The following is a 144,179-nucleotide window of genomic DNA, read 5'->3' as shown; positions in this document are numbered from 1 at the left end:
CGCTTTAATGTGATGGGCTGTCACAGTAAAAACTCGCGTCAGTTCGTACTTGTGTTTTTCTTCATTTGCCGGATGTGAACGTGCACGGTTAAGCGTCATTTCGGAATGATTTTGCTCTGTGACAAGTATCCACAATCTTAGCCATGGAATTGCATTAATATCGAACGACGAATCACGAACAATTTGAAAACATTGTGATTCAACTTGAAAAGGCAATTACCACCTAACAAGCTGGTAACAGATAACTATAATATCGTATTGTAATGTGTGATAAAATCGTTCAAATCGAATTTGTATGAGTAATATTTCGCCATTTACTGTAAAGGTGATATTTATAATTTAAAAATATTAAGTTTCAAACTTAAACTGTTAAAAGTACTAGTTTCTTAAAAAGCATCTTCAAAGATCTGGCTTTCGGGTAGTTGATATAAGTATACATTACCATAAACCATTATTCATAGAATAGGATCAAAGGTCAATTTTGTTATCTTCAATTTATAATTCTAAAGAACCCTAACTAACCCTCATAGTAGTAACACCTACCATAAATATATTGTTTGAATTCACTTTTGTAGCAAGAATGTAACGTATGTATAATGTATGTTACCTATAATCAACGTAGATAGGTAGATGTAGATAAATAGAAGTAGATAATCGTGAATTTTTTAATCGTTGATCTATTTGAGTTGTTTATTGTTTATTATACACTTTTTCAATTTACAGTAGCGTTTATTGTTAAGTAGACTTGTAGAAAGAATTATTTACTATCTGTGTAAAATACTGCGTTAGTACTACTCTATTATATAGATAAATATATTATATGTTAATAAATAGAAAAATGCATTAGAAATGCTTCAACGAATCGTTGATGACTTTACGTTGAAACGACAATATGATATTAAAAAGAAAATAGATGTGACTTTGAAAAATGTTTGAAAATTTTCCATCTGGAAAACCTCTTCTTATTAAGTTCTGCTCAATCTTGTTTGGTTTCTTAAGAAATTTTGAAAGACAATTAATTTACTTTTCAATTATGTTAGTGGACACGCTTGAATTAATCTTCATTACAGCACTCAGCTCGTAATTTAAAAGTGGTCATCGTAAATTTCTAAATTTGCACAACAATTATCGTATACGTCAGGGCAATTTGATAAACGGGGCATTCGCTTGATCTTCATGAATATTCTTAATATTTATCAGCCTACTTTAATCTCAACCATCTTAATCACCCTTCGCCTTAAATATTCTTTGAAGATTTAATTGAATGCCTGCGTTTTTGACTGTATATAAGTAGACGTATAATGTGATAATTAAAATTTAATTGAATAAAATTCTGTTCGAAATATTTTGATATATGTGCTTCTTCGACGTCCTTGTAATTTATAGAACAAGCCTAAAGCTAACGATAAAAGAAGCTATCCCCATCTTTTTATGTAGACCATTTAAATTTTCTTGAAATAATTCAAAAACAATGGAAAACCACTCAGAAACAAGCTATTTCTAGAATAATTATTACTTTGGATTAATAAACGTTTTATATATAATTATAATTATAGTTGTTATTATATATAGTTATTTTTATTCATGTTATAATATTTGCAACTAAAATTTATGGGATTTTCTTTAATTTATATTTATTTTGTAAGCATATTTTATATCTTAATAAAAAACTATACATTTTCTTTAAGTAACAATTCAGAGTCCCAAGCGAATAGTATAAAAGAAATAGAAGTATTTCCTTATGAATTGACACTGAAATTCATCATTTCTTCAAATGTAGTTGTTTTTATATTTCTTATTGTTTGTTCAAAAAATTAAAAAATAAATTTACCCTAAAAATGTATACGCCAAAGAAACCGCTCTCAAATGAAAAGCTGTCCTAGTGCATTCTTTGATTACGTACTATATAAATAGAGTTTTGTACCAATTTCGATTGAAATTGATCCTGACACATTATATGAATCATCCTGTACATTTTCCTGACAAGGTAACAAGTTATATGTTTTATATAAGTAGATACATGTCGTGTCTCGCGTGAAAAATCACCGTTCCATCGGTTTTTGTTCACGTAAAATCGATCGTTAACGCAGGAATGCGTGCCAGACGTTGGAACGGATGAATTTTATGAATATTTGAACTTGCTTGCACCATTGAAATTGCTGGTGTTCCGGTTACCGTAAATGGCAATTCGTTTTCGAGAGAAGAAGTCAACCAGTTCACTTTTACATACTATCACAAACTTATCTGACAGTAGATAAGAAGAAAAGCATATAAGATATGAATAATTATATTTCATTTAGGTAATCAAAAGTAAGAGTTTTCGCTTCACTATTATATTATTACCTATTATATCAGTAAGTGTATTTTGGTAAAAAGCAATTTAAAGAAAAGTATCCTAGTCAGAGAGATGTTTCATTTGTTGCGACACAATAATAAATTTAAACCTACGGTTATTGCCTTTTATCACAATTTTTATTTAAAATAACAAACACTGATGCTCTTCGCTCGCAAACATCGGATCTATTCCATAAGTTGTCGAGAAAAAACGAAGAAAACGTAAGATAGTCGCCACGGTATTTACGCAAACGACTCGTTCCGTCGCATATCTCGATTCCACGCAATCCACATTTTTAACAAACGTGTTTCATTTCGTGGAAAGGCACGTACGTAGGTTGCACCGACCAGCAAAAACCCTTTAGACGAAGAGTAAATTTCCTGGCATTTTTTATTTGTGTCTTCGCATCGCGAACGATGAGAATTAACACATCAACTCGTGGCATGAGAAGCATGCGATCAACAGAGAAACCGACGATCCACTTTCCGGACGAGAACGTTCCGTGTCGTTCGGAATGTCTTTTTGGCCGGGAAGAGTCACTCGGAGCTCCTGAGATGTACATTTTTTGCAAGGCCAACCGGTGCTTATATCTCTACGATTGGGCAGCCGAGATCGTTCTGAGCTCAAATTTCTGATATACAGAGGCGCGGATGATTTTTCAAAGTCATGTTACTCGGAACAACGACGTGGCTATTCGTGCTCCATTTGCATATGCGTTCGGGCATAGGCCGTTTTTCTGTTTCGCTTGTTTCTTCCTAAAATTCCCCGAACGAGAGGTCTGATTTTTAATAAAAAGCAATTAAATTTTCGAAGATAAGAATTCAAACTCCTGAACGAATGGTTTCAAGAATTGATAAAATAAAAAAATGGAACAACTTCTATTTAGTGAATTGATACTGAAATTTAGAATTTCTTGAATTATGATTCTATGAATATCTCTTGTCGATTATTAAGAAAATTTGAAAATAAATTAAATTTAAATAATTTTATGCCGAATAGAGATCCTGGGTCCAGGTTAATCTAGGTATTACATATATACATATATGTCCTTGTTTCCTTTTAGTTTTTTCTAGTTTTATTTTAGTTTATGTTATAACGATATCTTACACGGGTTTTAAATAACAACAGATTCGTATACGAGGTACTTTATATTAAATCGTCTAATAAAGCTGTGCCGTTTATTTCTCTGTCATTTAGAAGATTTGCTACCATCTTTTATAAATACCAATAAACGATCGATTTCGAAATATTCAAGACTTCAAGATTCAGATATTTGTAAATAGTACATTGTTCAATACAACTGTTGCTATATTTCCTGTATGAAACTCGTACAATAAACAACATACGTCGTGTTTTCAAATCACAATTTCTCGTGATTTCCAATACGTAGAAAACGCGATATTAATTTTGAGACTAAAGTATAAAGATACACAATAAAATAAAATAAAGACACAAATAGAATAATATAAATTATAGCACGTATTGCAAAAAAGTCTCAAAAGGAAGGGACGTGCTATACGATGTGACTATTTGTAGTATTTATCGGTCGCCCGTGATACACGAAATTCGTCCTGGAAACCTTGACTCGGTTGACTCATTCATAGAAACGCGTGAAACTGACTTGCCCAATCGTCGTGAATAATCTATCCGTATAATTAATGGACGATATGGCGGGCTGATGGAGCGCGACCGACATTGAAGTTACGGTTGCTGTTGTATCAACGAAAGTGTATCGCACCCGAGGACGAATGTTCGCGAAGGTATCGCATCTGCAGTGATAATTTAATTTTATAATTTTGTGGGTCGAAGACAAGATTTGTTTCGCGCTCTGAGATGCCTTTTCTCTATTTTTAACGATGTCAAAAGTATTTCACAAACGACAAATATTTTTGTTTTAACATATACATTGTTGAGAAATATTTATAGTAAAACATATCTATATCGCGATCATGCATAATTGTTGATCGATCACCGCCAACATACGACGATCGAACGTGACCATAATTAATTTCCGCTGCCGGAATTTCGTGTGAAATGCATTTATTAACCGGTTCGATGTGTCGGTATTTATGGATCGTGCGCGGGAACATCGTACCCCGTCCATCATGCTCAAGCAAAAGACAAAGAAATGACCCCCATCTAAGGCACCCCACAGTCACGAACCAAAACTTTCCAGCTGGGGATCTCTTCTCGAACGAAATCATGTCGCTTCGGAACAAAGTCACGCGATTAATAATATTCTTCTGCATTTATTAAGATCGTTGTCAAGGTATGACGAGTAAAAATTGCTCGGAGGCGTGATGAATCGAGTCAAAAGAAAGCTTCCTCGTACATCAGTTGCTGCTGGTAATCTGTCATGAGTTCATTTAGTTGGTAGTTCATTTTTTTTGCATCGCTTAATACGGAGGTTGCTTGTCTTATCATCGGTTATTAAGGGTAATCTGTCATTGGGTACTTCGGTTAATTCTTCGTCTGACATTGTTTGGCGTGGAAGTTCTTCGTTACCCGTCGTACAACACGATGTTTGGGAAGGATTTTGAAGAACTTAAGCTTGAAATTAGACCAATGAAAGTTTCAATTTTCAAATTTTATAAGTAATAATGAATTATCCGCTAGCTCTGTAAAAAATTAGATACATGATTAATAAATTAATTTTAAATTTCATTTCACTGTTACATTTTCCATCGCTGTGATTTTATATACATATAAGGTACCATAAAATACTTTTATATGCGTATAATGAATACTAAAGACATAAAAGGAAAGAAACACTCAAGAAAATTTGCATTGCATTACATCAATATTCAATTTTAACTCGTTTATTACACTTATCTCACAAAACAGTATGATTGCCTTTCTTTAGAGTTGGACAAAACACAGAATACGTATAAACGAAAGTATTAATTTTGGACGAGAGACACGCTATATTTGTAATTATTTCACGTCGTGTAGAAGAAATCATGCGTCTCATTATCGTAAAATTGCGCGGCAATTTTAGACGATACGTAGTCACGAACTTTGAAAAATGAAATACACGATGACGCCGAGTCGTATTATAACTCGGAGAAATAATTTATTATCGTACTATAAATAATTGACGGGCATTTTAATGGTTCTGACAATTACAATGCAATCATAAATAAACGATTCGAATGAAATACGTTTTTCGTTGACCGGTCGACAACCACTGTTGGTACTTTTGGCTGATAATAAAACTACATTTCATAAAAAGCATCTCATACGTATGGAATACGGCTTTGAATTATATATTCGGACCTGCGTTTGTTATTTTATACCGCAACGGAATACAAATCGTGTTGTAAAAAATTGTAAAATCATAACGCAAAATGTAAATCGTTCGATCCAAATGGAAAAGTATTTCAAACGTCGTTTGCGTGATTTCGCGTGCAAATTGATAACTCACAGCTATTTCGGTAAAAGGAGAATTAAATGTATAAGGTGTAGAAACTTACTGTGGCAGAGTGTGTCATCGTATTTTTACTTTCAGATTGAGTTATATGAGAAATGTATAAAACTGAAATAAAATAAGACGACGTGGTATGTAGAACACCAAGAAATTCCAAGCGGATTATAAGAGGCTTCAAGGCGAGGTTGATAAATTGAAAGTTGCGACATCTTAGGATCACTAACCTTTCTAAGTAGGGATCACAGTCGCCTCGATAAAAATTGTTAAGTTCTAATATTTTACGGGATCTTGTAGGAAGATCAAACAAAATGTAAACAAAAATGTAATTCGAATAAAAATTTTATTAGAAATGAAGAAAACACATATGAGAAATACCTATTGTAAATGTTAAGTGTATGAAGTATTTTAAAAATTTTTTCGAAAGTATTCTAACTCAATGAATTTAAAGGTAACAAAAAATTTTGCTTATTTAGGGAATATTTTCCTGAGACATTATTTTTTTAATTTAAATAAAAAAAGTTCAGATTGTTCCAATGTAACTTAAAATTCTCAAATTGCAACTAATTTATACTACGTACCTCGACAAACTATAAATACTCTACTACTAACTCGTGCTTCTGCAATGCCACTTACTCAAGCGGGGAAAACTGCTAGATCTCTTCTCATTGTCAGATGATATCTGCGCGGGATGTACTTTCTTTGGAACTTTCAATCCGTGAATTATACACGTAGAAATTTCCTTATCGAACTGCGACGTACATCGAGCAAAATATTAAATTTCATTTGTACGATAATAATCTGGCCATATTTCACGCGAAACGATGTCCATAATGCGTGCTGGTAGGCGGGGGTGCTCACAAACATGGTCGGTTTGTTTCATTATAAATATCACTGTCCAATCTTAATGTCAATCTCTGGTTCGAGCATGCTACCGTCTTACGTGCGTGGCCCGACGAAAACGACGAAAACTGGCCGATAATCTTTCCCCGAGGCAGCAGCGTTCGGCTAGTCGATTAATTATGCAAAACGAATGTGAAAGAATAAAAAAAAAAAAAAAAAGGATTGGAAAAAGAAGAGGCAGCTATCATCGAAATTTAAGGTAAACTAAACGCTAATTATGTCGCAAGTTTGGCACTAAATCATTCGCTTGAGCGGTCATCGAAGAAAATTATTAATGCTTACGTGGATAGATTGCTATTTAAGGTTATAAATTAAGACTAAACGGTACTTTTCTGGACATAATGTACATGTTGGATTAGTTTTTGGTATTGGCTAAGAAATTCTTCCTACATGTAGTAAATAGTTCTTAGCTGTAACATAAATTTCATTTGAATCAGAATATGGAGTGTTTGGTCCAAAGTCCTTAGTTTAAAGTAAAATCTAAGTACGTAAATTCAAATGTGAAATGTCGTTTCATTTACCACATTGATACGTACCTTTCACGAACTAGATATGTTACAGATATTATTAGTGAAATATATTGTTATCTTTCATAATGTATTTTATATATGAAACACATTATATAGGGGATGTTACAAAATATACACAAGAATAATTTAAAACAAGAGAACGACAAGAAAATTGTTAGTATCGTTGAGAAATGTTAATTTAGAACTTAAGTCGTACAATCGCCTAATCCTTTCTTTAGGAGTTCCAGTGTTCGACATTCATGCTACAGTTCCCCTTTAGGCCGATAAAAATTTAACTAATCCTTTTAAAAAGTTGTGTCCTTAAAAGTCAGTCTATGTCGTTCGATAAGTAAAACACCGCAGGATTTCTTCGGATCTCGTCAACTTCCGATCTCGACGACCACCCCGTCTTTACTGGCGGTTTCTCACAGTGATTCGATGAAAAATTTCACGGTGCCTGCTCCCTCGTTTTCGTTCGTTCCGCCGATTAATTATGCGAATGCCGCCTCATTTGTAACATCGAGGCGTTCCTACCGCTTAATGGTTACGAGTTAGGTACGAACAAGTCGCGGCCTCACGGAACCCGGTCTCAGCATATACGCGTCATCGCGTTTTATTTTAACGCGCGTATGCACTTGGTCGCACTCGTCAGTGTATTATACATTCACAACTGTAAGCTGTGTTAAATACGTGGGAAGAATTGGTCTGACGTTGGTACAAACAGGCGCTAATTCTAGGATATAAGCGTCAGTGTAATTATCCAATAAAAATTTATTCAATATTTTATTAGAATATTTTATGAGAATATTTTATTAGAATATTTTATGAGAATATTTTATGAGAATATTTTATTACAATTCTTCAAAGCCCAAGGCTATCATCTAAGCGGTAAATAAAATTTCTTATTGTGGGTGATTAATCATTTTTTATTTAAAACATTCTATGTCAAAGTTTATTTCTCTTTGTTGTGTCATTCCTCTTACGCATTAAGGAAGTTGAATGAGTTGTAAGATTGAAGATGTTAATTGCTAGAAACATATTTAATTCGAGCAGCTTCTTTAACTTTAAATATTTGAAATTCAGTTGTGTTTTATGTTAATTAGTTAGTCATTAGTCCTCCTTTTTGTAGTTATTACAATAGATAATATCGGGCTGCTGCCTGATAAAAATACTTTCTACTTTAGCGTATAGGTATTTCAAACCCCATGGCCTTAACCTGATTAGCATCTAAGAAAACCAACGTCAGCAAACCCTTGCACGTATTGCCGTTTTAAGTTCAGTTTCGCGCAAATCCGCAGAATTGACGCGATCTGCATAGTTTCCAATGTCGAGAAGGCAACAAAGGTCTACCTTAATTATCGAGTACGTAAGCCGTAATATGGTATAAACAGTCGTTGTTATCATATAAAGTAGAATTTTAAAGGTATCAAAAGTTAATTTTACTCATAAATCAAGCGATATAGTACGCTGAGCTGTTTTTGTAGAACTGAAACATTCGTAATTAGGTTCAAAACGGAAATACGAGTCATACTACATATCATCGATACGGATTTTCACCGATTTTTACATGTGTTTGTCCTTGTGACGTCAAACTTCTGACGACCTAAAGCGGAATTTCTTACGTCACGTGTTCAAGATTTAACGCAATCTCCATAATCGTCAGATGAATTCTCAGTTCTTTTCATTTCTTGTTAATTTCCTGTAAGCGGCCGCTTGAATTAAACTGTAATCAGTAATAACCTGATCAGATTAATAGACTTTTTCATAGTCCTCTGAATCAGGAAAGTGAAGAAATAGACTGTATACAGCAATATCTTACAAATGATTTCATCTATACCTGTGTCTTTCGAAGTTCAAAAGATTAATGAACCTGTATAATGGATCAGTATTTTCCGAACTACTGATGGATTGCTGTGGTTAGTCATTGATTATCTCGCGAATTCTCTTGTACATTGTTAATTACACTTGAAATCTCTTTTTTCGGTTTATGTTCTTTTCTCGTTCAGAAATTTATTCCATATTTTGTTTACTGATATTGCATCATATAAATTTCAATGTATATGTCATGTCTGAATAGTCATATTGATCGGGCATATCTATCTACCTGCTGTGAATACTTAACCTTTATCTTTCATCTGAATTAAAAAAATCATATATCGTAGTGTGTTTTGTTGTTTATATGTGCGCAATATTTGATCGCACGCAATCCTGATCATCTTGATTTTAACGATTAAATACACGTAAATATATTGATTGAAATATACAATAAATTTGTTGATCTAGTCACGTAATAGCCCTAATTCAATATTTAAACAGGTTACTTTTTATTAATTAATAATAGTAATTTTCCCTTCATTCTACAATTTTTACATTTCGGAACGCAAATACAATTAAGTAAAACTATTTTTGTATTCGTTCAACAGCATTCCGAACTGTGTGTATACATAATATAAAGTAGATCGTGTTCGATAATTAATTTGTTTTTATCGTCACTTTCAGAATGCCTAATTTAATGATCAGCTCTTTCTTGATTATGTAGAGATTTCTTCGCAAGTAAAAAATTATACTATGATTGATATTAAATTTCAAGTGAGTGTTCTTAAAACACCAGCTAGATCTTTCAGAGCATAAAACATTTCAAAACAAACTTGCGTAACATTGACGCAGCGGAAAAGTATAAACTGTGAAAGATCAACTTGATTGGCAATGACATTTTCGAGATGAAAAGTGTTAGGTCCCGGCAGTGTTCTCTCTCAAGAATCGTTTCGATTTTAGTTCCGTTCGTTTCAATGACATCATTGTCCGGTTTAGTGATCACGCGAACTTGACAATAATTATGGATTCGAAATGGTTTACTGTAATCGCAGCTACACCGGTTCTACAGCTATTTATAATGATCTGGTTTGATACAGTCTGACAAAATGCCATTAATAAGCGATGAAATATGACCGAGGATATATCATGCTTTAGATTTTTTGTATGCAAAACGACTACTGAGCATCTCGCATTTGCGGTTAAGAGTCATTTGCAGTTTGGTCCTTGAGAGACAAAATTTCTACTTGAAATTGTCGCCTGGAAATAAAAGATAGAAATAACTTGAATAAGCGACGGATGTTTCTAATTTTTTATATGTGAAATTGTTTGTAGAATCTTTATAGTATACGATATAAATCGTTTGGAATACGCTTTTAAATTTACAGTTTATAATGTAAATCTTGAAGAGTAGTATTGTTACGTATTAATTATTACAAATTTTATTGAAATATATTTTACGAAACGTACTTCAAGCTATGTTATCTAGCACATCTACATAACTGTGATCATCGTTCAGAAGATTTTCAAGAGGAATCTCTGGTGGATTTACCGAGATAAAATTCCTCGATTAATATTAATCATCAAGTTGCCGACATCATGAATGAAATCTGTCAATGACATTTTTACTGAGATGCGATCGAAACGAAATAATTATACAGTTTCAGCGTGCGATTCGAAATTTGCGGTAGGTTATGGTTCGATGATTCACAGGATGAGATTGCAATTATTGCTTAATGAGATGCTCTTCCTGGTATCGAATCCATTAATACGTGTTATCGACTTTCTCGATACGACCGTGACTTTAGCGGGATTTAATACAGAGACCTTGACTCACTCATTCTGATGGCGCATAAATATATTGTAGAAAACATATCTTTTACTGTATATAATATCATTGAAGATAGAAAGCTGAAGCACTAATTATTTTAAGACCATTAATTGATCTTTCTAAATTTCTATTTCGTTAAAATTAATTTTTGATTTAGAAAAATGAAAGAAACCTTTTTGTAAAAAGCGTTGATTCGATAACAACATAATATTTTACCCGTCTGTGTAAGAATTTTAACTTTCTTATGTCTGATGACGTAAACTTTATTCAAAGTTAAGGTATTTTCATCGAAATAGAACGTAGTATAAATAAAAATGTATTTTTCCGAGTCCTTAAATATTAAAAACTTTGTTCTGTCGTAAACGATGGTACTTGAAACTATTACATAATATTAGTAAATTATTTATAATTTAAAATATCTTTAATCTTTATAAATAACTGTCGGATACTAAAACGAGAAAATGACATAGAAATAGTTCTCTATTTTATAATTCAAAATATGCTTACTGATTTACATATCTTCAATCCTTAATCCTTACATAATAAAAAATCTTTCTCAATGATTGAAAGAAAAAATCTTATACTTTCTTGCACGCATTAACATCAAATAAAATTCATAGTTCTCTTGAACCAATATTATAAACATTTTTTACAGAACGTATTAAATATTGTTTAAAGAATAACTCCACATTATAGTGGAATGTTATGCGTTACTATTATAAACATAAAGAATGTAAATCAGTAAAGTACCGTCCAAATACTATTTTCTTGTAAGGTTAGATATTTTATAAATCTGTTTCTTTAGATCTCATTCCGAAGAAACCATTAATACTGGAACCTATGTTCTTGTTATATCTGTAATATGCTAATTTCTCATGACACGTATCATATTTATGCCATTAATCAAAATTCGAGGTTGGTCGATTTTCATCTTTCAAGTAAATCAAGACGCCTGGTTGGAAAAAGGCAAAAATCAGGTAATCTTCGATACAATTTGTAAGGGCACAGACGTCCGGGTTCAACGTCTGTTTGATGAGCAGATTATATTGATACATATTCATTAAGTATTTTTTCCCATATGTTGCTCAAGGTTTTACCTACAGTAATACTTTTATTTGTGCTTTCGTTTTATTCAGCAATTACTTTATTAAGAACGAAAAAGACAACAGTAAGCAATAAAAGTAGCTTCGTTGGTTAACGATGGTGCTAATATTTAGTAATATTTAGACAATAATTAATATTTCTGCGAGTATTTAAAAGTTAATAAAATTATAAAAATACAGAAAATGCACATAATACGCGAAGGAAAAGAGGAGGTATAAAATATTCAATTTATATTAAGATATAAAATTTAGTAGGTGAAATAAATTTCTGTTTAAGTGCTACCCTTTTAGTTGTGTTCATAGAAATGTAAATTTGCATAAATATTCATAGCTCAGTAATATTAATTCTCATCGAAAAATAACAAAATACTTTCTGATACTTTAATATAGATATAGAAGCAAATACTTGATTTTCATATTCATAGAAAATTATTCGTATGTGAGGACTTTTTAACTTTAAAACTACCAGATTGGTGAAAATGATCAACATGAAGGTTTTCATAGAAATTTTATAGATTTTCGACGATGCACGGGAGTTTCTGTATATTTGAATTGTTTTTATAAAACAAACAGAAGCTCATCTTTCTTGTTACACTATGTATTTTTTTATGTATACAAGATTTTAGTTGTTTCTCAATAGGGATTAATTTATCATGAACGTGTAAAAATGTGTGGAACTTTCAAGCGTGGGTATGTCTATATCCTTTTTGGAAAAATTGAAAGTAAGCATTATTCAAAAATTACTGAGCACGATATTCGTTATGTAAGAATAATTATACAATGTAGAAATAATTATACGCTCTTAGTAGTTCTTAATTCAGTTTACGTATCTGATCTTTTTTTTTTTCTTTTTATTATCCAAGGTAGTTGAATTCGATTTGCATTGGTATAATAATCAAGTGATTGTGGCTTGCCGTATTGGTATACATATTTAGCTGCAAGGATAACTGAAAGGTGAAAACAGAATAATTTCAGAGTACAGAGAATACGACCGAACAAACTTGTATTTCAATAACTTATAGTACTCCAATTCTGTTGAAATAAAAGTCCCTTTATTTCTAAATATTTCTCATCAAAATCTTCCTCAAATGTAAATAAGAAAAAGATATACTTCTTAAAATTTCTTATTTCTACTGTAAAATTTGTAAGTTTTATAAAATTGCAAGCTTCAAAATACGAATCAAAAATCTGCGGAAAATGTTTCAAAGTTGTCAAAGAAGATTGAGAGGAGATTCAAATTGAATAAATCGTTTAGTAATCCTTTTACATGAGGCGTGTAAAAAGATAGGCGAGAAGTGAAGATAAAGTCACAATTTCAATTCACAGAGCTACCTTGTTAAGATTTATGACGTACACTTGCTTTCCCCATGGTGCAAGGCTTAAGAAGTTGCATACTTCGATTACAAGGCAGCAGAGCAAACAGGACTATACACTTATTTCTTTTCTTGTGGTACATCGAAAGCTGAAGTTGAAGATGTACAACGCAGTGATTAAGACCTTTCGGACATATTCACGGGAGAAAACGTTTCTATTTCAACGCTTCTGTTAACTCATATAATGACGGTACATAAAATGATTCTAGAGAGCTATATGATGTTTAACACGCATTACATACATATAACAAATATGTATCGATATGCAAATAATGTTGCAGATATTTTATAAGAAATTTTTAAAAGATAAAAATTAAACTTGATAAAGGGAGAGTAATTCTTCTCGCTAATTCTTCTCAGTATTGCGACAGGTTTACAAGAATTTTGGTATATTAAAATAATTAATGCATAGTTCATTGGTACATTGTTGTAATAGTCTAAGATTTATATTCCGTATTACGCATTATCTTTTGCTTTTAACACGTTATGTCACTCGCTATGCTACATTATTTCTGTATATTTCAATTAACAGTATAATTTTATTGTCTAATTACATTCAATTATTTTTCTTTAATAAGACTTTGTGGAATGAATATGCTTCTACGTTGATACATGTTTTGAAACTTTAAATTAACTTTCAAAATCCAAATCGCAGACATATTTGATATAAGGATTGTATTTTATTTTATTCGAAGCTACTTTACATTTTGCAAGATTTATTCACTTGTTTAACCGATATTTCTTTAACCTTTTTCTTACACGGAGAATCTGTACGGAGCGTGCGCTGTACATAGTTGTTGCGTAGATAACAACTTTGCCAGTTTCGATTAGGTTTGAGTAAGATTTAGTTTAGTTGCGTTCGAAATACAAAGGTTGAAGTTAAGCCTCTTTGTATGTTTATGCTAATTCTAACCCAGAAATCTTTCACTTCAACTAGCTTAATAGAGTATCATACGCTTACTTGTTTTTCACTGAAATATCGAAACTTCTAAGTGAACCATTATTCCTAATATCTTTTCACTCTTTTATATAGTTACACACGACCCACGTGAGATATGTTCGATTAAGCTTAACGTGATTCATCGCTCGGATGCAATTTATAGTATGTAACATATAAATAATAGAAGCAACGATTATGAACGCCAAAGCATCTAATAATTGTGAATGGAAGATGCAACGATGGAAATCTTAGATGTAACGATAACGCATTTCTACTCAGGTGTATTATGTATGTGCATCGCGATGCAAACATTAATTCGTTCCATTATTATGCTAGACCTTTTGTGTAAGTAGCTAAATACTATTTTAAGACTATGTCGATAATAGTTTACGAGTACAGAAGTTGGATTGTAGGATCTTTCATTTCCACGAGAGAAATTCTTGCCTACCATCGTTAATCATACGAAGATAATGCAATATCAGCTAATAAGTCGTCATTTATGTACCGTGTACGGCGATATTCCACAAATCAAATTAAGTGAAAACGTTTCCCAAATTTAAGTAGAAAATTAAAAACATTAGATTTTTCGTTTAGTTTGTACGAAATCAACCAAAATCTTCAAATTACTTTTCGTTGTATCATTGATTCAAATAAAAAAATATTTTACTATTCACGCTGGATTTGTCTCAATGCCAATTCATAGGCGAGAAAGTTTTACTGTTATTCTTTGAATAATAAGAAACTATAAGAAAGTATACTATAATGATCTCAAGGGCCTTTTTCAGCCACGTTACATGACATAAAAAGTTTCGACCTGTCCACTAACAACAGAATAATTTTCGTTGATCACGATTGCAATTCACACTCCAGAACAAATTTCAAACGAGAAACTTCCACGGAAGCGTTCTTCTATGAAGAGGATCTCAGCAGGCAGCCTATATCGTTTTTGCTTTTGGCTGGAACTTAGGTCAGCTACCAGGGGGAAAAAAGTATAAGAAATTTCGCATTCCATATGACCAGTAGTTAGTTCGGTGACAGTAAATTGGAAAGCAGGAAATGGAAAAAAATGTAGTCGTATATTTCTTAAAGTGTAAAAATTTGCTTAATTAAAATCTTTGGACGTTTATATTACATCGGCGGAACTTCGGGAGAAAAGGAACCATTTTTTTAACGATCGAAGCTGTCCAGGTAGCTAGTAAACGTCCAACAAAAATTTCGGATTTCTGTAAAATTTTCGATTTAATCTCGTTTAATCGGGCTAACGCGAGTATATAAATGTCGTGATTTTTAAATGAATATTTCATTGAAATTTTTTTTATAAAAGTACGGTGAAAAGGGAGAACAATTTCCACTGAGTGAAATGATTACAAATATTTATGCCAAGTACATTATTTCCACTAGTTAGATTAGGAGCAATGGAAAATATATTTGTATTTAAAGAAATTGAGCTTCCAAATATTAACTTGTTGCGTAAGAAGCGATCGATTTCATAAAAGTATAAAATTTGTCATGATTTACTGGCTAAACATAGTGGCATTTATCACACATCAATTTCATATATATATAATTCCATTATACAAAGTGGCGAGAGATAAGAAAGTTAATTGATATGGCCACACGTGAGAAAATTAAAAAGTTATCCACGCCAGAAATTTATATCGCGTACAAAGACCGTAGTCGCGAAATGATGTGTATATATATCTATGTCTTAACAGAATGAACGCTTTAACATAAATTTAGAAGAGATTAATTAGATGCAGAGAAAACTATAAATTGACTTATCATTTAAAACATCTTACGAAGCAATGACCAACCTGTTCGATAAAAAAAGCCAGTAAATCATTATTTCGAAGAAAACTATCAAAATGCTCGTATTATAAACCGAATGAATTATGTGGTAGTTTTAAAGGATATTCTACTAAAGCGATGCTGAGGATGTTGGATCTGCCTGTTCAAGATACAACGATATTTCGTTGAAACGAGCACACGACGTTATTGTTGGAAATTTTCGGTGTGATCGACCGACAAAGCTGTACTGTTATTCTTCGAATAAAACGAACCATTAATTTCGTTCTAGTAAACAAAGCGATATCTCTTTTTTAAGGATGATAGAAAACAGTACAATGAAATCAAGGGATTTAGGTGACAAAACTACAAATTATATTGAACGAGTTGCTATTTTTCTTGACAGAGGAATCCATTTAAAGAAACTGTCAGTTGTGAGGAAAGTAGCTACGAACAATGAAAACTTTCATTTTTAATATTTGTGGAAGAATATTCGAAATTTCTAAATAAAAATTTCTAAAAAGATTTTAGTGGATTATCGGTATAAATTAAGTGTGCATGCAGGTCATTATGCATTTATCTTAATGAATCCTATTTTTAACGATAGTTCTATCTACTGATCCTTTTTACTTTTATTCTTCACCCATATATAGCAAATTGGATACTTTTTCCATTCTTTTTCTACGTAGATAGGATCTCGATATATTTATTGTTATTCCTTGATCAAAGATTATTACTGATTAATTGGCAATTTTAGTCAAAATGAATCTCGTGCAGTACTAGATTCTGTAAAAGTGTTTACTGGTTATAACGTCATTGGAATATCAAACAAAAAAAGCTTTTTCCGATATGTGTCATAAACTTTTTGTTCAATGGAATCTTGTTTGGTATCGAAAAAAGAAAACATGAAAAAACAAATCAAGCTGTAACCATTATTTGGTTTATAGACGCTTTGATTTATATGAATGTTAGTAATTAAAGATTAAAGTACTTGCTCGCTGAGAATTCTTTATTTAATTATAAATAATTGTATTTAGACAAAATCAAACGAATTAAATATAATAAATATTTAAAAATAATCAGTATAAAAGAGCGTTAATTTGAAAACACTAAAAATTCCTTTTTAATAGATAAATATTTTTCTTAGTCAACGTGATTTACATTTCATATCTAATTACATGCTATTGCTTTAAACCGAAATTGTTTACCACCGAATTTAATATTCATCTGTTATGAACACGTAATTCTAAGCAAATGCGATACGTAAGAACCTAAGAACGTAATACTGATTCATTGGTCGTAAAAACGTCCAATCCAACAGAATTTATTTGTTTACGTCAGAAGATCAGTAAAATTACACTTTTACGTATAGTAATCTATATCGTTTGAGTGTTAGCTTTTCTCATTATCACGATACAATTTATAGCAGTTGACAAGTAACACTTGGATACATGAAACCTTCCATAAACAATAATAATTAACTTTTTTAACATAAATAACTTCATTGGCATTTTTATTTGTCCTTTAAGAAGGAATGTGGAAAAAATATCACTGTTAAATATTTGTATCATATAAACGTTCCTATAAGTCAGAAAGAAAGAGAGAGAGAGAGAGAGAGAGAGAGAGAGAGAGAGAGAGATTGTGAAAATTGGCTCGTTTCGAATTCACGGATTTTCTAAAAAAGAATCACATGGTCTGCGAGATGAAACCATGAACGAAAAATTTAGCCGAAAATCGTCCTTGCAATCTAATACCTGCAGAGTAGTCCAGTGTTATATGCGTATCATATATAACGATGTTAATCTATGCCAATATTTTCTAAAGTTAATGTTCGAGCAGTGTCACAAAGTGTACTAGTTTAAGATTCGCTGTTGTCCAATTTAAGAACTCCTAATGTAATAATGTTTATCTTAAAGTATCTCTGCGCGACTAGAACGAAGTATCCATAGTAAAACTATAGAATTTCGTTCTTAATTAAGACATGAAAATCTGCACGACTAAAAATCCTTCCTGGAAAAGAAGTGGTTTCTTCTAATTTAAAAATTAACGTCGCGTCAACAACGTGGGAAGATTAGATTATTTTGTGCACTATTATCTATTCGTCAACTATATTCCTTGACTTCTGATGAGTTCCTCGAATTTTGATATTTCAATCTTCCATTTATTTGGCAAACATATAAGACTTAATATTCCAAGAAAACCTTCAGCATGGAACTGAAACGAGAAATCAGAAGTATTTTTCAACACAAAATCCGTCACAATGAAACTATTCAATTTTATACTTAATTAGGCGAGCTTTCAGACAAGATAAACCCTTCAAACAATTGCGAAACATTCCTTTACTTCTCACGTTCCATATACGTCATATCATCGAATCTTAACAGAATCCGCAAAACGCTTAATTACTTTCACCTTCAATTAACGCAACAATTCTCATCTCTCAATGTAATCACTCTCATTTATTTCTCTCGCAATATGTACGGACAAGCTAGCTCGTCATCAGTCGCCTTCGTTCGGCGAGCGGAAATTAAGTCGATTCTATCGCGAGATTGCCCATCTGGCAGATTGATACCAGCGATGAAACCAAGACAAATCAACAAACCGTGTCAAACATAGAGGCAAAAGCAAGAAAGAAACAAATAAGAAAATAAACCCTTCCTTCTCGTTCCTTTTCGAGCAACAAAAAGAAACGTAGAATGAAAGAAAAAACAAGAACGGCAAACGCCCACCGCGAACGTAGCCGTGTCTTTAATCAAAGCTTTATCTCCGATACACAGCAGCCAACCTGTAATATTCGCGACGCGGCATGTCGGTACCTTCGTCCACGCACCAAGTACGATTTATTGCCGACTGATAGCGCGTCGTAATGCATTCATTATATCGGAAAGTGCACGGGCCGCGGGTGGACAAAAGTCAGCGTGAGATGGTATCCTGGCGGTTGAAGAAGGGCGATTTTTGAGGGACGCGGATCCACGACCCTCGCCACGGCAGATACGCATCCAGGTGTCGGCCTTTCGCGCGCCTACCCCATGGCCAACGACGAAACAATGCTCGAGGAACTCGAGGAACAATGCAGCAAGATATGCCTAGGTCGCGGCTGACCTCCAATACAAGCCGACGCGTTTGCGCGATCGGCGGAATTCCAACGAGAGGCCGCGCGACCGAACAGCCGACAGAGTGGCACAGCCGCTTGGCATTCGAGAAATGCAGATAAAGGGAAAATTTAGCGCCACGATCGAGGGCCAGCTCGATGTACCTTCTATAGGGTCCGTGCATAGCGACCAGTGTTGGCTCTTGATGGGGGAAAAAAGTGCATTCGACAAAATATGACGCGGAATCTCAGAGTGCATGAGTGGCAAGTATTAGGAGATTTGAGAGGATATATGCGAGGAAAATTGTAGATGGAAGTGATGTAACGCGGTTGTAAAATTGATGGGCAGCTGAAGTTTAATGTTTCACCGCAAGAAGCGATAGGATCTTAATACTGCATAGTTTTGTACATATATGTATATAATGAGATTGTCTGTAATATATAAATAAGTATTGCAACATGATGCACATTTCTTCAACGAGTATCGAGTATCAATGAGTATCACTTCTCACTGCTCTAAATTTGTAGGCGCATTTTCACCCAATATATTTGGGAAAGTTTGAATATCTTAGATATATCAAGGAGATCGATGATTTTTGGTTTGATCGATATTGCAAGGGTCGCGAGCAAAAAAGTTGAGAAGTAATGGAATTTGTTGTGGGATTTAGGTCGGAAAGTTTGGCATTGATGAAGCAATTTGTAGGTTGAAAATCCGATTACCAATAACTTTTCTTTGTAGGTATAATCTTAAAATAAGAATGAAAAAAAAGATTATAGTCCATGGCCTTGTTAAATTATCGTCTCTCAAATAACTATAATATAATTTTAATGAATATCCGGAAATTAATTGTTTAAAAATTTATTCTTCGATATTCCTACTGCAATTTCTTCGAATTTCCTTCTCAAAAAACGTAATTGCACACCGCAGTCGAAGGAATTCTGCGACAAATAATGGTTGCTTCTGTTCGAAATTCTGCATACCTGGAAGCAGATCCGGCCCATTAATCGGAAAACGACATTATTAATTTTCGAGTTGAGTGCAAAAAAGGCATCTCTTATCTTTGCGGATTCGCGAAGAGATATATATCGTTTCGTGTAATTCAGCTTCACGTTTTAGCGCCGGCTTTTTTCAGAGTGTATTTATACGGACCGATAATACAACATGGTTCCTGCTTTAGATGGAATTACGTTTCGAATTTTGCCGATGCTCGATAATCGAACAGTCCAATCTTTGATCTTCCTTTTGCACGCGTTGTGCATTGTTTGCCCACCGTTGTGTACAACTGCGAATTAATGGCAAGTAAACCAAACCATTCGGAAATTATCCACGGACATCTTCTGATCGACAAAATATGTTTAGAGTATGTAAAAAGATAAGAATATATATGACTTAGTTATATGAAAATAGTTATAAAAGTCTTCAATTAATATCAGACTAGTAGAATGAAAAATACAAGAAATTAGAACAAAACACATTTGGATATTGAATAGAACTTTTTGTAAAATAAAATCAAAAGATGATACTTTACAAGTAGTTTATAAAGATAAATCTATATCTAAGGAGATAAAATTAGAAGGATAAGAATATTGATAAAAAATTGTTAAAAATATTCATAAAATTTTATTTAATATTATAAAGATAAAGATTAATATTAAAATATTATAATGCACTATGTATTAAAAGGTATTTAGGGGTATATTGCTGGTCAGAAAATATTAAATTCTTAAATGCATATTAAATGGAAGTAAGACATGTAACAGTATTTACTAAATATATCCAGCAAATATTAAATTGGTCAAAATGTCTTTTAAAGAAGTACTTGAGTTGGAATAAATCTCTGAATGCTATCAATCTTGTGTGATTCGAGTCAATTTGAACTTGATTCACTACTTACGCGGTAAATTGGCCATTTTTTAAGTTAAATTATCAGCACGAATTTCCATAACGTATCATTACTGCTCATTTGCCCTGCAAGGCATTCGTATTTTCCACTGTAGATTTACAGGTACAAATGATTTCTCGGATACATTAGACTAATTTATCCATTTGCATTCATACCAGAAAGAATAATACCTATACTGTTCGTCGAGTGCTTGATAAAGCAATTCGTGATCAGGTATAAGAGAAAATGTTTCTTATCGTTACATTAACTTAAATAAAGTTGCAGCCTTCATAAAATTAATAGAGTTGGAAACTCCAATTGTAAAAATACAATTACTTTATATTACGGCATTTATAAGCTATCAATGTGTAAAAAAATAATATTTAATACGAAATATGTTAACGTTTATTTTACTGCACTCGCTCTCGCCGAATATTGCTTTAATTTCAATTACCCTTGAATATGACGTATCTGCCAGTATCTCTAATCCAGTTGTCATTATAGGTATAATGGAATCATAAATTATTTGATATCATTTCAAGAAACATTTATTCAAATGCAATATACCAAATGAGATCAAAAAATCATATCGTCGAACAGCTAAATAATAAACTAATTCGGCGAAAGATTATCTGCTTATTCAATTAATCTAACGCGTAATGATTTCAAAATAACACTTATCCGAAAATATTATTTAAATAATCATTTTTCAAATATTTTATATAAACAACGCTCGAACTTACCAAAATAAAATACCAAAACGCACATTTCTCTATCATTTTATAACACGCTTGATTAATAAATTACTTTTTATCTGCTAACGCTTTTCTAAACGTAAACATCCCGTCAAAGAATTCAGCTGCTCACAATCAGCAGTACCTCTATTCAAATTACTTATCTCTTACTTCAATTTCAAACCAAACTTCCGTATTAATATGCATACTACAGCATCCATAAACATACCATTGAAACGATCCTTTTCAATCACTGTCCATTCCGATAGTCTCAGAATTCAACGATTCATTAGTAATACCATAATACTATAGTATTACACATACCGTTACACCTATCTGGATGACCCCTTCGCTGCTAATGTACATCGTAAATAGAGTTCAGCGTCCGATAGATATCGGATAAATTTTATTCGTGAACCGTTGGAGCGGTAGCCAGGCGACGCGAGGTATCCTCAAACATAAATTCCGAGCGGGCGTATCGTTAAAATCTCCGTGGAACGTGCGCGCGCGCACATCGCGTCACCTGGCATTCCCGGAGATTTCGATGCGTGGTCGCGAACGAATTCGAGAGCCGGAGACGGGGCCCGTGATGACGTGAAAAACTGGCGGGATCCTTGCGCTCTTAACTTAACGAAGGTCGTCCCGCTTATACGCAAGGTCGGTTATTCATCCGCGTTTATTGCACAAGGATTTCATTAAATCGCTTTGTATTCCCCAATAGTCATCGATGTAGGTCTATCGTAACGCCAGGAGAAAATAGCAGAACGGTTCCGTGCCTCGATTCGACGAATCTCTGATGTTACCCGTTACGAAGATCGTGCAACTCGCGATCAGAATGACTTCGAAAAGAAGAAGATGATTGCTCGATCGACCATGTCCTGTTGGGTTCTTCCGTTGTATTAATTAACTTTTGATTTTCATCCTTTTATCTTGGTATGTTCACGATCTTAAAATGCCTGACGAGCTCGCGATTTTTGTATGGTTTTATTGCTTTTTTATAAAATTAGTTTGAACGTAGTTTTACGAGCCGAAACCAGTTTCGACGAAATTTTTACGAGGATTTCTTTTCCTCTTTGCAGAAACTGTTTCGTTGCAGTTTACGTTCTTTTGTTGCATCACGCCGGATGGTACATACAACTCGCAACAGCTTCATAAAGATTGATTTTATTGTGTTTCAAGAAACTTATGGACAACCGCGATACAATTCGAAGCTAGCCGCGTGATGCATCGTTCGAGTTTATTTTATTCGGTGCAATTTTCGAAGACTTTTACTTTGTCTCCGAGTGCTTTTTGTTTTAAACGGTACCGAATTTATGCCTGCGATAAACACCTCGATCATGGTAAAAGACTCCTCTTCGTACAAAAACGACTTCGTACGACCTTCGGAGAACACGCTGCATGTTAAGATTTGAAAATTGTCCTTACAGTTTTATGATTTTCCAAAAGAATCTGATGAGTCACCCTTATATTTCGAATGACTTTGTTAGCTTTTTATCGAAAAATATTTCTATATCTATCTACTAATTTGCAGTGAAAATGTTACACTAATAGCCGTTTAAAATTTTTCAAATCGATTTTTACTGTCGATTTTTCTTTTTCTCGTTTAAGTATTTCAAGAAACATTCAACTAATGAAATGTTTATACTGGAGATTGGTCCAACAATCTGTGTAATTAGAATGTTCATACAAAAAATATATATGTCATAAAATTTTCAATCGATACTTTCTATTTTTCCGAGTTTATAAGTTCATAATAAGCGAACACAGAAAAAATGTGACTTAATAAAATCAACTAAAAAAGTCAAAGTAATCGTGAGGCACAGGACAAAATGCTACGCAATAAAAACTTATTGTAAAGATATCCAAAAGGGACGAACTCCTCGTTCACCGTGCATAAACACGTTATGTACATAGGTATCCAAATACATGTTGCTGTACGAAAACTAACCAAAAAGCACGTAGATAATAATATCGGTAATAATATGTTACTTTTATAATATTTTTTAGATAATTACATTCCATTCTTAACATTACTACACAACGACAACGCTTTATGAATACGTTACTTACTGTCAGTCGTGTTTCTTTAATCAAACATTCGATCGATCCTATTTTTCTCTTTGCAAAGGTTCATCCTTTAGGTTGATTCATTAAAATTTACACATCCGATACAACCATGTAGGGTGTAATATTTCCGACGCGATTAAGTGCTCCCAATCAACCGCAATAAAGACATGTACATAGCAAAACGACGAGAAAAAGCTGCCGAAAAAATTCGTTAACCGTTTCGCTGGCAATTTACTCGTTGGAAATCAGAGAACCGTGAAAAATTACAGAAAAGGACGGACATTAAGGGCACGTGGGCGGTAAATCCAGAAGGCGAGGCTGCACTTTTATAGAACACTCTTGTCTGTGACAGATCGCTGATGACCTTGAGCTCGTGATACCGATCACTATCGAACTAATTAAGGTGCCTTCGAAGAACGAATATCACTGTTGAAAACTCGTATACCTTCATATATACATATGTATATACTACATATACTACACGAGAAGGAATCTGAAAGTGTAGCGTGATGCTCCGCCTAATTTTGATTAATATTTATGTATAATTCTTGTATTAATTAGTGCTACTCACGTTCACAGCCTCGTGACGGAATCACGTTCGCGCCGTCGCGTTGATGAAGAGTTTTTAATCTTCGATCGTTTTATAAGAGTTCAATGTCAGATAGCTGATTTAGTGTAACCGTACGCTCGGCAATTTGATTGAAGATTTTTTGACGTTCTCATGTTTTCTTTTCGAGAGAGAGATATAAGCGAGTCATTTATAAGTTACACTGATTAATCTCATAGATAGAAAAATGACGATTAAATGGTGAAATTAAGTGGTGATTGTTTATACATTTATGGGAAATTAATATACATAAAAATGTAGATAGTATGCATAATACTTATTATAATGTTTCAGGCGTGAAGCAAGTCTCTATTTTCATTGTGTTTCATTTCTTTCACTGTGTTTATAAAGATATAAATTTACATAAATATCCGCAATCTAGCAATGATACCATAGGTATAATTTTTTAATTTTAATTTATATCATTTCCTTGCGAAAAACAACTTTCTTATCATTTTTGATCCGTAACGCGAGACTTTAAGCTTGAACATCAACTGCTTCGTAAATGGTTTCAAATTTTTACATATACAATTATATGTACAAAGATGATTTATTATTCGATATTTAACTGCAGATAAAATATCACGTATAAGTACATGATTAAAAATAATTCGAAGGATACATTCCACATATTCTTACAGCTGAAATAACCCGATATTGTCAAGATGCAGTAAAATGTGGCATTATATATTATATTAAAGTTTCTTTGACTGAATAACGAGCACTTAAACTACATCGTAAATGAACGTTACCTGATCGCGAATGTTAATTACGATTCAGCTTTGTGTGCATGAATAACACGATTGGTGGTACTATTAAGGGTTGGAGGTGTCAGAGCGTGCATTTTATTATTCTTTGCAACTAACAAAAGAAGGAAAAGGAACGCGGCAATACATCAGCGTCACATTTTCCTTGTTGTTATGTTCTGATTAGGACGAGATAAATTAAAGCGTCAGTTAATTGCGCTATATGTGTTATAGTTAACGCTTCGACGTAATGTGTAACGTATGTTTCACAATACTTTCACTTACACCATTGTGTAGCAACAAAAACTTAATCAGACGTGAATATCACGGTCATAGCTTTAGCGCATAAACGAGGTGAACTAGTGTCTTGGAAAAAAACGCCGCGATGGCGATCATGTCGTTACTATGCTTCATTTGCTAGCAAGGGAGTGACCAGAAGGTACAGTAATCCTAGAAGAAAAGTTCCTATAACATCGATGAATTGTCTCTCGATGGCAAATTTGGGGTGTCGTTGACTTGGTACAGTTTCTTGTCTTTATCAGTAACTTGATATAAATTCAATCTTTTCAGTATAGCGATACGTGATGCATAAATTAAATAGAAATTAGTACGTTATTATGAATCAAAATTAGGTCCACAAGCAAATTTGTCTACGAATGTCCCACTAATAATAGAAATTAAAATTATTAGGACAGGTTTTTAATCCAACCCTAATATTGTTGATCAAAATTTGGTTGGTTCCTTTTACTTGAATGTAAAGGAAATTTAAAATTTATTTTAAAGTTTGTTGAGACTTATTCTCGGGGATATTTAAAGTTTCATTTCTTGTAAAACTCTTTCACTCAAAATTTACGTATGCAGAACACGAATATAGAACGCAATGTTTCGAGTGAACACTCCCTCAATTCGATCTTGTAACGCTAATAAATTCAGCAGACGAAGCAAACTCACTTTCGAGAATTTACCGAATATGACTTGCGTTTCGCATACAATTAGCAACAAATTATCAGTGAATTTCTATGCATTTTACAGAATCACATGTTCACGTAGCTACAGATGAATGATAATTTGAGCTGAAGAATTCTAATGAAGAATTTTTTCATTTTCATAATACATCATTTTTATAGCCCAATAAAGATACTACAAAGTTTGATCTATTTAGACCTAACTAATTAATATGGAAATCCTAATAAATACAACGGTGTTCATTGCTAGCCACTGCATAGCATATCAGCCATTCTCGTTTCATTATCTGCCTACTTCCACTATCCATCGATTACCTGTCCCTTCAGTCAATTAAATGAAAACGGAAAAAGACGGAAGAAAAGCTTGCCAGAGGAACGCAACACTGCTCGAAACTCATCCGATATCACGGTTTCAGTGTCCAGGAAACCTGATAAGCATATCAAGCAAACATTCTCGTTTCGTTCTCCGCCCACATCCATCGACTACCTGTCCTTTCAGTCAGTCAATTAAATGGAAACGAAAAAAGTTCGAAGAAATGTTGCCAGAGGAACGCAACGCTATTCCAATATTGTCCGATATCTCGGTTCCAATATCCAGGAAAGATCCCTGTCCGTTCGATTCAACAATGACACGTATCAATAGGGGCGCTAGAGGGGGGGCGCGCGATTCGTCAAGCTCTCATGACGTTCCGGTTAGTCGAGGTAAATCGTAGGGAGCACACGGTGGCGGAGGTTGAGAATCGCGTGTTAGAGAGAGGGTAGAGAGGCGAGTAGAGGCGATCGGTTCTCTCGGATCAGCTGTGAGAGCGGCGTGGCGCCGTGTGCCGCGGCTCTGACCCGCTGTCAGTTGCCCGAGCCCTGTGCTACGGTTAGGACCGTGCAATCGTCACCTTTTAACGAGCACGAGACAAGCTTGCGGGATCATCACCGAAACGACTGGGCTTTCACGGCCGCGTCGACTAGTCCTCGTTGCGAATCGCGTCGTTTCATCGGTGAAGATTGACCACGGTCAATCGAAACACGGTACAACTTGGAGATCAGGATCAAACGAACGTCGTTGATACGTGAACTGCTCGTTGTCCACGGTCGATTTGTAGAACGTGAGTCGGATACACGGATTAGCGAAAGAAACAGGCAAGAGAGAAACAGTGATCGATCGCGTTCCGTTTCGATCGATCCGTGTCGGAGCACACCATCTGCTTGAAATCGTGCCCCATGATCGACTGGGATTTCTAAAGATCACGAGCCGCTCGTTGAAAGCTTGAAATTGCGCTTCGATCATCCGCGATCGTTGATCCTTACGTTTCGAACGTGCCGACTTGAGGGAGAAAGAGATAAAGAAAGGGAGAGGAGATTGCCGGTTCGAACATCGTGGTGGTTTTTGTGGTGGAAAAGTGATTCGAGGTTAATCAAAGAGAAGCTCGACAAAGCCAAGGGCCGCATGCTTCGCTAACAAGTCTCAGGATGGTCTGGTAGAGGAGGAGTCTGATGGTTCGATCGCGAGAAATGGCGTGCGGAATATCGTTCGAAGCGACTGCCACGAGCACGGTACTTTTCCTGCTGGTGAGTAGCATTCTTTAAATTATCGTGAACACGTGCATGTGTTTCATTTGGATAGCCGTTTCTAATAGATTTGATAATATGGCCACCGGAAAGCGGCACTTTCACTTTTTACGCGAAGTCCTGTACGGCAGAATAGGTATACTCGTATTCCTGAAGCCTGGCTTTTTCATTGTTTATGGCGAAACGAACGTCACATCGCTCGTGGAAATACGTAATGTGTTGTACTCGTCGTCGAGAAGTTCGTTCATGTTCGGAATGTTAAATTTAAGAGGCGAGTTATCGGCTTTAAATCACTCGAGTTCGCGATGCTTTTGTTTACGTGCTCGAAAGACGAAGTTCGAACGTGAATTATTTTTACGAGCGGCTTAGCTCGTTCGTGTGGTCACTTGGTGTAAATATGAGTATCGCCGGTACGGTTGAGGTACTTTCGAGATGCATTGTACTGTACCTAAACGCTATGTTTGGTAAGAGTAACATTCACGGTGAACTCGGTGGAATTTAAACTTGATCGTACGTATACCTTAGACGCACACAATTTCGTGTACTATCTCCTCCTATAAGCTTTTAACCAGAGATCGTTGACCCGTAGCGGTTTTAGTAGTATTAGTTGTATATTAAACGAATAAAATATTCTGCAGTGAATAACGAGAAAATAGAAATATATGTTGTATATATTTTATTATTCAGTAAATATATTTATTTATTCGTTATTGCCATTTACTCAGAATACACTAAATTAAATAGAGAGAGAATAATCTTCAATGTTGGTTGCTCAATTTCTTATTAATATTATTTAATTATTAATTAATTATTAAATAAAAAAAGCTCGTGCATATTTATGAAAATGGATATTAATTGAAATCAGATGCATTTAAAAGAATGATATTTAATACCAGTTTTTATAATCGAGATGCATTTACGAACATCAGATATAACATTAATATTTATAACTTCCTGATGTTTTAAGAATGCGTAATCTCATTTCAAGATTTTCAAAACTTACGAAACACTTATGCATCGTCGGATTTTATATTCTCGGTATATATACTATAATATAACTTATGTAATTTATAAAATGAAAAATCTCAACGACAATGTGCCTAAGAATAGTTGTCTGTTTCATAAATTACATTTACTTTAAATAACTCCAAATTACATCACAGGCGTAAATGTCATGAATTCGCCAACATCAACCTTTGTTACGTCCTCAACGCGATCCGTCATACACTTTCTGAAACAACACCCTTTATATACAAACCGTGACATTTTGTCCGGTGATTTCATCAATGTTCCTATAGCATGTTTAACAATGTTTTACTTAATTTCAAAGTTGAGTAGATCTTTCGAAAGTAACTGTAGATACTATAAGGTTCTATATAATAATATTCTGTAATATTAAGTTAGTCATTTGTCTTAAAATATTATATTTTGCAACTATTTAATTAAAGTTTATAGTACGATGATTATATATTGTTAACGGATGAGCATTTTTTAGCAATACCGTGTTAATGATGTGCAAATTACACCGGCTGAAATCGTTAATTCAGGTATTTGCGATCATCCCTATTACAATAGACTTTCACCAAGACAGTAACGCCTATTGTTAAATTCTGCAATCATAAATCATCTCGCTGCCCTGTACGATCTTTCGTTTAAATAGTGATCGAACATTTATACGCGAAAAGTATCAGCGAAAGTTATCGTAATTATCCAAACAATTAATTTTCAAAATATCCAAATTCTTCGTAGAACTTACAAATTCAACTATATAATTGTATTATGAAAAAATTTATTTCTATTTGTTTCTCCATATTCTAATTTCTAGTATTTTGAAGCACTATAAATATGTATAAAACGACATGCAAATTTTTATTTCAAGCAACGAAGAACTAAAATAAATCGAATTCCATATGAGTACATTTCTATTTATATATTTCCCACTATATCACATATATAAAAAAGATACTTGCACCACTCTTTCGCCAACTCCCTGAATTACCGATTCCTTAAAAATTTTCTGACATGCGGATCACAACCTACCCCACGACGACACACTTAACCACATCCGGCGGCACTACCGATCGAAGCAAGGTATCCAACCCGACCACTCGGCGATCACTCAAAAAGTCATTATCACGAACCCGTTAACATTAACCTTCACGCGCCTCGAGCGTGGACAGTCGCGCTGCCAAGAACACCTCTTCCTCGCACGCAAACCGTGACATTTCTCCGCTTGATTTCATCAACGTTGCCCCATCATATTTAATAACGTTCAACGCACTCTTACAACTTTTCTTAAGATGACAACTTCGTTAAGACATTGATTGCCACGCGAATTTTATTTATCTTGCCCTTGCTGTTGCGATCGATTGGAACATACTATGCCATAACATTTAACTTTTGCAAAACATCGTATCGCATAATATTTCATTTTTCTTTTGACAATATTATCCAAGTCATGAATTTTTATCTAGCCGATGAAACTCATCCTACTTTTAAAAATTATCCTAAAAAATCTAGTCACGTGGGTCATCGATAATCACCGTGACAGTCAACGCGTTAATCGTTAGAGAGCGTTATTCTATTACGGCTGTAACAAAACTATTCTATCTCGATGCGTGCAAGCGAATCTAGTGGCATTCACACACAGCATGACACACGCATCGGTAGGTGTACGACTAGAGTCAAGGATACAGGCGTTATCTCGCCGGTGATTGCTATACTTCACGCAGGATACACGGCGAATGGACGATTGTGCATGCTCGACCGAGGTTCACGTGCAAATGCACACACGTCGTCACCGGTGAACGCTACTCTCGTTATGCAAGCTGGTGGAATGTTAAGCTGCCATGGTTCCTTCGGAAGATTACGCTTCGATGATTTATCTTGTGCAATGGAACTTGCAAGCACAGCTAGTTGAAACGTTTTAGATCCTGTCATGTCAAAAATCGGTGGAAAGGTTCCATTCGCGATTAGCCGTGTCGTTTAATCCATTAAGCACCAACGTTGCGTTAAGTCAACATTTCATTGGTTATTCTTTGCCAGTCCATTCACATGATGGAATTTTACTTCTCAACGGCACGTTGAATAAGAGAAATTCAAACGATTTGCTTAAAATTTCTCCATTGTTACTTCTCCTTCCATCTAGATTCCATAATATTATAAAATTTGAAGGAATTGGAATGTTTAGAGCAGAACGATGAAAATATGTTCCACGTACAAGTACTTTTATGAGTAAAAGTAGGATTCTAACGTGATATAATTGAATATGAGAACCGCTTATTAGATCCAAAGATATAAGCCTGTTAAATGTGGATTATAAATTGACGAATTCTCGTAAAACAACAGAGGTATAATTACGTGAAGGCAAAATTTCAATATTTTCCATATTTTTAATGTCTCCCAATATTTTAATATTATGACAAACGATATCGTTAAAGTTATAAAAATGTTGTAACGATACATGTTTAGTTGCAACGATAAATAGAATAACAATTTTTATAGTATCAAATTGCATAATTCTGTGTAACAATGCATTCCCTTAAATTTCGGTGACTCTTGACGTTAAGTACAAACTTATTGTCCGCTCGTTGCGACGAATAAAATACGAGTAATCGATATTCTTTTCACGCATTCCTTGAAACGCCAGTTCGCAAATTTTGTACATTGCACTCACTTTCTCTGCACGTATTGGAAGAATATAAATCATTGCATTAAATTCACCGACCATTGTAACGCATCGTAACGTCCTATTCTTCGGAGAAACTGGAAATCTTCACGTTAACCTAATAATGCTTCCTTTGAACTTGTAAAGTAAATCCTACACACGTTCTATATAAGTATCGTATATTTCTATAGCATGACATAGTACATCTATTTATATAAACGTTTTATATGTAAATTTTAGTACAATACCATTCTTCAGTGTCTCGCAAAGCTTTTCCACAGACACGCTTGATGATAATTTAGATATATAAATAGTAGGATCTCGTGTGCATTTATTACGCTCCTGTAATGAACAAATAGCATGCTGTGCTTGCACAATACCTAACTACTACAGCTATTATTCTCGCACTTCAATATTTAGTCATAAACATCTCGTTACTTGTACTCGACCGAAATAACAAAACGTTAAACTGATTCTTACGCGTATATTCTAATTGTGTGTTTATAGAACTTATCTTGTACATTAATTAATCATAACCGCTTATAATTAAGCAACTAGTGACTTAGGTAGGTACTAATCATTCTAATAATTACACGAGTTTCTCATCATAGTACATGTACAATAGAGATACCCGTAACGAGTATCCGCACGTAATTATCTTTCATTGTAATGTTTCTTTAACCCTTTTAGTAGTATGTAAAATGTTTCACAATGTACGTGTATTACGCTCTGCTTACGTATTACTACACTGCGAATATCTGTACATTTATGAGCAACTTAAAGGTATAAAAATGTATATGATACGCAAAAATATACGAAATACCAAAAGTAAAATATACATCGTAGTATTATAATGTTTAGTGAATTAGTATTTTATTCTATACTATATGCACCGTTTCTTTGGCTATTTTTTGATATCTGCAACGCTTTCTATAGTTTCTATGTAGAGTACTTAATTTCTTTCTATCGTAGAAATTTCTTAAAACTAAGATCAGTTTTTCGAACGACTTCTTTTTCTTCTACCGAAACTTAATGAATCAAACTTTTCTACATCCATCTTCCAACTATCAAGCTTCCATTCAAATCTACTCCAATTGGAAACCAGCGTATTGTTCAAAATGTCTACTTTTCAGCGTCAGTGTGTTTCTCCGTTATTTAAAAAATTCCCAGCTCGTCAGTATCCTGTGTTCGTCCGAGTCGAAAAACTGAAAATTCCGTCAGGACATTACCGCTGTGGCGTCCATTCGAATTCCTGACGCAACACACGCGGTGTCCCGGAGCTAAATAAGAACAATTAAAAGCTCGTATTACTGTATCGCGGCCAGAGAGAAAAGTCGAAGGAATTCAAGACAAGTTGGATAGCATCTGGGGAGGTCAGCCGAGGCAACGTGCGGGCCTCCGCGAGGAATATATGTGTGCACGTGGCAAGAATCGCGCGAGAGTATCAAGCTTCGTCACGCAAGCGTAATTAGCGGCTGTAAAGGGCGCCTTTCGGCCGATAGTAGTAACAAGAATTTCGGAGATTAACGACCGATTAACGTAATTAATCGGCCACGCTTCTTTGAAAAGTATTCGGCATGAACGCCTGATTAATAATCCACACGGCGCTTTTGATAATTACGAAGTGGCTGGTCTCGATGCTCTGATTTCTATAAATGACCCGTCGCTGATTACTGAAGGAAGATGGAGGAAAAATGAGATCAGAATTTCGATTACGGGATAAGATTCTTTGTTATATTTTTTACGAGGCGAATTTATACCGCGAGATGATGTGGTCATCTTGTTAGGGATTGTGATTAATATCTTGCTTGGGGGTATTGCATAATATTTTGGCAGTGATATTTTTAATGTTTTGTAATAAATTATATGGTTTCTGTATTATATATCGGTTAGTAGGAAACTTTGTAAGGATTTATTTAGAGGGCTTCGTTATACTTTTTGTAATTTCAGTCGAAGTGATTTAAATCGTTTAGAATAATTTCCTGATAAAATTTTGAATATACATGTAGTAGTTTGCAGTGTTAGTTGTGTTGGTTCTTCTATTTTCAGATTGTTTCTAAATAAAGTTAAATTTTTGCAATGAGAAAATGCGAAATAATAAGACGTGTAATATTATACAGTGACTACAGAAAGTATTTCTGCACTATTGAATTTACCATAGCATTTAAATACGAACAAACATATTTTTCGTGTCATTTAATAGCACTTTCTTACGACTGCAAAAATTTGATACTATGAAATTATCCATTTTCGTCATATAAATTACCCAAGCTTGAAAAACTAAATCCTTCAAACATTAAACACGAAATGAAAGCTAGAAATATTTCAATATTCATAAAACAAATCCATCAATCCTTCTCCGCGGTTCATTTACCGCGTCAATAATCCGACGAGCCTCGTCTTTTTCTCAAAGTGATCTGGTCGAATTAAGACGCAACAAAGATGAACAGCAGCATGATTCGAACGTTAAAAGCGACACCTTGAAACATTCGAATGGTTTTTTAATTCGTCCGCGGCTGCAATACGCGGCACTCCGGTGCAAAGTTTAATTAGTGGAGCATGCAGAAGCACGTTCAAAGGTCCAAGATAATTGGATAACGAGCAGTTTAAAAGACGATATGCCGCGGTTAAAAAAGAGCAAACGAAGGTTACCGGCCATGGGGAAGTGACGACAAACGATATAGAGCGCGCGAGCCTGTCCCGGTTAATTAAATCGCGAAACGGCTGGAACAACGGGGTCCTGGAACTTGGCGAAAATTGATACCAACTGCTGATACACCCTGCTGTGTTAACGAGTGACCACCAATGTCCGGTTGGTGGCAAAAACTGGCGTACATTTGATGCTTGCGATAACTCCTTTAAGTATGTTCGGCGGAGACGTGCGAGACGGTAGTGATTATGAATAAAAATGCGCGTGTCGCGTTTCGTAATGCCTGTATAGACAATGTTGCTACGTTTTGATCGCCTATGCCTTGGTTAATATCGCGAATCTCGAGCACGCGGCAAAATTTTGATGAGCCTTGCAAATCAGATTTTACGCTGGTACTCGATGTTATTTAGAGCGGAATTTGCAGCATTAATATGACACAGTACATAACGTTTCTATGTACGGCATTATATTATTCGCCCTGTTAATTGAGATAATCGAATTTATGTTTGGTACATAGTAATTTATTTATGTTTTTCAATGTGAAATTGTACCGTTAATTTTGATAATAAAATGTATCATCTTCATATTTATACTAGATAAAAGAAACTTGTATATGAATAGTTTGTTACATGTGAAATGATTAATTTGATAAACACGTAAATTGTACTTAGTATATAATAGCCAAGTATGCTATTAGATTACGTTGAAAGATACATATTTAGTGATGTAACAGTAACAAAAGAAAAATATTTCTGTACTCTTATAATGTAATCATATTTATAGAAATCGTAGAATACTTAACATCGATCTATCGATCTAAGAGAAATGTGCCTATATAATGAATAAATAATATCTAGAAATGATTATAAACAATCGAATATAGCAATTACAATAACTAATAAATCCTATCATCTAAACAAAATAATGCATAAATAACATAGTAAGCCAATGTTCCTCTACAGATACAAGTATGTACATACAACTTGAACTCAATATCTCAGTGCAATATCCCTTTGCGCAATTCCTTACGCAATTTTGTCTCGCGTATGTAAGCCGCAGTGCAAACAAGACTCCTCCAGCGAGAAGAATAGAACGCATCCCTGCGAGTGACCCGCACGTCTCAGATCGTCGATTGAAATGCCACAGAGGGCGCAGTTCGAAAAATTGAACTGCAGGCAGACTCTTTGTACAAAGAGAAAAAGTTCTTCGACGGGGGGTAAACATAAAACCCGTTTAATAGAGGATGACGCGTTTTCCACGCGTGTCACGGCCCGTGGCCTTTGTTCAAAGGTTATAGTGACCGAAGGTCATGGTCAAAGGGAACGATCTTAGCCGACCAGACGATTGGTGCACGTGAAATTGATGTTCTACCCACTGGATTATATTAAATTATTATTAATTACGATTATTACAATGCTTGTGATTAATACTTGGATTACAAAGATATATTCTCTTTATCCTTTTTGTCTGAGGTGTCTCTTGCGGGTCGAAATCATCTGCTGTCTTTTTTTTTAAATTTATATATTGCTTCGCGTTATATGGACGTTGCTATAATTTGTTGCATAGCTGACATCATTTATACGGACTTATGGTACCGATAAAAGGTCCAGATTCGGCAGGTATGTTTCAGTAGGAAGCAGTAAGATAAGCTGTGACAAAGATAAGCTGTATATCATTCATGTTAATGGCGAGTTAGTAAATTGTAATTCATTTTGTATGGTATCTTAAAGTAATTAAAGTTAAGGTAATTAAATATCATATGGTAAGTTTAATTTTGCCATTTGTTCTGTTTGTCACGTATCATTAATAATTGAATCTGAGAAAGTAGGTGTGACTGAAACGACCTTTAATTTATCACTGATAAAATATCGCGTAATTTATATTATAATCAAACTATGTTAAAGGTTCTAAAAAACACTAATGTTTCTAAATGCTAGCGATTCAAAATCTTCATAACAGATCCTCCAAGCTTCGTCATATTTATTTGTCGATGGCAAGTTATTCTCTATCAACTTGACCTAACAGGTTCATCTTTTTATCAGATTCGCATGTAATTAGCGATAGCATCGCCTTGGGATATTCAGCGTATTTTTCTTCGCTTTCTTTTTCTTAATATTCCTATAATAGAGAGTAAATAATAATTATCAGCTTCATCTGAGAAGAGGAAGACCATTCGCTACTGTTACGGATCAAATATGTTCAATATTTTACCATACAGAATTTTCATACAGAATTTCCATAAAATTCTGATTCGTCAAAATCAGATTTCAAATAAAATAGTCATTACCTTAATATGAAAAATTTTTCATTTGCTCTTGTCTTGTATCGACATCTGTACGGATCACAGGCTTCACGCATGTATATGAAAATATACCACGCGTTCCAGAGATTGCAAAAATGCGCATAAATCACTACACTCCGGTCACTACCTTACGGTTCTGTGTTTGACATTCGGTGATGTACCTACATGAAAGAACGAATGTCTGATCGACATTGAAAGATCGCGTTGAACTCCAATCTGCCGTTTTTCTGGCTATTGTTTTGCAACAATGTCACGTAAAATTCTGCAACGTGATAATTAAGCGCCGTTTTCTTATACATCGATATATAAATTTCATATTTTGATTGCTTCGCTAATTAGAACTGCTTATCCTTCATCATCGTTAATTATAATTTTTTATTTCCGTTACTCGATGTATCGGTACTTAAACGTTTATAAGTTAACCTGAATTATAGATTTAATGAAAGATGTGGCAAAATTAACGGCATACGATATTTGGTGCTACAATTTGGCATCGATATATAAATTTCATATTTTCATTGGTTCGTTAGTTATAACTGCTTTTCCTTCATTAATTATCATTAATTATCATTTTTTGTTTCCGCTAGTCGATGTATCGATGCCTAAACGTTTATAAGTTAATCTGAATTACAGATTTAATAAAAGTTGTGGAAAAATTAACGACATATGATATTTGATGCTACAATTTGACGTAAATGTATAAAATAGTTTTTTATCGATTCAATAACAGCGATAATTAAGGTATCGATAAACTTCTTCTTGAAATCCTTATGTTAACAAATGACTTATATTGATTACAAGATGTATTGGCACATATCCTTATTCGACAATGAAACGTTTTTTTATCAGATTTACATTTCATTTTCATTTCAATATCAAATTTTCGTTTTCACGCGCGATATTTAAAATACTTACTTTCAATTAATTAGTAAGCAAATGCTACAATAAATACAATGACGTGCCAATACTTTTTGTAGCCATTGTATATCGACTACGGTGTACAAAATATTTTTGATTAGAAAAGCATTTGAAAAATTTAAAGTACGCGATAATAACAAAACTAATAAATTGATTTCGTTAGCATGTAATGGGAAAAGCTTCGTGGAACAAATTGCGCTAGGAGAAAGAAAGAAAAAGAGTAAACAGAAGAAACGATCCAGTTCTGTAGGAAACGTCAGGTTAATTTCACGCGGGTCACTTTTTGCTCGTCGTTAAAATCCCGCAGCCTTGCGCGTTGTTTCTAGAAACCATCGGTGAAAACCGGTCCATCGATATTACGAGAGACTTTATAGTCCTCTCCTTGGCATCGGTCGTCGATGTTTCACAGGATGATCGCAACGGTACACTAGAAAAGAGATCACGAAGACCGTTCTGCTACCAGATTCCACTGTTTCGTCTTTGTTCTGATTGTCGAAGAGTGTTTTTACGACACTTGGTTGCAGTCCAACTCGTAAATGATCGCTGGAGAACATTCGTCGGTGGAAAGATTGAGATAATAATAATTTCGAGGGAACATTTGGACGGTAATGCAGGGTTGAAACGATGATGGCGTGAAAGATCATGAAAGCGTAAAATCTGACGATTCTTAAGGTTAGTCTAGCGTGTCTGCAGGTTGGATACTAGCAATAGGTCACAGAATCTGGTACAGTAGATCAGGCTTTAATAGGGATGGCAATAATTTACGGTATAGATTGGTTTAATGAGAATTTTAAATGAGACTTATCGGCTTAATTTCACAAGCTTTCACAGCTCTCTTCTCAATTCTGTTTTGTTGCGAGATTTTATACTGGAATCATTATTTCAATTCAATGTAACGTATGATATAAATTAATATCGTGTACATGTATTCCTTGATACTAGCGCTTATAATAAACTGGTAGAAAATAATACAAATTCTTTGCATAAAACGAATTAGGAAACTTAATTTTTTTATTTATGTTTAATGTACTTCAGGTATACAGAGGAAGACGAAGGCATTCACGCTGTTTAAGTACTGAAATAGGAAGAGTAACAGTTTTTTATATTATCAGATATATCGAAATATATACGAAACATCGGCACTTTCAGTCCCAAAAGAGGATCGTAGAATAGGCATATCATACAATGATTACATGATAATACTACGCGTGCCTAATTCGGCGTAGGTCGATGATAAGTGTTGTGACATCTAGGTACTATATGTTGAAAGTTAGGTAAAAATTCGTGGGATGACTGATTAGTGATTTGTACTTGCAAATTAATCCGAATTTTTTGGTCAACTGGATACATTGGAATGCCAGACGTGTCCCACATCACTCCTCGTAACTGTGCTCTGCCACAACGTAACAGAAACTTTCGTAACGCTCGAGTTCCGGCAATACTTCTATCGATCTTTCATCAAACCTTACGTTTATACTTGTAACACTTTTTCTCTCTTGCTGGAAGTTTGAATTGTTTTAGCAAGAGTGAAACGATATTGAAATCGAATCGATACTGTTACAACATGAAATGTAAATTACAAAAGATCGTACTACATGATTTAGTAAACTAAACGCCAGTGGGAAGTAGAATATATGTATACCTAGTAGGATTTGAATGTAGAATAATTTAAATTATTTGTATATAGCTAATAAATATTAATGCAAACATATACTACGAATATCATAGATAAGAAATACGATGAGACACATTTTGCGTGTTCTAAGAACAGTGATATTTATTAGATAAGCCGAATTTCCCAATCTATGAATAACGTAATACATCAACTATCATCAAGCATGTCCTATTGGAATGCAAAATATAGGAGGTTGCGAGAAAAATAATAAATCTGCCAAACAATACGAACAGCTTATTAAATTCAAAGGAAAATTTAATAAATCTAACACTATTTCTATTCACGTCAAAACTGTACCAGAAATTGTAAATTACCAGATATTAGTTAACTAATGATCTTCCATAATATGGAATCAACAAAACAATTCTTTTCCATATATTCAATCAATTTTACATGAAAACTATCTTTTCATTTGATTTTGTCGAAAAAGTCATTGAGTCGCTTAGAAGTTGCCCATAACCGAATTTGCCCTATTACAAGACAGATTACCTGACTCAAATCTCCATTCCCTATCGTCTGTTTTAAATGAGATAACAATTCACAATGTTTGTGATAATTTCCTGTCAGTTTCTCAAGTTACTTAAATATTTAAATTTTCACAAGTGTTGAACAGGGATGTGTAAAAAAAATCAGCCTTCACAAGCATATTATTTTCACATTCCTTTACAGCTCGCCATCAAAAGAACAATAAAATTCAACTACTTCTAACTTCTTTGCACAATTTCATAACATCGTCATGGGATTACGCGACACTATACCAATCCCAACGGGTGGAAAGTGCCGTTGTCTGTCCCGCAAGAATATTCCCAGTATCCAGGATGCATTTCTTTCTCCTGTCTGCGACCGCAAAATCTCGATGCGAGTTTCTTGTAAAGCTTGTAACGCTCTGTCAACGTTCCGCTGAAACGTCGCGCATAATGCGTGGCTTCTTATTAACCTTGTTAAACGTCGGCAGAAGGTGGCGGTGCCTCGATAAGGAAGCGGAAGAATGGAGAAGATAGGTCTGTAGGTTCGATGTACCGTTAAGAAGCATTAGAGGACGCGCGGAATTTGCGCGTTGCATTGTAGCGAATGTGTACCTAAGGTCGCGGCGGCTTGATAACGGTACAGTGTAACGGCGAAAACGACGAGTGTTTTTCGTCTGTAGCACCGTTCAGCCTGGAAAAAATGTTAGCCAGATTTCGTATGCCGGGAGGTCGTCGTATTTTCTTGAGATCAAGGATTATCTCGCAAGAATGAGAGAAACACGAGAGACGAGGTTTAAAAGCTTTTGTGGCATTTAATGCGTGTTCTATAGAGGCGAATAAAATTTTAATAATGCGTTCCGAAGATAAGATACGAACTTTCGTATGGTTGAAAAGACTAATTTGATAATCATGGATTTACATGTTTATGCTTATAAGTTAATAGGATATTTATTGTAGAAAATTACATGGGTTCCTATCTTATAGCATTATCAAATCCTATCTTTCCGTATTACTATAAATTCTCGGTCTAAAACATCGGTTTTAAATATTGGTTTGATTTTAGAATGGTGAATTTTTGTTTGTTTAATTAGATATTGCATAATGGTTATCTTATTCTAAACACTGGAAGAAAATATTTGCAAAATCATATTAAACGTATGCCGATATTTTTATTTTGGAGTTTAATAAAAAATTGAATATATTTAGAACGCAATTATCTAGTTGCATTTGATGTATTCGATGCTCTAAAATTTAACATCAGTTTCATCGAAACAAGTACATACATTGTTTAATTAGTCCATAACTTGTTAAGGTATCATATCGTGCATATGCAGTAATAGATGTAATCAAAATATCAAGTAATTTGTAGGACAATCAAATTATTCTTTATTGTAATGTAATCATTCTCAATTCACCCTTTACTTTAAGCACTCATAAGTATATAAGATTTAAATTTGATTGACCCATAAGGAATTTTTAAAGGATTAGTCGTACAATGATATGATGCGGCACTTTGCCCTTGTTGTCACATGAGAACGAATCACAGACAACGATCCCTTACCCTCATTTCCTGTGTCACCAATGAGGAACATCCGTCGATAGTTCATAACAAGAACGAAGTGCTTTTGTTTATTACTAATTCCGCCTGGTGTATTGTCAAGTTCCTGTCATTGCGCGACCAAATGTTCATCGCGACAAATTGATTCAATCTACTTTTCTCTACACAATACCTCGTCGATCATACTCGAGTCAGTTTCCTTTTATAATCCTTTAAATCTCGAATAGTGTTGTTGTTGTTTCTTTTCACAACATTTTTACTTCAGATATTTGAATAATTAAGATATTAAATGGTATCACAATGTCCATCATGATGAATTATCATAAAAATTTGTTGCAACGTTTCATTGTTTTTATTGGTGTTACTACTAGACAACAATTATCGCGAAATTTTTCAATCAAGTTTTATTCGCACATAAATTCATTTGGATTCAAAAGCAATTAAATGGAACTATTTTTATTGTTTATTTTAATATCTGTATTATATATTATATGCAAGAATTCTTTTTTGTCGCTGATATAGAATGCAGTTCATTTGCATAACTTTTATAGGAACCGCACGATATATGTTTACATTTTTATAGCAAAGCAATGCAAAATAATGCAAATTACTCCACATTTGAATAAGAAGTTATGGGTGGCGCCTAAGCGGTTGTCTCAAAAAGATGAGTAAACATATTAATACCATCAAAAGGAAGGAACGAAAGAAACATAGGTAGTTAAATTAGTCTGCAAAATATTTACAATTTAGCATAAAATAACAAATGCGTAACTCTGTGAGTATGTTAAAATAAACTAATTTTTAGATGAAACAAAAAACTATTCCTGTTTGCTCGTTTCATTCTTTACGTTATTGAATACTCGTATTCAATATTATTGTTATAAGAATATGTATCGGATAAAAATAAAATTTCCCAATTATTTGAATATTTTGGTGAAATCGAAAATACAAGAAAATCCATTGATTCATGAACAATTAATTTCATAGTTATTCCTCACTAATTATGTCTAGAATTCTTAAACTCGTTGCCCTGTCATGTGATAATCTTTGTAAATTATTAATGTGAAATTACTACAATATACCATAATCGGAATTCAACTAAGAAACTTCTCTCTTTTTCTCTAAACACGGTGACGGTATAATGTTATTTCATTTCACTTTTAATTCTAACAAAGATCGTTCCATTGCATCCACAAATTACAAGAATAAAAAGTTACATTATCTGGAAAATAATAATACTACCACGATAACATGATCGATAACCGTCTCATCTCTCTCAATCTTCCATAAAAGTATCTTTCGTGAATGCCAGTAACACTCACTAGATAAAAATTCTCCCAAATCATTCGAGCACCCTATAACTAACTGCTAAAAGAAGAAGCCAAGCGGAATCAGCAATCAAGTTACCTGTACCACAAGAGGGCAAACAACTAAAAAAAACGCAGTAACAAAAAAATAGAATATTAGAAATGAAGAGAAGCACGAGATTAAAAGTGTTGGGGAATGTCGGCGGGATCAGAAACGCGCGTTCCAAAGTGCGAAACTTTCGCCGCGCGAACAATTCTGGAAATAATGTATGGTGGGCCACACTCGGGGCGACGGACGTGATCGTGTCGGCCGTATAGGATGGCGCCAGGTATTTTTAGACTCGTACGATAACAACGACCAGTCGGATTCCAAGCGAATAACTGTCCCAGGCAAACGAACCACCTTGCAAAATCCCGCTGTCGCTCCAAGATCGTCACGCGGCATCGCTTACAACCACCCCCGCGTCTAGGTTTCTCGCCACGCTTCGCGTCGATGCGATATAAAGCTCGAGAAATGTCTGCCTACAGCTCGCTGGCCTCGCTATAACTCACACTGTGTTTTAACTCTTTAACAGAGTAACGCGGGACTCGGGCGAACCGTTAAATATGCAGTGTGTTTCGTAGCTGTAAAACCACATAAAACTTACAGTTTTTATGTGCGTGTTTCATTAGCTGTAACGAAGTATCGAGGAACAACTCGTATATTTTAATTGAAGATAATTTTAAAAAGTTAAGAATCTAAGGTTTATTTGCTTGTTTTCCAACAAACATAGATTATGTAAACTAGAAAAATGAAAAACGAGCTATTACAGTTTATTTCTAAGTATAGAAACAACGTGACAGAATATTGTAATATAAAGAAATGGAACTCAGGACGAATTAAAATGAAATTCCAACAGCAACTTTTATAAGTTTGATGGATTAAACGTAGCTGTGATACATTTTGTATATCTCGTATTTGTATAATAATTATATTATATAGTTATGTTATATGTTACATACTTATGAAATAGATGGCTCTTTATCATCTGTATTAGGATTATGTCAATATTTATTTTTTTACTAGATTATTTCCTCCTATCATTTCTATCTATTTATCTCTTTCACACATCTTGTGACATAAGATATTTTCAACTTTAATTTTCTAGTTATTTAAATAAATTATTTAAGCGGATGTCTTAAGGCTCTTATCTTAAGAGATTTTGCATCCACAGTAATTTATACAATTCCGTCACACAGTTATACACGTTTACAAGCCAAAGTCGTAAAAATGGTTTCCATATATCGACCAAGTATGCAAGTGGTTCCACATAAATCGTTTAAAGTAACGTTAATATCGTTCACTTTTTATTTCATTCTTTATTGGAACTCGTTAAAAAGCTATTAAAACATAATGCAAATTGACGTCATTGTTTTTGAACACAGCGTGATTCACGTTAACATTGATAGATATGAGTTCATCTGTCGTGTAGCATCGACATAAAACTAAAGAATTTTAACGAAATCATCAGTAGATCCAGCTCAGGCCAATCTTACGATCAAACAAAGAGATAAACGTTCACTTCGTGGCAACAGATACGAGCTACGAGCCACAAGTTTGCCTGTCCGCCCCGTAGCATTGTCATAACCGTTTCGATCGGCCATGCCGTAACAGTATTGTTTGTGCAAATGTATCTATCGAGCTTCGACTAAAATCCGCCCCGTGTCATTAGGCAATTTATCGGATAAATCATTGCGACACTTTGAAATTGATAGGCGGCATTGTCCCACGTACTCGCGATCTCTATGAAAAGCCCGCTCGAGCATTAGATCTTAATCACAAATAGTTACGAACAATCTCGATCGTCGCTTGCAGATGCCGAGCTCTGACTATTAATCGGTCGATGTGCGTGGTCGCTATGGTAAAATCGATTCTAGATAGTGGAAAATGTTCTTGTAATGAGTCACATGGAAATTGCCGGTAGTGAAAACAAATTGCACGTCTATGCGAGAGATTTTATTACGTTTATGGATTAAAGATTCTACAGAATCGACGTGTTTATGATAGTAAAGAAATTATATTTATCCTTTAAGCTGCTATTAATTTTGCAACGTTGGCTTCTGTATTTCAGTAATCTTGTTTTTCGTGCTTTATATTTGAACTGTACATATTTTTCTTATCTTGCTTTTATAGATTGTTCTCCTCTTTATAAATATATTTTTCTTAGTGTTTTACGATTAAAAGAATAGGTTGCCATTGTAACTATGACAAACTAGACATTTATTTTCGATGTTACTTAATTTGACTACTAATTAGAGACGTACTACTTACAAATGATATAGCGTTACTGTAATGAAGCGTTTTCAACATGATTATATTCCTAGTTAGTTTTACAAATATCCCGATATTATAAACGTGCAATTTAACAAACAAAAATATTTCTTAAAACCAAATTTGTATATCTTGTTCTTTACGCAAGAAACTTGTTGCTGATTTCGCATTACGATATTTCTTTTTAACCATCAAATGTTACAAATGTAAAAAAGTCAACAAAAATAGACATATCGTATCATTGCTGTGTGGTTCTCATTTAAAAAGCTCAAAGTTCTTGTCGTCGCTATTTGCTGTGCATTCAGTACAAGTAAGTCTTCTTGTATACCCATTTGGACTAAAAAGTCGTGCGCCACATTAAAATCTTCTTCATCTATAAAAAAAATTTTCTCCCATACTTTTCATGTTGCAATAGAATCACAAATTCTATAAAACATTCTCTGAAAAATCTTCATATATACCTAACATATCAAAATTTATTCATTGCACAGTTCTTATCATTCTTTCTCGAGCACGTTCCCAGAGTAGCAAAGACATAGCGCTAAAGGGAGATGATCGAATGAGGGTCAGCTCCTCGTAGAAGACTCGGGTGATTCGGTCAAGAAACTGGTGCTGGAGGAGGACAGGCTTCTACACATAGTCGAATGCCAGTGTAGGGTGGAGTTTCGCAAAGGGTGCTGCGCAGGCAGATTAGTCGTACCGGTTTTCTGGAATGGTGTGCGTCATGTACGTCAATCGCCGATGCGTTAGCCTCTGGATCGTTCGGTGTACAGGGTGGTCCTTATAAAGTGTACGATGCGTGTGGCACCCTGCAAATCGACTTTATCTTCAGCAATTTTCCCCCGAACGTTACTAGGCATCGTTAAATATTGTTCCAGAAAAGTCCACGGAACGTTCCCTGGATACAGAGCCAGATAAGAGTCGGTTGACTCGATTACTGGTCATTAACATAATGCGAGATAATATTTGCCTGCCGGTTGCGACTTTTCAACCTCTAACTGCTTCGATCAGATGCAACCCGGTTATTTCGTCAACGACTAATTTACGACAAGGGCTTAACCAGGTGTTGAAGCGTACTGGAATTTATTGAACGAAGATAAGGGAAGCCATGAATCCATCGAACATGTGGTTAAGAGGCGTCGAGACACAGATAAGCGATTTCGCGTCTCCTTTCGAGGAACTCCTGTGTTGCGAGTCTAGGAACTTTAAGTTGAGGTATTAACTGGCATATTCCAAGCGGCGATTGATTGCACCGATTGGTGGAAATTAATGGGCGGTAATGTTACGGTAAAAAAGCCCTTTGAGTGGGAAGGAAGGTTTGATCGACGAAAGGCATAGATGGAAACGAACCAAGGTGATGCACGCCTCCAGGTGTTAATGGCTGGAGTATTCGAATTTATCGCAGCTTTATAATTTAAGACACTGTGGAATGAGTAATATATGAGCAGTTTTCGAGCAACGTTAATTAATTGGTGTCGTGTGATTCGAAACCATGTTTATAGGAGAATTGTGGTAATTGGGTTTCATCTTACTGAAAAGGGAAGAAGTGTACGGAACCATCTTGCGTCATTAACAGCTGTAAAATACATGTGCGTGGTGGGAATACCGAAAACTGTGGTATAAAAGGACGTTTGGTGTAGAAAGTAAGTAACGACTAGTTACGAGTGAGTTGCGACTAGTTGCAGTGACGAGTAGTTGCAGCCAAAAGTTTGTCGTTACTCGTGAGTTGTTAGTTGTAAGTTGAGTAGTTGAACAAATTTACTTGTTTCAGTTGTATCACATTACTACATTAAACTTTAATTATATAGTTATAGTTCTCTGTTTCAATCACATTAAATAAATCAATTAAATAAAGATCACTATAGTAATGTGATTTGATAAACAGTATCTTAAACAATTAAATACATATATACAAAATTGATTTTCATAAACACCAAGCCTCGAGTGACACAATTTTATTCGACTATTTTGATTAATTTTTGCGTAAAGAAATTATCTCCTAGGGAAATATTTTGTCGTGGCTATTAAATATGTGTTCTATTTATATTTTCAGATCGAGATTTTTTGAAAACTTTTCGACAAATTGTCCTTTGTATAATACTCTTGATCGCACTGTGTATTTCGGTACGTGAATTCGGGCGGCTGTTTGTGAAACCAATACAACGAACCTTTGCTAAATAAAACAATTAGAACCGTTTAATTGCGCGATCGTCATCGAAAAGTCACGGGAGTTGTAAAGATTGTTTCGGCAGCCTTTGGCTTACGGACCACGCGGAAGGTATAAAAGCGTGTTGCCTGTTATGACATCGTTCTGCCATCACCGAGGTTGTAATTTCTTCGTAACATCGTCGGTTTCGCGGATCCACGGCTTGTTCGATTTTAAGTTATCCTTTTTAGGGCGTAGCTTAATTTACTGCGCGCATGTGATTTGCATCCGCTTAAAGGAGAGGGAGGGAAGTCGATTTATGGCAGGTAAATTCTTAATGAAGTGACAAAGTGCGTGAGCGAGATCGAGAGATTAATTTAAAGTGCGCGGGGAAAGGTCGATCAGCAACCTGGTAATAAATTATTTTATTACAACTTTGGATTTACTCCGCCTGGTGTAGAGTACTTGTTACATTGTATTTTCAAAGGATTTTAAATTCAACACGCTGCGGCTCGTTTATTGAATGTAGGTGATTTATAGGAAAATTATAGACTCCGTCTGGAAGAAACTGTAATAACCTCGCAGCACTTTCAATATTAATGTATTCACGTTACTTTATGCATATTTAAATTGATTTAAATTTTGGCTCTTGTAACCTTTATTTTAAACGATGTTATATATCTTATGTACGCAATCGTCACAGTTCCTGTGAGCTATCATATTGTATTAGATAAATATTTACTGAGCTAATTAACGCGAAACAAATAATTTTAATTAATGATGTAACTAGACTGCGAATTTTTATGCATTTATGGGAAGTTTGATGCTATAACATAAGATTTATGCATAGAATGCATGTAATATATGAAGATACATATATAAAATATTCTAAGCAGAGTACTCCTTACAATATTTGAGAAATATAACAATTCTCTACTTAAATTCCACTTCTAAGAATATGAGTTTCCATAAATGTCCATACTTTATTTATGACAATAAATATTTCTGAATATATACGTGATCTCAAAATTAAATCAATAGACAATTTTTCTCGTACGAGATTGATCGTCGTTAAAATCACTGTCGCATAAAGAAACAGAAAATGTAACCTATCATGCTGTTTCCTCTAATCACAAATATAATTCTTGTTATTCGAAAAATTACGCAATCAATGAAATATAATGAAAGAAATAATCTATATCACAGCCTGTAGAAAACAGTAGCTTTGCGCAATGCTTACTTAACAATGCAAGGAAAGAATGGAAGTAAAATAACATTTGTACTTGACGTCGTAAAACTACGAAACAAAGGGTCGTCAATTTAAAACTTGACCATCGGCTATGTGAATCGAGCTGTAGATCTGCCGTGTACCTACACGTGTAGACGCATAGGTGGAACACGATGGCGCCAAACTCATTGACATCGCGCCCATTACTTATTCGCCGATAGGAAGGTCGCAAAAAAAAATACCAGGCTAGCCTGCGAACCCTCGATGGGTTTCGTGCTGTCGCGTAGGAGTTTACCTCGTAAATCCTCTTGCCGGCAGGAAAGTAGATCGAAGATTGTGTCACATTCACGTTTGAACCACGTTACATGTTGCTCCCGTTTCGACTTTTAATCCAATTATTTTAATCGAAAGGTATCGCTCGTGTAATTTCTTCCATCCAGCCAGGTATCGTTGCTAGTAATCGTTCAGAAGTTTTCTCACCGGAGCAACCTTGCGTTCAACTCAGAAAAGTTTCGAGAAAACCTGTATCTGATCTCTTCTCTCCTGCCTTTACATGTTTTGTTATGATAGTAAACATTGGCTGAAGTATACCTTTTTTTACTTTATACTAGGTTTAGGTAGAATTTCCAACTTTTCCAAACAATTCGTCCCTAAACATGGATTATCCTAGTGTAATTTTATAAATTAATTAATTTCAGTTTTTTAGAAACTTGGGATCATTATTGTTATGGAACACTTTGGCCAGATTTATACTCATAATGAAATATGAATCACATTCTATGTATTACATTTTGCAAGAAGTAGAATATAATTACTACAAGGTTATTATTAAATTAATGAAGAAAATAACAAACTGATTCATGTTAAATAGATTAATACAGAAACTTAAATAATTGTCAAATGTTCTACGATTGTAAAATGACTGAAACAAAATTTCAACGTAAAGTGGAATTTGTTATTCGACAACATAATTGTTTGTTTCATGAATGTATAATTAATTCAATAAAGAAGTAATTTAGATTTCCTAACTCCTTTTGTTTTTGTAAAATTGGACGAAACTTGGAATCTTTTAGAAGATTTACCTATATCCGATTTGTAGTCTAGTTGTTATTCAGTTTGTCTCAGTATTTTTCTGCTTCTTCTTGTTCGATGATGGCATGAAAAGGAAAACACAAAAGAAAATAGCAATTATAGAGCTAAACGTTTCAACAATTTGGAACGTTAAAACACTTAATTTATCTGTTTTGAAGTAATATATAAAACAACAGGAAAATACAATTTTATTATGTCGTAAATTTCGTTGACAATTTTATTGAAGACTTAGAATGCGACAAAGAAACTTAATAAGAAAATTTATGTACCAATTACTACGTCGGTCTCGTTTTTATACCGACAGAATATAGATGAAGCATTGTAAATGTAAGAAAAGGCAGCTAATTCTTGATTCTTGTAAACACGAGGATAATCCAGAAGGAATCCACGTATAAAAGTTTTTTAAAATCTACCTAGACATTCAACGTAATTAGCTCATCACTTTACTCGTCGTATTTTAATTACAAAGCTTATTTACGTCCGTGATAATAATATTATAATATATGATTTAAATCTACAATTATATTTATTAATTAAACGAATGTCGATGCTACAATAATCATACAATTGTGTATTTGCAATTGAAAAAAAAAAATTTCTTATAACATAACATTTTCACATTATGATATGCATAATTTAAGTATTCAATATAGAAGTCACAACGAAACTGAATTTTCATAAACTTGGGTGGAAATCATTCGTTAAAAAGGAAAGTTAAATATCAAATATTAAATATTATATAGAAATATTAACTTATACTGTTACGAATGATGATCATTCAACGAAATTAATATATTTTTTCTCTAAGAGAATACATTTCATATAGTTCAAGTTAACATATATATAAACAAATAAAAACAAATAGCTAATGTTCTTCAAGCACTCATTTTTCGTTAGAATCCGATCGAAATAATCTATTCCATTTTTAACACTGTATGTCAAATACACTATACATATAGATAAGAACCTCAGCATCTACTAACATCCTATCTGTTAATATTCTTACAATAAAATTTTAAATTTGGATCCTAAATGTAAAATGCATTGCGACAAACAAACATACTAAAGTTCACGTATGAACGAGAATCCCTTGTGGTCGCTGGAACTTTCGCTGAACGTCTACGTGTACGGTGTTTATCTAAAACCCGTCATCGGTTACCATTAATTTCATTCAAAATCGACGCCGACTTTTTCTCGAATCCACCGAGTTGTACCCGGGGCGTCGCATAAAACCAATCGATTCTCACAGTCGAAGCGTTTCCCAGCAAGTTTTACTTACCATCAGGCTCCGATATGCCCCGAAGCGGTTGTACTTGCGGAGTCACACGGCTTCGATGGCAAATTCGATAAAAAGACCAATTCTCCGTGGTTTTCCTCGCGCCTGGTTAAAACCACCTGAGAGTTATGTCCGCATTTGCGGAATTTCACCGTGTAGCTGGTTAATCCATGGCTCCCTTTCAGCTTCCTCGACGTTATGTTTCGCTATGTTTACTGTACGCGTACCGATTTTAGAAATTTAGAGTTGTGGTTAGTGCACGAACATGCAGTACGGCTCTTAAATTATGATACAAATAGCACGAGGAGTGTTCGGCGATTTAAAATAAGACGAAGATTAAGAATTACGAAATAGACAATTATATTATATCGTAACAACCACGCAGTTGCGTATCCACAATGTAAAGAATGTATAAATATTCTTTACTATCCTGTGATAGTCTTAGAAATTGAAAGAGATTATTTCGGAACTTATAATCTTTTCTCACCGTATTTTACATGGAATTTTTATTCTTTCTCATTAAAAGAATAATTTTTTACATTTTCAGTATATACATCATTTATCATTTCAACTTCTCAATTTATAAGATTAAAAACCATGTAATTAAAATTATTCGAACGATTGACTCAACTTTATTATCATTATTCAGCTAACTTTCAAAATGTAATTTTCTCAAAATCGAAGCTTTTATCGCAATTTTACTGTTCTTCTCTCTTTTTTCTTTTTTTTTCTTTTTATTATTTTGAGTCATCGAATGGTTTTTAGTCCACCTATGCCATTTACGACTCACAGTGTATGTCATCCTGCAGGTACGCGTGTACCTAACTGATTGTCAAATATAATTTTGACGAAAGCGAAATCTCTAACAGAATATTACTGCCCTTGACTTTTATTTCATTTTAAGCTTTCAAACCTACCTTACTTCACGTATACCGCAATTTTCAGTTCACCGTGTACGTTTATCTAAACGCTGCCATTCCTTGCGTCATATACATATTTGGGCCGTTGACGCCAGTCGCGGCAGGGTTGGAAGACCTCGCAAGGACGAATAAACAGGCTGGCTGAAGCAAACAGCCACGTGTCCTGGTCCATCCTGAACCGTATTTGTTTTCCTTTTGTGCACGCGACGCGCTTCCCTCGCGAGCTTCCTTCGGTCCGAATGCCTGACTACTGTTTGCTTTCTGTTTATCCTGGCAATTTAAATTTTTGGCGCCTGGTGGTCGGCCGTGTAACATAGCTCTGTGGAATTTTTGTTGTCCCGACCGTGATACCAGAACGTGAAGTATCTCGAATCGAAACGAAACGATTTTGTTCATCTCTTTCTTACTGGAGGCGGGACCGTTTCTCATCAGCGAACAATCGACTCGCCCTCGATTGAAAATTGAAGAGCACAGGCATTCCGCACAATCATTGAGGATTAATGGGGGGGAGGTCTGACATCGAGAGATCGAATCGTTGAGAGATGATTGGTTTGCATTGCTTGTTGTTGTATGTTGATTTCGGATAACGACCTAAGGAGAGATGTCTGCTATGTTCAGGATATTGATTACCTATGGTATGATTTGCGGTTTTATTTGAAAGAACAGAAAAATGATCTTTGTGCGGCAACACTATACATATGTATGTTCGATAATTTCACTTACATAATTATTGATGTTATTTTCTATATCGAAATTCAATTCATTTTATTTAATACATATTAGAGAGTTACAAAGTGGTTAACTGTTGTTGTTGATCAATTATCAGCTGTATTATTAATATCTTATTAATTTTACTTAGGAGATTACGGATTGTTGTTTCTTAGATTGAAATATATTTTATTTTATTCAGAAAATAACAAGCGATCAAATGTTGATTAATTTTGTTTTCGATTAATTTACTAAAAATTTCCTAGGTTAATAATTCATGAAAGAAATTTATAAATAATTTTTACTTTGATAACTACATAGAGACAAAGGCAACGTAAACACGAGAATATCGCGGCCTTTCCTTATTTTTCATACGTTAAATTTGACAAATTAAAATTAAAATATCTGCCAAACTAATAGGTTTTCGATATGAATAGGTGAATATTTTCTTATAGAGAATGTCCAGTTGAATTGACTAATGTATTAAAAGATATGCAACTCTATTAAAAAAACATTGGTGACCTTCATATGTCCTATACGCGTTCACCTACGAAAAAAACTAATCATGTCAAATTATGTCTCCGTCGAAAGCATTCAACTGGTGCCTGAAACACTTTCACATTATCAAAAAACAAGCAAGATATTCCAACTGATAAAGTTAGGTAGACTACCCTGTATATCTATACATTGATCACAAATTAAGATCTATCTCTAAAAAATGAATGTCCCGTCTGAAGAAATACTAAAAATTATATTTATAAAATCATTCACTCAAAGTCAACCTATAATAAAATTTCTTTGTTTGAAGTATTCATGTCCACACGATCAGTATCGCAATTAAACTTCAACTTAATACGGACGCCAGCTTCAATGAAGGGTTATGGTTTCTTTCAAGAACAAAGGCTGAAATAAAATTACATGAAACAAACAAGTGAAAACGACGTCAGAAATGATATTTAATGGGAAGTTAAATTGATCCCATCCCCAAGGTGAACTTGCGCGATTTCATTTCGACCGGATGACGTACGCGAAGATCCGCGACAGCAGAGTCTTAAGAGCAATTAAGCGCTCTTTATGAACGCACAATGTGACATATTTCCCGTTTAATTCCGTGAACTTAATGCGACAACGGGTATGAAGCTAATATATACGTGCGTACATACGTCAGGAGAGCTCAGTATGTGTTTTTCTCGTCGCGGGGAACTCTTTACGGATTTGTGCAAATCTCCTACCAAGGAGTTCCTCGAAGCCGAAGATTATGGTACGGGATATGCAGTAGAGTTGCGACGTGAACACGAATAATGTGTTTTGTCGAATCAAAAAGAGGAGCTGTATATCCGTATGATTCTAAATGCACAGTGTGAAATCGTAGTTATTGCTCCTTTTTGATTGTTGGGGAGAACAATGTAAGTTGTATAAATTACAAGTTCAAATATTTTTTAGTCGTTATAGGAAAGTTTCTGGTTTCTATAATGTAAAGTCTTGAAGCTTGAGTATTGGTCATTTCGACTATCATATGTGTTCATTTTTATTTTATTTCAAAAGTAGTTGAAATATTTTTAAATTATCCTTTGACTATTTTCAGTTTCTAATTAAAATGGCTCGATAGTGTGATTATTTTATCCATTTTCATCGTTTATTTCAAAACTGTATCATTGATAACCCATCAGCCAAAATTTGGAAATATTTAGGTACTGAAAACAATAAATATTACCTACTTTGCAATCATTTCGCTTTGTGTAATGTAAATAAATAAACGTAAATTTATAAAATTAGTTATAAAACAATATTATTAAAATAAAGTAAACGCCCAATAACATCTGCAGCTCGAATAACTATCACTATACTAAACTTTCTTATAACTACAAAAATTTACTGCAACATCCAAGAAAAGATTAAGAATCTCGAAAAAGTTGTTATATTTTCGTCGGAAATACCTCGTATCGATAGACATCCCCATAAAAGTAAAAATCTGTATATAAAACTGACTAATGCAATGGAAATGTTGCTGAACACGCTTGACACGCATAAGAAAGATCTAAAAATAAGATGTACACTATAAAGGGATGGTAGTTTCACTCGAGGGAATGTGTCAGTGGCCAACATCTCTTTAAACCATAAAATTCTTCGTTTTACTGGTTTCCATTGGTTGGCTAATAAATCAACGGCGTTTTTTCGTATTCGTTCTATCATAAAAATGTATATCGTTAGAATATAGCATATGCCCGCAGATGGTGGAGTAGCAGGCGTTATTTAGGGTCAGCAGGACCGGGCGGCATTGAACGACCTTCACGAATCAGGGTCCATGTACCTGCCAGATTAACACACCCGGGGTCTATTTTTACGTTCTACCTGTCACGCACACTCGCCTCTACGACCGTCGTAACTGGATATTCGGTGACAAACCGCAAACCGTACCTACCACTGTGACCGCTTTTCGATGCTACATCGACAATTAAATCTGCTCGAGAATACCTTCACCTTTTTGTGTCATTTAATGATCATTGCTAACGTTCAAATAGTGTTTATTAGCTGTATTATGTTTCCGTATACGTTGTTAGTTTGACTTTTGAGATTGAATTTAAACGATTAATTACTTTCATCTTAATTTCTTAATTAATTTTTTAATTAACGATCTTAACCAACTTTTAAATTCATATATTCTATGCTATAAGCATCGTTACTTGGTTGAAGTTACGATACGTTTAACTTGACGTTAATCGTTATTTGATTACCATAGTTAGTTGCAGTCATCCATGAAAGACTTCACATTTTATGCAACGAACATTTTTATACAAATAAAATGCTACAAAATTTCGCTGAGAAATTGGAGCATTCTCTACCGAGACGATGACTGAAAATTGTTTTAGTATTGCTTCATACATAATATTAAAAAATGAATATGTTATTATATAACATTATTTATGCTTCATTTAAACGAAAGTAGCTCTTTCGTGTATCGAAAGACGATGGGATGATTGATAGCATTGGAACGTTAGAAAATTTGCAGTAAAGAAGTTTACAGTAAAGAAGGATGTTAATAACATGAAATCTGAATTGTCAATATGTTGATCATCGGAATTTAACAGTTATTCTGGGATGTGATGAAACAAGGTGTACCTTTAGGGCCGTTGCTTTGTGTATTGGAAATACTGAAAAAAATTATGTAATGGCTTGATGAATTCATTTTGAAAGTCACCGTTATTTCGTATACGTTAATCTAACCTGCTCGATAATATTATGCTAAACTAAAGGAACTTTGGAATGTACTATATTATCAAAGTAAATGATTCAAAAACTTCTACTACACGTGACTTTGTAGAAATATTTAATAAATGTCAATTATTTCATTAGTTCGTACAAAGATTGAAACAAGAGATAGAAGACTCTTATGAGCAAATGCTCACTCATATCGAAACCTTGAAATTAAACGTCAGAAATTATTCCACAGTCGTATAATTACTTGCACGCAAACATCACACTGATCAAGGTATTCAACAAAAAATAAACACTAACGCTTCATGACGAATGATAGCGATGCGGTATGCGAAGTATTTAATAGGAACGCATGAATGAATGCATATGTAGGGTGTGCGTAATTAATACGATTTTAAATTGACGACGATATATGAATGTTATTAGAAAAAAAAAACGTACGTTGAAACTATATAGGAATTAACCCACGACAGTGTAATTACTTAAACCATAACGAAATGAATGAGTTAATAAGAAATGTAATATACGGGGAAATAAATCAGACTCGTTATCAAGAAAAATGTATAACTCTTGAAATCTTAAATTCTACCAATGGTAATTCATTTCCTCGTTCCTCTTTATACAAACAATGTTATTATCCTGCATTTTATGACAAAAAAATACAAATGTAGTAGCGATGTACCCCAGATAAGAAGCAATATAAGTGCGGACGGATAAGTCATATATCTGTGGCCCTTTACTACACGGGGGTAATTAAGAAAGGTCTGCATGCGTCATCCACATCTGTGTGCATACCAAAACGTATAAAAGGGCAGCCCTTGAGAGTTGCCAGACATTTGCGAGACAGTTGCGAGAGAGTTAGGAGCAGAGTGCAGTGTTAAGAGTTGTAACGAGAGTCGAAGAGAACAGTGCTGACAGTGCAGAATTAATAAGTATTGTGAGACGAGTGGTTAATTGAGTGTTGCGAATTGAATTCTATTACCTGTATCACATCACTGTATCAAGGTCCTGTTAAGCATTGTTTTCCTGTTTTATAATAAATAACTTAGAGAGAGATTTTTTGTTAACTAGCACTGGTCCATGCGAAGGATCATGGACGTGCAAACGAACAAAGATTATCGCACGCGTTTGCACCGATTGAGCCAAACAACATCCACGCCGCGATCTTGCACTAGCCTTAAAAAAGTTGAGGAATAAGGACACGATGTACGCATATATCTCCGTTCATAAATATGTATCAGAAGACGTCAGAAAGTGCAGTTAATTTTAAGAAACATAAAGAACTTATTAAAACCTTTGACTATTATTAACTCGTTTAGAATTTTGGGACATAATATATTGTACATTATAGTATAAAGATTTCATTAATTATAAATAGGACAATTGAATTCTCTTTTCTTATCTACAATTATGAACACACATGTAAATAGGTATACGTTCTTCTAACAGTTTGACCGAAAATATATGTATTTTTTGGATATCTATTACAGTTTAGCTAATATTTCATGCCACAGCATAATAATTCTGATTCATTTTTCATTTTAATAATTATCGCGTCTTGTATGAGACTAGTAGTTCTGTCAATATTTATGAAAGAAGAGGTATTTAGCTAAACTTCACTTCCGGGTCGTGATAACGGATCTATTAAAAAATCAAGTTTTTAGACTGGTATAAATACGAGTGCTACGCTGTCGTAAAAATGTTCTTTGCGCTGCAGGAGTCCTTGATGTGGATAAGTCAGAAATGATTTTTTGTTTCATATTTTCGTAACGCGAGTTTTTTTTTTACAGATTTTTTATAGATTTTTTTTTATAGATTTATTTAAAATTCGCTTTACAATGGGATATTTTTTTATCGTATACGCCTACTTGTTTTAACGTTTGCAGCAAAATAAAAAAATAATAGCACTTCGCCTTTGAATATTCTATGAATTAATTATCGTGAACATAAAACAGTCACGAATTAAAGGGGAAAAAGTACCTGTGAGATATGTTTCTGTATCTGCAAAACATCAATCGTCGTTTTTATACAAGCTTGGAGTCGTGATAAGACAATTGAAAGTACTTTTTTTACAGGTTTCTAACATTTAAAAATTGTAAACTAAATATTTAAATTTTACGGGATAGGATATGTGCAGGTAATAAAATGTAAATTCTTAATTGTGAATAGGAGGACTAGAAATTGAAAGTATAAAAGTCTTTCAATTTCTTCTCACTTTAATCGCATATTTTTCGCTATTGAAATACTTCTCACTACTGGGAAAAGAACGATAATGATTGAATCGTGAGAATTATGATTTATGGAAACTAATTGTAAACAAAGCTGCAAGCAACTCTTACAAATATGTATAATTCGTTGCCTTAGCTCTCATAACTTCATGTAACAAAGTACCATTATGTCGGAATTCAATATCCTTAGTAGCTCTAAGAAATGCATTTGCCATGAGTTCAAGTCACGGGTTAACAATATACTGGAGTTTACTGATGCAACGAAGCATAAATTTATTCTTTCGAATCCATTAATTTTAATAATTTAGAAGAAGCAATAAATATTCATATTAGTTACCCTATTTATTAGCTATTTTATGTGTTGTGGGATATGCTTCAATGACAATAATTAGTCTTTTTTATTCATTTTCTCTACTCGTTTTCATAGCCTCTTATTCCAGTATTATTTCCATATACATATATGTAAAGAGTTGCATTCTGTTAAACATTCCATATGAAAAAATTAATTGATGAAAATTAGTTGAAAAATTTGAAATTATGTTAATAAATTTTTAGTACGTAAAAATAATCATATCTCTTTTTTAAGATCATTTAAAAGCGATTATTTTGATAATATAGTCGGAAAAGGTATGTGATGCTATCTTACCCATGCAGCCCCCTATAGTGTATATTTTCGATGAAAAAGAGAAACTGAGTAAAAGAGTATAAAGGATGTATTATAATATATCAAGTACGAAATTAAGTTTCTTAATTTTATTCATGAAACCTTTCCCTCCAGTCGACCCCGAAAAATAAACCTTCATAATGTAGTCCTATTAATATTCGACTACCCCATGCAGACCTGTTAAATTTGTCAACTTTGCTGCAGGGAAGCATCTTGGAGAGCATTTTACTAAGAAATAGCTTTCATATTTCCGAAAAGAAGCAGCAGGGTCGCTTCCAGTCGATATAAGTTATGCACAATTACTCCAAAATGTTCTTGCAGAACGAGCTTTTAATAAAAATGAATAAAAACAATTATTCTGATACTGCATTACTGCTTGATACATATATCCGAGAATGCGTGCTTCGCATAATATCCAGGGACTCGAGCAACTATCATAAATTATATTTTTGATGGTATGAAAATCTCACGAGGATTATAACATCATTATATTTTCCAGTAGTTCTATTTAATTTTATTATACTCTCCAATGTTGCAGGTTTTGCTTGAGAACAAAGATCGTTCCTAATAGCCATATATACGACGAAGGAATCGCATAAAAATCCGTTTGTATTTCTGCAAATCTCGCGATACAGTATCGCGATAAATTGTGGATGTTTTTTTAATATATTTATTGAGCCATTAGGTCCTTTTAATTATTCGTAGATGCTTCGAATTGGCCACAAAGATTCCCCCACCATATGATTCGTGTAACAGAATATGAATGATTTGGAGAATATCTACATTGTCTCTACATTGTTGAGAAAGAAGTAAACTCGACTGTTTTATATTGATAGTTTCATTCATAGTGTAGAAAGTATTTGTACATAAGTTTTGTACAAAGTATTTGTGCATAAGATAAGTTGCAAACAAGGCTTCCTAACATTATTATTTGTTAATTAATTTTCTACTTAGTTTTAGTTACTTGTATAACTAGCGAAATTTATACGAGAAATCAAAAAATCGTCATATATTGTATAAATTATGTTGCGAATTATCAATTAAAGAGCAGCCGGTCAGGTCAAACCGATCAATCGATATCGCGTACCTTGAATGACTTAACGCTTAAGGTGGAGGAGGTTTAATAAATCGAGTGTTAGTGTGATTTAGCACTTTATTTGCACTTTTGTATAAAAGTAAAGTGTGATGTTATGAACACGACTGTTGTAAGATCTTGTTAAGACTGAAGTATTTCACCCGCACGGTACGATGTTCTGTTGATGACTGTCCTAGTATGTTGCTGATTCTCTCCAGCAGCCGTTGAGTCTCGTCCATCCATCGTGCCTTCCCGGCCGGGGTTTTTCTCAGAGATTTTCCCTGACCTCGTAGTCATTAGGTTTACAGGTGGGGGAGGACAGGTAATTCAGAATTTCCCAAAGAAGGGATAGGGCCTGTCCGAACCATAAACGGACGGCCGCTCAAAATTCTGAACAAATTGTATAATTAGCGAAATTTACAAGAGAAAGCAAAAAATCGTCAGAAATATATATACTGTACGTATTCGTCCTTAAGTTTTTAAAAATTCATAAGAAACGCAATTTAAGTGAATTTAAGAATTTAAGACGAGACCTTGTTCCACTCCAACAACAGAAAATTTTTTAAGTCTTATTTTAAGGAAATTTTATATTTTCTGACCTGACATACAAGGTAATCCCACAACTGTTCTATGGGATTGATATCTGGAGATTTCGGTGGAGTTTTTAGGTATGCCGGTGTATTATGCAATATCCACATTCTGATATTGTACGCAGTGGGTTGTTATCGTGCATAAAAACAAAATCATCCTTATTGCCCATTCTTTCTGCGCTAGAAAGAAGATTGCATTTTAAAATGTCAATATAAATCCTGTGATTCGATGTTTTGTTGATAATTTCTTATGAGCCAACACCAACTGCACTCATGCAACCCCAAACGATTACGGAATCTCCATGATGTTTCACTGTAGAGTATAAGTTTTCTGATTTCAGTCCTTCATACTTTTTTCTCGTAATAGTACAGTGTTCATCAAACCCGACAATACTAAATTTGCATCTGTGAAAATCACTTTATTCCAGTAGACTCCATAGACGTACTGATATTATTATTTACGAATTGCAAAAACATATGTAAAAATAAAATCAGTTTTGAAATAAATTTTTTTCGTAGAAAAATTGACAAAATACACGAATTAACTTCGGAAGGATAACAATATCATTACAGATTCGAATTGCTACTTATTCATTGACGATCGTGTAATAATTCCGTTTATTTGCTCATTTATAAACATTAAGCGTGACAACGACGTTGTTCGAGGTAGAAGTAGAGGCACGTGTGCGATTTTGCAATGAGATTTTCATCGGATGATTCAAGCCCGGTATAAATCACGAAATTTCTCGTAATTCGTCGCGAATACTTGCCTTCTGTTTTAATACTTTCAACACTTCGCGTGCAGCGAATTACTTTTTTCGCGGTGCACTCGGCTGGAGGATAAAAATCGCAACAGCCATTAAAGTCACCTCGTATTTCCCGTGATTTATGACCGACCGAAGCTCGATTGCCGTTTTATATCCTTCGGCGCTTATATAGTTTCTATATGTACACGAGTGTATTTACGATTTTCTGTTTTGCCTTCGAAAGAAATTCGTTTCCGATTTCGAATCGTTCAAATTTTTATGAATATATTTAAAGAAATAGAATTTATATGAAAAATTGGGTCACCCACTAAGTATTATGATAAATACTTTGCTTCGAGTATCTTATATATTTTTGCACATTATGTACGTATTGAAATCACCACTGACGATAGGAGTGTACGTGCATATTATGGAACACCCTGTATATACTATCGTTCAAAGATATTTTCATATATATATCTTCATGTAACCTAATTACAAACTTGAGATCATGAAGTAATATTATCTGCTTAATTAAAGAGATTTGCAATGATTTCATTCTTTGTAGTTGTTATAGCTATGCAGAGTAGAATGCTATAAAAGGTTTGACAAATTGAATTTGATTGAAAAATTAAATTGTTAAGGTGCAGAAATAAAATGAGTATTCCTATTTGTCAAATCTTTTTAAAACCATCTTGCTTGTTGAGAGACTCGATGTTTAGCTTGTTTAAGAAAGATTATCGTATCTAACACAAACGATGATACTTAGCATTGATAAGTATCGACAAATTGTATTTAATTGTAATGTACCATTACTGTTCATTCTAATAGACAGCTTAAATCTATAGTCCGTTGATTTTAAACAAAGATAATAAACTTTGTGTATAGCCGTTATATATATTTACCATTAATTTCTATTCTTTCACGAGATTCTAATGTTGTTCCTGGAAATCGATCATTGTCAGGATAATTACTTACCAGTGTTGGTATATGTATATGTATGCCAAATAAACTTGGATTACTGTAACACGTTTTTTACTAACTTGACATAATCTTTGTCGCACTTATACGTTCCGTGACACGTCGGTTTTGCGCGATTTTACATTCAGGCCACATGTTCTACTAATGATCCATGCTGCCACTTGTTTCATACGCTCAAATAAATGCTTCAAAAGTGGGATTTTCTAACCAGAGTTTTTAACATCTTGCTTCTAATATGTCTCAGACATTTGTAAGAATACACCAACATGTTTATAAATGTTGGAAAGATTGGTTTATTCGTGGTAACAGTATTTAAATTCGACCACAGTGCGTAAATGAATGATGAATTAACAATCAGAAAGAGCATTCACTACTTTCTTTATGAAACCAGCAGATTGCTAATAATATGTTTTACTATGAATTATTTACCATGTACAGTAGCTATAAGCGTCACTTTCATTATTGTCCATTTTATTAGTATACATCTTTTAATTCCATTTAATATAATACTTCATTATATAAAGACTACAGAAAAGATATTTGCACACTATTATACCTTCTCTGGTATGTATATTAAGATGATGCAGGAGCACGCTTCTGTTTAGCTATAATTTTTAACTGTTTCGTTCGTAAGTAGATACTTGACGTATGTGTCAGACGTACATATGTAAGTATGTATAATATTACGCATCGCCTACTTCAGCAGCAGTCTAGACGTGAATGCACTACGATCGAGTTTATTATAAAGCTACATCTTAGCCGAAGGCGTCGAATATATATGTACATAGGTCGAGACGCACGAGTTTAATATTCACAGGTAATCCTATTCTAGAACCATTGTATATTCTGCACAAGCGACACGTGTCGTTTCTGCGATCAGAAGTATATCAATTAACATTATGTTCTGACAGTACACGTATACCATTTGTACGAAGATATATTATGAAATAATCCATGAAAGTATCACTTGATAATCTTTTTTATCTAAATTGTCTAATTTGACTAGTATGCAGCATTAAATTGGTGTGGCTACAAAAATGAAGCACACGAATGGCACGTGTTATCATCACCACGCGATTACAGAATTTAGTGTTTCTCGAATTGCTTTTTACAACCATACAATCTAACTCCCATCATATAAACGGTAAATCTGACAATAAGCGTCATCACAAAGATAGAACATGGAAATCTCTAAAAAAAGGACCTTGAGACGATAAAAAATCGATGGCAAGAAGAAGTAGCACAAGGCCACGGTCGCAGCTTCCAGAAGTTGGTTCACAATCTCTGTTCGGGCATCTCACGATAATCCACGAGGGAAAAGTTAACGAACTTCAGGCGAATTCGATTGAGTGCATTGTTTTTGTCGTTTCATAAACGGCGTCGCGAATTCGCGAGATGGTGTCATGGCCAGAGTGGAAGATGAGCAGCGTCCATTAGATGCAGGAGGGTCTGTCATCATTCACCAAGAGTATCTGACACGAGCGTAAAAGAATTCGGCAACGCGGAACGATCCGTGATCGATCAGCCGGTTCCGGCCTGGGTTGCGCTGCATCTTCGTGCGTATTAAACCGATTTACATCTGGCATAATTTGTCACGGTCGGCCAGAGCAGAAGCGATTCGCAACGCGTCACGGTGATTTATACTGGGATGTTCAGACGACATAATGGAAACAAATGATTGGCTAATGAGTTGTAAATCATGCGGACGAACCGCGTGAAAAGTGACCCCGCGTATCACTCTATCATCGCGTTTCTTGATCATCGAGGAACTTACTCGTCACGAAGGTTGTTTAAGGAATTTTGTTATTGCGATAATTATCTTTATTTACCAGAGAATTACAAGCTTAATGTCTCTCCCGCTTTGCATCACTTTTATATCGCTCTTTGAAAAATTCTCTATTATTTCTGATGGCTTAGCATGCATTCCATCGGAATCATTCTTTAGATATGATGACGCACTGTAGCTACCACTTTGAATCAGTAGAATTAACCAAAGTGTTCCTTTTTGGTGATTTAAATAAAAAATTGAATAAATTCGAATGTTTCCTTCTTATTACGTATTGAAATCTTTGTTGCACTCAAAATTCACGATAGTTTTGAATTTATTCGAGTAATGGAATGGATTTTTCATATGGAAGAACGTCTTTTATTTTAAAGTATTTTATGCTAAGCTAATTACTAGTTTCACGCTAATAATTATCAAGCCATGTTTTTAATGTCTTTATTCTCAATATCGCAAACTGATCTTACTACCAATTATAGATAATTGATATCATAGAATGAAGATTATATTATTTCGTGCAATTTACTAGCCGGAAACAATTTTCGAACATGCCCTTGGAACGTTATATCGAATAAGAAGAAAGATTACTGGTCGTTGAAATACTGTGAAACAAAAGACTGTTCCCACGTATAAGTATGAAGTTCCTTGAAGAAAACGTTTTCAGGTTCTCTACATGGAGAGGGGAGGAATGGAAATAGCAGGAGATGCACGATGCATCGGTCGGGTGTATCGATAAGGTCTCGACCTGCTGCAACTTCGTGCATTCATTCGTAGCTATTCCAACTCCGGCCCACTTAAACTTACTACCTGTAATCGTCATAATGTTTCGTCGACGGTGCTCAATCACCGATAGAAAATACGAAGGCATAATCGGTGCGATTAGTTGACAAGTGGTGGGAAATGAAACGCGTGGCACTTGGAATTATTTCGTTTCGGTCGCGAGTTCCATTTATTACATTGCTACAATATAATACCATCTCTCTTGGGTCTATTGGAAATTATATGGAGTTTCATATTTTTATGTCAACGTATGTAATACATTCTAACCGAGAAAACGAAGTTTATTAATATTTAGTAATTGAACTGTTCGTACAAACGGTTCGATTGAGCACTAAACTAGTACTTATCAAAAACGCTTATTATTATACCACACTCGCGGTACAAGGATAGAGAAGATTCTACAATTTAAAATAAGTCGAAACGACAGAATAACTTTTTATCATTCGAAGCTTGATTTTCTACCAAAAATGTTGAAAATTATCTTATCAGTTCAACTTATTTTAAGTCACAATATCTTGCCTACCCTTCCGTATCACAAATTATGGCTCATTCTGTGTTGACCTATAATATTCAGTATAACGTTCACTCGTAATGGGAATTATGGTTGACGAAAACAGATTGTATCGCCAACGAAGATAGTATTCGAAGATTGTATCTTCAGTTCGAATTCTAATACTATTTTCAATTCTTTAGACTGAAGGTTACTAAATTATATACACTAAACTATATATGTTACAAATTATATACAATGCCTTAATATTTTCATTGATCCAAATTTTCAGCTTCAGTTCAGACAAATTGAAGATGGTAATTTGAGATAAATAACATTCGATACCATACTGTGACGTGAACTCGCTATACATGCAATATAACCACATACTTTGTAAAGTCAAGTATCTTTGATTTAGCCAAAAATGAAGATTAACATTAATTACAGGACCAATCGAAATATTTACATTCACACCGTACGTATCACATTTGTACTGTTGGTTGAGTGGAGCATTCTGAGTTGGCTGTATCGAGCACAAACAGGTACAAATGGTTGAATCGAAGCGAGAAATAATTATTATTCCAAGGTTTATAGATTGCGTGCTATCCTAACGGTTTTCGACTCGCGACTACGCCCGTTTATCGTCGCTATGGATATCGTCAATAATTAATGAACGTACGAACGATCACGGAATGGCGCCAGATTTTAGCTACCTTCAACGTGTAACATGGACGCCGTAAATTAGCCGCGTCGAAGTCGACTTTTTCCCTGTCCTTACTGTTAAAGAACAAGCACACCTAACGAGAACTCCACGATTCTATTTCCACGTTTATTTGTAATTCATAAGAGACTGCCTTTCGATCTTGATTGAGTTATAACGAACGATTAACAAGAAACGTTACACCGATTATCGCGATTACTCTTGCCAGGTAACATATCCATAGGCGTTTTACCACACGCGTGCGCGTGTATGTATGGAAACGAACGTCGCATGTAGAGGATAAAAGTCTTCCAATCGATTTCGCATTGCTCCTTTTTTCGTACGTTATAGATTTTAACGATAAAACTGTTAAATGGCAAGGTTATTTTGTATTTTTTATTAAGATGAACTATGAGTGTTTATCGAAAGTTAGTGTTGGTCTGAATCTGAAATTGTTGCAAATTCATGTGTGCGCTAAATTTTTCTGAAAGTGTATATATTTATTGAGAATTATTATTAATATTAGGATTTGTTTGAAGTATTTGTTTATTAGGAATGTAAAGGAATTTTATAAAATTGCCTTCTTCTTAATATCCCTTTTATTATCAAAAATTATGTTTTGGTTTAAAAGACCCAACGATTATTTCTTTTCATTAATAAAGCTTCTTTATTTTGAATTCTATTATAGCAGATTGACAACCTCTATAGGTAAATAGCAGTAGTAGTATATGCATCGAATACTTACACACTTATAATTCTTATAAGGGAAATTAACATGGTTGGAACAAGATATTGAGTTAACAGAGTTGATTAATTATTTAATTAATTAAATAATAGGAAACACACGGTGATGAAGTTTTACGTTTGTACCTGCCACCTTGTAGATAAAAGATTCAACATGTTTACAGCCAACTAAGCATCTAAAAACATATATCTAAGCACCAAACCATAAATAAGTCTGTGCAAATATAATTTATGCCCGTATTTCATGAAAATTCAAACAATACACCGAAATAAAACGGAGGCTACAGATCATGTTCGATGTAACGAATTATAGCTTATGATATCATCTAACTTTCAACTCCCAACGAATCGCTTCACAAGCTCCACTTTCATACAACCCATATATATTGCCAACGAAAATCACAAAGTTGCTAAATATTTCTTTGAGACCTATCTCACGAGGAAACAGAGTATAATAGACAAGTCGCACAGATAAGAAATTGAAAGACAGTCAATCACATGTAAGAAGCACGGCTCAGCAAACATAGATACCTTTTGGTTTCTCTAGTCTGGACAATTATTCTACCGTCCCGCCGACGCGACGGTCGGACTCAATAACGCCAGTGCACAAAGTATTGTGCAAGTGTGCGTACTATGTAGGAGTACCTTGGTACGGCCGATATGCCTTTCACATAACTGTGAGTAAATGCCAGGCCGTGGCTCTCCGTACTCCACCTCCCAGATGAGACCTATCCTATCTATTCTGACCGAGCAATGCACAAGTAATAACTTGTTGCCAGGACGATCAGTTATGACGAAAACGCACCATTCACGGAAGTTTTCGTGTTTCGAGGTTGACGTAGGGTTCCGTTGATTTAGTGACGATCGATGAAACAGGTCGTTAGAATCGTTGGATAGAGACGTCGATCATCGGAATGTTTTCGTTCCATCGTTCGTTAGATGACAGCTGCTTCTCCGTTTGATATCTAAATACAGCTAGTTACAGAAGTCTGCACACACCCCTCAAATCTGGAACGTTGTCATAACATGATATGAACGAAATATTATAGCAATATATTAATGTAATAATATTTTTCACACAACAACTCGAGTTAATTGAATTTAGACACATAGATAAAAGAATAATTTATTATATACATATTAAAATGAATAAAAACATGTAAAATAAAATTTTATTAATGCATACATACATTTGTTATATATGTATATAGCGTTAAACAAATTAATTTTGCATTGGTACATAAGTTGTTATTTTAAAGGATAAAGAGAGTGTTGGAGAAATTAATATTTTCAATTGCCAAAATTCCTCTATTTTCTTTTTTATTAAGATCTATAAGACACAAAGTGTCGCATATGCTCTTCATTTGAGTTTCTGCTATTCTTTCACCACTCTACCAATTTATTTAAAGTTTACACCTATTAAAGATTAAATGTTAATTAAGCAAACAGACAAAATATTAATTAAAAAAACAATGCGGTTTTAACTTGTAGAGAACGATACTTCATGGAAAATTGGCAATGCAGAAATGGCGCAATAGATTGACCAGATCACGAATAGTGGGTTATCAATGCCGATTGAAATTCTGTCTTAGCTTATCGATTATGCAATTAGCGACGTATCGTGAAAGAAGACAGATCACGATTACAGAGGACAGGCCCGCAATCGTGGTCAGCTTGTGAGTGGGAACACAGCATTGATTTTAGATTATGTAAGGTGAACTTTACAGGAATATCAGAAACTAATCGCATGCGAGAACAACCTCGAATCGCTCTGGCAGTATTATAAAATATCAACTAATAATAAATAGAGCCGAGGAAATAGATAGCATAATCGTGTGTGGAGAGCATGATGGTTTTATATCGAGCGCTCTTAATGGTTCAAGTGACCCGAATAATCAAAGTGCTTATTTAAACGGCTCCCGACTTTTTCAATTTAATTTGAATGTTTAATGAACAACGATTAATAATTTGATTGACAGAATTCTGTGTGCTATGCGAACCGTATCTTGTCACAGACTCTCATATTAGCCACGATTTAAGAAAGTAATGTTTATTTTTTAGTAACTAGTACAATTTAGGAAAAATTGTTTGGGAGATAATTTTCAGTGCGAAATACTATAAAAGTAGAAATCCCATCCTCAATATTTACTGTATTATAACGATATTAGATTCTTGTTATTGTTATTTCATTTTCTTGAAGATTACTTCGTAGCAAACTTGTGAATTGACTGTATCAATAATGAAAATTCAAATTGTTATAACTGTGGAGATACTGAGAAATTTTTTACTTTGCATTACCTCTGAAGTAATTTCAGAAACAATTCTGAATGTTGCTTATCCTTAAACATAATATCTATTGCAATTTTCAAATTTACATTTGAGAGAAGGATGAAAGAAATTGAATAAGATAAACTATTCCGAAATTCCGGATTAAAATCGTGTTGGCCAAGAGTTACTTGACTGACAGTTCACGTGGATGGAACAAAATTTATTTTCAATCGCAACTTTCCCCCCAGACATGACAATCAAAATGAAACCCGGAGCGTGCGAATATAATTATCTAGATCGGAGGAAAGTCGGTGATTCAATTGCATTCCTTAAAGTTTACCTGACTTTTAAAATAATTTGCATATATGTATATCGTGAGAATTATATCTGAAAATATTTTATGTATCAATTCCCACTGATTTACCGTAATATTCTTTCATTCGCTTTATATAACTTGAATGCACAATACATAAACATTATAAAATCTATAACTACGTATTAAGACATATTTAACATATAATATACCTAACGTAAAATATAATTTAACATAACATTTGATTTTAAATAATATTTAATTTATAATTTGTTACCAATATGCAAATTACAACTCAAACATACCTACAATAAGAAAATACTAAAATCGTCCGAATTAGAAGATATTGATTCACTGAAAAAGAATGTTCATTCATGTAAAATGTAATTAACACACTTAGATCTCCACTTGATGCAATTGACACTGGCATTGTGATCAATTTCCATAAAACCTCACTTCGTCATCGAAGACGCTAGCTTCCCGTGATGGACATTGCAGATTGCAAATGCCAAGATCAAATGTACGACGTTGACCCATTTTCGAGGATAAATCGCTGACCACGATGCACCTCATTTTCTATGACTCTACTGCCAGCTCGCAATCCTTCTTACACACCCGTCACTAACTAATGTCACATCTTTCTCGCGTTGCACCAGTATAGTTATTTCAAATATCCGGCACGAGAAAAATTCTTCAAATCGCTGCAAGTGCACGCTGTAATCTAAATGTTTCCGTTCTGAATAATTGTATAAGACCTCGAAATTAAATAGACGATGTTAGATGGCGAAATAGATATGGTTGAATGTGTTTAGTCTTGGAAAAAATAAATAGCTCGTTTGCTACGCTTGGAAAATTTCATTTATACGTTTGTATTGAGTAATTAGCACTTGCATAAGGTATTAAAGATTGTATACACTGTTGTACTTTCATTATATTTAATGAAGCTTAAATATTGGTGACATTCGTCGTATGTTGAATAATTGTTATTAAAAACTCATCTCTGTAGTGCCGAGAAACGAAGTGTTTAATGTTGGGAAGAACGTATGCTTGGAAATACTGAACAAATACTGAACACATATGTGGATATATTTCAAAATGTGAAACTGTAACACAGAATTCTCGAATTAGTTAATCTATAGAATGATAAATATTTCAGTCACACGTATATTGACTTTTATATTCATTTATATAATTAGAACAATATTGTTAGCAACACAAATGATAATTAGCCAAAAAAATATTTATAGAAATTTAATTTATACGAACATATTTCACATAGGTATATGTACGTATTATACATATACAAAAAGAGCTTTATTTCAATATTTTACAGCAATCTCTGAAACAACAGCATACATCTTGCTGAGTAGATCAGCATGTGGCCGTGCATTATTTCGATAAGAGCAATAATTCTTCGTTGATTTATCAAATACAATTTATAAAACACTCTTACACTTGTGTACAGAAAGATAATGTAGCAATATTCTTCTCTCTAAAGTGTAGCACTTCTCGTGTATTTTTTCTTTATTTATATTTTTGAAAGAATTCTTTCCTTCGAAAAGGAGTTCGTGGTCGAAAATAAGACGAAACAGGGAGCCGTAGAGGATATTCACAAAGAATAATATGGGGTGCCGTTCGCTGTAACGAGACTCCTCTGTCCGATGAAAGAATCGCGGAGACGTCCTTGTGTCGGTCGTGCAAAACGCCTTCACGTCTCAATTAAAAGTTGCTTTAAAAACTGACGGCCATTCGAATCACTTTGCAGCTCGTGGATGGAGAGAATAAAGAGGAGGTTACGTTCCGTGGCTTCGTTTGCTTTCCTTGCCACAGACTGTTTGACTCCTTTCACGAACAGTCGCAAGTCGGTGTTACGCGGATTAATTTCGAGGACCTTGACAGATAAATGAGCGAAATGCAGTTTAACAGCAAATGGCTTTTGTCTTCTGTCCTTTGCATTTTTTGTTAATTAAAACGATCCATTCGAAAAGAACGCGCGGAACTCGAATAATTTATTGGAAAATGTTTCGTTGATGATACCGGTAATTAATTTGATTGCTGTTTTTTTAATGAGATGGTTTTATCCGTTATACTGGGTGTGATCGAAATAAATGAGCAAATTTTTATATTGAATTTTAAGAGCGAAAGAGTTCTTTTTAAATATAAAGAAAGGTTGTATAAGCGTGGAAGTTTCTTTTCCGAGATTAAAACACTTTTTGTTTGTATTGGAATTTTATAAGAATGACTGTCACATGCAGAGTTACAGGTAATGTTATCGTTTTTCATATGTAGAGCTACAAGTACTGTAATCATTTTTTGTTCTTTTGTAGAAATAAGTGATAACAGTACTTGTAACTGACAAGGGCAAGTCACCCTGACATTGAGTGCCACAGTGAATCCTCTACCTAAATGTTTGACAAGTGTAAGAGCCATTCCTGTGAAATTGCAACTCCGATAAAAAGCGTTTATATGTCAGAAAGAACAAGTTTCCAGAGCTATATTTGTACAATCTATTTTCGTCCTTAACAAGTAAAATCCAATGCTACTGCTCAGCTACCTATTTCAGTTACAGCCTGTGTATTTCAAAGTAATTTTAGTTGCATATTCATACAAGTAATAGTTTCTGTTATAAAATTTAAGAATAGGTTTATCGTTCGTTAGAGATTAGTTAATACAATGGATAGTTGAACTAAATTTTACTTAAACTAAAACATAGAATTGTAAATCGTTCTCTGTAATTACAATAATGGAAAATTGGGATTGAAAACAATTAATTTTCGAGTACACTTTAATGTAATTAATACAAAAAACTTGTATTAACATTAGGATATAATAGACTATATAAATTATAATAGAATATTTAACTTTTTAATATTTGAAAATATGTACTGCTGGATTCACCATGGAGATTTAACAGTATTTCTTTCTTTATATTCAACACAACACACACTAGGAGTTGTTACCCTTCAATATCGATTATTCACAAGAAGAGGTCATATTTATGAATCATAATCATTTTATGATAAAAATGCCTAATTTGAACAATTTCCAATAATCTTAATCAAATGTAATGTTATTTCCTTTCTCCTGTGGATTATTTGATCTTTGATTCACTTAAACTTAAAATCTATATTCTAGAAAATCATAATATCTTCCCTCCTTCAATCATTTTCTCGTTGATCGAAACAAAGTTTATATAATAGCCATGCTAAGCCTTTCACGATCGCGTTTGATCAGAAATTGCGTTCAGACTGGCACGGGAGACAGAGTTCACGTTTCTAATGTGTGAGTTCTAGACTCGAACACACAGTTAAACTGTTCTCCTGCTCTGCTTTCCTGACGTAATATAGCAAGGCCGCACTAAGAAATTGTTCATTACGATCTGTTCGTCACTCCAATACCCAGAGCAATCGATTTCATAATGATTTGTTATGACGACTTTTCACACCTTTTGTAGTAACAACGTTGGTGAACGTACGACAGAATTATATCAGTGATCTGTCTGCAAAGAAATTGTAAAATTATGTAAATACATATATAGTACTTACGTAATTTCGTTTTATGGAATGAAATAAGTGTCAGTCATACGATATTAGAATTCGGAGAATGAGAAAATTTGAAATAATTTAATGGTAATTGGTTAAAGCAAACTTTTGAGATATGCATGCTGTTAACAAGATAAAGACAAAGATTTGTGAAAATTATGCGCAGGATATAGAAAATGCTTGTTTAAGAACGTACAAACTTATAAGGAACAAAATTCTATGATTCTACGAGTCAAGCTTTTCGAATTAAATATTAAGTTGTGTTTATTAGATCTACGTAGTTAGCTTTTATTAAAGAGGGAAACTAGTGCTTCCTAGAGATTCAAAATTATATAAATATGAAATAATTTTTCAAATAAACAAAAAAATATACTCACCATATACTGTCTAAAATATTAAATAACTCCTAATTATTCTGACGTCACAGTTAATTTTGTGAACTTCTGAACCGCCGTCTTTAACATTTTAATATCATTATGTTTCATCTAGAATTTTTTCTACAGTCATATTTCTGATATTTTCAATTCTACGTTCAAAACAAATAACAAAGAAAGTAGACTTCCTTCGTTTCACGCGGAGCTATTGTAGGCGTAAACCATAACAACGGGCTTATTATTCAAAAAAAGTCTGGTTGGCATTGTATCTTTTATTAGCATATAAATTATCGATAATACGTTCTCATACGTCTGAATAATGTTTATCGATTGCTTCGAGAATCGTGCGCGATAATTATACGGAAAAAGAAATTGCTAGAGATAATTATCAAAAAAGAAAAAAGTATCTTCTGGTTAATTTCCTCATTACATTGGTTCTTTTGTTTTTACTACGAAGCTCAGCTGATTACGTGTTCCCTAATTTCAGCCTATTACGATTCTCTTCTGTAATTTATCATTTTTAATATTGTAAGTTTCGCTTCACGGAAACGATTACCATACATTAGTCGATAGGATTAAAATTGTTTCGCTCAGATAATTGTTAGAAATTATGGGCATCAGATCGCTCTTAGACATTCGTCACAGTGAACTTTTATGAACACGCATGGAATACGTAAATATTTATTGAAATAATGCGATGTGCTTATGTACAGGTAGCATTTTATTTATGATATCATATCATATTCATAATTTATGATAATTCATGATATCTTATGTGATTGGAGAGATATTTTTGAATAATAGGATTTCAAATGTTTATGGAAATTCAGATTTTTATGAAAACCACTAAAAAATGTGACCTAAATAAAGATATGTTTCATCTTAAATATTATAATACTTTTAATGAATACTTTACTTTCGATATTTTATACAACTGCAAATGGTTGTAACGGATATTTATGGTAGGTAATATATATAATTACCTCTTTCTGTGTATGTTTATCATTATATAATATATGCGTCTATATGTAACATATAGTTATATCTATTTTTATATACATTTAATAATATAGAAGTATCTAAATGTACTCACTGTGTGTATATCCATAACAAGTCGAGATTACTTTTGATATACATTAATATTTAAATCTTCATTTTCCGTTATAACTTTTCTACGACTATGATATTATGAATTTCTTACTGTAAATCTCCGTCATTTTAAAATCACGAGTTCCCGAAACAAAAGCGATACTCTTAATCCTGTTGTAGTTTTCCTATCATCTTTGATCCAATTGTATTTTTCTAACGATACTTTAAGTTTGAATAAAATATAAAAACGTCCTTAGTACCATTTTTCGTTTCAGTTTCATGTTAAACATCTTCTTATAATATTATAAGTCCTTTTTGCTCGTTAAAGTAGAGGCAAGATCGAAATATAGAAGTTCGAGGATCGCAGCAGGGTTAATTTACTTCCTTGTAACCACGTGAAACCATTTTAATACGGGGAAACTTTTCCATGCCGTCCTCGAGAGCAGAGGCAATCGTTTATCCCGCGTTTCGCGGATTATAAACAAGCGATGCCGGTTATAATGGCTTCCATTACGACCATATTTCGTGTGAGGAAGTCATACACGTATGCACATATACATCGAGGCCGAGCGATTTATTGAGCTCCGTTGAACTGGCGTAACGCGAAACCGTATTGCGAGTAATTACTTGATGAGTCTATAATGCCTTATAATCAAGCCGTCGTGGGTATACGATCGTATATCTGATTAATTGCGAATTTCTTTATTATTCCGTTGGTCGCGTTCATTGAATCGCCGCGGGACGAATCGACAGCTTCTGTTTTATGAGAACGTTCGATTTATGGATCATTCACTGGTGGATTATAAGGAAAAAGCAATGTTTCTCTCATGGCTCTTCAACTTATGTGTATAGCCGCTTTAAATTACGATGGCTCTCACGTAGCATGATGTTGTGACCTCGATGGAGAAAAGGATTAAACAAAGAAGAAATGGGTTAAAGAAGGAAATTAGACACCAAATGAAATTTGAACCAAACGAAATCCTAGCCATGGGTAAATTTAATCCTGTCAAAACGAAGCTTTCAAAATTTCGTCCATCTTCTCCTATAACTCCCAATATAATTTTAATTTTCTTTTTTGGCAATTTTTGGCTATGGAAAAAGAAAAACTGTCGGATCATACGAGATAAGTATTAACAATTATAAAATGATAAAATCGTAAAAATTTGAACTTGATATCTATACCTTGTTTAAAACGATACCTCGCCGAAAAATGTGAATTCTCGAAGTATTCAAATTACGGAATGTAGTATGTCCCTACAAAATTGGTTAAAAGTCTTTTTCTTAAAAGTTGATTAAACTTTAATTTCTCATCAAAATTATTGCGTACATTATGTTTCTAATGTAACATTATAAGCTTCGAAATATTAATTACATGTGAGATAAGTTGATAATCATATGTTACTCTATCATGGTTCATTCGGAAATATCATAAATATTATTTTTTATATTAGTGAAGAATAGATATTGTACTAGGTATTACATATATAGATATTACATACATATTAGGTATACACAGTATTACACTAGGTATCGAAAATAACATAATTCACATAATAAGCAGATAAGATGAAATCAGATTTTCATCTAAATTCTATTTTGTAGTAAGATTAGTGTTAAAACCAATATCGACCGATACCGATAGAAAAGAATTAATAGTCTATGTTCTATATAGTTAAATAGTCTGTGGAACATAACAAACGTTCATTAATCGTGTTGCGTAGAATGAAAATTTATTTAAATCTTTTATTAGATCTTAATAAAAAATGTTATATAAACATGGATAATTTAAAGCTTTGTTAAAAAATTATAGTAGGAATACACAATATAAAGTGAACAATATTTTGACCTCCAATCTCGCTTATAATTTCGTATCATCAGACTTTTATGTGCGGATGACTTTAAAAAAGAATGATATGTCAAACAAATATTAGATTGATTCATTAAAACAAAACATGATCTAAATGGGATTCACGGTATGGCTGTGTGATACATATTTTTATCTCTTAAATTCAATTTTATTTACAGATCGTTATATAATATCATACATTACTATACTAGAGTCTAGACTATAGTATTTAATGAAAATAATTTCTAATTATTTAATATATAATTCTTCCCTTAATCAAAGAAAACTCTATTTATAGAAGATTAAATCAATAAAGAAAAAAGGAAAGACAAAAATTCCGTGACATCCAATCGACCAAAATCATTTAATTACGACAGACTGGGCATAAGCGAAATTCCAAACTCCTTGGCGCCAGGCGTCGAAACGGCGGTCTTTGCCACGGCTGTCGGGTTCCCTGTGTCGAAGAATCCAAACAGTTGCCCACGCACGAGGAAGTCATTAGGATGATGTATTCGATACCAAGGCGCCTCGTCTCAGCCGTTCAATCAATGACCCGAATACTTTTCGTCCAACGGTCCGTTACTTTCCTACAGAAACGGTGTTCGCGTGTTCGCATTTGGTCCTGCTCACTCGCTCGGTTTCGTGACCTCGCGCGATTATCCAATACCGAAGAAAGAATGTAATACGTAGACGTTTTCATCTCTCTCGTCCCTAATACATGACAAAGGTAGATCTTATCTACTTGAGCTGGTTTCGTATACAACGAAAATAGACGAGCAGGAGGAGACGCGCCTTTCGTCGCGGTGACGATATTCGCGTTCCTTCACTCGTTTGTCGACACACTTCGCGCGACCTTTTGATGCCGGCATCAAAAGGTCGCGCGACCCCGTGCGTGATTCAATGACGTTTTTCGTTTTCGTTTTGATCGATGGTTCCGTGGAACGTAGGTGTTCGGTATAGACAGTGGCTGTTCAGATTCGAGTAGGTTTATTTGCACGGGAACCTTTGTCTGTTAATGGACTGCGGATGTTTATGGGGGTACAATATTTCATAATATACGGAGCATTAGATCGTTTTACGAGCTTTGTAGGTTTCTTGTGGAAAGAAAAATATGACATTAGGAAAGAACAATAGAAGCAGGATCGTCAATCTGCGGTGCGAAACAAAAGTATAGTTCGTAATTAAAAGAGAAAAAAAACTTAATTTGTGCTCCTATTTCTGCGTATTAAAATAAGTATAGGGTAACGTGTGACATTCAGCTCCAAATCTTGGTTCACTCCCATAGCATTAATTATCTCAAATAACATAATTATCTCGTATAGTTGTTCGTCAAATAACGTAATAAAATTCGTGAAAAATTTGAGTACCTATTGCTAGAGCGCGAAGACATTAACATTTAGATATTTAGATATTAATAGTTCTTCAAGCAGTAAAGAAATAGAATTTTCTAGCCCAAACTCAAAATTTAATTCTTTTATTCATCCAGGATCAACCGAAAAATAAATAGACCGTAGCTAAAAGTTGCTTTCCTGTTTGACTATATAAAGCACGGCTGCACACCTTACGTAAATTATATAGAACTGGAGTGTGGGAGGACTGAAACATTTATTACGGTGTCCCCGAGTACGAAATTACGCCACTGTGCATTGTGTAAGCATTGCCGGGCACACGCATGCTAGTTAAACTTTCGCTGGCGAGACATTGAAAACTGACCCTTACTTTTTCTCAGTACACACTCGCTCGTTTCTGCGTGCACGCAACTCGATAGCACATACATATCTCGCAGAAATTCGCAGGAATTCACAAATTTCAAGAATATCTACATTCAAGAATGTATTATTATGTACGATATTACAAAAATTTGTAAAATATTCAATGTATTCAAATAACAGCTCTATATAGCGACCTTGAATTCGAGAATTATCTCAAAAGCAACATCGATTCTTGTTATTAAATATCGCAATTAATGCATACGATCGCGTATTAACCGATTCTTGTCTGAACCATGGTTATTCAATTATAATAACAAAAACTAATTGGTCATAGTCAGCACCGAACATATGAATGATTATCAATGAACATGTTTCGTTGTGCATTTCGAGAATGTTTAATTATTATTATCATTGCCGTTATTGCTCATACGCTCATTGTTATCGCTGCTAATATTACGTTTGTTAATATATATATTATCGTTATTAACATAGCAGTATGTATATATAAGTGAATGTTATATGCCTTAAGTGTATTATCAAGCCTACTAAAACTTCGTATGTGCATGATCGTTTATATAATTGCATGTGAATAGTAATTTGAAGTTAGCCTAAAAAAATTATTATAGGACTGAAATCTTGCTTAATGAAACTGATCGTTGAAAAGATCTGTTTTAAAAATGTTATATTGTTCATATATTGTATATTATCTTTAGCATTGTTGGTTTCATTTTAGTCTTATAAAAATGATTATTTTTCTAATTCCAGTTAATATTCACATTAGTACACTTTATACATTTAAATTCTATATAAGAATATATATTTTTGAAATGGATTAAAATTATTTACTGAATAATATAACATGTCACATCTTGTATAATTAAATTTAAAAGCATATGATATACAGTAAATGAAAGACAATAACGCAGCAAATAAGTAATTCATGTTGCTTCTGCTAACATTAATTTGTATAAATACTATCAGAGAAATATATAATTGATTAAGTAATATGTTATTCAAATGACAGGCGACAATGAATTATGCAAAGAGCTTTTTTAAAAAGCAAATAGAATAACTATATTATAAAGCAAGCCATATTACTACAAAAACACATCTATTTTGTGTTCGTTCTAGCCACAAGATAAATATCTGCGTTTATAAGCCTCTTAATTACATTAGCAAGCTGTTTAATAACATCATTAATCTTGATTATTGCTATCTCCAAAGTTAACCATGATTACAGTTCTTCTATAACACTAGTTCTACTAGTTCTTCTAGAATAACACTACATAGAGGAGAACAATTCAATCAAGAAATTATCGTACATTTCGCATGTTACAAACCGAAGAATAGACGTTGGTAAAGTCATAGTTAGAAAGCGATTATACGGCAGACGAATAAAGTTCATAGCTTTATAATAAACCGAACGTGTCATAAGTGCCAGCTAATCCTCGTTTCATGTTTTAACGTGCCATCATTAAATTCGCTTCTTTTAGTCACGTTTCGCAAGATATTTCGCTTGTTTTCAGACTTTTCGTTTTAGACAAGTGGCTGGAATCTCGCAATAAAATCCCGATGACACTGTTCTCCGGGTGCGATTCAAAGCTTTGGCTTCTTTATTTTGATCATAAACTCTATATCACTTCTTTGTTCTCTTGTATCGTTAACCCTTAGCTTGTATCGTTTACTCATACATATGTAACCATAACAATTTAGACTAACATATTTGGTATTTATTCGGTTGCATTCACTATCCTGTGCCATATATGCGACAAGAAATAATCACCTTTACTGTGTAAATTGTCGATCACTAAAATTAATTATATGGAGCTATTAACATGCTTAAAATGACTATATATGTTAGAATCCGTCACAGAAATTTTACATCATTTACATCATTAGATGGACAATTAATCGATCAAAATTATACAACAATACAACTGTACTTGTATCCATACAAGTTAGACGACCATACAAGTTAGAAATCTCCAAAAGATCTTTGCAAGTAAATTATTTATATTTATCTATTATTTAGCAGATTTTTATTATTATATAGAATATACAGTTTTCTATAATCCAAGGTAGTAATTTTCAATACTTTTATTCCTAATAATTGTTTAGATTTATCGCATTTTCTCCAAGTATCCTAATATTTATGAACTAAGGTGTAGCTCCTACTTTGATTTCTTTGACACAAATTTTATTTTACAGTCATCAATAGTTCCACTGCTAAATATTCAAAACCAATAATATTAATTGAGAATTAACAAGTCTTATTACGATATCGCTTTCTCATACATTTCGAAAGATTACGATTTCTCGTAAAAAGAAATGGATACCTAAAGAACGAACTTCCTGTTTCTCCTTACATCACTTTACAGCAGTAACAATTTTGAACTTACTCAACGTCATGAATTGTTTTGCTGCACGATAATTTGCCAGAACGTTGGCATGAGCGGTATCGAGAATATGAAAGAGCGTTATGTCGAGCGGAGTGTTAAAGCAGCGTGATTAGTTTCACCCGATCATAATTCCGCGGATTTTTTCCGAAAGAGGCGTGGGAATGATCGAGACTGGCGTGCAATCGCCATGAAATCCGAGGAAATTGCCATTGTTGCGCCGAGATACCCGGCTTATTAATTGATTCTTAAACCGTTGTTAACACGCCAAGAGAGAAGATCTGTCGGGATTCTACGCGGACACAGCGAAACACACGCGTCCTTTCTCTGATTACTTTCGTAAATCGCTATAAATTTCAAGGATACGAAGTTATTTCTGAATCATAACTCGCGAAACGAATTATCTTTGTTACTTGGTGGAAAAAGTCGTAGCGCAAGAATGAAGTAAGAATGTAACATTCTTTGGAGGAACGTTCAAGGTGTGAAACTCACAGGCGATCTTCCCTTTATCGTCGACCTTTTCCTTTCTTGGCGACGCGACGCGACGAGTTATCTTTTAAATAGATGCCCGAAGCTGTTACGAGGTTATTTGGATACCAAGTTAATGGAATGTTTTGGTTTATTATTTTCCAGTTAGTAAAATAAGAGCAATAAGGAAGATATGCGAAGAAACGGCTATAGTGCAGTCTTCCTTTGACTTTTGTTTGGAAACGCTGATGTCATGGCGTGGCTTGTATCAAATGGATATTCATATATTATATAAGATACAGTGGTTACAAAAAATATTGTTACGTACCCTTATTTCCTAATGAATCCTTTTTATTAGCTTCTATATATTTCATATTTATAATTTCAGATTTTTATAGTTATATCGTTATATACTTATATTATACTACTATTTTAATATATATCGTTAATATACTTGTACCTAGTAAGTTAGTAAGAAAATTTTATAGTAAATGCAATAATATTCCATTATTTTTATATATATATTGTATAAAGATTACAGACGAAGAACATGATTCTCCATTTTTCATTTGGGACAGTTTTAATATTGTGAATTAATCCTTAATTGGTTTTATATCAAATTTATTAAATTTATTATCTATTTTTAATATACGGTTATACGTAACAATTAATTTTCCTTTTCATCTATTATAAGCTATGTTAAAATATCTTCTTTTAATCGTCAAAATGGATATTAAAATCAACAAATCAACAAATATAGATTTGTCGTACTCTTATATATTATATCAACATGAATTTATGTATTTTACAGAATGGAAAGAAACAAGAGTAAGGTTCGTTAAAATTACATATATCCAATAAGGAGACTTTTAGTTATACAGTTACTTCGACTTTTAAATCAGAAACAGACAACCTGTCATCTTAAACGACTGAACCTGTTCAGATCGTTATTCAGTTGGGTACCTACATTGTCTAGAAACTGTGCTATAGTTACTTGAATATAGCGCGATAAAAATCAGGACTAGCTTAATATAGAAAAAGCACTTGCCTACCTGAAGAACTTGTCCAGACGAAAGAAGAAGGAAGTTCGTGTAGGTACAGAACAGTTAACTGAAATTAACTCTATTTTGAAAGCAATTAAAAATTTTTAATCCTGAAGTAGCAGCATTTGTATTTTTTCGTTATAATTATTAATCGTTATAATTATAAATATTATCAATATTTCATTATAATTAAGAATAAAGAATTATTTCTAATTCTTTCATGCATAGATGCGAATTACGAATACAAGAACACATATTTGACCTTATATGAAAAAACATTCTATTTACATACAGAACTTTAATTTTTCAGAAGAATTAATCAAAGTATACGACACCATACCACATAGGTCATGTTACATTTTCTCACCACACAATAATCAAGTTAATACTCGTACAAAACTACGAACTTCAAGGTTATTATCCTGTGGAACAAGCTCGTAACTTTCATGCACTCCTCAACATCGACGTCGCCCTCTATTTCATCGTACGTCTTGATCGTCGAAATTCCAAACTTTGAACTGCAACATCTCTTAAACCAGGAACTTCCTGCCATATTCAAGGTTACCCGTCAAAAATGAGATAATTTTTTTCTCGGAGAAAAGATCGTGGCAATCAGAAACCGTCGTACGTTACGTAAAATTAGTCAATTTGCGTCTACCGGCGAGGTAAACTTTTCCCATCGAAAAGCGTGAGTGTCCAAAAAGCAAGCAGTGACCTTGGACAGACGATATACATACATCGTCATCGGCACAGCACCGCAAGGGAGGAACGACCGGAATGAAACGAGATCGAAGCTGCGTACAGCGGAGTTGTCAGAACAAAAGCGCTCATTGACAGACGGTGCGTCGTCAGAAGAAAGACAATTTAGTCTTAATGGAAAAAAGACTCGCTTACATTGGGACAAACGGGTTGGACGGGCTACCTACAGGGAAGGTATCGAATCATGTGTGTATACACGCTGCCGCTTAAAAATATCCGGATACTTGCTTCTCTTCAACAACGTGTAATTCAATCACGAGTTTACAAAAGGACAAATCCGCGAGTATTGGAATCTGCAACAGTGAAATAAGTTATGGCACAATTTTAAAATACGAACAAGTTAATGCCGAGCCTCTATTACCCGAACTACGATCGAACGTAATTTCATAATACGTATAACACTTATTCTTATAAAGAAATAAATTCCACAGTGGTTACGAAAAGTATTTGCACACCACTGCATTTTCTATAGCGTTTACATACTGATTAATTGAATCCATGTATATTAAATTTCGTATCATTTATGAAATTCAATTTTGTGAAAATGAAATGCAAAATCTGATAAAAAACATTTCATTGGAAGATGAAGAGTGTGTAGTCTGTGTGTCAATAGAAGGAACAATCGAAATCGTAGCACTGAAATCCTAATATCTGAATTAATAAGGAAAGCTGGAGAGTGATAGCGAATTCTATTCTGTTCGGTATCCAAATTGCCTTGCTCCCGACCTGTTCGGATAAACGAAGTTCTATTCTAAAATGTCAGAATCGACAGTGTACGCTTGTATGCATGCCACACCCAGTCGCAACCTTGATTATGAGCCTATATGAGCCTTTTCGTATATTCCTCAGAACTTGATACGCTCGTGTCATTTACTTGCTGCGTGTACGCACATTGATTCCTCGATCACGTGCTTTACGCCGACACGTCGGCCGACTGAAATCAAACACGTCAGTTCTACCAAAAATAAATAAGCTCCGAGAGGAATGCATTTATTTCGCTTGGTTGAAAAATATGCTGACGCGATGAATAGGAAAAAAATACCCGGGTATACGATTGATGCCCTCTTTTGGTTAGGTTAGCCTCGAGTAAAAATTTTGCTCGAGTATTTTCGATCCTACTGAACGAGATAACGAATTACTTCAACTTACATGGAGCTGTACATTCAGTTGCCGCTCGTTTTGACAGAATGTAAAATGGAAACATGCTGTTACGCTTTGTGCTGAGTTCTTGAGTAATTAAAGTAATTGAGCCCATCTGACTTTAGAGAAGAGTGTCTTGTAAGTATATCGAGCAAAATCTTGTAACGTAGGTTTATAATAATCGTTGTTTGCTGTTTTGTTGATAGTCAGGGGGCAAATGTTAAACGTGTTTAAGATATTTCACTTCAATGATAGTGCCACTCGTTGTCTGGAGGGAGTGTGATTTCATTCACTTGCAACGAAATTGACTTTTCATGGTTGGACGAGAAAATTATTATTCTGAAGAAACTGTTAAGACCATTCATAAGTTCTGTTTGATAAAATTTGTCTGTTACTATATCATTGAATTACATCTTTTAAGTTAAGTAGAATAAATATTAAAGCTATGCTACTTTTAGTATCTTCTGTATCATTTAACAGAAAACCTTATGTAAATTCTTCTATACTTAATTAACGTTTCTAAATTTAGATCAGATCAGAGCGAAGCATATGAAATAACTGTGTGTGTGTGTGTGTGTGTGTGTGTGTGTGTGTGTTAGACAACGTTTTTTCCACTTTTCGACCAGTTATTGTTAAGTAGGTCAGACAGTTATATATCGCGAAAGACATTAAAAAGAAGCATTGAAACGGGGGCGACAGCAACGACTTGGCTCGCGCCCACTTGCAACTTCTCAAATCCGTGATTCCTTTACGATGAGTTTGCTTTTGAAACGGCGCGGCGGCCGCACCTGTGAATCGCCGTCATTCATATCTTCATTCGTATCATTCATTGCGTTTTAATTACGTTATTGCGTACGATTGCATCAATATCGAACTCTTGCTTACAATACCTAAGAGCGAGCAATCGATATCATTGGATATTTTCTTTTTGTAGATTAATTTTAGGACGTCGCAACCGCTTAATAGCGTACCGCGGTAGAAACGGTGTACCTCATTATTTAACGTCGCCTTTCAGAGAAGCCTAATGAGCTCTTAAAAACTAGGTTCTCGAGTCCAAACTTGTGCAACATTATGTATGTACAAACGTGTGGCATTAATCGTGTTTTAAGTGTTTTGTCTTTTTATCTTTACAACCGATTAAACAAGGATATATTGCTTAACGACGTTTCCTGTAAAACTTTTCAGACAAATTCTTCTTTGGTATTTTCGTTTAAATTTTGGATAAGCAAACTCCTCTAACAATTCTAATTACTTTACGAAATGATGTACAATTAAAATATACTACTTGCCGAGAAACGTTACATTATTATTATGTCATTATCTCCATTCTTTTCTTTCCTTCTACTTTTGCATTCCAATTTAATACTACATTTTAGGATTCATATTAATATCCAATATTCCATATTAGTATTTTCTTTTCATATTTAATCCTAAATTTCATATAGGTTTTTATGATATAAAGCTCATGACATTACATTGTAATAACATTTTGTTCTATTATATTCTCATAAAAATCATATTTCGACTTACATAGAAGAGATTTTAAAACAAAAATTCTGGACAAATTATAATTAGGAACTACAATTAGGAAGTTATAGTTCCATTTTAACATTGAATCAGACAATGTACTCAAGGTTCGCCAAACCTACCGGTCTAGCCTAATCTTATCGATACACGTAATACTAACGTCCAGCGCTGCTGAACTCATTCTCACCCTTTCGAAAAATGACGATTCTTTGGCGGTGACGAGGCCTGGCTTTAAAATGGCCGCACCTGCATATTGTTTATAACACGAGAATATATCTGCTCGATCTGGTCCAATGTTTGTCCGCCTTTTGTACCCTTTGTACCCACGCGAATTCCACTGTTTATGACTAACTGCTTCGTTACACGCGTGTACCCTTAACGAAGTTATTTTTATCAATAGTGATTGAAACGGTTGATCATCAAATTATCAAATCGAACGAAATTCGTCTCATAACGCGAACAGATTGATTCATAAGATAAATGTTTGACAAGAGTTCGTTCACCTTCGAACACTTGTCAGTAAAGAGACGTTAATTAAATCTGTTTGGAACGACGGTCACGTCGAAAATACCGCGAAAGAGTCAATGGCAAGATCTTTGGATCGACTTCCTTGGAAAGTTACAGAAAGTTCGAGGTTCTGGGCACAGTGTTTTTTCCAACCCTTAGTATACCAAAGTAGGATCACTCAGGGACTTAGGTAGAATATATTATGATAATTGGGCTTATATGCTTTTCAAAGAGACTTATATCGTATTGTTATCAGGTTTAATCGCTATGACAAAAATACCCTAATACAAACCCTAATGCATATAATAATAATAGAAATTGTGTTTTCTTTTTAAACACAATTTTTCTCTCCAACATTCTCGAGACCAAGCTTCTTCTCTAACAATGAATGCAATACACGTAATAGTATGAGTTGCGTACTCAAATTTGGGAAAGAAATGATAGACTAAATGTAATTTTTAAAACGAAGTATAGATAGATGTATAGGTAGCGACAGACAGAATTAAATAAACATAAAATGTAAAGAGGAACGTTAAATATATAATTATAATAATCCTTTTTAAAAGTCTTTCACACATGTCTGACCAATTGCGAAAGGGTTAAGGACTGCTCTTGGTAAACCACTCTGTTGAGAGTTAAGGAAACAAACTGAATGTTACTCCATATATAACACTTGCTTTTCTGTTTCTTTTATGGTGGAACGTTACGTTCAACTTGAAGTATATCGTACTTAGATTATTAAACTGAATTTATTTCGATTAATTCTTTCTTCTTTTATAGTAATATCAATCACGACAAGAAATAATAAATATATTTAATATATTTGTGTTTCGTCCAAAACGACAGATTTTGACAAATACATTTAAGGTATATTTACATATTATAAAATAAATATAATGATTTCTTTGTTCATCTTTTATCCGATGCTTAAATAAAAGTATGAACTTCACATTGTAAGCAATACATGTTCTCTGGTAGACTAAAACACTAAAATTGTATTTGTTCCTAGCGAAGCTGTTTAGTGAAATTCTCCTTACATTTCATGCTGTTCTTCTTAGTAAAATTAATGTGTACATCGATCCTTCACATTCCACGGTACGTTTTACGTATTTTATACAAATAACGTAACATAAACGCGAGTCATCTGCATAGGGAGTAAGTGGGCGAACCGAATGACCTCATCCGAGGTGTCCACACGACAATGCGCGTTCTCCTTTCAACAGGAAACCGTTCTAGACCAATCTTTGCTGGTTGTCGTTTGAACGTTGTCGGTCACTTTATAAATCTCTCGTGCTTATACAGATTACGTGTACGTGTACGATTTATGGTAGCGTGCACGAGCCGAAGTTGAGTTTATTAATTCCAGTAAAGTTCGGAATATCCCAACAAAAAAGTTAATTTCCTAAAATTAGCTTCTCGATTTTCTTCCTTTCTTTTTCTTCCTTTTATCGAACCTGTCGTTATCATATGGGTGTGGACGAAAAAAAATTTCGTCAGATACAAATTAGCTACATCAATGGAATTTAATAAAAATTTCGAAATCGACCTGGGTGGCGAATCTGACAGTACGACACTTCTTCCTTCTCAGGATCTTCTTTCACAATTTGAATAAAAAAAAAAAAAAAAAAAAAAAAAAATACGGGACATTTTGATAACTGTTGATTTATTTATACGAGAGTGTTCGGAATGAAACATTTAATTTCTTACTAAACGTCGATGTTAATCGTACATAACTTATTTCATTCAGCTCGTTTATCAACACTTCACAATTTACACTTTGAGTTTCGGCATAACGTTGTAGTAATAAATTAATATGGTGCTACATTAAATAACGTAGCATTAGGGAAAGAATTTATACTCAGCAATCTAAAAGAAGTTTTACAAGCTTTTACACAGGCAGCGATAAAAATTCCTTTCCGGTCGTGGATCCCTTCCTTATGGTTTCGACGTTTTTCCTTATGACAGTTATTAGGCATCCATATTAATATATTTTAATATACAAGATGTCCCAGTTTTTTCCTAATAAACTTGTTCTATATTTTCGAACCATGGATATAAATAGAAATAGTTTAAAAAAAAAGTCGAATTGTATAATTAAATTCATGATAGTTTCTTCTTCTATTACTTTTTACTAACAAATTTTTCACAAATAGGTTAATACCTTTATCTTATAAACAAACTGAATCGACTAATATATTAAAAAATATATAGTACCTACTGTATATTTAAAAAAGCGAAATCGATTGATCAATGTGATTTATGCTCCTACATATGTTTGTACCTATAAAACTCAAAGCCAGACAAATTACGTTCTCTTCAGAAATATTCAATATTTACTTAACTCGTTTTTCGATATCACTGACAATATTGAAGAAATGGACACAAATAAAACACTTAAATAAAATATGAAGAATTACTTACTAATATCCATGATTTTTCATTTCTATTTTGTATGACATCTTCGTAATACAATTATAAATACTTTTTGTTTGCTAAAATGAGAGCAAGATTAAAATATAAAGAAACGTTAATTATCAAACTAACATTTGCGACGAAAGTTATGTTCATCTCATTGTTCCCAATGAAATTTCATCATATGCAAAAGTGTCCCTTCCATTCAAACGAGCCTTATGATCCTTCAAACATACAATCCTTTTTTTTTTCATACGCGAACATCTGTTGCAAACGTTCGATCGTCATCGTGCTTAATACCGTTTCGAATCGTTTGTTCGAGCTGACGCAACGGTTGCTGATGACCTTCCGCGGGATTGCAAAAATTCAATTCAGAGCGTTTTACGGCGGATCGAAAGCGAAACGACGATGAGCAAATCCAAACCAAGGAGGTCTCGGCCTCTTTAAAATTATTAACGACGCCGGATCTCGGGCTTTCGTGCGGCAAATAAATATTTTTACGCTTCTTTTCGCCCTCTGTCCCTTTTCTTCTGTTCGTTGCCGTTGGACTGTCTCACTGGGAGTCGTGTAATAACGATATAAATTAAGACTTTATGCTCGTAGAAAGCGTACGGTTCGTGGATTTCGAAGTTTTGGCTGATTGTGCGACGAATTTCATTTCATGACTTTTAACGGAGCTTTTGCCGTGAGGTAGCGCAATACTGGTCTCGACGATGAACCTTGACGAAAGAACCGCGCAGCGACCAACCTTGCTCTTTTACGTCCGTTTAAGACTCTTTAAGAACAATTAAAGAATTCAAATGGATCCCAAGAACTACAGCCAACAGTGTATTAGTATTGCTTGAATATTTATTGACATCTATAATTCATTGGTTAATAGAAAACACTGATCATTTTATGTTCCTTGGAATAAAAAAGGCGATTGTAAGTATAAAAAGATTTACAAAGATACTTCCACGAAACACATTTTGGGTACACGTATACTGTTAATAATTTTTGTCATCTAACATAAGTTTGTCATCGCAATTTTTATGGTAAGCCTAGAAGATCCAAAGAAAATTATCAAAGCAACAGAAAAATCTATGAACAGAACTTACATAAACACGAATAGAATTTATATAGAAGATTCCTACATAAATATCTGTATGATTCTTTAATGTAGAAAATATTAAACTATCTTAAGTGAACTATTACCTGTTTGACAGTATAAAATTCATATAGTTTATAATCTTCTAGCTTGTATAAAGGATTAATATATGCATACATGCAGTCACATGAGTATGTGTATATATATATATATATGTGTGCGTTTGTGTGTGAGAGTATTCAAACTCAAGAAACTTTCGAATGTTTTGTAAGGTACAAAAGATATATTGCTCGGTATTCTCAAATGAATATGTAATTTAAATCTGACAGCAAAAACAAAACTGTTAATTGCATGTTATGACTGGGCTTTTACGGACGCACATCCCGGTGAGGAGTGTTCTTTGAAATTCCATGGTCAAAGTCACGCTGTGGATGTACTCACTTATCTTAATTTACAACATTTAAACGCATGAATATTGATCAAAACACTGAATGATTTTACACAGCTTTTAATTTCATTCACACCTGTTATACATATATACATACACAGGACCCTCGTGTTTTCGTTTTCAGTACGAGGAAGAAGGAAATTGGAAATATGCGAAAATTACTATTTACAATTTTCAAGTTTCTTATTAAGCACTTATTTCATATGTAAACAAAATATGCCAATTATGTTAATTAGATGTTACTTACATGATATTTTGTTTTCATTATTGCTACATGTATGTAACTTGAAATAAGAATATGAAGACATATTACATACGGTTATTATATAAATATCATACTTTCATAATATACTTTCATATAATTCATGTGATGAATCTATCTATATTCATATGAATAATTATTTGACGAGGTAATAAAAACTAACCGAAACTTCCTAGCATCCCACCCCCTTCTGGTTTATACGGCGGAGACCTGCTAGACAACCTTACTGGTGAGTCCTCTAGCAGATCCTGAGCGAAATACTCTTTTCGCCTTCCTTTCTTCACATTCTTCTCTCTCGCTCTAACTCTAACCACTAAGTAAACTAACTTCGAAACATTGCATTTTATCTGAACTTTAACAATTTACACCTATTATCTTTGTTTAATTTATTTCTATTATCGCAAGAAATGGAGGCTTCGTGCTATAAGAAACGCGTTCTCAAGGGATGGCGAAGGCCGCCAGTTTTAAATACGTTAGAAAATGAGATGTTTGGAAAGATAACAAGGTGACAGCTATGAAACACGAGTTAAAACTCCTCGGCGTAATAAGCTGCGCCCGTTCGTGTACTTTACGGCGGCCATAACGTAATTTATAAATTGCTCGGATGCACCTGGCGTGACCTTCGTGTGTCCAATATGGTCCGACGCGATGGCGCTTTATCGTTCGCGCGCGAATTGAAAAATAAACGCGACCCGACATGCTCCGCGCGTCCTCGGATCGTAAAGTACTTACGAACTTGTTCACCGATTCCACGTGGCTTTAATGGCCCTCGCAACAGTTCGCCCAACTTTTACACTTTGCACTTTACAGATACTGGAAACGCCACACGTTAGCCTGCACGATGCATATCTCCATGCAACGATAATAACGTACTTTTGTTTCAACTGTTCTCTGTGTTTCTGTCTTCAGGATTCTCGCCCGTTCCATAGATAGCGATTGACTTGAGTACGACTTGATTCTTTGTGTTCTTTTATGAATTCTTTACCATTTTAATGTGAACGCTTTGTGGGAACCGTATGTTTCAATAAATTCGTTTTGTGAAACTGGAGATTTTCAATATAAAGATTAGTATTGACAATCTGAAATTCTCATTCTTATAGTAATAAAATTAAGAGGTTTGGACCTTCTTCAGTGTAGGTTGTTGAGGATTCATACGAAATTTTAACCTAGAATTTCTTTGGAAGGAACTTTTACTTTTATCAAATAAAATTTCAAACATTTGACTCAACGAGTGATTATAGGTATATATAAGAAGGCATAAATTAATAGTAACATTGATGAGTATCTTAGATTTTTTATAATTTATGACCTTTTGGCAGTAAAGAAGTTAGGCTTGGATGTAGGCGATCGAATTATGAAATATGAAAATGTTTATTTGATTATGAAGAGGATTGATGTATACATCGAAGAGCTTGATACATTTATATTTGTACAATTACAATTAAAAATTAAAAAGTAAAAATTAAAAATTTGTATCTTCATAGCACAAATGAGTCTGAGTACAGACGCTATGACAAAATTTTTTACCTAAAATTGAAAGACGCGACATCACCTGGGAAATGAAAGTATTCTAAAACTCAACATTACAAGATATTAAAATCAAAGTAATCACGGACGCATTCGTGATCCTCTTACATTCTCCAAAATGCAATAATACTAAACCATCGCTATAAAATGTTACTTTAAGAGCGATCTTTAATTGCTATTCAACATTATAAATACTTTCCGCATTCCACTGACCGGCCAAACATTTTCCAGGTACTGCTGCAGGCGGCACTGGTGTGGGACGAAGTACACGGTGCTCCAGCGAAGAGAAACGACATACTCGCGGGCACGGAATTTCTGTCAGTCTTCATAAACGGCGCCATGGCCACGCCGCCACAGCGACGTAGAGGTTTCAGACGAGGAGGACACACGTCGTCAGCAGGAGATAGCGCGACAGCGGAATCGCATCAGCACGAGGCTTCGATTTACCGAATATCGCGAAATCCTGGCAATAAACAAGTCGTCCCGAGAGCGCGGAACACCAGTGGCCGAGAAGAGGTCGTTCGATTTTACCCCATAAGCCACAAAACGTTAGAAAATAGGCAACAGAATCTAGCATCGTTAATCGACGAATTGAGCACCACCAGTGACATATCTTCGACGCGACTGGGTCCTCAAAGTTCAATAAGTACGACGACGGTCACGTCGACGACAGCTCAAGAGAAATCACCATCGAGGACAAACGCAACGAGCAATTCGACGAACAAAGCAGTCAGCCGACAGAAAGTTATAGGCGTCAGTGTGACGTCCACTGTCGAAGCTACGCCGTACAAGGTCAGGGTGGAACATTACGACAACACAGATGCGACAGTCGTGTCTCGACCGCCAAGCTCCATCGGAATTTCGTCTAGAGATGTTACGAAAGAGTTGAAGAATGGCACGACGAGGCCTCCTACGACGAGAACTATGAGCTCCACGACTGCGAGAACATTGACCACGACTACTACAACGACGACGACAACCACTTCTAAATCGCCGAGGATGACGACACCGTCGCCTTCCAGCTTCGTCACTGAGGAACTTAGTAACATCGTATCAGAATCGAACAGGAGCGAATTCTCCGTTGACGAAGGCTCGCTGAGCACCAGTTGGCGAGTTCAAAGTTCGGTTACGCCTAGATCGATGAACAAGCACACTCCTTCTTTCGTTGAACATCAGAAGGAGATAAATAATAATAATAACAACAATACGAACAATCCTTCAGGGGACATGATCACCCTGCCAACAGAGGAGAACTACGAGTTGCCGGAAGAGAACGCCGAATCAAAGGAGTTCAGCGAAGAACCAGTGGAAGTACAATCAGAGCGCTACCAGACCCAAGGTCGAAAGGCAGGCAGACACTTCGACGCTTCCCACTACAATCGTCCAGGCTCCAAGATGTATAGCCAGCCATCGAAGAGCTATAAGTCACCACGGCCGTACAGCGAGCCAGCTAAATTGTACAGCGAATCAGCGAAGGGCTATAACGAACCTGAGAAAATTTATGGAGAACCAGCCAAGGTGTACAGCGAGCCAGCAAAGGTTTATAGTGAACCAGCGAAAGTATATAGTGAACCAGCCAAGGTTTACAGCGAACCTGCAAAAGTCTATGGTGAACCAGAAAAAGTGTACTCGGAGCCATCGAAGGTTTACTCGGAACCAGCTAAAGTTTATTCGGAACCAGCGAAGGTTTATTCGCAACCTGCCCAAGTTTATAGCGAACCTAGCAAACTTTACAACTCAGAAGGTCAACCATTGAGTCGCGAACGTGGCGGAGAACCAGACGAGCAGAATTACGAGGTGGATGAGTCCGTTAGTGTGAGTAGCAATGGAAACGTTCATGGACCACAGATTATGCTTACGGAACCTTCGAACGCTTCCGAAGTGGAAGATGGTCACAAAGTGGGTTACGTGGTCGAAGGTAGGAACTACAGGAAATACAGGGTCGAAGAGAGAACTCCGGACGGTTTTATCGTTGGGGAATACGGAGTGGTGAGCCACGATGATGGTTCTTTGAGAGGTGTTCGCTATACTGCGGATGGCACCATCAATCCTCGACTCATATACGACGCACTAATGAAATTCCTCGCTTTATGAGATGAATCAGCGATGGAAGGATGGATAGAAGTGTAACGAAGGCGAGTCGACTCAATCGTGTCGCTTTGCTAGAAGAATGGCGAGATGAAGCGAAATGACTGATCTTTGAAACTGCTATTCCCAACTCAACTGCCTCAGAGTAATTTTAAGCATCGGGTTTCTTAGAATCTAAGGATCTTTCATGATTGTCTATGGCTGGTGATATGGGATTGATAGGTGGAGTATTTGGATTGTTTTTTGGCATGTTATAAGGATTAAGCATACAAAGACGAGTCGAAGGAGCAACGTGTTAAATTTCGACGAATTAAGATCTCGAGTTTCATAAATTCTTACAAACTTTGCGAGATACTTCATCAGATAAATATTTCTACTACTAAATGCATCAACCATAAAAAGAGACGTATTTTTACGTTACCGGCAATTAGATGATAATAGCATATATGGAAAAATATATTTTTACATAACTGGCTCAAAATGTATTAAAAAGTAAAGGTAGAAGTACCTAAAATATTTCTCTTATTTGAAGTACATTGAAATTATATATGTGCTCTAAATATGTGTATTTCTAAATATGTTTCTAAGCGTTATATAGAAGCATATATGTCCGTTGAACACATTATAGAATAATAAGACGATGATTAATAACAGGTATTAAATAAAGATTACGCTTAGAAAATAATTGAAGAGTGACTCAAAAATACATTAGTAAAATTGTTCATCATTTCTTTGCAGAAATACACGTGTAAATTTACCGTGAGTCTTAAATTTCTAGTTAAAAATATACCTCTCGAACGACAACATAAATCACAACTACAAGTACATGGTACATTATTCACAATTTTCTGAGCAATTAATACATTTTATTCGATTACGCATGAAGAAAGTATTTACACTACAGTAGAATTTTATTTATCTAAGTTTTTGGGAAACGACAAATTCATACAAAATAAGAATCTATTGATCCTCCCACTATCTCTAATTTTTGTTCTTATAATAAAAATTCGCTAATTACAATTTTATTTTCATAAATATAGTACCACTGTGTGTTTCATAAAAATCTTATTAATAGTAAGAATAATTTCAATAAACCTATCAATAACTTGTTTCAATAAAAATTACTTTTAAGATCACCAACTTATAGTGGGGATTGTAATAGAATAAAAATAGAAAATATATTTAGAAATATTATGTGTTTCCTAATATAATATTATACATATAAATGTAGAGCATCTGATGTAAATGTTACAAATAAGAGAAATATTTCAATCGGTAAACTAAAGTATGTGTATTTATGATTCATTGTACTTGAAATATTATTATCAAAGACGCATTGCAGAAGATCGAGAATTCAATGTCATCGCGAAAAGTACCATTGTGATAAATGCATGGTACACTAACATAAGTTCCACGAATAAGCAAACTACTTGGACTCGTTAGCATGGATAGTAATCTTTAGTTGGTCGTCACTCCGTCGTTTCTAAGGTCTGGAAAAGGTCACAGCGATCCTCCACTGACTTCGCGATCGGCTCTTTCGTCAGAGAGCTTGAAATTATAAAGAATACGAAGTTAAAGATTATTCATCGATAGTTATGGGAAAATTGAAGCGTACAAAGCGAAGATAGATTCTAAATGGTTTCCCTTTATGCATAAAATGATTTGTGTTCGAAGGATTCTAATGGCAACTTTATCAAGAATTTTTCTTTTATTACGTGACTTGTATTTCAAAATTTATAGAAATCCGACTTACAATGACAATTTTACGATCTTATTAAATTACATCACATCAAAATACATTGAGAGACAAAAATATTCGTACAGCTGCAGTGTAGAAATTAAAAAGCGATATTTCGTATATTATTAAGTATATTCAAACGTATATGATTATGTACTATTTACATTTACGTTAACGAATATATAGAAATAAAAGTTAATTGCACCTATTGCTGTCCCGGTGCATAATATATATTGCATATATTAATTGCATATATGATATAGAATACAGAAAATATTGCTCGTTTTATCTCTACGATCCAACTGTATGAACATTTTTGTCTTTCATTGTAATTCTATAATCGATCTGTTATGGATAAAATATAAAAAAATACTTGGATACTTTCAAACAATAGTGTACCAATGATAAAACAACGATCCAATCGCTGACTCGCCCAAAGCGACGCGACAATGTCGATGGAACGAAAACGACTGATTCTTTCGCTCTTGCCAACGCAACTGCCTCAACGATTAATTTTTAAGAATGGCCTTCCATGATCTCGCTGTTAGGCATCAATATGCGTGTATATCCGTATTGTGAGACGGAGACGGGAAAACGGTCGCTGGACGATTCGATCAGGAGCGAAACACAGGGAATTCGAAGCCCGGCCAGTTTCGTTGCGAAACTTGACAGATGAAAGTGACTCCTTTCGGTGGCGAAAGTACGAACTTTTGTATGCTACCCGATGGCCTTTGACGGTCTCGTCACGCGTCTCGAGTCGTCCGAGAAACATTTCTTTTCCCTTTGTTCGTCTAGCGATTAAACACGTTCTCCGCTGCCACGCGAGCAGGAGGTCCTCGATCATGGCGCCACATAGTTGCGTAAATCTTTTGTGATCGCGTTAATCGCAAGCGTATGTTACTCTCTTCCGAGATTCGTTAAACTAGAAGGTGGTGGTGGTGATGGAGTAACGACACGGTGTTCGGTTGTTAAGTCGACGATATCGCAATATTAATTATTGTTATTGGGAAGGATACCCTTATTACGATTGGATGCTTGTATTTCTCTTATTTAATTGTTTCTTTTGGTTTTACTGCGTCGCATCTTGTTTCAGCGTTGTACGTTCGTACAATATTTAAAGCTGAAGAAAAGTTTCGTTTGGTTAGTGAATTTTCATATTTGGTGGAGTTTAGAGGGATTATAATGTAAATAATGATCAGTTGAGTTATTCGTAAATGGATGAATGATATTTTATCATTTATGCATGATGTTTAAATAATTTTTGTTACGTCTATTACGTTTCATAAAATTATGCTAATGGTAACTAAATACACTTCAAATTTTCCCATTCATTCCTTTTTTCCCATAACTTCCAAATTTTTCAATTGATCCTTTCTTACAGATACTGTCAGAATCGATATCACAGCGGATATTTCGAAACAATTTCAATAATTTTTTAATTTGAAATTTTTTTATGAATCATTTGTATGGATATGCTGCATGTTTTTGCGTCCCAACTTTTTCTTCAAATTCTAAAATATCCTAGATAATCTTTTTCTAGCCAGTCATCGTCACAAAAATTAATGGAAGAAAGACACAAATCGATCGATTTTCTAACTAATATCTTGCATTATGTATTTCCATACTTTATTGGAACTATGTTAAACTATATTGAAACTAAAAACCTAAATCGAAAAGATCTCGCACGACACAAGTAGTGAAGTAAACGACATCAATCTGACAATCCCTCGTCACCTAAAGTTTTGAAAATAGCGACAAACGAAGCAGCGAGATATCCAAGAGAATCGACTAAACATGTATGTCGCGTGCTTTCGTCACTGTGACGCTTCTGTGATGAAAAAGCACATCGAGAAGTCGCAGCTGCCAGGGCCTCCATTTTGGATCACTTTAAAAATCTTAACTCCTTCGAAGGCTCCGCCGCTGCGACTGAACTGCTGACTTGTCACGGCAGCGTCTCTGCGCAATTTTTAAGATATAAGTTTCTATTATAGAGCAAGGTAGCGTTATTTGAGTCAGCTAAGTCTTAGTATTCTCAAATTCAATTAAAATTTTGTATAGAATAATCAAACTCATTTCATATTGTGAGACGCTACATCTCATAACTATTATATAAAATTGCCCAAAAATTGTCAATTCTTATGTAGAAACAAGATACGATAGAAAATCTAATTGGAAATACGTAAAAATGAGTAATTGAACTTACAAAAGTTATTGTTCCATTCCATTCCATCGTAATCTAAGTTTAGTTTTTGTATAGTAAGACATCGTTTTTTTCTTTTTCAGTGAATATATTCTTTTTAACAGAGAAAGTGATAAATTACTGAATCTCGATACAATTTCAAATTATTCAATTACTTTATCCTCCTATCACTTTGATATATAAAAACTGAAAGATTTTGGGTAATTTTATAATTGTGAGGTGCAGCGTATTAGTTTCTAACATAACGAAAGTATAAGAAAATATCGCGTACTTTAGGTCCAACAAGAATAAGCGTCAAGAAGAATAACTTTATGGTAATTAGAAACGAAAATTATTAACTAAATTAATTAATTGAAAAGCTTCTTATCTTTTGATGAGTAGGAATTATATCTTCGTAGAAAAGTATAGGCATCAAGCTGTCACTAACAACGAATTTAGCTTTAGCAACGAATAAATAGCTCAAAAATTGTTATAACAATATTTAGCGAATTGCTTAGTTTGATTTGAATAATTCTATCTTACCCTAAGTTTTGTAAGACGTTCCGACGTCAAGGAAGTATCTCATTCGTGGAGAAGACCGTAGAGCGTAAGACGATAACGTTATTTTATTTAGGATTAAATAGCTCATTCTTCCTCATTACCTCAATCTTTGAGATAGTTCCTCCTGCCATTTAATTAACGTGTCACGCGCGTACTCACCTTAAATTATATACACGATCTCGATCGTTCGCACGCACGTTCGCTCGATACTTTTCTGATAGCCAAGAAGAAAAGCGGATCTCGAAGCGATACGTGCTGATGGATCGTATCGAATCGATGGAACTCGTTCGTTCGAATGTTGCTCATCCTCGTAGGCTAAGTGCGCGTTCATATTGTCTTTATTTTATATGTAAAAGATAAAGTATTCCGATATGTTATACACGTGATACCGTTACGATTAAGTACATTCTGTCTCTCTTTTACGTTAGGCGTACGTAGTCTAATGATTATTATTAATTATTACGCATAGCGCTGTGCAACCATTGTCATTCGTCGAGTGCAACTTTGTAATAAATTCCATTGTCATAATATCTTCATTTGTGTGATTTCTTTTCACCTTTAAATTATAAGAACTACGATCTACAACTAACGTGTGAAAGCTCGTTCCTTTACCATTTTTATACATTTTTACATTTATTTTCTTTAGTTATAAACACTCTCTTATTATAATTAGAATAATTTCCAAATAATAGTGAACCTAACTAACGGTAACTAAAAGTAAGAAAAATACAAATTGTATAGCATCATATGTCAATTTTCAATTTAACATACGTGTAGTAAATAGATTTCGCCATTTAAAAGCGTTACTATTCTATCTCAGGAATTTATTTAAAACTTCATGAATAAATTCGGGTATCTAAATGACTATTATAGAAATAGAAACCACATCAATAAATCGAAAACAATCTTTGCAACAAAAAAAAAATATTATAAAAGAACAACAATGGAAAAAAAGAGGACGAAAATAATATCAGCTAAGAAATTTACATTTTCATACGTCTATTGTTAACTTCACCTCGTTCTCGTGAACTTACCATTATTATCGACTGTAAGTAAAGTTCAACAAATATCTTACAATATATACACACTACGGGTCAAGCAAGAAACTTATAATTTACCGTCATGAATACATTATACTCTAACATTTAATCTATAACGTTCGACCATATAACTTTCACGCTGTATTTTTAATTGATATATGAACCTCGTCAGTATCAAAGATTTTTCCTACGATTATTATAGTGATTTTTCAAGAGATAATTCCTCTACAAGGCTGCCAGCCGGAAGGTTGAGGACAATAAGCGCACTTGGTAGTTTACTGGGCTAAGAAACGATTTATGCGGTCATTATCGACACGAAGGCAAGCCGATAATAGTAGGGTCGAGAGAGTCGTCAGATATTGAGCGATCAATTCGCGAAAATAAGGGACTGTGTCTGATCCCCGAGACGCATACAAGCCTAATCATGCAGCGATAATTCACACTTATGAGCTTTAATTCTTACTCTTGGCCGAGTCGCAGGTCCACAATTTTGTCACGACACGGGAGAAAAATTAATTTAAGTGTTACGAATTAGCCAGGGGCTACGAAATATCGAGCTGTGAGACGTATCATTAAACGAATGAATAAATTCATATACGAGACCTGCAATGACTTACATTATTTCTTCGGATTTTTTTAACGAAGATTCTGATTTTCGTCATTTTTATTGCATTTGTATGGTTTCACTTTTTTGTCGGTGACTATGATACGATAAAAATGTTTAAACACGGTTCAGTTAAAGATCATTGCTGGTATTATGTTTCATAAGCATGTTTGTTAGCGTATATCGACTTTTATCGAAAAGAAACATAATAAATAGCCTATAGATCTTTATGCAAATTTGTTTCTTCGTAGATGAAAAAAGAGAAACTTCAATATATAAAAATGTGTTCTATGTTCTAAATGTTATAACACATAATTCTATTTTTGATATTTTTATAGAATTTTGTGTCTGCTCGTTTCTGTATATTTACAATTGGCATAAATACGTGAATATGTATCTGTGGCTTAGTAATCAATTTAAATGTAGCAGGAGATATAACACAAAAGTAATTCTAACTATAACTTAAATTAAATGTCTAAAGTATGCGACTAAATTAAAGTATGCGATTAAATTAAATGTGTAAAGTAATGCGAAACATTTCGAAATTTCATTAGCATCGTTATAACACTTAACCATCGCGATTATATTGGTTAGGCTTAAAACGAATCTAAAAATATATATAGAAATTACAAGAGACAAGTTATCACAACGAAATATCTGTATGCCTCCTTTCATTTCATCTTCAACTTCTATAATTCTATTACATTATTCGATTAATTAAGTTTCAAACTTAGTCGGTTCGCTACAAATTACAGCTATCGCGATCGCAACGTTCACGTACATACAAGAACGAACGATATACTTGGATCGATCGAGTCGATATATAACGCTAAGGAACGAAGGGGGTGTAATAATTTTCATATTCAGTGCAGCTGCACGATGATCAGTAAAGGTCGATTATTCAAGTAGTACGTAAGAAATTATTTCAAGCAAACAAGACACCATCTTGCTAACAGTGCAGCTCTTTCCCATGCCCTAACTCCGACATTAATTGTATTTCGGTTCGAAATATAAATCATATTGGAAGTTCACCGTTATCAACGTACACTGCTGCTTGACAGCCGGGATTGATACAAATTCAATAATTACGCGCGGAGATACTTGTGCTTCCGTTGAAAATCCCTGATAAATAGGTTTTGAAGGTAGCAATTACGGTAACTAATTGCAGACAAAAATAGTTCCTAATTGAAGTCGATAAATCAGAAATTGATGCGATTATTGGGATGTTTGATGAATATTTTTCTTAAGATCATGATTAATGAGAATCTTCGCAGATAATCACATTCACGCGTGAGTCATTTCATATAATGGACTTCAACATTGTCGAAATTTATTTAGTAGCCAATTATGAACTTATTGTCTTTCCCGTTTCGTATCATCTTTATATTGCTTTGTGAAATACTGTTTATTATTTCTGACTTGGGATGGCTTTCATCAGACTTCTAATGCACTTTCTGGTCATCTATTGTTATTTTCATAAAGCATTAAAATAAATGATTTGTTGTTATTATATATAAAAATGTATGTTATTCACACAATTCGAAGTAATTAAGCTTTAGCATTTTTGAAGCTCTTCTCGTACTCTCTTTCTAATTTAGTTCGCATATATTTCGAAATAGTTCTGCGTTAGTTTGGTCGCATAAAGAACCAATTTTATCTGAATTATTTCACCCTATTTTGTTGTTACATAATATAAATCTGTTTGTTTAAAATGTACTATAATACCATTACATAGTTAAAGTAAGAAAGATAATAGTTAAGATACTATACGATCAGGTTCCATCACCATTTTACGAATATTAATATCTCATTCTCCTGATCCTCTAACTTCACATTTTTCCACCCGTCCAGGCAGCTTCGCTTCCTAGACCCGAGCCATATACATCGAAAACCACGATACTCTTTTTTCCCGATGCTTCTATTAATTCACAGGATCGATGAACAGAACCGGTAGCGTCTGAATCGCTTGGAACGATACACGTTTCACGCTTGTCTAGTTGCTCGCCGGCTACTCCGTCTCTTTTTTCATTCCTCTCGATTCCAGCCTCTCTCTGTAAGCCACGATCTCGATTCCACCAAGTTCGTTAAATTCATCCGTAGGCGATAGAAACGAAACTCCGGTTTGAATTAAAATATTCACGCGGTTAGATCGATAACTTCCCCCGCCTGTGTGTGGAACTCCGACCGTGCTGCTTCATTATCCTGGCGCCAGACAGGACACTCCGAGGCCCTCGTGTGTGTGTTTTAGCTACGGGAGCAGTGAACGTCCTTGGTGTCTTTCTGGGGTCTTTCCTCCTCAGGGTACGCTCGTTGCGCCGCCTCGATACTCTTTTTGACGCCCACCCAAAGCCGGTGAGAATCGTGCATCAGGCGGTAAGACGATTTCTATGCTCGATATCGAAGTTTTGTATGGGAATCCAAGCCTTCCTGCGGTTGCTGCTCGAGACTTTTACTGTTTGGTTGAAACGTACCTGTTCTCTTTTTCCTCTTTTAGGCGGTTGGATATCTCGTGGATTGGAGGAGGAGGTTTATATGTTGGGGTCCATTTTCTGATCCTCGAATGGATATTTTTAACGTGCACAGGATGGAAGGGTTTTTATGATGCTCATGGAGCTTGGGCTTGGATACGAATCTTCTGGGAAGAAGGCACGAAAGTGGTATTTTAGAATGAAGCATGTTGCTCGATACGTTTGGATTCATTTGTTCGTGTGTATTATTTACACGTAATTTATATTGAAGTGGTGGCAAATTGCGTGTTGTTAACGTATAAGCTGTAGTTAGAAAAATTATTTGTAATACCGGACATTCAATAAGTTTCTAATAGAATTTGGACAATTTCATATTAATTTAGGGATTATATTATATGTATAATAGTATTGGTAGATTAAATGGTCAAATATGTATATCAATAAAATTACATTATATTCATTTAGAACTGTTTTATGAATTTACAGTTACGATTTTTGTAACATAATGTTTTTTACGTATGTTGAATCATACGTATTTTTAACTATAGTGCGTTCCTTCTATCATAGCTAACAAATCTAAGATAGCATGTAGTTGAATGATTTCACGTATTAATTGGTACAACTCGTATCTTATTCTTTACATGTGACACACGACTATTTATTAGACATTCTATTTACAACTTTTGAACTTATAAGTGTGAGATATTGTCATTGCTAATGATAGAAAGATATTTCCGACTAGAATTCTTTGTATATTAACTATTCCGCTCATCAGACTTTAAATACTTTTGCAAATGAAATAAAATGCAACAAAAATAAATGAACAAATAAAGGAAACAAAATTAAGAAGCACGTATTTAAATTACAAAATAAAATGAGAAAGTAACTAATGCAAGATAAAGATAAAAAACCAACTTTTTAAAAATATTGATATTTCAATTTATCATTGCGAAACGGTATATCATATAATATTACAAACCTAACAAAGAAATAAAACAGTAATGTTCGAGTATACGTACTTTCAAATATATCAAAAATGAAAAACTGGAAAAAGAAATTTAAATATAATTTACCATCCTTAAGCCATAACCTCTCCATCAATTATTATTTTTAAGGGAATAGTATTAAAAGAAATTAAACATAATATTTTCCCAGTACTTCACGCCTAATCCATCTGCAACCCGAAGAGCACGGTTGTAAAGGTCGGTAAGGTGGAACATTAACTTACCGTGATACGGTCGGATTACCGATGCGGCCGGCACGATCAAAAGCCTTTGAAAAGTTGCAATCATCGGCAAGTAAACATTGCCACGTGACTCTGCCACTCGACGTTATCCACACTGGACAAAAAGGGATCAACTGAACGCGAATAATAAAGAACATAGAAATAACGAGACGATGAGAAGAGGGCGGAGAAAGAGCGACGGTCTCATTGTGCAAATAATTGAAATACTAATCCCCTTTTCCCGAAGTAGTGACAGTCACTTCGATCGAGTTGAACGAACGATATTTATGAGTGCGTGCTTGAGAGGGCGTAACCCCGAAACGATGCGCGTCGTAAAAGCGAAAAGCAAACTCGGCCTGCGGCTGTACACGTGACTTTGCATGCGAACGCTCCTTGGCTGTCTCTGCCTTTCCATTCTCTTTTTTCGTGTCACGGGATAGGTATGTACCAAGCATATGCCAATATTGTAAATATATTCATTTTTTTCTGCCTACTATCTTAAATATGTTATTGACCTTAGTTGTAATACATCATTAGCAAATGTAATTTATATTAACAGGATAATGATCCTGCTGACAACTCCATTGATCTTCCAGTTTATTAATGATTTTAGAAAATAGAAAGAAAAATGAGATAAGTCGAAGATTTAGATCGGAGGAATTCAACTAATTCGATGATATCACGATGGTTTAAATAAAGTTACAGCAGAACTTTATTATTACCGTGTAATTCATAAGAATTTCCTCTTCGGAATAAAATTCCAGATATGAATAAGAAAAAGCCGCGAATGTGGGTTTCTTCCTCTTCATAAACCCCTCCCATTATACTAGATACCAAAAAATTTATGAGTTATGCATTTGTCTTTGAAATTTTTTATCCGTTTTACGATAAATCGTAATACCATTACGATAGCATCATAAACATTGTGTTCATTGCAGATCGTCTCATCCCAAAATCGATATCAATAAACGAATTCGAGAAATGCAACTAATTTGATAGCTCTGTATAAAATTGAGGATTGAACTTTAGGATCTTTAATTTATCGGACGATCATTCAAAACTTCCAACACAGTCTGTTTACAATCCTCCAACGACTCCGTTTCTCTTCAGCGCAAGCAAGGGGCAAGCATGAGCGACATCACAGCAGCCGAAGGAAACCGAGATCACGTTGGAGAGGGAAGACGCGATCCACGGGGTCCTTTCGTTCAACAATAGGTGGGTAAACACGGAACAAGAAGCTCGGAACCTCGAATGACCGCCTACGGTGGATAATGAGGAAGAAATTAGTGGTGCGTGAAGGTACGAAGAGGCCACCTGTGCCTTACCCTCCACCGACAGTACTCAGGCCGACGGTGAAACAGGCACTCGTGCATATCCATCGTCCTTCGCGTCATCACCCCTCCCACGACCTTCTTTCTTAAAAAGGACTCGCCTCGTGACGCGAACAAGCACAAAGGTAGTCCTCGAAGGCATTCAGCTTGCATAGATCCTTGATAAAACATTGAATACTCTACGTCCATTCATGTCGTGTGTCGTTTTCCTTTGCTCTCCTTCTGCCTCTTTCTTTCGTTCGTTTTCGTTCTATCGTGGCCCTTCGACCTCGTCGTTGTCCTTAGGAGACGCGAAGAAAACGACGTTTCATCTCGATCATAGAGATGTACGAGAGCACGCACGATGCTGGTTGTATGTTAGGATATGAGGTTGTCAACCTGTCAGTGAATTTCGACGACGAGATTCTGGTTCTATTTATCGGACTCTTTCATGGAATCTTGGAGACAGGAGAGAAATAGGTTGTTTTGGGAGGATGCAGAAAATGTTTTGTAAATTTAGTCAAGAGACATTTGGTTCCTTCGATCGTAGCTTCGTTGATCTTTTCGAATTGCACAGTGGAATTTTCATGAAAAAGATCGAGAAACGAGGTATGAAAAATGAAAATAAAATTCAGCGGCTGCAAATTACTAATTTTTATTTGAACATTTTAATTGACTCGGAAAATTCTGCGAAATAATACGTAAAAATTTGGCAGTTTGGAGTATGTTTGCATAACCGGTTGCTTTAAACTGAATTAATTTAATCTTCCTGGCGTCGATTTTCATTCGAACTTAAGGAACAGACAGCTTCAATCAGCTCACCTGCAATAAAACCGTAGTCGACGTTCGCCAGGTAGCACGAGACATTTGCCGTTAATTAGATACTTTCGAATAAATTATCGGCAGGCTAAATCCGGTTAGATGGTTGGTTAATTAAATTCTACTCTCAGGGTAGCGGATGTCATCATATTTTACGGGTGATCGTATACGTCATCAGGGGTGATAATGGAAAATAATTTGTCATTCCACGCAGCACGAAGGAAAAGTAACCAGTTCGTGTTAAGTGATTTGTCCTTGCCATCTGCAGGAGCCGGCATTATCCTGTAGAGTGAATGTAGATGGCCCGATTTTCGGGGTGGGCGGCTTTTAGCCCTGTCAGGGCGAACCAACGCCGAAATATTAGTGTCAAACAGGACGTTATACATGCTCGAGCACGCAGACGAATCAATCATTTGCTGTTTGAGAGTGTTTCTTAAGAGAGAATCTTCTTGTCCATCCAAACGGTTTTGTGCGCATTTTAGACAGTTCGCGTCGAGATTAATTATCTGTTTTCGATTGGAGTCGTTACACATGAAAGTATTTGGACATTTATTCTAAGAATCTATTACGAATATATGTATTATGCATGTTATACAAAACATTTTTAAGTTTCGTTAATATTCAGTGTAACACGATTATTATAATTGTGTTGATCAAGTTCGAGACAAATGGAGATTATATATATAAAAGTTATATGATATTTATTGCAAATATACATTTTACAGAAATTGTAAAAATACAAGGTCGATTAAACAGTCAGTTGATCATCATATTGATAAGCCTCAATATAATAGCAGTATGTAATTATATGATCAACTATACCTACGTACTATATTTACAGTAGATACCTTGCAATTTCTATATATATGTACATTCTCTGATTTGTTATCAAAATATTTACATAATTTACTTTACGTACAGATACGTTTCGAAATATTAATTGAAATAGTTCTATGAATTAGAAATAATTAATTAATTGCAGTAGGCATAACATACTTTGAAATTGATTACGTACTTAGATGCTAACATAGGATAGCTTTAGTAACTTCATATCAGAGTAAGAAAGAAATAACGAGGATTACTTAAAGGAATGTTTGTAACCAGACCAAACTACGGGGTCGAATATTTATTACAAATTATTGTTTACAAACTTCACAATTTTTAATTCTGTAACTATTTCGATAATTACTACAAATCCAAGAAGCAACTAAAACGTACGTGTGTCGTTTAACGATATATATGAATAATTAAATTTTTCACCGCGCAACATTTCCGATCGTCGACGTCTCGTCCATGCACAAAAGGGAACACGATCAAGGTTTGACATTTCATATTCCCCGGAAACTTTCCCACAAACAGTTGACGGGCAAAGACATGCGGGCCGATCTCCGCGAAGGTAGCTTTTTTGTCTTTCAAGTGGCCAAGGGCTTTCCAACTCACATGCGTTTAGGTATTCACGAACAAAGCGGCGCACACGTCGTTTCAACGTACACTTCGTCGCCATTATTTTGACCCTCTTGGTTCGCTCCACCGTGCTCGCACTTGCTCACACTCCGGGATCTTGTCGGCTCCTCGAAGACAAATATTTATATCGCGAACGCCCGCTGCGCCATTGTGAAATCTCGCGGCAACTCTTGCTTCTATTAAGGTGTCGAGCACCTTCTCGTCGCTTACCCTCGCAATTTTGCACGTGGGATTTTACGGAGAGGGGAAATCGTTTGGTACTAGAACCTCTAGAGCTTCTTACGTCCATCGAAATGTATAAGTGAAGTGGGGAATTTGATAGAATCGTTTGTATCGTAGCTGAGAAAGATCTACCTCTCTTGGATTATTTTTATATGTAAGATTGAAATTGGTATTCTTAGACGAAGAATAATTTCTTGGAATTTTCGGAAATATACAATGGCCAAATATATAACACATCTGGTAAATGTTTATAGCTTCAATGAAGATTGTTATTTATATTCTGAATTTGATGTTTCGTTTTATTTCGAATATACGTGTATTCCAATTTAAACGCGGATATAATTACATCACAAAAAAGAAAAGAAAGAGGCAGATGAAGAATGACAAAATGAAGATGATGATACGAATTCGAAAGGTATAATCACTTCCAAATAAGCTAATAATAGTTAAAATGTAACTACCTTCTGTCGGAAAGAACCACAGAGATGAACGTATCACGCATGCGAGAATTTTGTAGGCGGGTATTGGAAGAGGCGTGGTGACGAAGTAGGCTGCGTAGCATCCCTTCATAGCTTGAATGATTTTTTCAACAGTAATTTACGCGGTAATACAAGTTATCACTTTAAAACAAGAAGTTATTATATTTCTACTTCATACTTGGCATAATTTTATCCCAACTTATTGAAACAAATTTTGCTAAACGTATAAATAATCTACCACTTTATTGTTCGTTACAACAATTTAAGGAACTCTTTGTAAATTAAATGCTTTACCATCGTTTATTCCAATATTCATAGAAATGCGATTTTTACCGGTGGAAATATATTTCGCCGTCTGGTTGACCTGAAGAAAATCAAGATCGGCGAAAATCTGTTTCCGCGAGACGAATATTACACGAAAGGAATAGGAAAGATCCATTTCTACGCGGTTGGAGAGGAACGGGCATAAATCGTGGCTGTGATAATGGAATTCTCAACGGGGGTCGCATTGACACGGCTGCGAAGTGTCGTACCGTAGAGGTAAATAGATCGACGTCGTGACGATGCCAACGCGGGTGTATCAAGAGGGTGGTAACCTCCTACTTATAGTTACAACCATTTGTACAAGGTGTATCGCGAATCGATTTCGTTCAGTTTGATGCCCATTCGTCTATATATTAAAACGATCCCACAACGAAATATTTCGATGTACATTTGCTTCGCCTCGGATAAATCCTTAAAGCGATATGCATTATATTCCCAATTTTTATGATTGCATACTTTGAACGATAATTTATTTAGTTTCTTAAATTCTATTATATTAGTATAATAAATTCTTTTAGAAGATGTTGATTTCTTAATCGTTGATTTCAAGCTTGGAATAAAGTGTATTGAATTTTCACAAAATTGACAAGTAAATGAATTTTATTATTGATTTCTTACTAAAATACAATTAGATTAATGTAACTATGTTTTATAATATTTTGGCCTTATAATTAAACTTGCAATAATACTATTTTAATGATTTAACAATTAACAATAGTTATTACAATATTCGACAACTTATTAACAACCAGTTGGTATTTAAATACAGTATTTATGTAGAAACAATTAATTTAATTATATCGTGGTGCAATTTTTCTTTAAAATGATATAGTTAAAGTATAAGAATCATCGATAGAAAGAAGCTTCAATATCAGTCATTATTTTTTAAATTCTATGCAAATAACTAACTTCGTGTATTTATAATCAGTCAATTATGCCATTTCTGATACCAGAAATGATAACTGATCTAAAATATTCCCTCTCTTTTTCTCTTTCTCTTTCTCTCTTTTTCTCTCTCCCTCTATCTCACTCTGCCCCCTCTCTCTCACTCTCCCCCTCTCTCTCACTCTTCCCCCTCTCTCACTCCCCCCTCTCTCTCATTCATCAAAGTAAAGAATCATAACATCTCCAAATTTTTCTACAAAATCGAAGTCTCCGTTTACTCGAAACTCAGCATCGTTTCACATTATATCACTGTACCATGTAAATCTATTTCGATACGCGTTCGATTATCGCCACACCCTGTATACGCCATACCTTACGACCAAATGATTAGCCGACGAGGAACGGTCCCCGTGTGAACTCTCCCATAGAAGAAACACGTGCTCCATTTTCCCTCCTTCTTCTTATAGATATTCGTTCGCTCTCGATCTTTTTCTCCTATCACGCCAGACGTTGAGCGTTGTTCGCATGAATCACGTCCCATCATGTAGATCTCACCCTCGCTCGACCTTCGTTTATCTCATAATACGACATTGACCGGATCCGCCGGGATATTCCAGTAATAAAATCTTTGCTTGTCCAGGTAACATAGATTTTCTTGTCAAATTACCAATTCTATTAATGTGACTACAGTTGATCACTCTATCTCTCATTTGCCGAGTATGCACCTTATTTTGTCATTGTAATGTCATCGAAAATTTAAGTGTAGGTACTAGGTTGGAAGAAGTGCGTGGGAAAATAAAAATCTGTAGAGGTATAATGATAAACAGTATGCTATAACAGTATATCGTTATAATATCTTTATTTTATTTAGTATTTCTTTTATTCAGTATTCCTTTATTGCATTAGCACACAAATTTTTCACCGGTCAAACATTGTTCACACCATATACTCAGCAAATGCGCAAGTTAAACTGAAACTTCGAAACTTTATGCGGAAATAAGAAAAAATAAAGCAAAAAATATGGAAGCTTTCACCTAGAATATCTCAAAATTTTTCTTGCATGAATCTTATCGATACTAATTTTCTTGGATTATCCAACTGAAAATGTGCGACCATTTAGTTGAAACGACGCGAAAGTATTTCTAGACTAGACTCAGGTATAACAATCACGTTTCTATACACAGCAACATAATCCGTAAAAGCTGTTTAGGAAGGGATAATTAAATGGATTTTTATGAGACAGCCCCTTTGAATTAAAATCTTCGCTCAAGAGTGTTATATGCATCATTCAAAGTTTAATGATTTCTACGATGCGATTTCAATAATGTGTTTCGATAAAATATTTCAATAATCTCTTCCTTTCTGTTTCAATAATTTTAATTATTGTAGATATACATAATTAACCTGAATCTTGACCAGGTTTCAGTAGTATTTCGATAAAATATATCAATATTTCTTTATATTACGCTATCTATATCCAATCCGCATTACTATCAGATACTATTTGTAAAAGCAAGTGTAACGGAATCGTTACATTCACAGAAACAACTGTAAAAATATTAATCTTTTAAATTTGTCTGAAAATTTACTGTTATTTATGATAGTCACTAGTAACAAGCGTAATTACGAAAATGTTAGAAATTATTTATCATTTATTATGCGTATGGTGGCAAAGCCAATAAAAAAATAAAAGTGACGAGATATATCTGTAACAATAAGAGATTTGCTCAGGTGTTGTAAAATTTGTCACTTTGACTTAACTATATTACATCTCACAAATCTTCCAGAAAATAGGTATTTAAGCATACAATGGCCATTGTGGAGGATTATCGTTACAGTTTGCGAATAATATTTATGGACACGTGACCGAATAAAATATGGAACACCATAGTTTTGCTGACTTTTCGTGGAATTCGGAACGATCGAGCGTCCTTTAAAAATTGATAGAATCCAAAAAAGACAAGGTGACAACATTAAAATGGTTGAGAGCCTGTTTTATTAGCGGGCGTAAGCTGTAGTTTAAGAAATTTGGAAATTCCAACTTTCATTTTGTTACGACTTGCTATGATTTTTAATTGCACCTTGAGGGAAGAAACAAAAACAGACGAGAAAAGAATGTCAGTAAAATAATCCCTGCTAACCGTTCGGGAGGCGTATCCAGTCTTGCAGTCCGTTGACAAACAAAGGCGATATTACGGCGATTACGAGAAACCATGGGTTAAGAATATATATAACCCCATGGTCTCTGATCAAATAGGAATTTTCTTTTTTTCTTTCACTTTTCTCATTTTGTAGGTGGATGAAATTTGTTGGTACGGTAGAGTCGTAAGTTTAAGTATTAAACATTGGAAAAGAAATAATTTTCAATGTCTTAGAATTTATTTTATGAGAGAAATTTTATATTATAGAAGGAGTTTAATGCTCTTTTAAAGTATTTTCGAGGAAATCGCATTTAAAAATTTCTCTATTACGCGTATATCCAGCTAATTCCTCACTAACATATTCAAACTCCATTTTCACCAAACGGAAGCTTTAAACGACAAAATTTTATCTTATGTTTTACACATATTATCGCATGTTGAGTAACCTATTGCCGATTGCCTATTGCTGTCCAGTCGCTAATGAGTCAAATACATGTGCACTTACTTAACAAGTTTTCGAAATCGATTTTCATGAAAACGAAATCTCAACGTAATTTTGTTATTCTCCATTTTTATTTTATTTTGAACTATACAATACGATGACAAAAAGTATTTGAACAGTATTTGAAAAGTATTAAATATCATATAAAAATTGGCCAGCATGGCGGAACAGCGATTTTAAGTCGAGAAATCATCGTCAGGACGATCTACCTGCGACGGCGTGGCGATATATAGTTAAAATCTTATGGCGCTTCCGGAAGCGCTTTGTTTGGGGTGGATGGGTATTGAATAGCGCGTATTTCAAACCAAAGAAGCACTTCGTCAAAAGGCGAATCGGCCGGCGAGGACGCAAATGAAAAGAGGAGGCGAACGGCGAAACGGCGTCGACGAAATTCGAGATCTCAAGGAGGAGAAATGAGAGCAGTGCGGGCCTCTCTTAACAAAATAGGATAGAGAGAATAATAAACAGGGACGGGGTGGAAGACGGGTAAAGGAGAGGGAGAAGAGAATTCTATTACGTATTGCGGGATCAAACATTCCTGAAAGGAACTAAGTGTACTCTTTAACAGTTTTATTTATTTTGGTAATCCGATACTAATATTTATTGATTCATTTGTTCAGGCATCAGTGAATTTATAAATAATAAATAATTTATAAATTTATAAATTTATAATATCATACTACTTTATAAAAAAAAATAACTATTTATAAAATTCATACTTTGGTAATTGATTTGGTAGCTGAAATGGTAAAGGATGTAAATGTGTAAAATAATAAAGAGATTGTAAGAGCTATACTCAGAATTGTTGAATTCTAAAATTAACAGCTTCTATATATATGTACAATAAAAACCTAACTGTCTACATTCAATTCAATACACATAAAAAGGGATGATTCTGCTTTATAAAAAATACAAATGTTTTAAGGCATATTCCAAAAATACTTTACTAATGTCTTACCCTGTATATGTACCTACTATCCATAAACTTATCCATAAACCGAAGGTCGGTTTCATTACGAAACTAAGTACTAGTCCCGCAATCAAACCAGCCTTCGATTATCCGCTTTCCTCGAATTACAGGCAAACATTTTATGTCCATAGAGTTCTATACAAAACGATTTGCTTCCTCCTGTTCCCATCGCGATCTGTTGCGATCAACGAAACGTAGAAGGAGGGTAGAAACGTGTGAGAAGCGACAAACGAGAGCGCAGGTCAGGGAGAGACGAAGGGAAGCTAATGGGGAACGGCAGAAGAGCAGAGTAAAAGGAAAGGCCGAAGTAGGTGAGGCCACCGAATAGGCTTACAAAGAATCGAGCATCAGCACTGTCAGCGGCTGACAGCGGGCTCGAGTTACGTCACTGGCTAGGCTGTTGTGCTTTTTCAGGGCGGCCATTGAACAGTTCCTTCACAGTCAGTGCGGGTAGGCGAACTACAGTCGAAGGCAAGAACGCTAGGGGATCTTTTTCGTTCAGGAGACAAGAAGACGTCTTTTGCCCTTTCATCGAAGAGGTGGGAGTGGTTGTCCCCGAAACGTAACCCCGCCATATTGAATATGTTTGCGCATGATGGAGAATGCTCCATAGCCTTGTACGGGTATTATTATTGAGAAACTTTCTGTTAGATCGCGACAGACGGTTAAAATGGAGAATTTTTGTCGTAATGAATTGACGCTTTTTTAATCGATTGTTCATAGTAGTCTCAATTGAAACTATAGAGAAATTGAAATTATACCTTCAATCTTGTAACTTTTGGAGAACATAGATCTGTTTTAAAGATGTCAGGAGTTGAAACGTTTGATTGAGTAAATTTTGAAAATATTATTTATAGGGAAGGAATTTATTAAAATGATCTGAGATGAACAACAAGAAAATTTGTTACAACGTATGACGAACTGGCGTGAAGTAATTTTTAGTAGATCTATAGATGTAGGTATATTGCGACATTTTAATGGAACGTCATCTTTTTTCAAATCCGAGCTCTTGTGTCTTATTCGTTTCGTAAATGTATATTTTAAAGTGTATTATTAAATATATTTCGTAAATGTATTAATAAAAAATATTATTGTTAAATACATCAGAATTAATGCTACGCAATTATCAAAAATCGTTAAGTTTAAAAAAGTCATAATACGTATCAATACTAATACATGTTCAAACCCTTGGCGTATTCAAATATACAGGATCTCTGACCGGTATAAAAAAAAATTATCAACTTTTTACCACTCGTATACAAAAGGAGAGAGAGAAGTTTATTCAACATACTCGACGCAAAAGATTCCCACCAACTGTCCTCTTTTTCCACCGGTAATAACGAGGAGCATTTTCATAGTTCTTGGATAGGTGAATACGTAACCAGAGGCCGGATGTTCCCGCCCAGGATGGATCTACGTCTTGTAAGGTACTCTCAAGGAGTTTCTTCGCCTTCCTTTTCAACCCCTCGAGGTGTAGCGTCTCTGATTTCTGATCTGGTAGCCGGTGCAGCTACTTGTCACTCCGGTGCACGCCCACTTTTCATCGAAAGAAACTCGTAAAGTAAACGATCATCTTCGTTCGTTACGTTTTTCTTCGAGATCTTAACCGACGACTGATTTTCATAACAGTGAACATCCGGCCGACTAACGAACGTTGGCATCGGGACGCGTCGTGTCTTCTTTTCAAATTCGTGACTCGTTCACAGAATTTGTTCACCAAGATCATGCAAGAAATCATAATAATGGTCATTCCAGGGGATTAACGTCGTAGGAATTCTCACGGTTGAGGGGTATAGTCAGTTTCGTCGCCGATTCTGATCATTCGAAAAATCGATCATTTCTAATAATTTCAAGCATAGTTTCAGAATTATAATTTTCTATATATTTCTGATAGAAATCAATCATACTTGTCGAGATAGTAAAATACAAATTTTCTGGGTATTACATGTATGTTTATATAAGGATAGAATAAATAGTTAAAGTGTTTGGAAATAAACCGATTTACCGTGAATGCGTTTTTATTTTACTTTTCCGGCAGCTTCTGATACTTTTGTAGACCTCCTATAGATTATCTATAAATCTCCTGTAAAGGTCACATAGACCCCTTAGAGTAATTCCCTAGGTTTTAATATTTATAACAGTTAAAAGTTAAAACCTATAGAATGTACATACCTACCTACTTGGTCCTTAATTTCTTAAAAACTAAACAATTGCCTCCTTAATAACGTTCCGAGTAGATGCATATCTCTAACTTTCTAATATTTAAAGATCTATGTAACCTCTTACTCCCCTCAACTTCTACTTGCTCTTTCAAAACTAAGCAGTCAATAAATCATAGTTTTCATAGAAATCAAACATCTCGTACAAACATAAACTTTTGGCGCAATTTTCTAGATAAGGCAATATAATACAAGTAGTTTTTAAAGGTCCTTTGACAAGTTATAATTTCGCGGCCCCAAGGGAGTGCCTCGTTTCCCATGTCAAATTACATTTAACCAGAGATGCGCGATCGTTCTCATGAGGCAATAACCCCGCATATGGCGGATTTTACATCATACAGGACAGCCACTTTCCACCCTCGTTATTCAGGTAAAACGCGAGGGCATCAATGATGTTCGCGTCCATACTGTATCGACCCAACCATATGCTCCGCGTTTCCCATAACGTTGGAAATGCGTACACATTGGCCCTGTTTAGAAGAAGAAGCAACAGGTCGTTTTGCCAGGTCATTGTTCTAATCGCGGTGCAGATAAAACGATTTCGTGCATCACGCGAACAAAGTCTGGGGTAGTTCCGAGTGATGTACGATGTGTTAAAACGAGTGTATTCCATCGATTACTTGAGAGGAAGCAAAATTTAGTATCTAGTGTAATCGGAAGGAACAAAGGTAAGGTAATCTTAATAATAATCTTAATAATTGATATATATTTTTCATTTATTTATATTATTACACTGTCATCGTTTCAATGTAAAATAAATTAAGTTTGATACATCTCGAATAAAATTTTGATTTAAGCTAAAATATCTGTTGAAATTAGAATTACAATTTACTTGTGTAATATATGTATTGTGTTATAATAAACAATGTAATGTCGTATTCAAATATTTCATTACATTGGTAACACACTATAATTTGTTGCAGAATAATTTGTTTCCATGATGCAATACGTAGAAAAAATGTACTACTCTCACGACCATTTGCAAATCATAAAAATGTGGTATTGTTGACAGACGGTAGGGGGTTGCAAAGGTTTAAAGAGACAGGCAGGTGAACTCCATAAAAGGCAGCTTCCCTAAGAATATCCAAGGAACAGAAACAGAGTCAGTCCAGAAGCACGAGCTTATCCTCCATTAACGCAGTGCTTGCCGCTCCCTGGCCTTACCTCCGTCTTATTTTCGATTTTGAAGCGGCTCAAAATTTTGGCGGCGTCCAGCGTGCGCCATAGTGCCTGTCAAGTCATCCGTATGATCGCTATGGGATTATCACTTGCTCCAATGATCCTGAACGAGAAGGCGCTTCGACTAGGAAAATGTCAACCTAATTTTGCAAGATCTCTTCCTCGGTCTGGAAGACTACAACTTAGAAGGGTCCTGCTTCTTTTCACGCTCAAATACAGGTCGCCTTTGATCTTCGATGCAGAGAGCAGACGATGTTACTTTTTGTCGTGAGATTAGACGGAACTTCCGTTTTTCAAAATTTCACTTTCCCAAATTTGTTAATTTTAGCGTATCGATTCCGCCGAAGGAAACAACTTAAACGTTGGTTGATATTTCATCAACTGAAATTTATTTGTCATACTCCTTTTTATTCGGAGACAAATGAAAATTGTATGATTCCGAGAAACATATAATTTCAAACTGTAGCTATATATTTATTATGTAGATATTTTAACTTTTTCCGGTCGTAATTTCTGAAGGTATTGGTCTCCCCAAAATTACAATGTCGGGTAATACCCGTACTTCGACCGGAAAGAGTAAATACCTTATTGTCTATCTAATGAAAGTATAGATTCATTTGTGAACAATTATTGTATCGAACATTACGTATTCTGTTGAACGTATCCTTTGCATATTACTTTCATATTTTTGAAGTAAAATAAAAAATGAAAAATACACATAAAGAAGTGCATCCACTGCTATTTAGTATAGAATTGGTGCTTTGGCTTTCTAGTTACTTTATTACAAGAGTATTATTTCATTCACGTCATCTGCTACGTTATGATATAATATACGTAAAATATTGAATAAAATAAAGTAAAGCTCTATAATATACATATATAAAATTAAAATAAAATCTAATGGTCTATGTAAACTACCAAATAATACAAATTTATTAGAATTCTATAAATGTACGTGTTCCAACAGTTATGATCACGAATGTATATGGTTCTTACAGCAAACGTGATAAAATTACAAAACGATTTCCAGTGGTATCTCAATCTCCACGAATTAAATTACATTTTTTCAGATCCAACTCGGAAGTGTGGTTCTGTAAAAAAGTGATTCCTACGAGAACAGAGAGGAAGGCATCATAAAAGAATCTCCCAGTGCACTCGCCAAAAAAACGAGCCTTTCAGAATTTTTTTAAATGCAATACCAGTAAAATAAAGCACAAATATTGAATAGCCTCATCGGAAGATTGTCGTTCCTGCGACGATCTTCTAGTACTACCGTAGATGTCGGAAGAGATAGCGGCAACATAAGAAACGACTAGAAACTTTACCTGGCTCTTACCAGTTTCTGTATTTAAACAGCTAAGTACGAGACCAATCCTAGGTCCTGCTTACGTCTCCTTTTTGCTTCTAGCTTCCTGATTATCGTTTTCTACCGACCCATGGTCCTTTTTCACCAACAACTACGAACTAGACCACCCGTCGTCCTGTTATTGACATAACTCTTTGTCCGAATTAATGATCATATGAAATAAGGACAATACATATTGATGGCACTTACAGGACAGAAGCTTGGACTCAACTGGCTTTGTGCTGCTTACGAACTGACCCTATTATCGGTATCCTATCCCGGCCTTCATCTGGCGAGTGCCTCTATACACAGAGCGGATTTCGAAGACGGAAGGATCCTTTGCACCTAAACAAACTAAAATATTAAAACCATGTGTTTTGCGACAGGAAATTTGTTAAGAACACGGTGAAGCTTCATCGATATCCAGATTATTGATTCAATAAAGAACAGTTAAACGGTTTTGCATTCTCTACAGACATATTCCAAAACGAGTACCCTTGGATTGTGTATTGTATAGACTTGGAAAGAAGAACTGTTTAGAATATTGTAAATAAATAAGTATTTAAGAAAAGGAAAGCCAATTTTCCAAGAATATAATTATTTAGATGTTGTGCATCTATTACTTATACAACGAAAGTAACTTCTATGACAACCTAATAAAACGTAAATAAACCAACAGGTAATTTGTATTTTATTGTTTTATAGTGTATGTTTATATTTCATGGTATTTTATAGTGTGTTTGTCATAGAGATATACGCTTCCTTTGTGCTGAAATAGATTTTTAAATAGACTTTTTCTAAGTTAAGAATTCTCTACTGTAGCGTACGCTCTTTTACCTTAAAAATTGGATAGGAAGAGAAATTATATATTATATATTATAAATTTATATGTTAAATATAGAATTATATATTATAGATCCGTTATACCTGTTTCTGAATGTGCATTTTTCATAACAATAACGTACAGAGAGTGATATACCTAAGAGATTCCATCGGTGAATAATACTAATTTGAGGAAGTAAAAAGTCATATCAATATAAACAAAGTATTTAACAATGGGGCTCATGATTTCTTCGGTAAGTGTATAATATCAATATATAGCTGCATCGTCTATCGTATTTACAAGTACTGTGATGAAGTCATTTTACCGTGACAATTGTGAAGTAAGCTTTAAAAATTTACATAAACACGAGATTTGTTTTCATGTTTACAATCGTTTAATATCACAAATACCTTCCACTAGATATCTCTTAATTCTTATTGAAATGTTTTTCCTATTGTTTGCAGATACTTAGTGTCTATCATAAAAATCACTAGGAATTCTGTTAGTTACGTTTATTTATATTCTTTTAAAATTTAAATAGCTGCTGTCTTAAAAGAAGCAAACTTTTTTATAAAGTAATTAATTGGTTTTATACTATTTTTATATCCGAATTGGAAATAACGGGAAGAAGATACGGGTATTGTAAAATGGTATAGAAAACTGGAAGGGGTAAAACTCTTAACTTCAATTAAGTTAAACATTACATTTCCAGTGAATGAGTAATCGCGCGTTACCTTTGCATTTTGTATGAAACAAGATCGATAACATTATATTCCACCATGTAAGTTACCACCGCCAATTTGTCCCCCCCCCCACCCCTTGAAACAGCAACGGCCCCCCTCGTACGATTCACTGAACACAAGTACTCTAAGTTTCTGTACCAGTTTCTGTAAGCTCACCGTGTGATGCCAGACAGTTGTGTTTTGATACCAAGCCCGCGACCAGCTGTTTAGATTTGTCTACCTTTTCACCTTTTTGCTCATTTCACCTGACACTCCGATTAAAAACAACGAAAGATAGTTCGAGGTTTTTTATATGGAAAAAGGGGGCAAATTTTAATTTCATTAAAAATTTAGGGTATTAATTTCTATCTTTATCTACTTTGCATTTTGATAGTGCAATAAAATCTATCGCTTATCTACATTACGATGAAAATTAAGCAGCATTTTGTTATCTGTGTGAATCGCTTCAAATTTTCAAGTTTCTTCCCATTCTTTCACATTCTCCCCAACGTTCCCTGAACAATTGCATTTTGATTATGGACCGTTTAGTTGTATTTGCCTTCTTGACAGAGCGACTCGAATCTCTTCTTCATGTTTTTTTTTTTCCTTATTGCATGTACCACTGCAACAGAGAATAGAATGGCGTACCTTTGTGAAACCTCCTCGGGACAGTTACGTGGATAATCTTCTCTCTCGACATATTGCACCAAAGCCAAAAACGAGCCACGGTTCGATGAGCATTTGCTAAAGTTGAACCTTTCAGCATCGAATACCGAGGAATCCGTGGGTTTAGAGATGAACTCGAACAGATTTCACCATCACAAATGTCTCTATTTCTTCTTGGAAAGTTCAATTTCCATTTGTTGTACTATTTAAAAAAAAAAAGGAACTTATGTTAAGTAGAATTATATCAATATTATAAAGGAATTATAAATAAAGTATGAAATTTATAATAGTTTGATTAATTGGTATTTGAGTTTACGCCCTCGTTCTCATGCTGTAAGTACATGTTATATCAATCAAAATTTTGAGTTTCGTATCATTAAGGAATAATTAACACGTTCACGCCGGCGCTGCTATTTGTTTCTCGTCGTGGGGCAGCGCTCGTATTCGTATGGACGTTTTTTCAATTAGTATACGTTAAATTTCCATTATTTAAATTTTCAACTATATGACAATTTTTTCTAGCTATTAAACGAACTACATTTCCAGTGGTACACGTCGCCTGATGGGAGACTCGAGCATGAGCTACCAGTTTTACATGCCGGCGTGAACGTGTTAATATGATTAGAATGTTACGATGCAGAAAAAGATCGCACAGATAATTCATCTATCTATTATTTTATTTTTATATCATGCACATAGTAAGACAACATAAAATACCTATTAAAAATATCTACATAGTATTTTCATATGAGATAAACCGATAATAATAAAATGAAAGTAAATAAACGAAGTAATAAGATAGGAAATTTTAAATAATAATTCAATCTTACTTACAGCTGTTATTATCAATCACCACTACTAAATATTAATTACCACATTAATTCTAGTATTAAAAAATTCGTACTTGCAGTTCTTGTTTCATATTCACATACTATCGCCTATCAATTTCACTTATTAATCACCAAAAACATATCTCTCCTCGCTAGTTAGTATGTATTTCATTCAGGTAGTTGTCTCTCCATTATTTCGTTAATTATTCGTTAAATTAAACGCGGATCTCTCTCCCTATACCAGACATATTTTATCGCATCAATCTCCATACAATATTATGCCTAGCAAAAAAAAAGAAAAAGAAAAAAGAAAGAGAATCCACCCCGCGGTTGATAGTATCGAGGAGATCGTTGAAACTAGTATGTGTAGGGTGATCTAGAGCACGATCGAGAGATCCAATCTCCGTAATATTACGTCGGTTATGACGGATTCTTCGCGTAATTCGTGCACTCATTCGGCGAGTGCACGTATACAGGCCACCCTAAGCCGAGTTCCCGGGCGAGGGGTGCGCTCGTCATCACAAGGGATCCAGCATGAGATAATTCAAGATGGAGTCAGGGAGTCAGGAAGCGACGCATCTGCCTTCGCATTATTCCATGGTGTATGTTCTGTTTAACCTTCTCCATCTCGTATCTCTCAACGTTCAACGTTTCAACTGCGATGCATTCTTTCTAATAATCTCACTCTTTTCCGCCTTCCCTGCTTTGTCTATTTTTCGCCCTCTGTTTCTTTCTTTCTTGGTTTTTTGTACCTGATGTTTTCCATTCACACATCAGTGGATTTAAAGAGTGGCGGATACGTTTGTTTCGAGTGGAAACGACGTCTAATAAATGTTAGTACTTAAAATAGCACGGCGGTCTGCTTAAGACCTTTTTACGATTTATTGAGTTTATGACTAACACGGTAAAAAATACAGTAAACGGACTGTAGTTTATATTTTATTTGTTTATGGGAAGTTTAAAGGGGCAGGGATATATTGAATGCATATAATAGGTACAAAATTAAATATGGACAATTATTCTAAAAAAATAAAAATATCCTTTTGGATAAAGTAATTACACATTAGAATACATATTTACATATAAATATATATTATAGCAATATATAATATATTGTATATTATATATATATATATAAATATATATATCATTTCTTGAGTTGTATTTATGATATAAAATTTTTAATGATATAAAATTTTGAAGATATAAATAACAAATTTTTTTATATTTCTTTTGTAAAAAGATACCTGCGTAATGATTGTTCATGTATTTTAGAAACCGCGTATAAAATATTATTTCATCTATATGTAATAGATTTTATTATTTTTAGTACGAAGAAAGATAGCTAATATCAGGTTTCAAGATTGAATTGCAACATTAAATGTTTCACAACTAGTCTTTTACAGCATATCTTTATTAATAGATACAAGACAATATTTCTATAAAAGTATAATTAGTTACGACAACTATTGAATAAGATATCAATTCTTGAATGAACTAATTGTACTGCCATTTGATAATATTCATACTTCAGCATTATAAATATCTCTAACATTTCCAAAAATGCAAAACTAAAATTCATTAATTACTTCAAAATTTTATTCGAATCCATCGCTGCCCGTCAAATTCATTCCAACGATTTTTAAACAAATTCCATTCCAAAATTTCACTCCCTTTGGGATTCCATTCTCGAAAAACATATAAATAAACCGCTAAGCTACTGATTATCTGTAATTCCAGTGCAAAAGTGTTGCTAAATTAGTTGCGGAGGGGGGTCACTGCTTTGGTGATCGTGTGGCACGAGGTCCACGATTACGGGCAAAAGGGGTGCAAGTGGCTTCGTTTTCACCTCGCTGCCGGTTGAATAGCGGCGTGAGTGTGTGTCTTCACAAAGGGTGAGAAGGGTAGGAGACATCTGACGTCCTTATTCGTTCGCCACCTTTCCCCTCTGGCTCGGGTGACGTTGAACGCCCGTCGAAGCAGGGAGGAACCAGCTCCTTTCGAAAGAACCGCCCCTTTTTCGAGGGTAGGGAAGCTGCTGGCCAATGAAGCGTTCCGACGACGTTCTACCGTTTGTTTGAAAACGGTCACGAGACTTGCTTACTATCAAGAAGTCCTAGCTACGATGACTGTCAGTCACGTTGCATCACCGAGCCAACCCTCTCGCTTCGAGGGTACAGGATATAACGTCGAGTAGTCTCTCGGTTTTTGGATTGCGGAAATTCTACGTGACACGTGACAGTTCTCAGTTAAAAACAAACCACTCGCACGCTGATCTCGCGCGATTGAAAGTGCATCAACTCAAAGTTGGTTCTTCGTTCTTATTGGGATTGTTCTTGTTTGTTGACCGCAGTGTATTATGGAAGAGGCGATCCAAATGCAGACTCAGGAAACACAAATCGGACATATGCCGGTTGTACAGCCGAAGATGTCTGCATCGTCCAGTAAGTTTCAAGGTTTATTTCATATTTTTGTTGACGTTTATGGAGAAGTGAAGAGTAGTGTTGAAATCAGTTGTATGTGTAGATAATATGTCGTAGAATAATATGCAGTGAGGTTATTCTCTAAAATTGTTGGTGTCGATTATTTGATTGTTTATATTCGTTGGTGGTATTTTGAAAAAAATGTATATATATATTCTAGAAAGCGGAAAATTCCAGAAGATTTTGTTCTTCACCCACTGTGCAAATGCTAGTTTATTTTTCCTAATCATTCCTGGAGCAATTTATTTTCAACTTAGAAGTAATTATTTACATTTTGAAATTTGATGAAAAGTTATCTTTTCATTAATATGTCGTTTCATAAAAGCTAATCGATTTGAAATTATAATTCTGTAGAAATTTATTCGTAAATAGGTAATTATAAATATCCCGCTACTACGTACAATCACTATATTGACAAGTTCAAGATTTTACGAATACATTTAAATAAAAACTGAAATCTCTGTGTTTACTGTTTACATTTCTGTTTGACTTATAAGTCAATAAGAGACTACGTATCAAAATAGTTTTCTGGTGTTCTATAAATTATGAAAGAAAAACGCCTTTATATATTATATATTATGCATTATGTAGTATATTACATATATTACATATTTTATAATATATATATGTTAGATCATTGAGTTTGTTTTAATGATATACACAACACTGAATAGGATAAATCATATAAAATGACACATATAACAACGATTTCTTAGATTTTATCGACTTCAACAAAAAAATGCTTTTTAGTTATTCTTAATACTAACAAACTATTAGTTAAAGCACTCTTTTTCAGATTATTGTAAGTATCTATAAAATTGTTACGATTATTATCATGAAATATGATCCATGTAACTGACAATATATAAATTTGTATTAAATAGCTTTACAATGGACGATATTCACGCACTTTCGCTTGCAATCTATGATTTGCTTGGTCTTTTATTCTCTAAAATATTTAAACGTGAAACTCGAAAATTGTCAATCTAGCAAAATTACTTCATTTATGCAAGGAAACACCTAGAAAGAATTCTATAGTATCTTCTTGTATTTTGTTACATATTTCAAGATTTTAGGATTGCTTCGAATCCCTTGTCTTCGATGTTTGAAGAATATATGGTTTGCTGACACTTTTTATAATAACAGATGTGCTTACTATTCAGGCCATAATAAAACAGGATTAGTAAGGTTAGTTCTGAAATTATGTGTATTGTAAATACCATTAGGGTTTAGGTTGAAGTACTTTACCTGGTATTGCTGTGCTATTATATTACTATATAACGCTATATAATTACTTCTTTTATACATCCTGATACCTGAACACAGCTGTCAACTTTGTCAACTTTATTACCATCGTCAATGCTACTAGAAATTAACCTTTAAATACATAATATATTTCAACTTTCTCCTTTTTCTCGCTGAACAAAGTATATTTACGTTCTTACAATTTCAAAGGTTTTGAATAAAATTTTAAATTTTAAAATATTATTTAAGGCAATTACTTCGAGATAATAATAGTATAAATATTTATGAAATTTCATAAAAAAGTAAGTAATATTAAATTAATGGATCTAAATTGTTGTTTAAATTGTTGTTTAAATAACGTTACATCAGTGTGTTAATGTAGATTTTAATTTAGGAAATTCAATTTATCTAAAGAAGATATATGTAAAAATAAGATATAAATTTTTATTTCATATATCCGACCTTATGAGACTGGCTATATTGTTATTTATTTTACGACTATCCATGAAGTGTTTTAAAACAATTATAGAGAATTTTGATAGAACGTTTGAAAAGTGATCGTGTATTATCACTATTTCGCATTTTAATTGTTTTACATCGTATTACAATTATCATGATCATATTTAATATTTCTGTTAAAAAACTTATTTTATTCCAACAGTAAAAAAAATTAAAAATTATTCTATCTCTCGAAATTAAGATACAAATTCACGTGCAAATAAATATGATCAATTAAAGCATTTTTTCTCCTTTTTTTTTTGATTAGAACTAATTCTTTCTTTCGGTATTTCAAGGAATCTACGTCCTCCTAATTATTATAGCTTCCGTTTAATTCTTTTTTATTTCGTAATCGAAATTATGTGTGTTTCAAATATAACAATACCATTCTCTTTCTGTCATTTACGAAGCATTAATCACATCGGAGGGTGCAGGGATAATTATCCTGTATCAAAAAAGGGTGCTTGCCATCACGCGGCTAATCTCGTGTGAAACAAATAACATATGCAGTATTTAAACGAGACGGATGATCGTGCATTTAAATGACTCGTCTCCGGTGGCATTCAGCCATGAGAAAATAATGGCAGATGGTCAACATATAATGCGGTAACCACGAATCTCCGTAACGAGGTAACAGGTTGTCGTGGGTGGTTGAATTCGAGCGTCATTTGTCGAAAAATCAATGCATATAACTCGCTGGTTGACTTGAAAATGATCTTAAGACCCACTTGGATAGTTTACTTGCATAATTGAATTGTTGAGTGTATTTTATAGAATACGAATACGGTTATAATTGATTCGACGGAATTTTAATCTTACATTTTATTGAAATATTTTTTTTAATTATATTTATTGTACTTCAAAGCATAGAATTTTATAAAAAGACGTGATGAACGTGACTTAATGCTGATCTAAATATTTACTGAAATATTTTTACAAATTATCAAGCGATATATTCAAGCGATGTATTAAACATTGCGAGATTTAACACATTGAGAGAGTATTTTTCGAGAGAATATATCTCGAAACTGCTTTAATGAAACTTTTCATCCAAGTTTCCTTCATTTTAATAATCGAAATAATTAATATTAACATAACAATCCAACATGTTATTTTTTATTAATATTTCAATTATATAATTGTTGAACATAACGCAATAATAGAATTCGTTCGATGCGATGGAGGGAATAGTTAGGCAGAAGAGCAGATACATGAAAATCGCGCGGAATCGGACATCGCAGCCCCTATAACCGTAACGTGGCGAACAGATGACGAATGATCGCGCGTGCGTTATATGCGCGTATAGGTGTATATCGGTGGTAGGCGTTTGTTTCCTGACACATGCCGCGAAATTTCCATACCCCACTAACGATGCGCATAACACCTGATGGACAGTGACATAACGGTATGAACGATGATGATGTCACCCAAACTGTTAGGTCTTATCTGAATATCGTTGAGAATAAAAATGTTATTTTAGTTAATACGATTGGATAGGTTTCTGGTGTAAAAAATTTAAATCATAGTAGAATAAATCAGGAGAAGATTTTGGTTGCCTAGGTACTCAGTATATTTTATGTGAAATTATTTATTCATAAAGAAAAAAATAATTTGAGATCTTCATAATTATATATTTTAAACGAAGTATTATTACTATGATATCATTAATGGATGTCTCCTACCTTAGTAGTTAGAATTTAAATCATTGTAATATCTGAATCGTAAAAATTAATAACCAGTTTATGAAACATGATATTAAATATGCTTTGCATGTTAGATACCTATGGGTCTACATTGGATTTCAATTTCCTTTCGTAATATTTCACACGAGAAAGATAAATTAAATTCGCGCCATTCAAAATGATTTACGTAGCTTATAATTGAATTTCACGAATGATTTTACTTTCATAATACTGTGGCTAAAAGCCGTTTTATCTCAAAGAAAGATTATATCCTAACTTGCCCCGTTGAATATTGAAAAACTCTACAAATAAAATTCTATTTCTTTGCAAAGTAAAATTGTCAAATACAGTTGTGGACAAAATTTTAAATTCAAGTATTCAAATATTTTATATAAATTCATATAGTCCGAATAATTAATTTTTATTAAACGAAAAAAGAAACATATAAACTTGAACAGCAATTACGTGCAACAAAAGTTATCTAGCTATTGCGAAGAAGTCCTGACAGAACTTAAAATTATACTCAACTTTTCGTTCGACGTTCGACGAAATGCACGATAATTTACCCCTTTTCACCCTTTTACCCCGAATCGCGACGAACTTTTCCCTCAATTTAGTTGTCACGAACATCTAACATCGAAGTTACCCGACCAATGGACTTGAATGATGATAAAATCCACATAAAATGTCGGTTCAGCAAGAGTGAATCATATCCAATGTGCGAATCAATTCCTAAATTAATCATCTGATAATAATCGTTGTCTTACGGGTGTAATATTAAATTATTTACAGATTTTTATATCTTGAACGCATTATATCACGCTCAAAATTATATAGGGAAGTTATCGTCATTCAATTTCCTGGCAATTTATTTATTTTACAGAGTTAAAATATTTTATCAATCTCTTCTTAAACTACTTAATTAATGCACCAGATTAGGCTGAAAATTTAAGTATATAGGTTTTGAAAACTTATGTTCAATAATTTCCGATTACTTACTTCCAATTAAACATTGAACATGATGTTTCTTATCTTTTTTTTTTTAGTTAACTTTAAGTTTCTTTTTTATTTCTTTTGTTTCATTTCTTTCTTTATTATTTTTCTATTTCTTTACGTATTAAAAACCAAGCAATGAAGTAATGTATAAAATTAATATATACACGGCGTTATTGGAAGAAACCTAAATAAAATGTTTTACATATTGTTCTAACAAACTTTATAAAGAAGTGTATAAAACTATAAGTTTTTCAACTTCTTCAATCTCCATAACATTATAAAGTCTATGATAAATTAACAAATAGTGACGAAATATTTAGTCAATGTCTCCATAACCATAATGTTAAAATATCAGAATTCAGATGTTGGATTTAAATAACGTTGCTCTTAATAATGTACTTAAATTTATAATATCCACAAAGAAACGGCTTATACGCAGGTTGATTTTCGTGACAATAATCGTCCTATAGTAACAACGTAACAAACCAAAATATTTTAAAGCGAATGACAACGACTAATCGAAATAAAAATGAAATTAAGAGACGAAGGGAGACATAGAGAAAATCATTGAATTTTGTAGTCCCCTTTCCATTCGCGATTTGCGTGTGGTTAATGGTAAGCAAGCATGCGCTTTTGCGCATTAAGCCGGTGTCCGTCTCCTTTCTGGACGAGGGGCGAGTTCGATCACTGTAAAAATTCCATGAATGATTGACAAGCCAGAGAAAAGGAAAGCGACGCAAGAAAGATGACCAGCACTCGATAAAACATAGACTTCGATTCCACAACGATGAAAAATTCAATCGCGAATGACTCGCGAGCCACGCCGGTCGAATGCAAATTTGATGCAACGCTCGAATATCGGCTCGTAAAACGTGCATCGCGTGATTCTACCACGAGCATGTGCGTTCCTTCGTGCACGCCTCTCTTCCTATACTCGTTCATTGTCCTTTGTGAGTTAGTTTCCAATTGCTATTGAGATAAACACTCGTATGCAAGAAACAACAGGCTTCTTTTTCTTTAGTCAGCTGATAAATCCGATGGTTTTACTTCGCTGGCTTTATTCTTGATCGTCCGTTTCTTACATTTTGCAAGGATCCCAGGATATGATTTGATTTATTTATTTTTTAACGATTTTTATTAAATCATGATAAATAGTTAGATGTATAAAGAAGTGAATGATTCTTTAGGGAGTTATTTTGTTGTTTGATCGCCTTACTAAAAAGATTTTGAAACTCGTGATAACTTTCTTTTTTGTAATCTAACTTGCGCTGAAATTATATATAATACTGCAATACTTACTATGTAGGAGAAAAGGGAAAGAAAAGTAAGTTAAGTTTGAATATAAATTATTCTGATTTAGGATGATTGCTTACAACTCTGTTCTTTTCAACTTAGTCCTTTATTGACAGTTTTATAGATCTTCCAAGACACTATGGTTGCTGAAACTACAGTGTCACAAATCCTTGGAAAAATATTTTTCAAACAATTGCTGCATACTAATATGAAATTGTGCAATTTCCAAAACCTCTAAATAAAATTATTAAATTATTTTTTAAGAGCGTTTCAAATTTTAAATAATATATACTTGTAGGTGCTCACATCATTTTGTTAAGTTTTTATCAAATAATACCAACGTATGTATCTTATCGTGTCAAGAGGCTTCTTGGAAAGGCATTCGCTGAAGTTTTAGTAAAACTCTTTCTGTACGTGAAAAATATACGTGTTTGCGATTCAACTTTCCCTTTATCGTGGGAGAAAAGGGTCTTTAGTGCCGTGCAAGGGTGCACCCCTGTCATTGCAACCTGCTTGTTGCAGTAGTTAGTACGCGCGCATCATATTTCGTATAATGCGTACGTTTTCATCGATATTTTACGCGAAGATATGCTCGATCCTCTGATGTATGTCTTTCTTTTTATGTTTCAAATTTTAAGTTTCGGGCAAAATTAACAGATTTAGGCTGAGATCGGATTAACTGACGTAATTTTGTTGGATGAAATCAACAGGTAGTTCCTCGTTCCTAGTTGAATTGATAGTATTCATTTACGTAGTTCATTTTGAAGCTTTTTAAAATTTAATTATACTGAAAATATAGAATTATATCTTCTTAATGGACTTAAATTGCAAATATCGTTGTGACTTAAAATCAAAATTAGGAAATTTGAGAATAAAAAATTATTACGTTCAAGTAATTTGAGATGTTAAATTAGGTAAATTTCAATGTTGTTAAAAAAACATTAAACTCTCTGTATTACAACTAAAGTAGGTATAATACAAGATAGCTTATTCTTTTATAATTTTAAAACGAAACTAGTGAGTAAACTAAACACTATAAAAATGGGACGTAAACAACAATTTATTTTACCTCTAAATATCTATAATCAATAATTTACTTTGGATATTTCTTGAATATTTTGAAATATTATGTACTTATATTCTATACATTCTTGCCCATTTAAATTATTTATTTATAAACGCATAAATATCCGCAATATATTTTTCAGTTTCGTGTTAACGTCTTCGTCATCTGTTGTGCATTCTTTTTTATATTATCTAACATAAATGGTTCAGCTAATAACATCATTAAGTTGTTAAATCATAGGAACATACAATATCCTTTCTGCCACTAATTCCAAACACGAAAAGGTGTTTCACTACAATACTAAATACTATTACACATTGTCCTCGACCCAATGACCTCCCAAATAGCCACCCTCAATAATACCTAAAGAAAAAACCGACGCTAAAAAATCATTTTCAAACCTAACCGAAATTTCCTTTTCTTATCTCTCAAGCAAACACCCCCAGATTATCCTTTTCCCAACAACGAATTGGATTGTCGATAAACTTTTCTCGTAGGTTTCTCTCTTAATGCGTGAAAGTGAAAGGGGGGGGGGGGAACAGAGCATTGGCGGAATGCTACGAAAATGTTTAACCTTCTCCTATAATAAGATCCACGTTAAGTAAGATAAAGGAGCTGAGGAAAGGCCGATCAAGGGAGATCAGGTGATACGAGCGAAGTGTCGTGTTTCTGGCTGCTCACTTAAGAGCTGGTGAATGCAGCAGCCACATCCGGTCCATTCAGCCCCATTCACGAGTCTCGTCGAGCTCAATAGCGTAGGCGGAGCCCGCGACAACGAGTTGGTACCCCCATTATAAACGTACCACACCCTTGCTGTTTTATATAGAGGGCCAGCACGAACAGGTATAGAGGCGCGTACGTCCAGGAGGTCGTTCTAACTTGGCGACAAATCGATCCATTCATCGGCAACGTCATTCACGGGATCCGTGTTTTCGATAGTAAATGGGTTCCCGATTCAAAATACTGGTATTCTTCCAACTTAAACGCGCCTTTTTCCTTTCTTCTTTACCATCAGGAACGGGGTAAGAATAGACCTTTCAGGCAAAGATCGATTCAGAACCAGAGACTTCTATCGTGTCGCTCGTTGTCGAACTTAGGAAAATTGGTGAGGCTGGTAGAGTAGTAGTAGGTAGAGTAGTTGGTAGAGTATTTCGATAACTGAATATGCATGTGTTCGTGCTTTGGAACTTGACCGGGTATTTGTGGTTATATGTATAGGAGCTTGTGATATTTTTGAGAAAATTGATTCAACGAAGTTTGCATTGAAAATAATGTTTTGAGAACACTGCATGTGAGTTGCACGCGCTATTTTCGCAGTCCTGCCAATTTCATGTCATTTACATGTTTCATATTATAAACTATTATAAAGTAATTATTCTACATGCACATCTTGTCCCTGTCAATGAAAATTGTTTACTTCATTTAGACTAAAAATGCCTTCAATCCTGGGGCTTCTAAAGTGAAAAAGTGAATAATTCTGTAATGATTATTACTCATATTGCAAAAGTAGAATTCTTTTATTTTCTTTCTTTCAACTAGTTTAATTATTTGCAATTTTTGGTTCAGATATTTAAAGTATATATGAACCTAAACTATTACATTATTAATAGCTATTCTTTTTTATTATACTTTCGGCGCCTAATAAATTTATACGTTTATCGTTTGGTTAAATTAATTTAGTCAACTAAATTCATTCACAAAACTGATAAAAAAATGTTTTTATATTATTGCAGGTCGTATTCTATATGATATTCCCTGTAAGGTATGTCGGGATCATTCTTCAGGAAAGCATTATGGGATTTTTGCTTGCGATGGGTGTGCGGGTTTCTTCAAGAGATCGATACGAAGAAATCGTCAGTATGTCTGCAAAGCAAAGTCTAAAGGGGGTTGCATGGTGGATAAAACGCATCGAAATCAATGTAGAGCATGCCGCTTAGCCAAGTGTATTCAAGTCGGCATGAACAAAGACGGTAAGTAAAACGAACATAATTTCTCAATATTTTGTCGTTTGTGTCTGGTTGTAGAATATAGCAACGATAACATAATACAGGGTGCGTTACGGCATTTTCAATGAATGTTAGGAAGCAGGTAGTGGGGATAGAGGCTTAAGTAGGAGAGCATTTACGCTTCAAGCTATGTGATTTCATTTGTTATCATGTCGCTGTGAATATCAGAACATCGAGTGTTCATAGACGATAGTTTCGCAAAAAGTGTCGAGTCGGTTAACGGAACTCAACAACTCTTTCGTCGCCATTTCAGTATTGGGTGTCATGAGGAAGAATATCATGCGTCATTCCAAGTCGCGATATAATGTATATGAAATATATATAATATAATATAATATTTGGCATCATTGGCCCATACTTTCTTGAGGACAGTGGAATCACCATGACTGTAAATTCAACTCGGTGTATCAATATGATCAACAATTTCTTGAAACCATAATTACGGAACCTTTCAGTGTGCGACATTTTCTGTGAGGTTACCTCAAGTACAAAGGAAAGCCACAAATATATATTAAACATTTATGGTGTAAAACTTTCTGTGAATGAAGACAGCGCTAAATCATTCAAGATAACTTTATACAGTTTTGTACGCAATTAAAATTCTTTAGAAGATTATATTTATGACGTTCTGTATTAGAGGTTGCTACCTCGGATATTGAGGGTTTCGGGTGCAGAAAATACCGCACCTGGCTTTAAAATTTGTAAAGGTCGGATAACTGCTATAGTGTGTTCCAACGCCTCGGGTTCGCGTTAGCTTTCATTGTTTATGGTTGGAAAGTCTGTGAAGCCTCGATGTTTCAGCAATGTTCCCGTCAATTACAAGGCACAGAAGAATGGATAGATGACATTTTTCGAAATTTATTCCTAATATACAAAAATATCAGCAGGAAACAGGAAGAAAGGGGGTTTTACTAGATAACGCACCACCCCATTCCGTTATAGAATTGAATACATTAAGAAATGAACTGTTTGTCATTATGTTTGATTGTTGCTATATATTAAACAATTTATTTACGGTTTATTGATTGTGCAAAATCTTAGTAAAACATAAGGAAAATTTATCTATAAGATCTTGAAGTGTAAAGCGATAAATAAACACACATAATATATGTTAAATGATGTATTAATGTAAATTTTTGTATTTTTCTAGCTGTGCAACACGAACGGGGGCCACGAAACTCAACTCTGCGGAGGCAGATGGCCTTGTATTTTAAAGAACCCGAAATGATGGCTAGCATGGTGCCCCCACCAACGACAGCCTTGGATCTCGCTTTACCCAAACCACCGACAGAATCTCGAGTCTCCGTAGCTACACCAACGCCTCATCATCTTCTTTCACATCCTGTTTACTGCAACAGCTTGGCCGTATCGAAGGTAATATGTTTATATAAGAAGAATTTTGCGAATAATATGTTGTTTAATTCACGAAACACGTTAATAAATTAGATAATCACTAGATCGCGGACACTCACATTTACAAATTCATATTCTTATGAAGCAACAGAGTGTAATGAAATATATTGTAATGTAATGTAATGTAATTTAATGGAACAGAATGGAATGGAATAGAATTTAAACAGAGATTAGTTTCGCTTAATTAACAAGTACTATACTTCCGATGTTTTATACATTTTTGCATGTTATACACATTCTGTGTATGTTTCCATTTTCGTAAATGCATAAACGTCGCATGTCTAATGATTTATATCTGTAAAATTGAGCTCGTCACATCGAAGTGGAAAAGAGGATTGAAAAATAACGTTTTAGGCTTCTATAAATTCGTATATTTGGAATATAAAATATAGAATGGAAGATGAGTAACATTAAATTTTATTCTGTCGTTTAAGATAATTTTATGGAGTATTTTTACACGTAGAAAGATTGAACAATAGAACGGTACAAACTCTAAAATCCTCTATACAGAATTTTACAATTCGTAATTTTCAAATCTTAGAATACTTTCCATTTCTGCAGAAGCTAACCAGCTCACCATCTTATTCTAAACACATCTACTAAATGTACAACCACTGAACACGAGATTTTTATTCAAATTTATAGATACCAGTCAATATGGCGGGTTTGCCATCTCTACCGTTGATCCCGGCGGTAACGGCGGAGTCGATCTGCGAACAGGCAGCCAGATTACTTTTCCTGAACGTTCATTGGGCCAAAGAACTAGCAGCAGGAACAACCCTGGTCCTGGAAGATCAATTGACTCTGTTAGAATTCTCGTGGAGAGAACTATTTCTCCTCGCTGCAGCTCAAATCCTCCCAACGTTAGATCCAACTACTCTTCTCCCACCCGCTCCTCATGGGCTCAGTCTGGCAGTTGAAGTGAATCGATTTAGGGAGACACTGACTGGTTTTCACGCGATGAATCTCGATCAGCATGAGTTCGCGTGCATCAGAGCGATCGTACTGTTCAAAGCTGGACTGGACAGCGAACCTACGCCAAGCAGTAGAAGTAGCAGTGGATCAGCCTCTCCTAGTGTTGGAAGTAGACTTAGGGACGCGGCAGCAGTCGCCAGACTGAGAGATGGAGCGCAACTTGCACTTGGTCAAAGATTAAGTGGTGCATCGTTAGGTGCTCTGAGGTTTGGAAAATTACTCTTGTTGCTGCCTTCGCTCCGTTCCGTTTCTACGCATGCCATCGAGGAGTTGTTCTTCAGGAGGACTATTGGCATCATCCCTATTGAGAGGATCATCTGCGATATGTACAAAGCTGCTTGAGTGGTATGAATTCGTTTAGAGTTTCAATGATTTTGAGGTACTCGCCTCCTACATATTGGATACTTAGTCGGCTGAAAGAAATGAAAGAGACACAGAAACCAGTTAAGTGCTTCTAGTTCTAAGAACAAGATTAGAAGAGCATGATTGAGGACAATTGTGAAATTTTTCATAATTAAATGAATCTAGAATCTTATCTTTTCTTCTTATCGTCGCATCTTTTCTTCTTAAAGAATCCTCTCAATTCTTCTTTCAACTTCAACAAGATTTTAGCTCACTCAGTGTATAATTCGATATTTTATACTAAAATTTAAAAAAACAAAAAGAAAAAGAAGGAGCAAAATAGAAAAAATATATCAACAAGACTCGGAGTAAAATAGTCAAAATTTTATAGCACTTTCTTGAAAATCTAATGTATAAAGTTTATGGAAGGCCAGGCCAACGAACCTCAATAAAATACTTAACGAGGAAATGTCTCTGTAGAAAATTGTACAAAGTTATGCCAATAACTGCAAAGATAGAGTTAAATGTGTCGAATAGTACCATGTAAAGGAATGGGATATATGAAGCTGTGATGAAAACATATCAAAAAAAGACAATTCATAACTGGAAATAATGAACTAGAGATACGTGATGATAATATATATCCATTATTTTTGTATTATATGTATTTGTGTATTTCACCTAACTTGACCACCTTAAATATCTGGCTTATTTTTTATGATATGAAAAAATATCAGAGAAATATTCAGTTCGATGTGTGATAGCTAAAAAATGTTCTCAAGACCATCTTTTACGAGATTTCAAGCTCATCGAAATATTTTTAAATGAGACGACATATTTTCATTACAGCAGTCTTATAGCTCATAAGAAACAAATTCAACGATGTGCACTATGTTGATTAATGGCTAATTAACTTATAAATGAAGGAATCTCAATTTCATTGGAACAATGTGTCGTGTAATTGTTCCTGATGCTTAAAAATATAAAGAAATTATTCATTTTCTGTCTTCAAATTATACTGAGTTGAATGATGCATATTTCGAACAGCTCCTGAAGTAAATCTTTTGCATTGAGACATACAAACCTTACCTTTATCTGTTTACCGTACAAACACGATTTTTTCGATAAAGATCCAATAAAGGTCAACATATTGCACATTTGCACCTTCGAACCGAATGTTCTCTTCTTTTGATATTTTTTCCTATCATAAGATATAAACGGGACATTTAAGATACTGAAGTTAGATGAAATATCCTATATTATATTCCAGATGTCATACGTGGTACTATAGTTTTATTATATATATATATATATATATTATATATATATATATATCATAACTACATATATATTTATATATATATATATGTGTGTATATAGTTACATATATATAGTTATGATAATTAGTAAATTCATACAAAATTTATTTTATTTTAGTTGCGTTCGTGGCAATATGAAACTTTTTAAAATGTAAAGTTTTGTTATTAAAATTTCGTCAGTAATCGAAGATTTTATATAAACTTTCAAGTGACTGGAAAAATTACATGTGTTAATAAAATCAAGCAAAATGAACGCACGCAAGTATAAAATAGATATATGTACTTATGTCTGTACGAATTAGTATTATACAGCAATGACAAATTTTACGAAAATAATAGGCGCCTATAGCGCTATTGTATATTTGAATGATACATAGGGAATATATAAATATGTTAATAAAATGTTGCAGATTATTTAGTTGTATAAATATACATTCCTTTAACCCGTTCTTTCTTGTTAAATGTAGAAAATCGAATTTTTCTTTTCTTCGTCCCTTGCGTTAATTTTTAATTTATGAATCGCATTTAATAATTCTTAGTCTTATGAACTGACATGTAAGAAACAATTGAAATTATACGAAAACACACCTGTCTTGGATTGTAATTCGTGTTATAATATATTGTTTAAATAATGTAATAATATTACGAATGATTTAGAAAATAATTCTCTGTCACTAAGATTTCTTGCCTTTAAAAAAAAAGTACACACACTCCCTACTTTTCATAGAAAATAAATATTAATTACATTACATGTGATGATATCTATAATGTTATGTTTGATGACTTACCCCAGGCCCTCTCGCGCTACGTCGTGAAAGTGATAATACTGCTTTTTATTATTTCCTTCTAAACCGCAAACCAATTTAAGATATAGAATGTTAAGAAATGAATAGGAATTTGTTTTGATAAATCACTAATAAGAACTAATGAAGAAAAATAAGCACAAACGGAAGGTTAATGCTTTTTTACGGAGAGGTTTCGAAACGTCCTGGTTCCGCCGACAAGAAAAAAACTTTCCCCGACAACAGAAACATCTAAATTTTACCTGCGTTTTCCGTGGCACAATGAAACGCATTTCACAAGAATTTTACGGTGATTTGAGTAGTAATCGCTGCACAAAAGTTTCCCGCATCGTAGTTCCTCAAGGCTGTCAGTATATTTAGAGGTATTTCCTACTATGGTAGACCGACGTGTAATCACTAAGGCGGGTAAATAATCGTCTTGGTTGACCGATGAAAAGGCATCCGAAACATTCAAAGAAAGGTGGCTGACAAAGTCTGCATCGTGCTTTTTGTACGCAAATGTCACGCACTCTTCAGAAATATAACGCTCTGTTATTTTTAACGATGATCTGAGATCAATGATCCTTTCGTAGCTGATTATTCCAAGTTACAATCAAATATACGTGGAATCGTCATGTATAAATATTGAGGTTTTGCGCGGTGTGATTGAATTTCTTTCGGAAATATTTGAATTCTTCCAAACAATTACGAAAGCTGTTTACCTTATCAAAAAGTGAGAAGTTATAACATTTATTGTTATTGAAAATTTCAATTATTTCTTAATTTAAATATCCACGTAGAGATTTCTTGTTAACATCAGATACAGAATATTAAAACCAAAAACGCAATTTTTTTATTCTTAATTTTCGTCTTATTTCGACTTCACGAATCACCCCTTAAATTTCCTTATGTAATATTATGTATATATAAACACCCTGTATATTAGCTTCTCTGTTGAAATTACAGATTGAGTTTCATAAGTTTTGTGGAAGATTGGTGTATTTGAAAAATTTTAGCAATTGTAATGTTTGATTATAATTATTATTAATGTATAATTCATAATAGGATAAACGAAATTTCCTTTGATAATAGCTTTTAATTATTAGATATAAAGTAGGAAATGGAAATTATCTTTTTCTGTTATATGTTAAGTTGTTTTATTTTCGTTAAAAACAAGGTCCAAGGATACAAAACAGTTAAGAAAAAAACATACTTCAGAATTATAAAAATGTTCTCACGAATTCTTTCTTCGCGGAGATGAATGAGAAAGCGATGCGGGACGGAAAATGTATCGGCGCTAGCTCCTACCGTGTTCGAGTGACTCTTCTGATTCGCATGACTGAACTCTGAAATGTTAGCACTTAACAATCATTGTATTCCTTTGCTCATAAATCTGTTTACATCGATACTCAGCACCTCGATAGCTACCAACCCAGCTCCTTAGATAATCGAAGGATCCAGTGATGTAACGAACTTCGAATCATTTTTCGAAAGCGGAGTTATGTAGTCGGAATAATGATTCGAAAGTTACACCGTTGCACAATTATCGAATAATCTACTGCTGTATAAGAATACGCTATATATAGGTTTTGATTACAAATTAAGTGCATAGTGTAAACGGAACACAAATATTATAAATGTAGATCTTACAGATAGAGATGGTTTAAATATGTACATAAAAATTTATTCAAAGTTTTTATCCAGACATACTTGTAATTTAAATATTCTAATATACAATTGAAATATCTCAGATTAGAGCTTACTTTGAAATTTGGTAACAAAAGGCACAGTTTTTTCTTTGTTGCGTATATTTTACAACTTTTTAGAATTAACCAAATATAAATAATAGAATAAATGAATTCTACACACTTTGGTATAGTATTTCTTTAAAAATATTTTATTATAAAAGCTATTATTTTTATAATTTTTACTGTTGATAATTTTTACATTTTTTACTGTTGAGTAAGTAGTTGGCAAAGTAGGCAACCTTTTACATGGTCATAAAGCGTGGATTAAAAGATAACCACCGAGGTCCCAAAGGCTCAAGGATTTCGAATCCAAACATTATGCTCTGACAAATTACTCAGGTAAACAGTCCGCCCAAAGGTATCGGTGGCCGTTACCTACAAGGTAGCTATAGCTACAGGACTTTAACAATTCGTAGAATTTTCTTGAACGAGAACAAGTAAATGGTGTGTTAGCCACAAATCGAGTTTCTTTGAACAAGATGCGGAAACAAAACAACTGATATGATTCACGGAAAGCAGACTAAATATCGAAGCGGTTGCTCTTTTGAAATGTAGAAAAGAGATCGAAGTTGTTTCAATACAATTTGGTTCTGAAAATAGGACGGATTAGAATAATTTATTGGTAATTTGTCGAAAATTCCGTTAAACGTTCAATTTTAAGCAATTGAATAGAAATAAATTAAGACATTTTGCAGATCATATTGAGGACAAATCAGGAAGAAGAAATGAAAATCGCAGCAACAAGAAATCGAAACAATAAGAACGAAATCGCATCGTGCCGCTCGCAATTAACATCTCGATCTAATGAAACTCTCGAAACACCGTATGTTACAATTTTCTACATTCAGCATCCGCGGTAGGGCCACCCCTGTGCGCCACTCTTCAGAAGAGTGGTGCTTCTCTGTTCGAGGAGGCAGCGCTTTTCAGCATGTAATACTGTAACGTTTCCAACCGAGCGAATAATAATCCCCGATCTCGATGGTGAGATCGTCGAAAGAACGAATGGAAATCACAACGGAGCCAGTAGCAGCGGCAATAACAACGAAAACAACGGTAACAATGACGACGACCAGAACAGAACGATCGGGACGTCGTCGTCGGCAACACACCAGAATTCCTTCGCTTAAAATAAAAGAGACCTCCCCAGCGGTTATTGTATCAATCGTATCGATACAATTGCGTAATTGCGCGTGTATATGCTCGGTACATTCGATCACGAAGTCGACAAGTGGTTCCCACCGGTGGAGCACGTCAGCACCTTGCCGCAAGACGTCCAATGGGGTGAGTAACACGCGGGTCATTTCGGAAAACAATAGCGGGAACAATGTTAGTAGGATTTATACTCCTCCTTTTCTAATTCAATGTATTATTTCGATCGACTGTTTCTTGTCTTTTTGCCTTCATTGCGTTCCTTTTTTTGTTACGCGGCAATTTTTCGATCTGGATAGAGGTTCTTGTCGCCGTTTGCTCCTAATTTGTCAAGCACTTAATATTTGCGCTTAACACTTTCGTTTCATTTTGTTTTATTATATGGAGAGACTAAATTAAAAAATTTAGAATTCGACAAAATGATAATAGATAAATTTATTTTTTTATTTTATATTAGTCTTTCTACTTGCTAGTTGTTTATTTTAGTTAGAATATCAACAGATGAAAATTTAATTAATTTTGTAACAACATAAAATTCTACATATTTTTATTAGCATACTTAAAATAGTAAATACTATCTTTATCTCTTTTCATTTCATTTTATATTATTGTTAGGTCTTTATTTAAAATTTGACAAGCTACATTGCCGAATCACTAAAATTATAATTACAGCACGAGAAGAGAATCTGAGTCAAATCTCAATGAAAATTCAAAAGCCTACAATACCTCGTACAAGGTCTCTTTGCAATTTTACTTCACCTTTTTTCTCGTTCTCTCTCTTTCTCGTTGGCCATTCCTCCCCGTTACTGTCGCTCGGAACAAGGTAACCGGACGAAACAGTAACAAAAAGCTGTCGAGGCACAATGGGGGCGAGGATGTAATTGCGCTCTCCGTCGGTGGGTTAACAAAGGGCACTCGACTATATGTTACAATCTCGATTTCGTCGCCTGATCCTCGAGCGACTAGTCGTCCTCCGCGTCCTGTCGAAGCTTTCGCCATCCGGAATCGGCAAGGGGTGGGAGCCACGACGGTGGTCGAGTGGCCTCTCACAGGTTAGCCGCATTGTACGCTTTGTTTTGAGGTAACAAAACAGAAAATGCGCTCCATACGCGGACGGCATTGTAGTCAATTAGCGAGCAACTGGAGCACCGCTGCACCGGGATTACTGTGCTTCACCGATTTAGATTTTGGTAACTTTGCTGGGAGACTCGTTACGTCACCAGAAGAGGACTGGCTCTATTCAATTGTTTCGTGCTTTTGAGGTGTCGTAGTTGGTTCTGTGTACTTGCAAGATACTTACGTATGTATACTTGTTTGATAAGCGCTAAATTCGCTTAATTCTGCTACTTGAGTCATTTTCGATTCAACAGTATTTCGTCTTAAGTTTGAAGGAAATACGAGAAAATCGTTACTGACACACATGTTCTTTTATTCCTATTTGTACAAAGATCTTTCGTAAAATATTACAAGCCCTTTTGCTCTGTGAAACAAGAACGGAACTGAAATATAAAAATTCAGGATCGCAGAGGAATTGCAACATCCCGTATAAAATTCCTACAAAATTTTATAAGACGACGTCGAAAATTGTATAGACGTCGATATAGAATTTACAGAAATGAATCAATCCTTTGTTTTCTTTCAAAAATTGTTCAAATTTTCTTCGAAATGACTAAAATTATTAGCAAAAGTGCTTCGACTTCGTTCAGTTATTTAATAAACGACCATATAGATGTATCGAAATACGGGAAAGCAAGAGAATACTGCTGAACGTCGCCGCTAAATCACACGCGCTGGAACGTCTTGAATTTAGCGTTAAGGCGCGCGCTTCGCGTGACGAAGCACCCCTGGTTTTTCGTCGTGAATGAATATTTGCACGTGCTCTGGGGCGTCTCGTGTCAGGAATTTAATAAAGCAAAGCCGTGGATGGCCTGCACGTACATTTTCATCGGTTTCGAGCGAAGCATGGCGAACGATAACGCTCCCTCCCCGTTTATGTGAGTACTTAAGAGATGCCAGCTGGGCCCTCCACCCTTCGCGACGTCGACGATCTTTCTGGCTAACGCATTTTTCTTAACTCCTCCAAAATATTTGGCTAATTCATCGGAGGGATACCATCGGCCTACGTTAAACCGGGAATAGCATCTTTCAGTGTATTTAAGTTGTTTGTGATATAAGTAAAAGATATAAGGCGAGTTTATGTATCTTTAAGATGTCAGAAATAGGTTTATTAGATTTATCTACAGTTGTAAATATGGTCATATTTTTACACTGTTATAGAATTAACGAATTATCAAAGAAAAATCAAAGAAAAAAGTGACGTGCATGCTTATTACAATATTTACTTATTGAATTTTTTTAATGTCATAATTACATTTTTCGGATAACGTTCTTAGTTTCATGTTTTCACACTTGATTATAGCGAATATATTATTGTACTTATAATTATTTGTGGAGACTTTCTAAACACAATTAGCTACAACAGGGTTCGAAGAATATAAATAATTCAAAATTAATAAGAAGAAGTTTGAACTCAATAAACAATTCGAAGCAGCTCTCACTGACTTTTTACTCCTTACTACTAACCTTACTATTTATTCCAGAAATAAAATATATAAATAATATAAAATATAATACAATGATAATAAATATAATATAGCACACCTCCCAGCAATTAACACAATAATTAAAATATTTCCATATTATTGATATGTATACTATTCTAAATGTGATTCTGATTATCCGTAATAGATTGCAGAAAACAGAAAGATATATTGCAAACATTTGTAAATAAATGCTTATATTTATTAAATTTAATATATTAATTAATAATAACTCAGACCGCAGAAACAAAAAATCGTAACGTAAACAATAATTTTCGTCGACCCAAAAAACTGCTCTTATTCGCTGCCCCCCTCTTCATTTCTACGCCTTTCTACTTTTTCCTCTAGTCGTAGCGATTCACGTGGGGGGTTTTCGAGTTCCAGCGGCGCTCTCCTGTAAAATGCCGCCCCATTGTTAGCCCCCGTCGACGCGCCCATTATGTCTACTTGGCTGATGGGAACAGATTATGTTGGTCGTTGTCATTGAAGGGCTCATCACCGCCATGACACTGATGCCTCGAGCATCGTAAGGGGGAGGGCAGTAGGACGCACGCTTATTGTCCGAATAAATTATGTCGGGCGCTGATCGTGCCTCGTCGGCTACCCTTACCGGTTGCTGAGTGAAATGTCACGGATCGAAAAATAGGGTATCCGTTGTCGAGTGATTTGATTCCTTTATTTTCGCGATCGTCTCTGGCCGCCGTCACGTGCCACTTCCTCTCCACGTTCGCGTTAATCCTTTGAGAGACAACGTTTCTCCGGAAAATTTGCCCCCACCTAGAAAGATTAGTAAATTTTCTATGAGATTTTTGACAGGATGATTTTTTATCTAGGTTTTGACACGTGAAATGTAAAATTCTACATTTATTAATCTCTTAACGGTCAAATTTTTCTTCAATTTAGACATTAGAAGTAGAAAATGGCTGTCGTTTATATGGACATTTAATAGATTAAAAATAGTTCTAAAAGAAGGATAATTTATGGTGCAGGATTCGTATCTCCTATCCGTGACAATTAATGTTTAAAACAAGAAAACAATTAAACGGTGAGTGCATTGGTTATGTCCGCTATGGGAATGTATATTACTTATGCTCTATACGTCATGAATGTGAGCATCACGGGGTTAATTTATTATTAACAACCTTCATGCTTATATTTCCTTTGTCTATATAGTTTTTCCTATTATGTCACCATTATATATTTATGTAGTGAAGATTAATAAAAGTCGAAATTAAATAAAAATAGACACCATATTTATTTCATATTTTCAATTACGAACCACAGAAACGGAAACAACTTTCATAAACTTAAGATTCCCAACTCCAAACCTAAATGTAATTGACAATATCGCTTATGTAAATATAATACGATTCAGTTGGTGACCAATTGCAATCATTCACGATCTAACTCATGGTATATCTATTCGTATTGCCTCCCCAACAAGCTCCCGATTTATTACAACTGTCACAACAATTACAATAATTGATTAGCTTCAGAGATTCATTCGTAAATGCCTCAGTATATTCAGGATACTCTTGTTAAGGGATTTTAACTTAACTTAATTAACTCAGTTAACGTGAAAAGCGAAGCTCCTTCTTAACGAACCCGTCTAATCGGTTAACAGGTTTCACGTTAAGGATTTCGCTAGGAGCGCGCACGCGTAGTTATACGGATGTGCTAACTACATGAAAGTGCATTAAAGGATGCCAACAGGGGGTCGAGCCTAGTTCTACTTGACGTGGCTACCGTTCAAAGCAGCTAAGAACCACCCTTTCTGTATTATTTCGGTATTCTTCGACCAAGAAATTCGGTAACAGGTATCGATCATTATGGATTTTGCAGTGTTACCACGTTCTCGGATTAGACAGAAACGAGACGCACGGAGGATCGCGTTGTTAAACTGTTAGCCGGCTCTCAGTCCGTGTCCTTCCAATAAGCTAAAATCATTGTCCACCTTCTAATCTGTTTTCCGATATTAGTGACTTTAATTGTTGAAATTGGTCGAACTTGGGTTCGGCCATTTGACAAATGCACTAAAGACACTGAGATACAAAAGTCTGTTGAACTTTCTTTTCTTCTTTATTGAACCTTCTTCTCTATTGAAAATCCTCTAGGTATAAGAAATATGATTTATAAGTTTGCATTTGTGATGGTGAGAAACTGTCCTGTTAGTTTGGTGATCTTTAAATTGAGGCGTTTATGGCATACAGATCTTACTCGTGATCAGATAGTTGAAAAAGACAGGCTCGTAAAATGCAATAGGGAATTGCGGCACAATTATTACATACACTAATTGACTGTCAAAAATATAAATTATCAAGTATACATTATCCTAAAATATAAATTAATGTATTATATATATAATATTTAATGTATGTATTACAGAATTTATTAAATATTGTGCCTATTATATATTATCATTCTCGTAGTACGTACACATTTGTTCCTTTTTTGAGACATGGAATCTGTTCTAAGTACTAACAAATGATCGCATATATTCATTATAAAAAATACGCATTTTTGTATATCTAACTAAAATTGTGCACGACCGTAGTTCGGATAATAGAGGCTGAGAATAAATATGAATACGTATATTCAGAGTTGAACATTATCTTGTTCATACAAACAAGGATCTACCGTATCGTCAATCTCTCTTCCATACATATCCTAGTCCTTAGGTCTCGAGTTCCTAATAATCAACATAAAAATATTAAAATACGTAAGTCATCCCTCAGAAATGAACCATAAAGAAGTCATCCATTTCGAAAGACTCCGCGTCGTTCCCAAAACCCTTGTGCAAACATCGTATCTACGAGAACTACGTATTCCCCAGCTTGATATCTCTACAAACATCGCGATCCAGTTTCTTTCGATTTGCGTTCCCTTCCATTGTATAACGCAATTCCTTTCGTACATGGTCGCTGTTAGCACACAGGCAACATACGAAAACAGCATGGTCGCGTTCCAAAGACACGATTAAGACGACAAAAAGCTCGCGTGTAACGTAGACTGTAGACAATCCCGAGACGGGCACGCTGGTCCCAGGCTTAAGACCGCATGAAGAAGGATCCACGCACTCTGGCTGATATTCAAAGGAAACGGGTCTCTTCACAATGGCTGACTTCGTAAGGCAAAAATCAGAAAGTTAGGGCGTCTCGTAAGCGAA

At 34.4% G+C, this 144,179-nt stretch overlaps 2 protein-coding genes across 2 annotated transcripts; both read left to right on the top strand.

Moving 5' to 3' along the window:
• The first annotated feature begins 26,940 nt into the window (after window positions 1-26,940).
• Window positions 26,941-97,682, top strand: LOC122566549 (uncharacterized serine-rich protein C215.13-like). Its single transcript, XM_043723969.1, has 2 exons — window positions 26,941-27,671; window positions 90,845-97,682. Exons 1-2 carry the CDS (start codon window positions 27,597-27,599, stop codon window positions 92,705-92,707), a joined length of 1,938 nt encoding a protein of 645 aa, XP_043579904.1. The 5' UTR covers window positions 26,941-27,596; the 3' UTR covers window positions 92,708-97,682.
• Window positions 97,683-121,775: 24,093 nt separating this feature from the next.
• Window positions 121,776-133,415, top strand: LOC122567250 (nuclear receptor subfamily 2 group E member 1-like). Its single transcript, XM_043725624.1, has 4 exons — window positions 121,776-121,860; window positions 130,413-130,649; window positions 131,836-132,059; window positions 132,744-133,415. Exons 1-4 carry the CDS (start codon window positions 121,776-121,778, stop codon window positions 133,413-133,415), a joined length of 1,218 nt encoding a protein of 405 aa, XP_043581559.1.
• The last annotated feature ends 10,764 nt before the right edge of the window (window positions 133,416-144,179 follow it).

The sequence above is a fragment of the Bombus pyrosoma genome, linkage group LG4, assembly GCF_014825855.1.
Source record: "Bombus pyrosoma isolate SC7728 linkage group LG4, ASM1482585v1, whole genome shotgun sequence".
NCBI classification, from domain to species: domain Eukaryota; kingdom Metazoa; phylum Arthropoda; class Insecta; order Hymenoptera; family Apidae; genus Bombus; species Bombus pyrosoma.
The sequence above is the reverse complement of the archived record's forward strand: the minus strand, read 5'-3'. Positions and strand labels throughout refer to the sequence as shown.

Bases quoted from the DNA above. Each gene is read 5' to 3' on its own strand.
- LOC122566549 (XM_043723969.1), top strand. From the start codon at position 27,597: ATGGTTCGATCGCGAGAAATGGCGTGCGGAATATCGTTCGAAGCGACT. The intron at 27,672-90,844 runs GTGAGTAGCATT...AACATTTTCCAG, and splicing joins GCACGGTACTTTTCCTGCTG to GTACTGCTGCAGGCGGCACT.
- LOC122567250 (XM_043725624.1), top strand. From the start codon at position 121,776: ATGGAAGAGGCGATCCAAATGCAGACTCAGGAAACACAAATCGGACAT. The intron at 130,650-131,835 runs GTAAGTAAAACG...GTATTTTTCTAG, and splicing joins AGTCGGCATGAACAAAGACG to CTGTGCAACACGAACGGGGG. The intron at 132,060-132,743 runs GTAATATGTTTA...TCAAATTTATAG, and splicing joins ACAGCTTGGCCGTATCGAAG to ATACCAGTCAATATGGCGGG.